Source organism: Mesoplodon densirostris, chromosome 4, assembly GCF_025265405.1.
Source record: "Mesoplodon densirostris isolate mMesDen1 chromosome 4, mMesDen1 primary haplotype, whole genome shotgun sequence".
In the NCBI taxonomy this organism is placed as follows: domain Eukaryota; kingdom Metazoa; phylum Chordata; class Mammalia; order Artiodactyla; family Ziphiidae; genus Mesoplodon; species Mesoplodon densirostris.
The window spans coordinates 32,906,645-33,032,851 of NC_082664.1; the positions used below are offsets into that span (position 1 = coordinate 32,906,645).

At 47.0% G+C, this 126,207-nt stretch overlaps 1 protein-coding gene across 2 annotated transcripts; it reads left to right on the forward strand.

Moving 5' to 3' along the window:
• Positions 1-1,359: 1,359 nt before the first annotated feature.
• Positions 1,360-76,769, forward strand: MAP3K9 (mitogen-activated protein kinase kinase kinase 9). 2 transcript variants are annotated; one of them, XM_060098016.1, is made up of 12 exons: positions 1,360-1,762; positions 8,910-9,323; positions 50,001-50,181; positions 59,641-59,789; positions 60,727-60,902; positions 65,544-65,784; positions 67,521-67,643; positions 69,110-69,263; positions 71,538-71,606; positions 73,025-73,137; positions 74,286-75,155; positions 76,285-76,769. In XM_060098016.1, the coding sequence occupies exons 1-12, from the start codon at positions 1,360-1,362 to the stop codon at positions 76,767-76,769; spliced, it is 3,378 nt and encodes a 1,125-aa protein (XP_059953999.1). The 2 variants fall into 2 exon arrangements, with proteins under 2 accessions (XP_059953999.1, XP_059954000.1); XM_060098017.1 differs by having other exon boundaries at positions 74,349-75,155.
• Positions 76,770-126,207: the final 49,438 nt, after the last annotated feature.

The following is a 126,207-nucleotide window of genomic DNA, read 5'->3' on the forward strand; positions in this document are numbered from 1 at the left end:
CCCCCAGGCAAAAAATTTCCAAGATTTGTAGAGAAACTGAGCCTCTTCAGAGAGACCAAGCCCACTGCACCGACAGCTTTCCCACCCTCAGTTTGCGCTCCAGTAAAGTGGTCTTTCGTCTGAATTCTAAAATCAACGGTATTGGAATATCTTCTTACAGGAACCTCGGAAAGGGCGAGCTGTATGCAGTCTTCACAGAGGCGAGAACTGTAGTTTTAAGAGTTCTAAAGAACATTCCAGTGGGCCTGAAGGTCTTACTAGATGAAAGGTTACGGAAGGAGTCGGGGTGCAATTCAGTCGGACTGGAGTGGAAGCTGATCCACCTGGTAGGACCAGGGCAGAGGCAGCTCCAAGAGAAGGGAAAATCCAAAGGTAAGAAGTCGCTGGAGAAGAAAGAGCTCTCCCGGGGGCCGCAACCCACCTCGCTTCTCCTCTGCTCACTCTCAAAAGCTCACTTTAGGATGAAGAACATAGGTGTTGCCCAGTGGAATCCCTACCTCTCAGCGGCAAACAAAGGGAACGGTCTCCTTCACCCTTTTTGGTCTGAATGAGGGCTCGGCTTTACCTTTGAGTATCCACCCATCCTTCCTCAGGCGCCCAATGAGACCGCAGCCTCTTCCTGACGGGCGGTGTTGAACTCGCCCAGGAAACGGACAGGTACCTCTGACCAATGGTTGGAGACGCTGGGGTCCAATGGGAGAGGGAAATGGGTCAACCTGGGGTTTGAGAATGAGAGAGCCCGCACATTGGGGCGGGGTGTGGGGGGGGGGCGACGTAGGCGCAGTGGGTGGAGAGGGGCGGGGCGGGCGGCTGGTGGGGCAGCCCCAACCGCGGCTGGAGGAACCTGAGGACCGGTCAGCGGCGGCCAATGGGAAGGCAGGATGGTGCGGGGGCGGGCCCGGGCGCCGTGAAGCCCCGCCTCCTAGGGTCCGCAGGGCTGGGGCGGAGCCAGGTCCGCGTCAGGTGGTCCTAGGCGTGCGGACGGCGCAGGGGGCGGGGCGCGGCGCCGAGCGGTGAGCGGCGGCCGGCTGGCGGCACCGGGCACCAGCTGCGCGAGCAGGTACCCGCGGCGGAGGTGGCCAGGCCGCCCCAGGGGGCGAGCGCGAAGGCGGGGGCTCCGGCCCGCCGCGCCCCCATGCTGCGGTGAGCACTACGCGCTCCGCGCACTTGTAGCCGCGCTGAGCCAGCCCCAGCCCCAGCCCTAGCGAGCCGACTCTCCCCGCCCCGCCAGCCCGGCCCCTACCTGCGGCCGCCGTCGGGGGAGGGGGGTCCCCCCAGCTCTGCGGAGCCGCATGAACAATAGGCGGCGGCGGCTCCTGCGGGCGGCAGCAGCCCCGCACCCTATGGATCGGCCGCTCCATGGAGCCCTCCAGAGCGCTTCTCGGCTGCCTGGCGAGCGCCGCCGCTGCAGCCCCGCCGGGGGAGGATGGAGCGGGGGCCGGGGCCGAGGAGGAGGAGGAAGAGGAGGAGGAGGCGGCGGCGGCGGTCCCCAGGGAGCTGGGCTCCGACGCGCCGCTGCCCTACTGGACGGCCGTGTTCGAGTACGAGGCGGCGGGCGAGGACGAGCTGACCCTGCGGCTGGGCGACGTGGTGGAGGTGCTGTCCAAGGACTCGCAGGTGTCCGGCGACGAGGGCTGGTGGACCGGGCAGCTGAACCAGCGGGTGGGCATATTCCCCAGCAACTACGTGACCCCGCGCAGCGCCTTCTCCAGCCGCTGCCAGCCCGGAGGCGAAGACCCCAGTTGCTACCCGCCCATTCAGTGTAAGGCGAAGGCGGGGCCCGGGAGCCTGGCGGGGAGCCGGGGGGGGGGGTAAGATGGAGGCCTTGGGGTGGTCGCAGGGGGAGGGGAGCCCTCCTCGAGGGTTAAGCTTGGGTGGGCAATGATTGACCTGGGGGTGGGTGTGTGTGCGCGCGCTCGGGCTGCAGGGGCTTTGGCGGGTGCAATCAGTAAGATAGACATGCCGCAGGCCTCGCCTGGAGCCTCGGGCGCTTGGGCTTCTTCACCTTCACGCGACCGCCTCAGCAGCAGCTCCTGATTCCACATCTTGAAGCCCCAGCAGGAGAATCTTCCTGTCTCCAACCTCCCCGCTCCCCCAGTCTGGAAGGATTTTAGGCAAGCTGGTGGTTTCTGTCATAACATTAGTCCCCAAATCAGGGACCTTCCCGACCTCTTCTACCGCCCGTCCCCGCCCCTGAAAGGCATTTGCTTTAAAGGAGACGGGGGTGTCTCCCGCAGGGCTGGGCTGGCTCACAAGTCCCAGAAGCCTATGTGAACTCAAGGCTGAAGTATCTTTGAAATACCGTGTTGATTTCTTGCATCCTAATCTTGTATTTCAAAAGTGGTCCCTTGAGGAGTCTCACCAAAGTGTGTGTGTGTGTGTGTGTGTGTGTGTGTGTGTGTGTGTGTGTGTGTGTGTGTGTGTGTGTAGGGGCAGGTGATGAGTGAAGAAATGATTAGCAAGGGAAAAGTATGTCATTCCCCCATGAGAGATCAGGAGCGCAACTTGACACACAGACAATATATTTTCTCATTTCTTCTCACCCTAGATCCTTGCCTATATTTGGTATTTGCCAAATCTCAGGGGGACCATGCCCAGGGGTCCTCCCAGGGCCTTTCTTCTAGGGTCCTGGTTTTCACCAGTTTCCCAGGAGCTCCCCTTTTCCACACCCTGAAATGAAATTTTCTTTGTTTTTTCAAGGGAGTTAAATTGCCATTAGAATCCTTTAATCAGTGATGCTAGGTGGTTTTAGAAGAAAGATGTAAATATCTCCCGGTGCAGTTTACACTATTTTGTATTTGAGGGTTTCCGTAATTTCTTTCCTGTTAAAAAAGTGTTGTTAATTCCCTTATATCATTATTTATTCCATATTTTGTATACTTTGTCTCTTAGCTGATTTAAAAAAATCATTACCAAGGGCCAACTTTAAACATTTAATTTTAAAATTTTATTTGTAACAGTTATTTTTCTGGTCCTGTAACTTATTTTCACCGGAACAATTATATCTTAAGATGTTTATTAAATACCATTTATTAATATCAAAATCATAACCTCTTGTTTTTCTACTGTCCTTTTTTTTATTGGTGTTTTGACTGTCAAATTGATGTTCAAATGTTTAATTTCCTTTGTTTCTCTCTCCCTCTTATTCAGTTTAAAACTTTCTCCTTCTACAGTTAATCTTTATAATACCTGCAGGTGACAAATTACTTTAAATTGTTTCCAGGTGTTACACCTTTTGGGCGTTAGTGCTGGAAAGATCAAGGCTAAGGGTCCTAGCAGATAATGTCTCAAATAGTGTTGAAGATGAACTTGGTCACATACCGGAAGAGATGTTGGCCTGGCACGTTAGAAAACAGTGTAGTTTTAAACGTGTCAGATTTTGATGGTCTTTGTGGGTGAGGTTTGGTGATTTTTTTTTTTTTTTTTCAGAGACAGCTAATACCAGAGTAGAAGAGCTCTGTGAGGTTCATGAACAGGAGCTGAGTTTCTTTAATATCTTGTGCTCGCTGCTGTGAGAGCAGTCAGGAGCGAATGTGACTTAGGTGGGAAGAACCCATGCACAGAAAGCCAGGCAGGTCTACACTGTGCCACTTTAGAAGCTTCTTCTCCATTGGGTGCCCAGGACTTCACCCAGACTGTAACAAAAGTTACCTTGGAGAGAGTAGATTCTGATATCTAAAACTCAGATGATGAGAAATTAGGAAGCACCTTGTACTTATTGAAAGAATTGACTTGAACAACAGCATTTGAAGGTCTTGGTACGTTATTTTATTTAGCTACACTAAATTCTGATCTTGACTGGAATTAATTTTTGATAATTCAGAAAATTTAATTCTAGTCAAAAACCCATTAGAGTGCCTAGTGAAAGAGAGATACTGTGTTAAATACCAGGGGATAAAGAAATGAGAAGATGAGGAGGTACTTAGAAGTCACACGTGAGGGAAATTGGTGATGTAAATATATAATTTCAGTGCAGTGCTTTGCTCAAGGAAGTTGGTGATCTGATAAAGGGCCTCTGGTCTGTATGCTGTGTCCACTGGTTCAGTTAGTGTCACTCAGAAAATAAAGGTGATTGTTGACCTGGTCTCCAAAGACTTAGAATGAAATTGAGCCTCTGACAACTTTTCCCCAGTTACTTTTTTCAACTTCCTCTCTGGGACATGAATTTTGATGTTAGATTGTGAATAGAAGACACAAAGTAAAGTAATAATGTTCAGCTTTACTTTCAAATACTGCTTTTCAAAGTGAAACTTCTGTTTCAAACTTTAATCGAAACAGAAGAGGGGGAAATTACTAAATCTTGTGACAAAGAAAGCATATAAGAGTGATATAAATCATCTAACGTTTATAGAGTGCTTTTATCCTCTCCAATGTAGGTATTAGAGTTTAGCTCTCCATGGGGCTGACAAATATAAATAACCCAGGAGCTTGCTCATCTTTATTTTAGTGAAAGATGGAAAATGTAAAGTTCCAAATGTATCATCTTCAGAGATATATAACCCTAGGTATGAAAAAAAAGCTTCTCTTACAGGAGAGTTGTGTCTGTTTTCAAGCAGGGTATAAATTAAGGATATTACTAATTTACATTTCTTTTTCTTGCCTTCACTAGCAATATAAGGATGTATTTTCAGATGTACTTAAGATTTTTAAATGAGTGAGGTATGTACCATTCACTTGCCCCAAACTCACCAGAATGTGCCTGTATATTTAGTTTCCAAGGATATAATTGAGAGGGAATAACATCTTGACTCCGAGACTGAAAGAGATAAGGTTTTGTTCCTGATATTCCTGGAAATATTCTTCCACAGAAACTGAAAAATGTGCTGTATGAGACTTGACCTGATTCTTACTTACAACCAGGTCTTGACTGGGGCAGGGAAAGGGAGGAGAGTCCCACATCCTCGCAGCTCCAGTGAAAGTCTAGTTTCTATCCAAAGGGACTTCTTAGCAGGGAAGGGAAAAGAAAGGACCCTCCCCACATCCCCCACTGTTTTGTCTTCTGTCTGCTTGTAAGCTCTGTTCTATACTTTTCCTGAAGGCTGGTCATAATATTTCCTCTACGAAACAGCAAGAACCTGAGAGTTTATGTTCTACCCAGAGAGAGATCATTGCTTCGCCTTCCCCACAGAGGTTTTCTATCTTCTGTGAAATACCATTGGAGGAGCTGTCCTTTCAGCACCCTGGTTCAGAATCACATCTTTTAAATCCTCATATGTTTAAATAAATATCTAACACCTCCTGTGTGTTCACAGCTATGCTTCAGACCAGAGGAAAGAAGAGGGTGGGTACAAGAGAAAATACAACAGTTAATTCCCTTAAGGAGAATTCAGATATTCAGTTGAGGAAATAAGGTATGTAAATGCACATTTATTAAAAAGGCACATATCTTTTCATCAGTGAAAAATCTGGCAGAAAAAACGAGTGTTTCTTCCATCTATGACCATGGGGACTCCTAGGATAACTTACAGTTTTCTCCAAGAGGGTTTCTAATCTCTCTTTGACATTGGCATATTTTTCTCATTCATATAGATGAGATAAGGCAAGAATTAGTAATCAGTCAGGATTCATTTTAGGACCCAGAAACACTCAAGCTATTTAAAGCAGAAAATGATTTAGCACAAGAAGTTAGTTGCTTATAGATTTTTTGGAAGGCTGGGGAGAAGGGGCTCTCAGCTGGACCTAGAGGACCAACTCCCAGAACATTGCAGACCTGGCCCACCAGGCAAGCTGCTGCTTCTCTAACTGAGAAGGTACAGAATCAGGAGTTGCCACTGAAGCTGCTGACTTCTCAAACACCCTGTCGTAGTTGCTGTCCGATTAGGTGACTGCTTGCCCTTGCAGCATTCCTTTCCACATCCACAGAACTAATTGGACATTGACTTGCTATTGCAGGAAAAACCCCACTTCTCCACAGCCATGCTTGCCAGAAGAAGCAGCAAGGAGATGGTCTCCATCTCACTTCTGCCTTCTGAATCTTGTGCATCTCATTGGCTAACCAGCATTCTGTCAAGGAGTCTGGAAATGTAGTGTTTTAGCTTTCTGACCTGTGTAGTACTGAAAGGTATGCTGGAGGATTGTAGAAAGGATGTTGATTGCTAGTCTGCAGGACCTGCCACACCATTTATTCTTCAGAAAGAGTGCTAGATGAGGTGATAACTTGTATACCTAAAGGCAGTCCAACTAACTTTTCCTAAGAGTTTCCTTTGTGCAGACTGCTGGGTGCATTACAAAATACAAATGAATATTAGCCCTAGATAGGATAGAAGTGCTATAACTAAGCAAAAACAGAGTTTTGAGCACCACCAGCATCTGAATGGAGAATGAAGTCATCATGGAGCTGGCTAAGAATGGAAGAGAACAGTCAGTGGTGGGCAGTTCCTCTTTTGGTCTTGCCAAGAGTTCAGAAATATATCTTTGTGTTCTTAGTTTTTTAGCAAAGTGTGACTATTCTCTGTATTTGTTTCAGGAGGTCCAATTCAGTTTCTTCCCCCCAGATCTGAGTTTGGTTTATTTCATACTGAGATAGATTTTTTTCCCTCATTTTACTTCCCTGTCTATCGGTCACCAGCTGAATATTTGGCACGATAAGGACAGTGGTGAGCAAGGCAGACAGGACCCACTCTTGTGCATCTCGCAGTCTAGCAGGACGATAGACGTTGAACAAGTAATTATAACCTTGTTGCGTCTTGCCAAATAGAGACTGCTATGGAAGTGCTTGACTCGGGCCTGACCTCATTTAGTCAGGGGGTTAGGAAAAGTTCCTCTATTAGATTGATGGTTAAGCTGAGACTTGAGGGATGCCTATGAGTCAGCTAGGTAAAGACAAAGAAAGAGACTTAGAAGACAGAGAATAGGGTTTTGATGAGGGAAACATGAAATAGCACTTTGCTCATATAGCAGCACCATATCTAGCCCAAGATTTATAATCACTGGTGGTTATTATTACCTATCCATGGAAGCCTTTCTAAGCAGAGCTAAAGATAGAATCAAGTACCGTAGATTCAAACTCTGGATTTGGGATGGGGAATGAGTGGTTGTTTGTGATACTGGAAATCTCAGGGGTGGACCTGTGGCCCAGGTGACTGCTGGGGTAAGATGTTGCCTAGGAGACTCCTTACTCGAGCATCTTAGTCACCAGGTCGTGGTAGAACCAAGTTTTGAAGATCTCCCAATTTCCTCCTTACTTTTTCCTCCTGTCATCATGGCTGCTGAGGTTCAGACCCTTGTGCTTGTGCTCCTGGGTTACTGCAGTGACCTCCATTTGCTGTTATATTCCACATGGCTGCCAGAGTTGGTTTCCTTTCTAAGTCACAAGAGTGACAACACTCTCCTTCTTAAAGATGCATGACTCCTACCATTTACAGTGTGAAGTTTAAGCCCCTCAGAGTAGCTTTAATGACATTTCATGACCTGGCTGACCCCAGCAAGGCTTTGAGCCTCATCTACCCTAATGCTTATAATCCAGCTGCCCTGGACTCCCTGAAGTTCCTGATAAGCCATATACTCTCGTGGCCTATGTTCTTTTTTCTTTTTATTGAAGTATAGTTGATTCACAATGTTGTGTTTAATGTCTGCTGTACAACACACTGACTCAGTTATACATATATATTCTTTTTCATATTCTTTTCCATTATGGTTTATCACAGGATATTGAATATAGTTCCCTGTGCTATGTAGTAGGACCTTGTTGTTTATCCATCCTATATATACTAGTTTGCATCTGCTAATCCCAAACTCTCAATCCTTCCCTCCCCCACCCTCTGCTTGGCAACCACAAGTCTGTTCTCTGTGTCTGTGAGTGTCTTTGTTTCATAGATAAGTTCATTTGTGTCGTATTTTAGATTCCACATATAAGTGACATCATATGGTATTTGTCTTTCTCTGTCTGACTTACTTCACATATGGTGATAATCTCTAGGTCCATCCTTGTTGCTGTAAATGGCATTATTTAATTTTTTATGGCTGAGTAGTATTCCATTGTATATATATATCACATTTTTTTTTTCAACTAAATGTTTTTTAAAAAAATTTTTTTTGGAGTATAGTTGATTTACAATGTTGTGTTTGTTTCTGCTGTACAGCAGAGTGAGTCAGTTACACGTATACATATATCCACTCTTTTTTAGATTCTTTTGCCATGTAGGTCATTACAGAGTATTGAGAAGAGTTCCCTGTGCTGTACAGTAGGTCCTAATTAGTTATCTATTTTATATATAGTAGTGTGTATATGTATCATATCTTCTTTATCCATTCATCTGTTGATGGACATTTAGGTTGTTTCCATGTCTTGGCATTGTGAATGCCCCACGGTTCTTGCTCATGACCTTCCCTCTACCCGGATTGTCCTTCTCCACCCTGATCTTCATTGCCTGATGAGATCCCTCCCACTCATTCTTTAGGGCCCCTTTCAAATGTTTCCTTCCTTCAGAATCCCTTCCCCACTCGCCCTTAATCCCTGCCCTGTGGTGGGAATTAGTGATTTTCCTCGTCTTTGGGTCATACTGCTACTAAAGTGGTTTGGTTGTTGTGTGTCTGCCGTGGCACTGGATTTTATGCTTCTCATTACCTAGTATGTGCACAGTAACATGTAAATAAGTCCCATAAAAATGATCTCCCCCAATTTTCCTTTTAGTCAGAATGGTTGATCTCGGTACAAGATTCTGCGTGAATTCCCAAGTGGACGTTATTTCATGAATATTTATTGAATGCCTACTCTGTGCTAGTCACTAAGGGTAATGTAACAGAAAAAAAGTTAATCACGTTTCCTGTCTTTAGGGAGTTTATAGTGAGAAGACAGAAAATCTAAGTGCACAGACAACTTGCTGTGTTTACCCACCCAGGTAAATGGGTGATGAAATGGTGTTTTTCACATTTTTTTGACTCGCTTCTTTTTGTCTTTTGTTTTTCAGTGTTAGAGATTGATTTTGCGGAGCTAACCCTGGAAGAGATTATTGGCATCGGGGGCTTTGGGAAGGTCTACCGTGCTTTCTGGATAGGGGATGAGGTCGCCGTGAAAGCAGCTCGCCACGACCCGGACGAGGACATCAGCCAGACCATAGAGAATGTTCGCCAGGAGGCCAAGCTCTTCGCCATGCTGAAGCATCCCAACATCATTGCCCTTAGGGGGGTGTGTCTGAAGGAACCCAACCTCTGCTTGGTCATGGAGTTTGCTCGTGGAGGGCCTTTGAATAGAGTGCTATCTGGGAAAAGGATTCCCCCAGACATCCTGGTGAACTGGGCCGTGCAGATTGCCAGAGGGATGAACTACTTACACGATGAGGCAATTGTCCCCATCATCCACCGCGACCTTAAATCCAGCAACAGTGAGTATGGAGAGATGAGGCTGGAGGGCTTCCAAGCACTTTCAGACTCAGTCCATGGCTTCGGTTGGAGTGGATTCGTCAGGGATCTTAGTGGGCAGTGAAACGCTTTGCTTAAAGCCAGTCCATCCTTGACTTGAAATGTAGGGGGTGGGATGAATGCCAGGAAGAATTGGTTTAGGAGGAGAAGAATGAGGCACCGGAGGGGTTTGGGATAATTCTGAGCTCTTATTAGCAGGCGTGGTTGGCAGTATGTAATTCTGATGTACTGTGCAAACAAAACAGAGAGATTTATTTTTCCACTTGAGGAAGGGGTGCCTGTGATCTCAAAAGGGGTTTTCCTCTTCAGTGGAACAACAGGTAAAGCAAACCAATACCACCTGTTTGCATTTCTACCTAACTCCCCAACCTGAGGTCCCCACCATAGAAGGGGTATAAGGAAGAAGAGGCATGTTGTTCAAGCTGTGTGGCCCATTCAGGTGGCCGTTTCAACGTGGAGAGCGCAACCTGGCTGGTAGCCCTCCTGGTAGCCTTGGGGTGGTATTAATTAAGTGTCATAACTACCCAGTGCTTAATAGCAGGGAACTGAGAAGTAACTTTACTAAACATCTAGGACCCATAAACTGGATTATAGAACAAGTGTTACACGTAATTAAATGGTGAGTTGGTAGAAACTTCAGTCTCTTTCCTCGGCTGAATCAGCAGGCGCTGGGAGTATGCTTCTCTTCTGTGGTAATTTAGACTTTCCCTTGCCTAAACGGCATGGTAGAGAGGATACAGTTTGCTAAATGGCATATGCTTAAAATCACGTTGAGCATCCTGTCCAGAGAGGAGGGCGTTCGGACTTTGGGGCCCCAGGAACGTCACTGTCTGCATCCTTCAGCTTTAAGCCCAGAAATCCTTCAGGCTTTGTTCTGTCGTGAGCTGTTCCAGATGTGGCTTATTTTTCTGTTGATGCTATTGTGAATCTGTTAACTTTAAAAAATACGTTTTAAATTACATAGGTAGTAAGTGTTTTTGTTGTACAAAAATTAGAAAGTGTAGATAAACAAAAAGAAGAGAAAGATCACCCGTAATGTTTTCCTCCCAGTAGTATAAGCATTACATTTGGCATATTCTTCCAGACATTTAAAAAGCATATGTGGGGACTTCCCTGGCGGTCTAGTTGTTAGGACTCCATGCTTCCTTCCCCTGCAGGGGGCACGGGTTCGAGCCCTGGTCAGGGAACTAAGGTACCACATGCCTTGTGGTGTGGCCAGAAAATAAAGTAAAATAAAATAAAAATAAAAAGCATATATGGCCTATATATACACAAGTATACTTTCTGGTTTACTTTAAAATAGCATTTATTACCCTTACCTCTTCTGCCTGCACCATCTTCCCCCTATATAAAAGCAAAATTCATCCTTGTGAGAGTATGGAGCATTAGATATGTATTTTAGACATAATGCACGTGAAGGATTTAAGTTGCATAAAATAAAATCTGGTTTCTCTTTTCCTTCTGCCATATTCTATCTCTTTACTGTATGATTATTCTCATCCCTACTGCAAAATTCTGTTCTATAAATGTATTAAATAAGTTAAAACTTTTGGTGATCCCCTTTTCAAAATAATTTCTACCCTAGAGATTGCTTTGGATGATGGGGTAAGCATAAGCAGATGTGTTGCTAGAAAATGTGATCTAGAAGCTGAATTTTAAAATGTTTTCTTCCATCCTTATCTGGGAGATAAGGCCAAGTGCACTAACCTTATGTAATTGAGCCCATTTAAAAACTTGGACTAGGATGATGGTAAACGTTAATAATTTCCTCTACGAAGTTTTAAATCTGGGTGTAATTTCAAGATGTAAGTACAAGGTTTTACCTTTTGTGACTTGTGTTTAGAAGTCTAGGCTCTTGTGAAGGAAAAGCTACCTTGCCAAGGTTATGCTGTTTGCGGCAGACAACAAGGGACCTGAATGTCATTCTGTCACCCTGGAGACAAAGCCCTGGTCCTTCTTTGTACGTGGGTTTTAGGATTGCTGAGGGGGACCTTTAGGTACAGTGTATGGTGGCAGGAGTTGGACTTACACATAGGGCAGTATTTTATTTTATTTTATTTTATTTTTTTTTTTTTTTTGCGGTATGCGGGCCTTTCACTGTTGTGGCCTCTCCCGTTGTGGAGCACAGGCTCCAGACACGCAGGCTCAGTGGCCATGGCTCACGGGCCCAGCCGCTCCGCAGCATATGGGATCTTCCCGGACCGGGGCATGAACCCGTGTCCCCTGCATCGGCGGGCAGACTCTCAACCACTGCGCCACCAGGGAAGCCCACATAAGGCAGTATTTTGAAGGACCTCATCAAGACAGTTGAGGCCCTGAAATGTCCATAGCGCCCTGGGCTGCATGGGTGGTGCTGATGTTAATGCCTGCTATAAATCTCACATGTGTGTTGGGGTGGCCCCTTGACATTTGTCTGTGGATGGGTGTTTGCCTGGGGTTGAATTTATCCAATATGAGCCCTGACGACACCATTGCTCTTACTCCATTGCTGTGTGTGCATGACTTGAAAATCATTTTAGAAATGTTATGACGCTTGTTTGCCTCCAGTTTGAGTGTCATAACTTCTTTGTGTTTTGCAGACCTGGGGATACTGGCCAGGTTCTCTTGGTTTTTATCAGGGGCTCCAGAGAGTTGGATTTTGATCACAGTCATGTGAGGGCAGAATTTTATGAATTATATGTGTTAGTTGACTTTGAACCACTAGAGAAAAGAGTAAAGTATATAGGGGGGCTGTCTTTGTGGGAAAAGAAAGTAGTTAGTGACAAACATCTAGCTGTTATAAAAAGTTCAGTAAAAAAGTGATTTATTAAAATGCTTCATTATCCTGATGACCCACTTTAAAAAGTCATGTGCTGTTTGCCAGATGTGTATAGCATATAATATCCTGCATTCATATATCATCTGTAGTAAGTTCAGGTTTGACGCACATAACCTAAAAAAAAAAAAAGCAAAATAACAGTGGCTAAAACAAGGTATCCATTCATTTGTCTTTGAAAAGAAGGCCGGGATGGGGTTTTAGAGCATCTCCACATGTCATTAGGGACCTAGGCTCCTGTTTTTCTCTCCATCACCCCAGTATATGGCTTGCATCTTGGGGCTGTCATATGGTCCAAGGTGGCTGGTGAAATGCCAGTTATTTGGTCCAAGTCACAAGCCTGAAGGAGCAGGAAAAGCAGAAGCACAGAAAAAAGCTGCTCCTGTGGCTGAGTCGGCTCCCATTAACTTTCCAGAAGTCCAGCACAACACATCTGCATGTATTCAATGGCCAGAATGGAGTCCCACAGTCATGGCTAGCGCAGGGGCCACTGGGAGATGGAGGATTTTATTCTGGGTGGTGTGGAGCCTAGCTAATAATCAGGGTCTGTTACCAAGGAAGAGAGAGAACATGGCTGGTGGGGAAGCAGCTGACAGTCTTACCATGGAATCTGGGGACATGCATTGGGAGGATGTGTTATCCTAGATATTTAGCATCTTAGAGCCAAACGAGCAGGGTTAGCCAGGCCCTGGGACGTGTGGCTCAGACCCCTGATTTAACTGATGGTTTCTACTACTTTCTTACAGTGCATCATTAACTTAAACATCTCTTCATGAAACTACTCACTAAAGCCCTGGCTATAAAAGTGGATTTATGTGTCTTTGCTCCTCACATTGGGGAAAACCAGCTACTTGATTGTTAACAAAGGTGTTAGTGAAAGATGGTCTTTTAGTGGAAGGATTGTCCTTTTGGGGGTAGATAAGTGGATTTCAGGATTTTGGTTTAAGGGCATTTGGCAGAATAGCAGTTTAATAGGGGCCATTAAAAATAAAATTAGTATAAAAATGAGATATGTGAAAAAGCTTTGGAAAATGAAAAGCCTTACTCCAAGTGAAGGTAGTGTTATTACTTCTATTTTATTATTAAATAACTTCTTTCCTCCCCTTAGAAATCACAGAAGAACATAGAGCTAAACACAATGTATGTTTTTCCTTTTTTTTGGCATTTATGCATATTTGTTTTCACCCCTAAATCTTACACAGGAGACCCTTTTAAGTCCATTGCTTGTAGTATGCTTTCTTCCCTCCCCACTGCCCCCGACTGCTTGGTGTATTGTGACCACTTTCTTATTAAATAAATGGTCTTCTACCACAAGATATTTAAAGGTTTTACATTATTCCACTATTTAGATACAGTATATTAACTAAACCAAACCCCTGTATAATCGTCATCATCATCATAACCAAAGCCCTAAATAATAATAATAGTAATAATAGCAATAATAATAACCACCACCAAACCCCAATATAATAATAACAGCAAGAAGCAACTAATGCTTATTAAGTGCTCTCTTTAGGTGAGGCACTGTCTTAAGCATTTTATGTGGCTTCTCGTCTAATTCTCACAGCAGCCCTGCAGAGTAAAGACTGTGACTGTCTTTGTTTTACAAATGAGGAAGTGGAGGCTCAGAGTGGGCAGCCAGTCCTCTAGGCTCTCACTGCCAGTCCTAAGACCAGCTGTTGGGCCCAGGTCTGACTCCTCATGGCTGCACTGCTGCCGGCACTGTGCAGTGGGGCAGCTAGGGTGTTTCACTGCCCCCCTGTTTATTTTGCGCGACCCTGTAGTGCTTTAGTTTTATATAATTAGGAATAATATTCCTCTGCGCACAGGGAGCGTCCACATTTCATTGATGTGTGATGAACTCATTCTCTCTCTTTTTAAAAAATTATTTATTTATTTATTTATTTATTTTCGGCTGTGTTGGGTCTTCGTTTCTGTGCGAGGGCTTTCTCTAGTTGCGGCGAGCGGGGGCCACTCTTTATCGCGGTACGCGGGCCTCTCACTGTCACGGCCTCTCTTGCTGTGGAGCACAAGCTCCAGATGCGCAGGCTCAGTAGTTGTGGCTCCCGGGCTTAGTTGCTCTGTGGCATGTGGGATCTTCCCAGACCAGGGCCCGAACCTGTGTCCCCTGCATTGGCAGGCAGATTCTCAACCACCGCGCCACCAGGGAAGCCCTGATGAACTCATTCTTAATTTCATAGCCGAAAGAGCAGAGGTGAGCGGTGAACTGTATTTGGTTTGGGACTAGCCATCCCTGCCTTCCTCTTTTCAAATGTCAACGTAAACTTCTCATGGGTCTTTGCAGCCTTATCGCCCTCTTCTTCCTCTGAAGGCATTTCCCCCTTAAGCCAAGCCGGTTTCCTCCCTCCCCTGGAATACACTGTGTACTACTTCCCAACCACTGGGCCCTCATCACACTTATGTTGCTATGGGAATAACCTTGCTTTCAGGAGTACCCTTGCCTCGTCCCTCTGCCTATCCAAACGCTACTCACTTTCCTGTGCTCAACTCAAACCTGGCCACTTCTCCTTCCCATTGGCCTGTCACTGGAGTCAATGCTAAGTAGTCATTTGGTGCTAAATCTAGATGACCTGATAGTATGTAGAAGAATTACTAGGGGGACAAGGGACCAGAGCCGCTAGTCCAGTGGTTGCAAGCTCAGATGCCTTCCATTCAGGGCCCATAGTCTGGGAAGCAGCTGGTGTAATGCTGTAGGGCATGGTGGGCATGATGGTGAAGTGAGTGCAGGCTCTACCCAGCACAGGCCATTGAAGGACAGATCGGAACACCGTGCTGGCCTGCAGCCTGCTGCCCTGTCGCATCCCCTGGCCTCCTCTCTTTGTTGGCTCTGCTGTCGGGAGCATCCGCTACATCTCCAAATGGATTTTGTGTCTTTAGCTTCCAGGCACATGAATGAATGAATGAACGAGTGAAGAAAGTATCACTTGAATTGGTCTCCTTGCAGGATCTCGAAGGGTAAAGATTCCCCTTGTCTTGTTGGAGGACATCCCTCGTGCCTCACTCGCATGGACATTGCTCTTCATCCTCATAATCTCCAGGCCCTTGATCCTTCCTAATGTCAACCTGTTTCAGGTGCCAAGTGTGGCATTTTTTACAGGGCATTAGTTTCCAACCTCTAACGCCCCTGCCCTCTTCTTTCCCCACACCCTTCCTGGATGCCAGGCCCGAATAACTCTCACTGGCCAATGTCTCCCCTGTGGCCAGGTGCAGGCTGCCAGGTGCTGCAGGAGCAGGCCACTCCCCCCGTCACCTGGGTCCACTGCCTGTCTGTCCCCTCCAGCCTCAGCTCTCCTTTTGTCCCCAGCTGTGAATCCCCTGCAGTTCTCCTCACCCCATCCATTCCAGTTTTGTTGAATTGTTGAGTTGGCTGATCCTCTGGCAACTGGATGCCTGGGAGCACCCCCCTGCCACCCAGTTCTGTGCTCACATGTGCTCTGTGCCTTTCTCCAGCCTTCTCTCAAAGTTCCCAAGGAAGCGGAAGACCTGCTTTCTTAAAGTGTGAGGAGGACAGAGCGTCCATCTCGCCCTTGGCATCGGGCTGGCTATCACGTTCTAAGCCCTGGAGTGCCCCCTGACCGCATACTGGCCACAGCCCCTGACTGTGTTTCCTGTGCAGAATTTCTCCAGGCTGAGGGTTTGCCTGCTGTGAGGCTTGTGGAGCTCTGTGACCCACTGAATCCACGCCCTAGCGTCCTCTCTCCTGTACACTGAGGTGGAACCTATTTCTGCCTGAGGGATGCAGCCGCTAAGGCACAGGCATCCTGGCAAGGAGCCATGTGGCAGAAAGGACTTACCTAGACAAGAAGGAGGAGTAGCTGTTATTTTCCTATAGGAGAATGAGATAAACTATACGACGTTCCCAGGGTAGATCTGGCAGGCAGCAAAGTATCAGCCAGAGCACCCAATTCCCAGTTCTTTTCAAAAGGTGCATAAATGACTTTTTCTGTGCCTCATGAACGCATCCCCAAATGAGATACTTCCAACAGTACCTGGCTCAGGCACTGCCAAGTCTCTCTCCCCATTTCTGCTCTTTGTGGTTCTTTGCTACAAGTTCCCTTGCACAGAGACTTGGAGGATGTCAGACATGTTTTGAGAGTTTTTCCTGGCACAAGTGTACAAGCACTCACTCAATGAATTAGATTTCTCCTTTGGTTACGGGATGCTATACCTAAGATTGGCCAACAGGTACCAGGCATGTCCCAAAGTATTGTGTTCAGTTGACGGGTAGCATTTTCCATGAGTACAGAGACACGTTCTGCACGTCAAAATAAATACATAAGTGAATAAAGCTGAAATGAGGCAAATAACCAGTCAGGTGACTCAGCAGGAGAAGCTGGCGAGGCCGGGAGGTCTGACCTGCAGGCTTCATTGCACCTCTCACTTCTTTAACTTTGCCTGGGAGCCTTGCTTTCGCCCTTTCACTTGGCCGTGCCTGTCTCCTGTGCCGAGGTTCTCATTTGTGTGTCATTTTGAGCGCTTGGTGTTGGGACTATAACAGGAAGCAAAACCAGACATAGTCCCTGCCCTCGAGGAGTCCCCCGTGGGGTCACGGAGAAGGACCTAAAACCAGCACACAAATGCCCAGTGTGAGCGTGGCTCTCCAGGAGGCAATGGTGCCCTGGACAATCCCCCTGGATTCTCTTGCCTCAGCCCTTTCCCAAAGTTTGTGGGGCTGAGGGACCCCTTCTAAGGATTCATGAGGGTAACTGCCCTCTTCATGGAACATTTGCCCTCATTCTCCCCAGCTTGCTTGGGGAAGCTGCCTACCTTTTCTTCCTCTGGTGACTCTGGGGACTTCTCTGCAGCTTACTCAGGGGCAGGGAGAAGCTTGGGGCCCTGGGCAGCATTTAGACCCCTAGAAAGCCTGCGTTGGAGTCGGAGCAGAGGGTTGTGTTGTGTGAAGGATCTTGGTAGGCATTTCTGGACCGGGATTGAGCCTTGAGCTTGGGAAGAACAGCCACAGCGAGGGGTTGGGTTCAGGGCAGGAAGGGCTTTGCAAGGTGTACGGGCTCTGATGTCCACATGATTCTTTAGCCTCTTCCCCGTTACCTCTGTTTCCTCTGATTTGAGCCACGATTGAAAGTCAGGTAAATTATTATGTCTTCCCTTCCCCACAATCCTCCCCAAACAAATTTGGTACCAGCTGAGTAGCAATCTCCCCTTTTCGCAGGTGGCCTTTGCCACTGTCATCGCTCAGGGTCAAGATTTGTGCTTCGGGATCTCAAAGGAGACAAGAGCCTGCCTGTGTCTCCTTTCGTCCACGGCTCTTGGAAAATTTTCCATTCCTGACTTGGTGCTTTCCCTCATTCCCGTGAGGTAGCTCAGGGTCACTTATGGATAGGGAGACTGGAACACAGAGTGGGGACAGCGGTCTGGTTGAGGCAAGAGAAAAATGTCACTTCTTCCCCAAATCACCCATCTCTTCACCTTGGAGTCCTTGTCAGGACCCCCATCGGCTTCCTGTTGAACCACACGTACGCCTCTCATTAAGCAAGGATCTGTACAAAATGTGTGTAGGCTCATTTGGGGGGAAGAGGGTTACAGTTTTTATTCATCTAAGACTCAGAGAAGGTTATGAAGGAAGGAGAACTTTTTAATTGGGCATCTGGGTAAGAAGAGCATGGGGGCAGGGCACCGGCTGGGTGCTCCCAGGCACGCCTGGTGATCTCTCTGGGCCTCAGGTTCCTCATCTATGAAATGAGAGGTTTGGACGAGACGGTCCCTGAAGTCCTTCCCTCCCAGGACTGACATGACGTGACCTGAAGTGTGAATGTGTGTGTTGGGAGTGCGTGATGACCACACGGTCTATCTGAGTCCGTGTGTCAGGCTACAGCACACCCAGGCTCCCCGCTTCCTGGCTTCACTGCAGGGGCCAAAGCTTCTGATGGGGAGTCTTCGCCAAGCGATTCAGCGGGGTAACAGCTGACAGGAGCCCACAGGTGCTCCCTTCCCCCTTTGCTCCCCGGGGCGTGACAGATGGCCTTGGCGAGACAAGATACTCCGGTCACATGAATCATGACGGGGACTCACAATACACCAAGGACAGCCTTCATCCTGGAAGCAGGGCGCAGTTAGTCAAATGCCACTTCTGTCCTTGGAGCTAAGTGAGGGGCATCCTGGCGTCTCAGAGCCCTGCTGCTGCTTTCCCACTCAGTTCTCTGAATCAACATAAGGCTATTTCAGATGGTTTTAATCGTGTGCCTCTGTGCCCACTCACCCACAGAATAGCAGGAGGCTGTGCCTGAGCAGTGCACTAGACGTGGCCATGAGACACAGAAACAAGGCATTAAAGCTGTAGATCACATGTCCCCTTCTCTTCTAACTTCCCTGGGATTTTTGCTCTCTGTGGGAAACTTGGAGGTTTTGATTTGAGAAGGAAGCATTTCCCCCTTAAGCTGTGGTCTTAAGCCACTGTGGTCTGATGAAGGAACACCGGCTTGGCAGTCAGAGACTGGGATTTAAACTACTTCTTGAGTCCCTGACATGGGGCACGCCTCTTGGAGCACCAGGATTCTCATCTGTAAAATGTGGAGAAGACAGAAGAGAGCAGTGCTGTTTTAAGATGGCATGAAATGATGTCTAGCAGGTATCACCCAGGAACCACATTCAGTGAAGGGGCCGCCCCTTTCCCCCCTCTTTCTATCCCTTGTTATTTTAGGTGTACACAGGGTATAGTTGGGCTTCCCTTTATAAAGTAGTATGGGGATTTTAGGCAGCCCTGAGCTGCCTTCTCCTGGGTCAGCCAGGGGTAGTTTCATGGATGGGCAGGTTTGTTTCAGCGGAAGCCACAGAAAGGCATCGATCCCCTGCGGCTCCGTCCTACTGTGCATGGGCCTCTTGTGGGAAAGACCTGTGCCTCTTGCTCTCTCTGGACCCAGCCTTAACTCGCAGTGCTCGGCCTCCTGAGAAATGCTGCCTCGTCTTGTTATGGCCTTTGGCCTGATTGCATGGGACAGCTGGCCAGTTTTATGGCTCTGCTGGCCTCTCAGCTGATAATTAAAATGCTTTTGCCCCAGGAGGAAGGCAGTATATTCCTATCGCTCCCTTGTCTGCTGCCAGGGTCAAAGAGAATGCCCTTTCTCATATCCCCCTCCTGGGTTCCCCAAATCAACGTAGCATTCTTGTAGCACAGTCTCTTTTAAGACTCTGAAATATTCAGAGATTTTATTTTGAGTATTATTGTCTTTTTTTGGAAGGAGAATGAAGCGTGATTGTCTCTTTTCCTTCTCTGTATTGCGGCTTTATTTCCAAATCTGGGTGTGCCCAGCCCTTAAAAGGTTCTCAAGAAATGTTTGTGGTTTTGATCATCACAGATTCCAGCCCTGTGCCTTTTCCCATGCATGAACCCCCTTGCCTCCCAGTGTCCCCCAAAGCTCCAAACAATGCCCAAACTCTCCTCCTTTAGAGCCCACACTTGAGATGTAAACCCCGTTTTCTGCTGGAGATGAACCCACGTGAGCTCTGGGTGACACTGGGTTTGAGTCCTGCCTCTGTTGCTAGCTGGGACCTTCAGAAAAGGATGTACTTGCTTAGTTTCTGTAAAAGTGAAATGGGAATGATCATAATCCCACCTCTCTCATTTTACAGGGTAGAAGTAAGGATTAAATAAAATAATTTAGGTGCAGCTCTTAGCAGTGCCTGGCACATAGTAAGTTGTCCATATATCTAGCGATCAGTAGTATTGTAATTCCAGCAGCTATATTTATTCCCTCAGTATTTAGATCCACAATTTGTGATCTTGTACTTTTGAGTATAATTTGTCTTATACTTGCATTTTCAATATTTTAGTCGTATTTTCTCCAATTGCACTATAGATGTTTTTTTTCCGGTGAGCTTTTTTTTTTTTTTTTGGCCACTCTGCGCGGCTTGTGGGATCTTAGTTCCTCGGCAGTGAAAATGCAGAGTCCTGACCACTGGACTGCCAGGGAATTCCCCTGCACTATAGATTTTTACAATACAAAATGCATTGCATACACATGGTCAAAATAGTACAATTGAAATATAAAGAAAAATCAGTCTACTTCCTACCCTAAATTTATTTTTTAGAAGCAAAGGAAATTAAGGGGTTTTTTGGTCTCCTTTAACAATTTTTTTTCGTGAAAACAAGAATCCCAATAGAATTCTTTTTTTTTGGTGTTTGTTTCTTAGTGTTTTAATTTTTTATTAAAGCATAACATTTACATATAGTAAAGTATATATATCTTAAGCCTTGAGCTTGAAGAATTTATTTTTTTTCCTTTTTAAAAAAATTTTATTGAAGTATAGTTGATTTACAATGTCATGGTTAGTTACAGGTATACAGAATATACATATATATATATATATATTCTTTTGCAGATTCTTTTCCCTTATAGGTTATTACAAAATATTGAGTATAGTTCCCTGTGCTATACATTAGGTCCTTGTTGGTAATCTGTTTTATATATAGTAGTGCATATATGTTAATCCCAACCTCCTAATTTACCCCTCCCCCCGACTAGGATTCTTGACAGCAGAGGTGTTGTTTTTCCTTCTTCCACCTTTCCCTGCTCCCTACCTCCCCCATCCCTTGAATCCTGCCTAATACAGGACTGGCATATGGCAGTCCAGATGTTTGGCAGAAATTCCAATTTTGCTATGGAATCTTGCTTTTTCTGTCCGTAGTTCCTTTCTGGATGGACTCAAACTCCTTTATTGAGTGAGCTGCCTTTGCTCTTGTCCAGCCCTGGCTTTTATATATTCATTTCATAAACTTTTCAGGATCTTGGGACCCTAAGGAAGGGGTTCCTTGGAGTTGCTGGGAAAGTCAGAAGCCTACTGTTTGCCTCTGGAATCGCCCACCTCTGAAGGCTGCGTGTGTCTACCCATCCCTGAGTCTCGTGACTGTGTTCTTTCTCTCAGCCACCCCCAGACCCTGACAATGGCCAGTTACTCTGCCTGGCTTTCCAGCCAGTCCACAGTATGGTAGACAGTGGTGGCACGAGGCTCTAGACACCATCTGAGGAATCAGGCAGGACTGACTTACAGGGCCCAGAGGTCAAAGCTGAGGGGTGAAGTCTGTGTCTTTCCTGCTTGCCATCATGAACTTGGTCATTTTCTTCACTGTGTTATGTAGGAGGATAACAGGATTCACTGCTCTTCCAGGTAGTTGAATTTTCCGGAAAAAAAAAACCAGTAGAAAGATTTTGCTTCTTTTTTTCCCTCAGCTTTACTGAGATATAATTGACATATAACGTTGTGTACGTTTAAGGTGCACATTGTGATGTCACACATATATACTGCAAAATGATCACCACAGGAGGGGTAGTTAACACGTCCATCACCTCTCATAACTACCATGTTTTTGTATGGTGAGAACGTTTAAGATTTATTCTCCTTGGGTTTCCCTGGTGGTGCAGTGGTTGAGAGTCTGCCTGCCGATGCAGGGGACACGGGTTTGTGCCCCGGTCCGGGAGGATCCTACATGCCGCGGAGCGGCTGGGCCCGTGAGCTACGGCCGCTGAGCCTGCGCGTCCGGAGCCTGTGCTCCGCAACGGGAGAGGCCACAACAGTGAGAGGCCTGCGTACCGCAAAAAAAAAAAAAAAAAAAAAAGAAGATTTATTCTCCTAGCAACTTTCAAGTATATAATACAGTGCTGTTAACTAGAGTCACCATACTGTACATTACATCCCCAGAACTTATTCATCTTGTAACTGGAAGTTTGTACCCTTCTCCTCATTTCTCCCATGTCTCAGCCCCTGGCAACCACCTTTCTACTCTCTGTTTCTATGACTTTGGCTTTTTAAGATTCCACATGTAAGTGAGATCATACAGTATTTGTCTTTCTCTGATTTATTTCATTTAGTGTAATGCCCTCAAGGTTTATCCATGGTGTCACACATGGCAGGCTTTCCTTTTTTTTATGGCTGAATAATATTCCACTGTGTGTGTGTGTGTGTGTGTGTGTGTGTGTGTGTGTACGTGTATACATACACACCTCATCTTCTTTGTGCGTTCATCCGTAGATGGCCATTTAGTTTTTTATGTATCTTGCCTATTGTGAATAACACTATAATGAACATGGGAGTGGAGATATCTCTTCTAGATAGTGATTTCATCTCCTTTGGATATATATCCAGGATTGGGATTGCTGGATCATATGGTAGTTCTATTTTTTAATTTTTTGAGGAGCCTCCGTACTGTTTTCCATAGTGGGTGCACTGATGTACATTCCCACCAACAGTGCCCAAGGGTTCCCTTTTCTCCACATCCTCACCAACATTTGTTTCTTGTCTTTTTGATAATGGCCATTCTAACAGGTGTGAGGTCATATCTCATTGTGGTGTTAATTTGCAATTCCCTGATATTAGTGATGGTGAACACCTTTTCATGTGCCTGTTGGCCATCTGTATATCTTCTTGGGAAAAATTTCTATTCAGGTCCTCTGCCCATTTTTTAATCAGATTGAAAAATATTTTTATACCTTAAGCAGTCAACTCCTGGCTACCTGAGCTTAGGGATAAGAGTCCCGGGGGTGGATCAGTAACAATCTCCCTGCTACTGGAGGTTCTTCTCTCCCCGCTCCCCCCGTCCTCGATAGGAGACCTACCCTTTCTAATATTTGGATTAAATTATTTGTCCCATGTGCATAGCAGCTAGTGACAAGGAAGGATGCCCCATCAAGTCCCATGGATGGTAATGGAAAATCAACTTAAATTTTTCCCATAAAACTTCTCTCAGTTGATTTAAGATTATTAGTGTAATGTGGCATTATCTGATTTTTTCCCCTTAGCTTATTATTCATGGTGAAGCAATAAATGGCGCTCCCCAGTATTCTTAGAGATAGGATGAAGAATAATCACATTTTGTATTTGGTGCTATAGAATTTTGTTTGGAACAGTATCTAAGGTACTCCAGGCAGAGGTGGTGATAACCCCCATTTTACAGTAGAGGAAAATGGGGTTCAGAGAGGTTTACTCCCCTGCACAAGAATAGAGCTAGAGAATGGTGGTGCCTGAACTTGAATCCTGGGCATTTGTCGGGCAGATCATCCCCGCATCTAGAATTGCAGGGAGGGGATCCTTCACTGTTCCAGCTCAGGGGCCTCTGACACCTCTAGACCTGAGGTCCTAAAATGTACAGGAGCTGAGAGCTAGTTTCTCATTTCTCCTTACCACCCCCCGCCCCAGAAGCACCACATGAACTCAGCTGTCATTCTGTAGCCTGCCTCAGCTTTGCTTCTTGTTAGTGTTGGCCCTGAACCAAAACTATGCTTACGTACAGCTGTGCAAAAGTCGGGCCATAACAGAAGTTTCTGCTTCATTGACTCTTGTTTTTGCCTGTGTTTGTGTTGTGGTTTTGTTTTTGGTTAAACAAGGGACGTATGTATAGAGTTCAGATAAATTCACAGATGCTGGTTTATGGGATTTAAAAATTTCTAACCGGAAGAGTAATGTAAACATTCAGAAAGGGTTTGGACACATTTGTTAATGGCAGAGGCCTTCGTGGTTTTTCAGATGCCCTGACTCTTAGCTCCGTGTCATCTGGGAGGTGAGCAGGCCTTCCTGGGGGCATTGCTTTTGCAGCTGAGTTTGTAACCAAATGGACCGTGTTGGACCAGTGTGGCAATTCCATGCCCCAAGGAGGACGGACCGCTAGGCATGTTTTGTGGTGCCCACTTATATTTTTAGATGAACGCTATGAAAATGAAATTTGACTTTTCACCATTCATTCCTTAGTTCTCTGATTTGGATTGCTTGTTGGGGGAACAGCACCCAAACTCTTATGAGCAAAGCTTCCCAGCTGTTCCCTTTTCCTGCCTGCCTCACAAAGAGAGTTTTGACTCTGTTGCTACTACTACCTTTGAGCTTTTGTGATGGGAGGAAAGGAGAGGAGACAAGGACTAGAATCCTACACATTCGGCCCGACAGAAACACTTTTTTTTGTGTGTGTGGTACGCGGGCCTCTTACCATTGCGGCCTGTCCCCCCGCAGAGCACAGGCTCCGGATGCACAGGCTCAGCGGCCATGACTCACGGGCCCAGCCGCTCCGCGGCATGTGGGATCTTCCCAGACCAGGGCACGAACCCGTGTCCCCTGCATCGGCAGGCGGACTCTCAACCACTGCGCCACCAGGGAAGCCCAGAAACGCTTTTTAAAAAGGAATTCTAAGCCGGAAATTTGTGAGCTTGTTTGTGTAAGGGCAATGAGTGGGAGAAAAAAGAAGGATTTAAGAAGTGTGCTGTGAGCCCTCCGGTGCCTGACAAAATAAGTCACATCCACCTAAGTTAGATTTACTTTAGGATCCTCCCTGCAATGAACACATCTCTGCCCTGTGATTCTAACATGTGAGTCTGGCTTTATATGCATGGCTCTAGGTTGGATGGATCATGAATCTGGTCAGTTTTAGGCCCCTCACAAGCTTTCTGGTGCTCGATTTGATATGTAGTATATAGGAGGAACAGCTGAGATGAGAAAGTCAACCATAATGACCTTCTGGGAAGAGTAAGAATGTCCCCGCTCAGGAAAAAGGAAGGACGTCCCTTAAGTACAGCACATAAGGCACTTGAGCTTATTCCCAGCAGTTTCTGGCTGTGCCCAATATGTGCACCTTCCCAGGTAGCAGGGATGGAAGGAACAGACCTCCTTTCCCCGGGAAACTTGAGCTGTACCACCTTGAGAATCTGTGTGTTCTTGAGTTTTCCCAGCCATAGTAAGATCCTCAACTCCATCCCACAGGGAGTGGGATTTCTAGAGTACTCTTTGGAGGTAGGCTGGAAAGGTGCAGGCACCTACCTTGTCTCACCAGGCCCAGTGGGCACTGGGGTGGAAGGAAGGTACTAGGAAGGACATCCATAGCATAGAGAGGAAGACGGTGAGTCAGAACAAAGATAGTCTGACCTGCGGAGGCCTGGAGGTTGGTCACTCCCTACTCTTAGGCAGAGAGGTTGAGGGATGACTCACAGGAAACTTTAATCTGCGTTTCTTAGCCTTCCAGGACGATGAAGGGCTTGTGGTTCAAAGTGGCAACTTCCACTGTGTTGAGGCTTTGTGCTTGGGGATTCCTTGCTTGCAAGGTGATGGTGATGGGTGTCTGCGGTGGGCGTGCTGCTTCCTCCTCCGCCCTCAAATCCTTTCTCCTGGGCTTCCCTGGTGGCGCAGTGGTTGAGAGTCCTCCTGCCGATGCATCCGGGAAGATCCCACATGCCGCGGAGCGGCTGGGCCCGTGAGCCATGGCCGCTGAGCCTGCGCGTCCGGAGCCTGTGCTCTGCAGCGGGAGAGGCCACAACAGGGAGAGGCCCGTGTACCGCAAAAAAAAAAAAAAAAAAAAAAAAAATCCTTTCTCCGCTTTGATGCCCTGGGTGAAGTGCAGGTCACAGAGCCTGGAGTGTTTGCACTGTGCCTGGGTGATGATTCTCAACCCAATAGATCCTTGTGAGAAATGGATGTGTCTGCTGTTATAAAGATGCCGTAGGCAATATGACAGGTCACTCTATCATAGGCCTACATAGATGTCTCTTCCACCGTGTTCTTCCCAACCCTCAGGAGCCATACTGTGTAAACACACCCAAACAACCAGAACAGTATCAAGCAGTGTGGAATAGTGTGCCAAGGGAATATGAGATGGTGTCTGCAGCAGTCAGAATTCTCTGGAAGGCCTTGATGGAGGAGTTACGAGAAGGAGTGGGATTCAGGGGGAACTGGTAATAGGGTGGTGGGCCACAGCAGTGACTTTCCAGGGAAGGGGCCTGTCCCAGCTCAGACAAGGCCAAGTGTTTGTCGACACTGTGTCCCTGTCACTCGGGTTCTTTAGGGAATTCCCAGACCTGGGCTACTGAACAGGAAAGCCAGGCTCCCAAGTAGTTGAGCCTTCCCTGTAGATACGGCGCCTGTCTCTATGTGGCTGAAGAGCAGAGTGTGGTACAGTGTTAGGGCCTCTGAGTCAGGCAGACCTGGCTTTGGGCAAGGTCCTCAACCTCTGAGCCCATTTCTTCTTCTGTCAAATGGGGATAATCCTAGCTTTAACTCATAGCACTGTAATGAGCATTAAGTGAACTTATGCACGTAAGCCCTTAGCACAAGGCCTGGCACAAAGTAAATGCTCAATAAAAGGGAGCTTTTCCTTTTCTTAAAATTCTATTTTCAAGAGCAGCTGCTTTTTTGGTGGCAGCAGATATGAGAATAGACTCACAAGTATGTCACCAACTGTTTCCATTCCTATTGCCTTGGAACAAACCACCCCAAACAAGAGCCATTTCATTATGCTCGTGGGGATTTGGCGTCAGGAATTTGGAAAAGGCTCAGTAGGAATGAATGGCTTGTTCCTGCTTCTCAGCGTCTGGAGCCTCAGCTGGGAAGATGTGAAGGCTCTGGGTGAGGCCACAGATGGAGACAGGAATCCTCTGAAAGGCTTGTTTGTGTACATGTCTGGTGCCTGGGCTGGGAGGACTTGAAGGCTAGGATGGCTGGTGGGGTTGCCCATGTGTCACTCCTCCCTGAGCGTGGCTGTCTCAGGGCTCTCGGACTACTTACGTGGTGGCTCAAGGCTTCAAGCACAGGTGATCTGGTGAACAAGCTGCATCATTTTTTCTGGCCTGGCTTGGAAGTCCCACAGTGTCACTTCCTCTGCATCCTGGCAGTTAAAGTGAGTCTCAGGCCCACCCAGATTCACCCAGAGGCGAAGTAGACCCACCTTTCAGTGGGAGGGGTGTCAGGGTCCCAGTGGAGGAAGCATATAAGATGGGAGATGTTGTGCCATTTGGAAAGTCAACCTCCTGTGCCTGCCCGGGAACTCTGGTGGCAGAGCTGGGGATACAAGGTTCTGGGGAGCCGGTGATGTAGCAGCACCCCACACCCACGTGCCAAGAAAGAAGAATGACTCTTTGTTGACAAAGTCATCAACGGTCTGAGGTGCTGATTCTTCTGTGATTATTTTTATCTAGTTTGTAGCTGGGTACATCCGAGGCCTGACAGGGATCTGGCATCTGTCCTCAGTCACTTTGAGCCAGGATGGTGGGAGTATTCAGGGCAGGCGGGTGTCGGAGATGTTTTTTTAATAAGGAAAGTGGCTGCAGGGGGTCTCTGCCTTTTGTGTCTGGACGAGCTCTGTGTCTGGACTGGAGTCCCAGCTGTGTTATCTGGGCTTAATTTGCACAAGATGGCAATGGCTATAGGTGCCCAAGTGGACGGACGTCTTTTGAAATAGTCATATTTTAGGATGCTGCCAATAGCAAGGTGTCCGGCAAACACACGCTGGGGGCTCTGGCCAGCAAGGTGGCACCAGCTTTTCTGTTTTAATCACAGGAAGCTTGGCTATAAGAAGACTTTTCCTCAGCAGCGTGAGCGAGGTGGCAAGTGGGTAGAGCATCCAAAGAAGAGATGAAGAGGAAGTTCCTGTGGAAAGCTGGGGCTGGTCAAGGGGTCACTGAAAAATAGCTTGAAACAGCCTGATGAACTGCTGTGCCTGCTTGAGACCAGCCATTGTCGGTCTCTAAATAGAGTAGTTCCCTACCATGTCCCCTTCTATCCTTCAGCTCAAAAAGGCAGCAGAAATCCACCTCTCTTGCTGTTGAATTGTGTGCCAAGCACACATGTGGGCACATTCTGAAGAAGGCTGGTGCTCTGAGCTGTTTCTCAAGCGCTGGTCCGCACACGTGCCCATGATTTTTCCTTATTCCCCGTGGCACACAGTCACAACACAGCCAGCCAGAGTCGGGCGTGGCCCGGAAGCCTGGACACTCCTGGGGTACTGTGATACTGCCCCCGTATCGCAGTCGTGGTAACTATCCAGCCTGTCGGAACTGTGCTTAAGGCGCGGGTGCCTGTCTGAGGACTGGTTCTCCAGAGTAACACCCTAGCAGGCCCTGGGAAGCTCATCTATCAAATCCGTCCCCTCTGGCCTGATTCTTAGCCCGGGCCGTTCCCCGAGCTCTCAACTGCACACCTGTGGTCGACACTGTGAAGCACGGGGCCCTGGCATCTGGGGCTGGCCCATTGTGCCAGATCAGTGCAGGACGGAGCTGCTCTGGCAAATAACGTCTGGTCTCAGCATGCCAGGACCGTGGAGCTGCACGTGGTCCAGACAGTGGCAGTTAGTGATGTGTGAGTTGGTGGCTACAACTGGAAGCAAAGGAGCCGTGTTCCTCCATGGTTGTGGAGAGGCTGGAGGGGGATGGGCAGCTTTGGCCCCTGTTGGAAGGGAAGGGTGGGTGGGAGGATGTTGGTGCAGCTATAGGGGAATAGGGCCCCTAAAAGCCCCTGTACTCACTGGATGCTCGTAGCTTCCCGTGTGCCGTGCAAAGCCAGAGGGTTTTCCTGTGACTAGCCAGCCGTTCCTTCTCCCCGTACGTGTAATTAATGACTCTGTCTCTTCTCCCATCATCCTCATCCCCATCCCCAGTAGTATCTAGTTCATTCTTCACCACGTGTCCTGGACAGCTGTAATACGTTACTTATTGTGTCCTTGCAGCCAGCCTCTTGCTTTTTTAGTTCCATCTGTCTCACTGCAACCTTGTGTTGCTAAAACACAAATCTGATCACACTACTTCCCTGCTTAAAAACTGCCTGTGGGGGCTTCCCTGGTGGCGCAGTGGTTGAGAGTCTGCCTGCCGATGCAGGGGACATGGGTTCGTGCCCCGGTCTGGGAAGATCCCACATGCCACGAAGCGGCTGGGCCCGTGAGCCATGGCCGCTGAGCCTGTGCGTCCGGAGCCTGTGCTCCGCAACGGGAGAGGCCACAACAGTGAGAGGCCCGCGTACTGCAAAAACAAACAAACAAACAAACAAACAAAAACTGCCTGTGACTCCAGAGTCGATCCCAGCTCCTCCGTATGGCCTGCGTCTTTCACTCCTGCCCCAGCCCAGTGCTCCAGCTCCATCTTTTCCTTTTCCCCCTCATGAAGGTTCTGCTCCAGCTACAAGGGACTCCTTCCTATTTCTCCAAGGCGTCAAGGTTTTTTCCCTCTTTGGATTGGAATCACATCATTCCACCTACCGAGAGTGGCCTTCTGATGCTCTCCCTTGGACGAAGCCCTGACCCTTCTTTACAGCTCCAAGAGCACATGTGTATTTTGTGACCATCTTCGGAGGAGATTCTTCCTTTGTTATTTCCAGAGTCCTCAACAGGAGGTGCTCAAATAAGATCGGGCAGAATCAGATCATCGGTAAGCTCATGGCAGCTTGAAGCCAGTCATCTCAGCTTTGCCACTTCCTGGCTGTGTGACTTTGAGGCAGATCCTCACTTGATTCAGCCACAACTTGCTTCTTCATCTGTAAATAGAGATGAAAACACTACCCATCTCCTGAGTTTTTAAAATGAGATAGTGCATGTAAAATGCTTAGCACAGTGCCCGGCATGTAGGAAGTGCTCCATAAATACTAGCAATGATGATGGTAGTGGTTACAGGTGTAGCCTTGTGGCCAGAATGAATGGGCGTAGAAACGTGAGAATGAGGGAAGTGCCATCCTATTTTCCTTTATAAGATCATCTCTTCATCCCTCTCTCTGTTCCTCCCCCTTTTGCCTATCTGGGTGTCTGCTGACTTTTTCCAGTAACCAAAGCAGGTGGTATCTTCTACTGGCCAAAGTCAGTGGATTCTCACGCAGGAACTAACGTTTGATCCCGTTTGATCTCTTGGAGTAACAACCCGGATGCTCTCCCAGTTCTGGGTGTGATCCTGGATGTTGGTTGTATTTTAGAGGCTTTAGTTAACCTCAAATCCCTTTCCACCCATGGTGGTGGTGCCTCCTTCCCAGAAAGGAGGTGGATGCTCCAGTTACTCAGGGTGGGGCCCTGAGGTCTGTGGACAAAGCCCAGCATCTCAAGAGTTGACTTGCTGGGGCATGTGACCCTCTGGTGAGGGGTTGCTTCAGAATTCCATCCAGTGTACCTTGGCCATTTTTTTGTTTGTTTTTTTGCCGTACGTGGGCCTCTCACTGTTGTGGCCTCTCCCGTTGCGGAGCACAGGCTCCGGATGCACAGGCTCAGCGGCCATGGCTCACGGGCCTAGCCGCTCCACGGCATGTGGGATCTTCCCGGACCGGGGCACGAACCCGTGTCCCCTGCATCGGCAGGCGGACTCTCAACCACTGCGCCACCAGGGAAGCCCAACCTTGGCCATTTTTAATAGCTCCAGGCTGGTCTTATAGGGGAGACTTTCTGACCCCTGGACTGTGGTGGAGCAAGGAGAATCTTCCTCTCTGAAATAACCTTTTCCCCCATTTTTGAATATGAAGAATGGTCCTTTCTGGGATGAATGAGCAATGAGTAATGTTTCCCTGTTAGTAGGCAGTGGAACCCAGGTCCAGAGTTGCAGAGTTGATGCTTATTCTTTGCCTTTCTGATATATGAGACTCAGTCTTTCTTACCACTCTGTGGAGGGCCTTTCTGCTGTTCGGGAGGTGAATCACTGGGTAGGGCACACGTTTTAGAAAAGGAAAAAGAGATGCAGATGGTGGCTTGGTATGGGTGGGGGCAGGAACTGAAGATTGCCCTGTGAAAGGGATAGTTAGATACACACTGCGCCAAGCACCAGGGGCCCTAGAGGTGGGTGGAAAGTTAGAGATGGGTCAGTCTTGGGTGTTTCATAGTCTTTACAGCCTAGTGGCTCAAGGGCTGATGGGAGAGGATTCTGTAAATCGAAGTGGAGATTCTGGATTGAGAACATTTTGTTTTGGGCTCCACTGAACAACTGTGTTGGGCCCACCTGCTACTGCTTAGCACCAGATACACACCTGTCTCGAGGATGAAGGCCCAGTGTTGGTAGCGGAACTTCAGGATCCTAGGATTTCTCTGCTTTATGAGTTCTCTTATTCTCACACTTTTGAACATTTAAGTTTTCACTCCCCAGCTCTCCCACTGACCTTACTGATGGTTTGCCTAGCTGTGCCATCTAGAGGGCTGTGACTTAAAGATGATCAGTGGGGCTTCCCTGGTGGCGCAGTGATTGAGAGTCCGCCTGCCGATGCAGGGGACGTGGGCTCGTGCCCCGGTCCCGGAAGATCCCGCGTGCCGCGAAGCAGCTGGGCCCGTGAGCCATGGCCGCTGAGCCTGTGCGTCCGGAGCCTGTGCTCCTCAACGGGAGAGGCCCCAACAGTGAGAGGCCTGCGTAACCCAAAAAAAAAAAAAAAAAAAAAAGATGATCAGTGGTGTTTAGTTTGCAGGGTCAGCCTGTATGACCCAAAGCAAAACTCAAAACATCTAAAATGGTGGTGCAGGAGGGTTACTTGTCCTGCCCGCTGTCAGTACCTTTCGCCCAACCCTCAAGCTAATATACTGTCTCAGCTGTAGTGCTTTTAGCACACCTGTGCCCTGAATTAATGCTGGTGAGAGGCTGCTCCCCCAGCAAGCTTTTGCCACTGCCCCTTGCCAAAGCTGTCCTAGTTTGAGTGTCTTCTAGCTCCTCAGGTATTTACAGTCTTCACTTCTAAAGCACTCCCATTTAAATGTAAAGGGGCTGGTTCCCTTCCTTATAAGGATCTAGAGCAATACTCAAACGGTTTGGTTTTAGAGACCCTCAGGGTTCTAGTGGAAAGGACAGTGGACTCAGAAGTAGAATTAGGTTTGACTCCTAGCTTCCGGGGCTTCTTTGCCAGTTTTTTTTTTTTTTTTTTGGTACGTGGGGCTCTCACTGTTGTGGCCTCTCCCGCTGCGGAGCACAGGCTCCGGATGCGCAGGCTCAGCGGCCATGGCTCACAGGCCCAGCCACTCCGCGGCATGTGGGATCTTCCCGGACCGGGGCACGAACCCACGTCCCCTGCATCGGCAGGCGGACTCTCAACCACTGTGCCACCAGGGAAGCCCTCTCTGCCAGTTTTCTTCAGCTCTGAACACAGTTATCCCTCCTTGTCCCTCCCAGTGAGAATTAGCCATAAACTTGACAGAGAAAAGCACTCTTAGCAGTGGCTCTGTCCATACAGGACATGGGATTAGGTGAGCAGCCTGCCCAATTAATTTATGATCTGAGCCCCCCCCAAGGCACATCAAATGCAGATGTGGTTCATACACCGTGGCATAGGAGAGACCAGCACTGTGGAGGTGCAAGGTATTGTAGAGATGAAACTATTAAACCCTGGGACCCCCGAGGGGAGCGGGCAGCAAGGTATAGGGGAAGGAGCACGGGCAGGAGTCACCTCCTGCCTCTCTCTCTGCCTAGATGTGGAAAGGTTACTTAACCTTTGAGCCCAGCTTTCCCATTTATAAAATGGGGATGTTACCCCCCTTGCAGAGTTGCGATGAAGACTGGATGCGGTGATGTACGTGAAGTTCCTAGTATTATACCTGGGATATAGCAGGAAGAAATGGTAGCTATTGTTATTATTAAATGACATAATTTTAAAAAAATTTAACAAAAAAAATGCATGTTTATTTTAGACGATTTCAACAATATAGATGAACATAAAAAAAATAATAATAACTTGTCACCCCAAATCCCAGTACCCAGAGATAACTACTGATAGCGTTTAGGTATATATCCTTCGGGTGTTTTTCTGTGTGATAGATAGCATATTCTTAACAAAAAGTAGTATGATCAAATTACGTATTTTGGTATAATAATACTTTATTATAATATAGTCATGTATATTATTAAATTGCCTACTACATCTCTTTTACACGTATTTTTAAAGTAATGCACGTACATTATCTAGTTTAACAAGCCAAATTATATCACAAGGCTCATAATAAAAAATAAAGGCCTCCTGCTCTAGCTTTTCTTACTCCCTGAATCTCCCTCTTGGCTAGTGATCTTCTTGAGGGAAGGTACTGGTTTAATTTATATTTGAACACTCTGTACTTAACACAATGCATATGGGCCCTCTATACATGTGGGCTTCTGGGGGGGAAGGATTTAAGTAAACACTTAATATAGAACATGACATTCTACTTAAAAAAAAAATACGCAGCTGAAACACGTTTCAAGTTGAATCATTTTATAGCAGCTTGGAGAGGCCGTCCAAATCTTTGGCTATATCTTATGGAGATTTTATTGCCTGGAATATTGCTTTTGGTTTAGATTTTCCATTTTAATATGTCTACTTCTGTTTTGCTATAAAGAGATTTTGTAGTCGTGGAATTGAACTTTGTATTAGTTAGATTAGGTTAGCTCTGAGAAACAGACACCCAAAGTAACAGTGGCTGAAATAAGAAGTTTTTCTCTTGTCTGTAAAAGTTGGACGGGGAGCAGTCCATGGTTGGCATGGCATCTCTGTTCCACGAGCCCTACACTCCTTCCCATCCATAGCTCTGCCAGCTTTTGGGCAGGATCTTCTCCTCCTGGTCCAAGATGGTAGCTCCAGCTGTCACATTCATGTTCTGAGCAGCACAGTGGAGGAAGGGGTGAAAAGAAGGGCCAAAGGCCGTGAGCTGATGTCTTTCAAGACAGGTTGCAGAAAGCAGCCACATGATACTTTTTAGTCACTTGGCTGTACCTTGGGACAAGGAGCCTGGGAAATGTTAATGTTTTCCGTGGCCAGGTGCCCATCTTGAAATGGAGGGTTCTATTACTATGGGAGGAGGGGAGAGTAACCGCTGCAGGGCGACTGGCAGTCTAGGTCACAGATTTTAGGCTCTTTTCCTATCATTAATCCCTTGTTAGTCCTTTCATGATACGTTGCCAGGATTGCTAAAGTAGCAGTTCGTTTCTGCTGTGTTTTCACTTTGTTTTCTCTTTCTCACAAATGCTGCTGACTCTGTTCTTCTCTTTTAACCCTTCCTTGGAGATGCCCTCCCAGCCACTCCTCTGGAGGCAGAGCCTTTGGGACACCTGCTTGGATGCGAGATGATGGCAGACAGGTGGATCCTTCCCTCAGGGACAGTTACCGGTTGTTGTTTTTGCAGAACGGTCTTCCAGTGGCAGCACGGTGGTCAGCAGTTCCCAGTGGTGGGCTGCAGACCCCTGGGGAGGGGGCTACTGCTAGGTGCCTTTGAATCTAAATGCATTGTAGAAGGTGTCAATATTCCTATTTCTGTTTTTCAAAGGTGTGTAGGTGCTGTTGTGTTGATAAAATACAAATTCATTTAAAAGCACTTTTCATCGGGGTGTTTAAATACAGCATGGCGGTCCTGGGCTCTCATTGTGATTTCATCCAGACCTGGCTTGTGTCCTGACCCTGCCTCTTGCACCTGTGGACCAGCCTCTCTGAATTTCACTCTCCACATCTGAAGTGGCTTCCCGAATGGTTGAGAGAATTAAATAAGATTATGCACGTAGGACTTCCCTGGTGGCGCAGTGGTTAAGAATCCGCCTGCCAGTACAGGGGACACGGGTTCAAGCCCTGGTCCAGGAAGATCCCACATGCCGCGGAGCAACTAGGCCCGTGCCCCACAACTACTGAGCCCGCGTGCCACAACTACTGAAGCCCATGCACCTGGAGCCCGTGCTCCGCAACAGAGAGAAGCCACCGCAATGAGAAGCCCGTGCACCGCAACGAAGAGTAGCCCCCGCTTGCCCCAACTAGAGAAAGCCTGTGCACAGCAACGAAGAGTAACCCCCGCTTGCCCCAACTAGAGAAAGCCCGTGCACAGCAATGAAGACCCAATGCAGCCAAAAAATAAATAAATTAATTAAAAAAAAAAAGATTATGCATTTAAATAACTTAGCTCAGCTGCAGCACACACGGAGGCCTCCCCCCAAACGTGAGCTCTGGTTATTGTTTTTTTCTTAATCGACACACACTAAAAGTACATCTGCCATCATAATAACATTTTGTAAGCTGACCAGACATATTTTAAAAGATTAGGAATCATTGCCATAGCTTCTTTGGTGAAGCCAGCGTAGTCAGCCCTCAAACAGGTATTTGGCAAAGGCAGGATCTGGGCTGGGATGGCAGGCTGAACACATACAAATACTACCTCCTTAACTGACTTAATTAGAAACCTTTGCGGATGGTTTGTATTCATTCATTCAGGACACGTATTTATTGAGCGCCTATTATGCCTCTTCAGGTTACAGGCCCAGAAAGGGAGGTCATTACAGTTCAGCTTTGCCCTGGCTCTGGGTCATAGGACAAGGTCACCCATTGTACCGAATGTTCTCTGGCTTTGCCAGGAGTGCATCGCACACATCCATTAACTTTGGTTTCCTCTTCTTTACCAAGAGGGGGTGGAACCTAAATCCCCAAGCACCCGGTTCTCCCCACCGTTCCGTAGTTCTTCCGACAGGGATTTCTGGCTGCCTGTGCCCAAATGTTTGTTGGGAAGCACGGTTTTCTATGCTGGCTTAGCGCAGCTCTGCTGACAGTGCTGAAAGCGGCTGGGTCCTCAGCGGCTGCCGGCATGGCAGCACCACACCTCTGCTGAGACGCAGAGTCGAGAAGTCTAGGCGGTGAATCATTTGCCTGGGCAAGCAAGTCTGTCTGGCCTCTCTTGGTCTTGCCTGGAGGGACAGTGGGCTGAGGGCCAGGGCACAGGAGAGGCTGGAGCTTGGATGTTGGCCGTGCTCTGGCTGCATGCTAGTGCCCATGAGTGAGGCTCTTCTATGTGGCTCTGGCTGATTCAGCACCACAGAGGGCCTGCTGTGTGCTTACTGCTGGCCTGTTGGTACCCTGGGCTGCTGGGTGGGGCTGGAGCCCAAGGTCTTCTTCCCGCCTCCACTGCAGGCAATGGGCTGCAGGAAGCAAGCGTCTCCAGTGCTGACGCAGGCATCCCAAGGCCTGGCTGTGTCTGGTGAGTGGAGCTTTTCTCTGGGGTAGAATCATTTGGCCTAACTCCTCTTCGCCCTTGAGTGTAGCTGTCCTTCAGCTCAGGTGGGTGGTGGAGCTTGGCTGACCCCAGGAGAGACCAACACAGCTTTCAGGGAATTATAGACTCTGAGAATGTCAGAGATGGGGGCACGGGGGCCTGGTGAAGATCGCACAGTGCTGAAGCCAGACCCAGGCATTCTGAGTCTTCATCTGTTGCTTTTTCCTTTCTGCCTTGTTGAAGCTCAGAGGTTGTTCTGGTTAAGGTGGGAGAGGATGCTATGACGTACATCTGGTGGTTGAACTCTGAGCTTTGACAGGAGCGAGCAAGAGGACAGATTTTTCCAGGTGGGAGAGATAGAAGAACGAAGCCAAAGAAAGCTGGAAGCCCCTGCAGGATACCTTTGGATACAGACTACATCAGTCTCCTTCTCCCTACCCCAGCAAACAAACGAAAGCAAAGGCAGGATCTGGGCTGGGATGGCAGGCTGAACACATACAAATACTACCTCTGCTTGTGCTCTCTCCTAAAACCCAGCTAGAACTACAGGAACTCACAAGGCCAACAGCAGAGTAGACAACAGTAGCGAAGTTTTAGAAGCTGGAAAACAGGTAGATGAGCCGTAACTAACTTAGGACGTTTGAGAAAGATAATTTTAACCTGACAGTGAGGAAAGCAAAGAATGAATTTATATCACAGAATCCCTAAAAGTCTAGGAACTGGCAGCACCAGGTACCTCCAGAACTGGAGTGAAGGGGGTGCTAAAATACAAAGGGTCAGGTAACAATGATAGGAAATGCATTCCTCCTCCACTCCGTGCAGCCACCTGACTGCCTTTCCTTTTGGAAGAGGAAAACGGTTTCTGGACTGGGGGACGCAGGCACAGGGTATGGGTATGGGGACTTTATTTTAAAAATGGAGTGATGAGATAACTGTTTACATGCTGAAGCCTGCGACCACCTTGGCCCTCCCCCAACTTGATTCCCAGCACACTGGCAGCCAGACCTTTATTTTCCTGCAGCTGGAAGAGTGCTTGACCAGCTCAACAGAATGACCGCAGGTATTCTTGTCTAGGCTTCCCTGGCTCTCCCTCCAGGGAAGCTCGAAGTTGACAGATTCCGCCTATGTGCTTAGAGGTTCTAGTTAGCTTTTGATCCCTCGCTCCTTGCCCCCAACCCCCGTCCGAACTTATTATTATGGAAAACACACACACAAGGAAGGAGAAACAGCATAATGAACCCCCATGTACTCAGGCAGTTTCCATAATGACCAACTCATGGGTAATCTTGTCTCTTCAGTCACCCCACTCATTTCCACCCTTGATTATTTTGAAGGGCATCTGCAACATTATATTTTTTGGGGTAAATATTTCAGTATGTACCTTTGAAACATAAGGACTTCCTTTTTAAAGCATAAGCCCAATTTGGTTCTTGATCATGAACAGACAATCAAGGAGTACAGTAACTCTGAGCAAAAGTGCATTAGAGACCAAAGCACAAATAGAAAAAGTAGCTGAGACAAACTGCACTGGGAGAAACAAAGAAATAAAAAAAGAACCATTTAGTAATATGTTCAGGTAAAAGAAAGGATATTGTGCCCTTATTACAAAAACAGGCATTGCACAGCTACATGTGTTCTTGCCACTCAACTGAAAAAAAAATTCAGGGAACAAAAATGAGGTCCATTAGAAATTACAGTCATGATAGGGGAAATGAGAAGAAACCCAATAGAAGGGTTAGAAGACAAAGTGATGACATCTCAGAAAGAAGATCAAAAAGAAAAAAATGATGAAAAATAGAGGAGAAAAGAAAACTGGAGGACCAGTAAAGAAAGACTAATACCTAAATAATAGAGGTTCTAGAGAGAGAGAAAACAGAAATATAGGGGAGGAAAGTAACAGTAAGATACTTCAAGAAAATTCCCTGTAACTGAAGAGCATGAGTGTTCAGATTTGAAAGTCCCCACCCAAGGCGCATCCCTATTCCTTTGATATTTCAGAACACTGGGGATTAAGAAGAGACTAAAAATTTCCCAAAAGAAAAAGACATGTCACATACAGAGCATCAGAAAGCAAAATGGCTCAGGGCTCCTTAACTGCAATGTTGGAAGCAAGAAATTGATGCACGACGCCTTCAAAATGATGAAGGAAAATCTCCAATCATTTTTATGCCAAGTATGAGGATGGAATGTAGACATTTTCTAACAAAAAAAAAATGTACCTTGCATGCGTTCTTTCTAAAGAGCTGTTGGAGAATGCATATCACCAAAGTAAGAGAAGAAAGCAGCAGAAAGAGAAAGTGGGGTACAGGACGTGGGAGATAGATGAAGGGAAACCCCTGAGGAAAGGAGATCCCAGGAGAGCAGCTGTGCGTCGGACATAGAGGGGGGCAGTTTAGATCCGGTAGTGTGACTCAGGACGCTCATCACCAACTCACCTGTTGCTGGTGTTCCGTCAATTTAACCTGAGGAATGACTACCTGGGGAGTCTGGTCAGGATTCTTCTCTGTATTTGGCTGTCTTGCTCATGTGCTGATGAAGCTCTTTGTCCTGTTGGCTGGATAGACAGAAGTGTTTTCTTTGGCCAACCCCAAGAACCCGAGTGAATTTAGAAACAGAAAATACAGGGAGCCCCCTCCCCAACCAAATTTCTGATGGATGTCCAGTATCTGCATCTCTCCCCGCAGTTCCCTGCTGCCAAATGTCCCCACTGTGGTCATCTGTGCAGTTTTTCTACTACTCATATATGATCTTGCTTACTGACTTTCCCAGAAAGGGCTCTAGTCAGCTCCCTGGGACCATGGCCAGACGCTGTGTTTAGCTTATTTCCTTGAGAGCCTTCATCTAGCAAAGGCAATATTTTTACTGTGTTGTAGGTAGAATTGTGTCCCCCTGAAAAAGACATGATGTTCTAACCTGTGAATGTGACCTGATTTGGAAATAGGATCTTTGTAATCAAGTGAAGATGAGGTCCTACTGGAAAAGGACTGGACCTCGTCCAGTGCCTGATGTTTTTATAAGAAGAGGGAAATTTGGATACAGACACATAGTGATGGGAATGCCATGTGAAGAACAGAGACAGACACAGAGGGCAGATGGCCAGTGAAGAGATTGGAGTTATGCTGCCCTAAGCTGAGGAACACCAAGAATTGCTGGAAGCCACCAGGAGCTGGAAGAGGCAAGGGAGGATTCTCCCTGCAGCCTTTGGAGGTAGCATGGCCGTGGCCGACGCCTTGATTTTAGACTAGAATTCTTGCCTTCAGATCTGAGAGACAGTAGATTTCAGTTGTTTTAAGCCACCACATTTGTGTTAATTAGTTAGGCAGCCCTAGGAAACTAGTATACAGAGCTACATTTGTGCTTGTCACTCCCTTTTACAAAACTAAGCAATATCTTCATTTATGGATGTATACATAGGTGGTAAGATGACAAAGTGAGGTAAAGGGATAAATAACAGAAGTCAAGATTGTGAGACGTCTGGGGAGAGGGAAGGGATGTGATGGAGAGGAACGTGTGGAGCTTCTAAGGGACTGGATGGAGTCATATGGGTTTTCATCTTATTTTCTTTAAATCATGTGTTTTTTTTTTTTTTTTTTTGCGGTACGCGGGCCTCTCACTGCTGTGGCCTCTCCCGTTGCAGAGCACAGGCTCTGGACACGCAGGCTCAGCAGCCATGGCTCACGGGCCCAGCCACTCCACGGCATGTGGGATCTTCCCAGACTGGGGCACGAACCCGCGTCCCCTGCATCGGCAGGCGGACTCCCAACCACTGCGCCACCAGGGAAGCCCAACCATGTGTTTTTTATACACTCTTTTATGTGTATATACCTTTGACAGTGAACTTAAAAAAAAAAAAAAAAGACTAGGGCTTCCCTGGTGGCGCAGTGGTTGAGAGTCCGCCTGCCGATGCAGGGGACATGGGTTCGTGCCCCGGTCCGGGAAGATCCCACATGCCGCGGAGCGGCTGGGCCCGTGAGCCATGGCCGCGGAGCCTGCGCGTCCGGAGCCTGTGCTCCGCGGCGGGAGAGGCCACAGCAGTGAGAGGCCCGCGTACAGCAAAAAAAAAAAAAAAAAAAAAAAAGACTAAACCAAGCAAGACACAGCCCTCCAAGCAGAGTTAGACCTATTGCTTAATCTGGGAGAGATGATGTTGAATCATTTGGGCCAAATGAAGGCCTGGGGATGTGGGAACCTTGGTGCCAAGGTGAGCATTTAGCAAATCAGAGCCCTTTGTGCTAATGGAGATGAATAATTAATAATAAATCTCAAAATGATAAATCATCAACCAAAGCTAAATTTGCCATTAGGACATCTGGGAGTCTCCTCAGTTATGCCAAGTTTTGAGAGCCTGGCCTCCAGCTAAATGATATTAGGTCAGACTCACAAAGCCTTTGTGGCCACCCCTGCCTGACTCATTTCTCCCTCTGTTGTCCTAGCAGGGGGTGGCCTTGAGGTCCTTTTAGGTGGTCTGTGTTAGATAACATCGAATTCCATAGAAAGTCATTCACCCTCTCTATATTCATGGAGGATCAAGATTCATTTTGGTGCTGGTTTGCCTTTATTCCTCTCTAACCCTTGTAATCTTTTCTTTCTAACAGAGGCAGCTGGCCTTAGGCTCAGAACTTTGACTTGTAGCAGGATCCACTGAAACTTAATAACGTTTATTTTGGTTCTCGTTTTATTTATTTGTACAGGTTACCTGACATTAGGAGGATATTTGTTTTTTCCATTTATAATAATGATATAAAATTTCTTCTTTTCATAATTTTTTTTTTTTTTTTTTTTTTTTTTTTTTTTTTTTTTTTTGCTGTACGCGGGCCTCTTACTGCTGTGGCCTCTCCCGTTGCGGAGCACAGGCTCCGGACACACAGGCTCCGCGGCCATGGCTCGCGGGCCCAGCCGCTCCGCGGCATGTGGGATCTTCCGGGATCGGGGCACGAACCCGTGTCCCCTGCATCGGCAGGCGGACTCTCAACCACTGCGCCACCAGGGAAGCCCTTTTCATAATTTTTTAAAAGTCAATTTAGGGCTTCCCTGGTGGCGCAGTGGGTGGGAGTCCACCTGCTGATGCGGGGGACGCGGGTTCGTGCCCCGGTCTGGGAGGATCCCGCGTGCCGTGGAGCAGCTGGGCCCGTGAGCCATGGCCGCTGGGCCTGTGCGTCCGGAGCCTGTGTTCCACAACGGGAGAGGCCACGGCAGTGAGAGGCCCGCGTACCGCAAAAAAAAAAAAAAAAAAAAAAGTCAGTTTAAAGAAAAATACTAAGTAAATGGTATATAGGTGGTGGCCTGATCTGGAAATAGTGTCCTTGTGTTACTGAGGTTTGGAAAACTGTGATTATCTTACTGCTTCTAGTAAAAAAAAGTGGGCCCTTCATTGAAGCACATGTTATCTTAACGTGATACTCAGTTTTGTCGTGTATCTTTCCATACAGCATGTATAGGGCCCTTAAGGACGAAAATCTCTAGCTTATCTGTCCTTGTGTCCCCCCACGCCGCCTGACACCAGCAGAATGTGTAGTCACTAGTAACCCTGCCTGAGGTAGCCCTCTTTCTCCAGTCTCCTTGTCTTGCCTGGTACCCACCCAGCTCCCCTTAGCGCTTCAGGGTTAGATAACGTTGGAGGGATGCCCCCCCCACCCCCAGTCCCGGCAACAATAGAAGGGGAAGTGGATAGTCTGAGAAGATGCACAGTGACGACTTCAGTGAAATGAGTAACCAGTGAAGGGTCATTTCTTTCAGAGACCCTGGTCCTCTGCTTGATTCCTGGAGGGGGATGGTTATGAGATCCAGAAGAAAGAGAATGGGGGGCTTCCCTGGTGGCGCAGTGGTTGAGAGTCCGCCTGCTGATGCAGGGGACACGGGTTCATGCCCCGGTCTGGGAAGATCCCACATGCTGCGGAGCGGCTGGGCCCGTGAGCCATGGCTCCTGAGCCTGCACGTCCAGAGCCTGTGCTCCGCAACGGGAGAGGCCACAACAGCAAGAGGCCCGCGTACCGCAAAAAAAAAAAAAAAAAGAGAATGGGGTTTCTGCCCTCTAGGAGTCATATTCCATCACATTCTAGAGGAAATGATGAGACACGTACATGCAGCAGTTGAGAATAATTAAAAGAAGCATATAGTGTTAAATTGTATGGTCCTGGTTTGGGGTGCTGAAGGAGTCCTTCACGAACAAGGAGAGCAGTGAAGACTAGTTGATTAATGATAGTGTTAGGGATCAGGTGGAAATGGAGCCAGGCCTTAAAGACTCATAGGATTGCTTTCTGTCCTCCGGATGGCACAGCATGTGAACAGAGATCTGGCTTTGGACTCCATCTCCAACCCTCCCTAACTGTGGACAACTGACTTAACCTTTCTGTGTCTGTTTCAGCGTGAGTAAAATAGGGGAAATAATTATGCCTACTTCATAGGGTTGGTTTAAGGATTAACTAAGGTGATGGTTGTCAGGCTCTTTACATACATCATGTAAAGAGCATCAAGCCACTACAGGCATATTCCTTGGACATACTGCAGGCTCTGTTCTAGACCACCATAATGAAGTGAGTATTGCAATAAAGCAAGTCACATGAATTTTTTGGTTTCCCAGTGTATATAAAAGTTATGTTTACACTATGCTGTGGTCTATTGAGTGTAGTCTATTATGTCCACAAAAAACTGTGCAAGGGCTTCCCTGGTGGCGCAGTGTTTGAGAGTCCGCCTGCCAATGCAGGGGACACGGGTTCATGCCCCGGTCTGGGAGGATCCCACGTGCCGTGGAGCGGCTGGGCCCGTGAGCCATGGCCGCTGGGCCTGCGCGTCCGGAGCCTGTGCTCCGCAACGGGAGAGGCCACAACAGTGAGAGGCCCGCATAACGCAAAAAAAAAAAAAAAAAAAAAACTGCGCATATCTTAATTAAAAATACTTTATTGCTAAAAAAATGTTAACCATCATCTGAGCCTTCAGTGAGTCATATCTTTTTGCTGGTGGAGGGTCTTGCCTCAGTGTTGAGGGCTGCTGGCTGATCAGGGTGGCCATTTCTTAAAATAAGACAGTGAAGTCTACTGCATTGATTGACTCTTATTTCTCATCTATAGACAAGTGATTTCTCTATAGCATACAATGCTTTTTGATAGCCTTTAACCCACAGTAGAACTTCTTCTTTTTTTTTTTTTTTTTTTGTGGTACGCGGGCCTCTCACTGTTGTGGCCTCTCCCGTTGCGGAGCACAGGCTCCGGACGTGCAGGCTCAGTGCAGGCCATGGCTCACGGGCCTAGCAGCTCCACAGCATGTGGGATCTTCCCGGACCGGGGCACGAACCCGTGTCCCCTGCATCGGCAGGCGGACTCTCAACCACTGTGCCACCAGGGAAGCCCAGAACTTCTTTTGATGTTGGAGTCAGGCCTCTCAAACCCTGCAGCTGCTTTATCAACTAAGTTTTATGTAATATTCTACCTTTGTCATTTCAATGATCTTACCAGGAGTAGATTCCGTCTAGAGAAATCACTTTCTTTGCTCATCCATTAAGAAGCAACACCTCATTCGTTAAAGTTTTATCATGAGATTGCAGCAATTCAGTCCCATCTTCAGGCTCCACTTCTAATTCTAGTTGCTGTTTCCATCACATCTGCAGTTACTTCTTCCATTCGAGTCTTGAACCCCTCAAAGTCATCCATGAGGGTTGGAACCAACTTCTTCCAAATTCCTGTTAATGTTGATATTTTGAACATCATGAATGTTCTTAATGGCATCTAGAATGTTGAATCCTTCCCAGAAGGTTTTTAGTTGACTTTGCTCAGATCCATCAGAGAAATCACTATGGCAGCTCTAGCCTTAAGAAATGTATTTCTTAAATAGTTTTAAGGCTTGAAAGGCGAAGTTGCACCTTGATCCATGGGGTGCAGAATGGATGTTGTGTTAGCAGGCATGAAAACAACAAGAATCTCATTGTCCACCTCCATCAGAGCTCTTGGGTGGCCACATGTATTGTCAGTGAGCAGTAATATTTTGAAAGGAGTCTTCTTCTGAGCAGTAGGTCTCAACAGTGAGCTTAAAGTGATCAGTAAACCATGTTATAAACAGATGTGCTGTCATCCAGGCTTTGTTGTTCCATTTAGAGAACACAGGCAGAGTAAATTTAGCATAATTCTTAAGGGCCCTAGGATTTTGGGAATGGTAAATGAACATTGGTTTCAGCTTAAAGTCACCAGCTGCATTAGCCCCTAATAAGAGAATCAGCCTGTCCTTTGAAGCTTTGAAGTCAGGTATTGACTTCTCCTCTCTAGTTATGAAAGTACTAGGTAGCATCTTCTTCCAATAGAATGCCGTCTCACCTACATTGAAAATCTGTTGTTCAGTGGAGCCACCTTCATTAATGATCTTAGCTAGATCTCTGGATAACTTGCTGCAGCTTCTACAGCAGCACTTGCTGCTTCACCTTGCACTTTTATGTTATGGAGACGGCTTCTTTCCTTAAACCTCTTGAACCAACCTCTGCTGGCTCCAGACTTTTCTTCTGCAGCTTCCTAACCTCTCTCAGCCTTCATAGAGAGTCAGGGTCTTGCTCTGATTTAGGCTTTGGCTTAAGGGAATGTTGTGGCTGGTTTGATATTCTATCCAGAGCACTAAACCTTTCTCCATGTTGGCACTAAAGCTGTTTTGCTTTCTTATCATTTGTGTGTTCACTGGAGTAGCACTTTTAATTTCCTTCAAGGGCTTTCCCTTTACATTCAGAACTTGACTCACTGATACAAGAGGCCTAGCTTTTGGCCTTTTTTGGCTTTTGACATGCCTTCCTCACTAAGCTTAATCATTTCTAGTTTTTGATTTAAAGTGAGAGTTTCACCTGAACACTTAGAAACCATAGTAGGGTTATTACATGGCCTAATTTCAGTATTGTTGTGTCTCAGGGAATAAGGAGGCCCGAGGAGAGGAAGAGAGATGGGGCAACAGCCAGTTGGTGGAGCAGTCAGAACACACACAGCATTTACCGATTAAGTTTGCCATCTTATGTGGGCATGGTTTGTGATTCCCCAAAACAATTACAACAGTAAGATCAAAGATCACTGATCACCATAACAGATGTAATAATAATGGAAAAGTTTGAAATATTGTGAGAATTACCACATGTGACACAGACAGGAAGTGAGCAAATGCTGTTGGAAAAATGGCACCAATAAACTTGCTCAGTGCAGCGTTCTCACAAACCTTCAATTTGTAAAAAATGCAATATCTGTGAAACACAATAAAAGAGGTATGCCTGTACATAGTAAATGAGCAATAATGGGTAGCTATCATTATTATTTAATCAACCATTCCATTTATTTATACAGTAAAAATTTATTACATGGTTATTATGTGTCAGGACCTGCCAGGCTTCCTACCAGGGTTCTCAATACCTTGAACTTGGAGTCCCATGGTTTCCACTTATGTATGAGACACTTAGTCGTAATAGTAGTAATGATAGCTGTAATGTCCTGAGTTCCTAATTATGTGTCAGGCATTCTGCTAGGTGCTTTATTGCTGTATTGCCTTTAATCTTTATACCCATTTTATAGAAGCAGGAATAGAGATGTAGAGTCTATGAAACTTACCCAGGGTTGCATAGAAAATGTCAAGCCTGGGATTTAGATTGTCTGCTCTTTTTTTTTTTCTTTCTTTCTTTTTCTTCTGTTCTGCACTGACTGTTGTTACTGTCACCCTAAATCCATTATGCCCCAGACTGAACTTGGTTTCCTCAAATGAGCTTTGTCTTTCAACTTCTCAGTCAGGGGCACTACCATTCTACTTGTCATCCATGTCTGAAAGGTGGGAGATGTCTCCCTTCTCCATCAAGCCCCTATATCTGGTTAATCACTAGGATTTTAGTTCAAATGCATCTTTTTCTCCCTCTTTCTCTTATCCTGGCTGGGCCCCTCTTGACTTGGATTTGTTAGTTTTCAACATTTGTTCCACTGCCCCGCATGAAAGGGGAGGTTTACACAATATGCTTTCATGGACTTCACCAGATTTTGATAAAACACCCTTAAGTTTTCCAAGAAGTAAAGCACAGTAGTTGGTTACTGCTGCAGCTGTTTGTCAGCGGTAGAAGCTTGGAATGGGCTCACAGCAGTGGTACAGATAAGTAAGCTGCTGTGAATATAACCTTTCTCTCCTACCCAGGAAAACATGTTTGGAGAGAACTATGCTCCACTCTGTTTTAAAAAGTAAAGCTTTCCCCTTTAACAAACAGTACTGGGAAAAGTGGATATCCACATGCAAAAAGATGGCGTTGGACCCCTACCTCATATGATATACAAAAATTAACGAAGAATGGATCAACAACCTAAATATAAGAACTGAAACCATAATACTCTTAGAAGAAAACATAGGGGCAAATCTTCATGAACTTGAATTTGACAGCTCTGGTCTTACATCAAAAGTACTGTATGAGGGCCTCCCTGGTGGCGCAGTGGTTGAGAGTCCGCCTGCCGATGCAGGGGATACGGGTTCGTGCCCCGGTCTGGGAGGATCCCATAGGCCGCGGAGCGGCTGGGCCCGTGAGCCATGGCCGCTGAGCCTGCACATCCGGAGCCTGTGCTCCGCAACGGGAGAGGCCACAACAGTGAGAGGCCCGCGTACAGCAAAAAAAAAAAAAAAAAAAAGTACTGTATGAGCAACAAAAGGAAAAATAGATAAAGTGGACTTCATCTAAATTAAAAACTTTTGTACATCAAAGGACATTATCAAGTAAGTAAAAAGACAGCCTACAGAGAGGGAAAAATATTTGCAAATCACATATTTGATAAGGATCTAGTATCCAACGTATATAAAGAACTCATGAAGAACTCATAACTCAACAACAAAACAACAGACATTTCTTCAAAGAAGACATACAAATGGCCAAAAAGCACATGAAAAGATGCTCAACGTCGTTAGTCATTAGGGAAATGCAAATCAAAACCACAGTGAGATACCACTTCACATCCACTAGAATGGCTATAATAAGAAAAAGAAAAAGGAAAATGACAAGTATGGTGAGGATGTGGAGAAATCGGAACCTTCATACATTGCTAATGGGAATGTAAAATGGTTCAGCTGCTGTGGAAAATAGTTTGGTGATTCCTCAAAAAGTTCAACATAGAATTACCATGTAAACTAGTAATTCCACTCCTAAAGAATTGAAAACAGGTACTCAAACAAGTATACGTGTACACATGTTCATAGCAGATTCACAGCAATCAACAGATGGAAACAACCCAAATGTCTGTCAATGGACAGAAGGAGAAACAAATAGTGGTATATACATATGACTGAATATTATGCAGTCAGAAAAAGGAGTAAAGTGCTGGTGTGAGCAACAATGTGGATGCACCTTGGGAACATGATGCCAAGTGAAATAACCAGATGTGTCACATACTGTGTGATTCCATTTATATGAAATATGCAGAATAGGTAAATCGATAGAGATAGGAAGCAGGTTGGTGGTTGCCAGAGGCTGGGAAGAGGGGAGAATGAGGAATAATGCTTAATGGGTATGGAATTTCCTTTTTGGGGGTGATGAAAATGTTTTGACTAGGTAGAGGGGGTGGTTGTACGACGTTGTGAATGTACTAAATGCTACTGAATTGTTCACTTTAAAATGGTTAATTTCATGTTATGTGAATTTCATCTCAATTTTTTAAATCTCCAAAAAAAAAAATACAGTAAAGCTTTCACAAACTTTGTTGCTTTAATTGTTAATAGTAATGCGTACTTGGTAGATATCAGTATTTCAGGACACTGTTCTTGAGAATCATTGGCTGTAACCATCTGCCAGAATTACTAGCTGCCAGGATTATAGCCCGCTCTCCTTTGCTGGGGGCAGGACCCCTAGACCAGGGCTTTCTAACTCAGATGGGATAAATGTTTGAGGTCAGCTGGATGTAAGGCATCAGAGAGTCATGGAGATTAGGTGGAACTGGGCTGGACCTGCACTGTCTAAATGCATTCCAGTTTAGACAAACTGCCCCTGGGCTGGTTCTTGCCCCGTCTTCATCTTTCGGCCATCCCTCTTAAGCCATCAGACAGACTGATGTTATTTTGTTTTATTTATTTATTTATTTTTTTGCGGTACGCGGGCCTCTCACTGTTGTGGCCTCTCCCGTTGCGGAGCACAGGCTCCGGATGCGCAGGCTCAGCGGCCATGGCTCACGGGCCCAGCCACTCCGCGGCCTATGGGATCCTCCCAGACCGGGGCACGAACCCGTATCCCCTGCATCGGCAGGCGGACTCTCAACCACTGCGCCACCAGGGAGGCCCCAGACTGATGTATTTTAAAAATCATCTTCAGCATGCCATCCCATTTGTAAAAACCAATTTCCTGTTGCAGAATCTAAACCTCTCTGCCTTCGCTTTCCCGCAGAGGCTCTGAGAAAGCTCAGCTGGACCCGTACAGCATTGTGAAACCGTTACCCTCCTCCTACCTCACCCTGTCCCAGCCACCTGGAGGCCTCGGGTGACAGGACTGAACCCCATTAGATCTGTAAGGAGAAGGGCTCTCTCTGAATCCTCGGTTTAAGGGCGACTCAGGGAAATGCTCAGCAGCTGGTTGCCGCCACTGCAGAGGGCATGGTGGGTTTCTGTGGTGCCCCTTCCCCAGCAGTCTGAATGCATGTCAGTCTGTTATCTGTCTACCCGCAGAGAAGGGGAGAGAGGCACAGAAGAATCTGGAAAGATTTTTGTGATTAGATGAGATGTAGGAAGTTGGTTTTTTTTGTTTGTTTTCATCTGCCCAAGCTTTTAGAGGCTTGGACCCATCAGGATGCTGGAAGCTTGGAGTGGGCGGGGTGTGTCAGGGGAGCAGGGGAGAGGGTGTGGAGAAGGGAGACTTAGTCCATTAGATCTAGGGAGTGGCTGACACTGACTTCTTTTATGCTTCCAGCCCTATAGCTGCTTGTAATCCCTCTTTACTGCTGATTTTCTGGGAAGCATGTAGGACGTAGAGATCTTTGGCCCACGTCCTTTCATTATGTAACACTTCAGTGGACGTGTGCCAGGGCGGGGTTTGTGGGGGCAGGAAGAGAAAAGTACGGTCGTGTGACTTAAGGGACTCCCTGCGGCTCTTGCCCTAAAATCCCGCCCCCTTACCCCACTCTCCCCATTTAGACTTGAAAGGCAGAGAGAATCTTCCTTCCTTCCCTGAAATCCCGTGTACAGAGCTCTGAACTCCCGGTGGCTCAGCGTCTGGCCCACAGAGGTGGTGCTGACCCAGGGCCCTTGGAACCGTCCGACCTGTGGAAATGGAGGCTCGGCTTCCTCATATCCCAGGAGCTCACTAGCTGCCGACTCAGGCAGAGTTCCTGGCCTTTGCTTACAGCACTTGAGTCAGTGGGCGTTTTTGCTCTTTTGGGGGAGATTGGCTCCCACAAGGGCATGCTTCTCGCTGGAGCCGTCATGTGGGTGAGCATCAGCGTGTGTGCCCTCTGACCTCCAACCTGTCAGCCACTTCCCAGTGGGTGCTGGTGAGTTCCTGGATTAAGGGAAAATCTCTGCCCAAATGACATGCTGTTTTTTCTTTAATTTTTATTTTATATTGGAGTGTAGTTGGTTAACAGTGTTGTACACCTGAAAGTAAGACATGCTTTCTTAAGACTTTAAATAAAGTAATGTGGAGAGGTTCATGGAAACTGTTGAGACACTGTCGGAAACCTTAAAAGCCCAGCGTGCACCTCCACTCCTGGTGCTGTGAGAGCGCTTAAAGCCCAGCGGTGGCCTGGAAGTCAGGAAGGCCTGGTAGCCGGTCCTCAGAAGGGTAGACTGTGACCCCACAGCTCTTCTTTCGTAGGGTGTGAGTGGGCCGTATGGTGTCATGGCAACAGGGAAGGCTCTCCAGCCAGGCTGCCAGGGTTTCAGTCCTGGCTTATTAGTTGAGTGGCCTTGGAAAATTTATTTAGCGGTGCTGTATCTCAGTTTCCTCATCTGTATGTAGAGCAGCGATGACAATAGTACGTACCTCATAAGGTTGTTGTGAGGGTTGAAGATAATGCCTGTAAAATACTTGGCACCCAAATAGATGCATCCTAGGTGTTTAAAGATGGTGGCTCCCACCATCCACCCATGGTAGCCACATGATGAAGCCTGCAGGAGAGGACAAGAGGAGGGCAGGAGGACTCTGTATTGTGTGGTTTCCCTGTGATTAACGCAGACTCTGGTTTCTTCTGTATTCCTTTCCTTGCCCAGTACTGATCCTCCAGAAGGTGGAGAACGGAGACCTGAGCAAAAAGGTTCTGAAGATCACCGATTTTGGCCTGGCTCGGGAATGGCACCGAACCACCAAGATGAGCGCAGCAGGGACGTATGCCTGGATGGCACCTGAAGTCATTCGTGCCTCCATGTTTTCCAAAGGCAGCGACGTGTGGAGGTAAGGTCCAGAGGTGCAGGGTCAGCGCTCCCCAGATCTATTTTGGCTGCACAGATGCTTCAGGACTTGGAGAATTGAGGTTGCATAGAATCCCAGGCACCCCAGGTAGGTCTAGGTGACCCCTTCAGAGCAATCTACACTAAATCCCACATTGCCAAAGGACAGTTTCTAACACCTTCTTCTGCCAGAAATACCCCCCAGTGCTATGGGGCAAGTACCACCTCCATGTAGGCCCCTTTGTGTTGGTGATTGCTCCCTAGGAAGGACCAGGAGATTCTAGGGGCAGTGTGTACTGACCTCCAGGGTGGTGAGGGTACCCAGACACTCCTGGAGACCTTCCCCACAGTCACCCTGGCTTCCTTAGCAACAGTGGCTGTTACTGTTGCACTTGTTCTCACTATAAGCCCTTCAGCTGACGAGTAGTGTTTGCGCTGTGTCTCTTTTTTCTGGGTGGGCTGGAAATTATCCTTTCCAGTTCTCCAGTTAAGCTTTTAGTCAAGGCTGTCTTGCCTGTTGAGCATTGATATAGAAATGGGAAAAGATAGGGCTCAAGCGTGCACCCAGAACTGCAGAGTCAAAGATTAGACCGACCGCTCCCCTTAGTTCATGTCAGCCCAAGAGGTCACAAGGACATGGATCTAAAACTCTTTTTCCCACTGATGGGAGGAGGAGCATCTACAGAGTAAGCATCCTCATGACTGAGAGAGTAGCATCACCTTGGTATGCAAAAGAAAGGGCTGTAGATTATCATCTTATTTCATCTATGAAGCTGTTGCTTCTCATGTGTTGTAAAGTGAGCTTGTGTGTGTGTTTATTGAGATACTACTCACATACTGTAAAGTGCACTTTTTAAAATGTATAAGCCAGTGGTTTTTAGTAAATTTACAATGTTTTACACGGATCATCATTGTTATTGGTTTCCTAAGGCTGCTGTAACAAATTACCACAAACCTGGTGGCCTAAAGCAATACACATTTACAGTCGAGAGGCCAGAAGTCTGACATCGGTATCAGCAGGGCCATACTCTCTCCAGAGACTCTGGGGCAGATTCTGTTCCAAATAAGGATTCTGGGTATTAGGACATGGACATATCTTTTCAGGGCCACCATTCAACCCATGACAACCACTGACTATTTCCAGAATATTTTTTATCACTCAAAAAAACCCTCAATACCTATTAGTAGTCATTCCCTAATACCCCCTACCCCTACCCCCTGGCAACCACTAATTTACTTTCTGTCACTATGGATTTGCCTCTTCTGGACATTTCATATAAATGGAATCATACAGTATGTGATCTTCTGTGACTGGCTTTTTTCATTTGCATAATGTTTTCAGGGCTCATATATGTTTTTCAGAACTTCAGTCTTTTAATAGCTGAATCATATTCCATCATATGGGTATACCACAATTTGTTTGTCTGTTCTTTAGTTGATGGACATTTGGGTTGTTTCACTTTTTGTCTAATGTAAATAATGCTGCTATGGACATTTGTTTACATGCTTTTGTGTGAACATATGTTTTCAGTTCTCTTGGATATACACCTAGGAGTGAAATTTTCTGATTCATATGGTAATTCTATATTTAACTTTTTCAGGAACTGCCAGACAGTTTTTTTTACCACTGCCATTACCATTAGCAACGCATGAGGGTTCCAATTTCTCCACATCCTCTCAACACTTGTTATTTTTTATTATAACCATCCTAGTGGATGTGAAGTGGTATCTCACTGTGGTTTTGATTTGTATTTCCCTAATGACATCGAGCATCTTTCCATGTGCTTATTGGCCATTTGTATATCTTATATGAATAAATATCTGTTCAAATCCTTTGCCAATTTTAAAATTGGGTTATATGTCCTTCCATTTTTATGTTGAAAGGGTTCTTTATATATTCCAGATACAAGTCCCTTACCAGATACACGATTTGCAAATAATTTCTCCCATTCTGTGGGTTTTCTTTTTACTTTCTTGATGGTATCCTTTGAAACACAAGCATTTTTAATTTTGACGATGTTCGGTTTATCAGTTTTTTCTTTGATTGCTTGTGCTTTTGGTGTCATATCTAAGAAATGAAGTCATGAAGTTTTATGCGTATGTTTTCTTCTAAGGGTTTGTAATTTTACCTCTTACATATGGGTCCATATTGTTCCGTCTTGTTCCATTTTGACCTGTATGTGGTGTGAGGTAGGAGTCCAACTTCATTCTTTTACATGTGGCTATCTAGGTGTCCTAGCACCATTTGTTTAAAAGACTGTTTCTTTCCTCATTGAATTGTCTTGGCATCCCTGTCAAGAAGCAGTTCACCACAAATGAAAGAGTTTATTTTTGGACTCTCAATTCTACTCCATTGATCTATGTGTCTCTCATTATGCCAGTGCCACCTGTTTTAAGAACTGTAGCTTTGTACTAAGTTTTCAAATTAGGAAGTGTGAGTCTTCCAACTTTCTTCTTTTTCAAGATTATTTTGGCTATTCCGAATCTCTTCAATTTCCATACGAATTTTAGGGTCATTTTTCAGTTTCTGAAAAGTAGGCAGCTAGAATTTTGATAGGGATTATGTTAAGTCTGTAGATCACTTTGGGGAGTATTGCCATCTAAATAATATTGTCTTTCAATCCATGAACATGGGATATCTTCCTATTTATTTAGACCTTCTTTAATTTCTTTCAATGTTTTATAGCTTCTGTATATTGAATCTTATTTCATTACACATTATGGGTGAAGTACCTATTGTGAAGAAAAAAGTTTTCCTTTCCTTAAAATATCTGACTAGATCTCATTAGGTTGAGCTGTATCCTGATATTCAACTGTTTTTCGCCCACAAAAGCAGCAATTTCATATGCTTCAACCTACACTTTCATTGCTTGACTGTAGGCTAATGAGATTAGTTAATGTATTAATTAAGCTAAGCTGCTATTGCAAAGAGACCTCCTGATGGTTGAAATGTACTTCTTTTTCAAGAGTAGTCCAGCCTGTCTACGCTGGTGGGGCAGCTTTGCACCTTGAGATCATTCAGGAACTCAGGTCCTTTCAGCATCCCTCAGCATGTTATTCTTTTCTGAATGGTTACATCTGAGTGAAAGTGACTTCAGAATAATTATATCCCACAGAAAAGGAGAAAGAGAGCTTATCCATGGCAAGAAGCTTGTCTTTAATTTGGAGATGACTCCAAAAGTAGCTATTATTATTTCCATTTTACAGATGAGGTAAGCAAGGCTTAGATGATTGAAATCAGTTGCCTAGGTTCACCCAGATGGTAGAGGTAAAGCTGTGATTTGAACTGGATATGTGTCTTTTGAAACTCTGTGCTTGTAGCCATGTCACCATCTATACACTCTTAATCCTGTGCTTTGGGCACCCTCTTCCAGGGTGATTGGCCCACCATGCCTGGGACCCAGCAGCCTGTCCCAAGAGGGCCAAAGCATGTCTAGGAACTCGGGACAAAGCTGGTTCCCAGACTGACTTGTAATGCATTTATTCCTCCAAGAAATGTTTGTTGAATACATACTTACTCTGTTATGACCAAGCAAGTGGACTTGCTTCCCGCTGTACAGTGGAAAGACCAAACACTGAGACAACAGTCTTTTGCAGAGAGAAAAAGGATTTATTGCAGGGTGGCCAAGCAAGGAGGCAGGAGGCAATGCTCAGATATGTCTCCCCAGTTGATCGGCTGTTGAGTGGGATGTTTATCATGGAAGTAGGGAATAAGAGGCGGGGGGGTGGGCTGGGAAATGGTCGGTGGAAAGTAATTTGTACATTTCTGGAGTTCTCTGCCCAGGCTCAACTGTTCTTCATGCCTCTTCATGGGTTGCATGTGCAAATTCACGGGGGTTTCCTATGTTACATGGGGTGGACTTTCAGCCTGTGACGTCTAAAGTTCACTATCAAAGTTCACTATTGGTTGTCCTAGTCCCTTAGTGTGCCTGAAGGGGCTGTCAGCAGGTTGTTTGCATATCTGTGGTTTCCCTGGTATTCTGCAAAACAAGCTTGGTGTCTTCCATGTATCATTTTACTTCTATCTTGTTTCTACCTTACGGGCCTTGAGTGTGTAAGGTAAGGGTATAGTGTCAGGTACGGGGCTGAGCCTGAATCCAACCCCCTTCCCTCCAACTCCCCTCCTGGAGCTCATGCGGGGCCTTGGGCCTCTGCAGTTGGTGGGTGCCCAGGGCCAGCTGAGTTTGTCTCACTGTTCTTCGAGTATAGTTCTCTAGGCCTCCTCTGTGCTGTGGTGGAGCGTAGGATAAGAATGGCCCAGACCCCCCTCAAGAAGAGCAGTTTGTCCCTTTGGTTGTATTGTGCAGGGAGGGTACTGGTGACAGCCAGAGGCCATCACCCCACGGTGACTCTCTGCCTGTCGTGTGTAGGATGAGGTGGAGGCATTTTGTTCATTAATCATTTTACATTTTTTAAATGATGGAAGGAAAGCATGTTCACTATAGAAAAAAATTAGAAAATATGGATAAACAAAAAAAAAAGAAAAAGAAAAGGAAAGAAAAGAAAAAATCACCCACAACGCACTTCTAAAGATAATCTGTGTTGACATTTTGGTGTGTTTATTCCTGTTCCTGTGATCACCCACCCATCCCTTAAAATGGGATCATTCTGTTTTGTAAGCTGCTTTTTGAATGTAACAGAGCATGAACATATTGCCATGTTAATAAGTATTTATTATGTCAATAAATATACTAACATATACATTTATACGTAAGTTAGTAAATACGTTGTCATTTTGAATGAGGGTCCGGTTAACAGCAAGGATAGTAAATTGTGTGTTACCTAACAGTTTACAAAGTACTTTCACGTATGGTAGTTCAGTTGTCTTTGCCAAAGATTATTAAACAGTCAGCTTGGTTCCTGGGATGTGGGCTCACAGCTGATGACCAAGTACAGGAGCCCATTCAAGGGACACCCTGTCCTTTTGGAGGGTGGGTCCCTGAGTTGACACTCTTAAAGTCCACGCAGGTTAATAAGAAAAACAGCCCTGGCCCAGCACAGGTACAGAATTACTGCACCTTCGATTGGGAAGGGTTGCTATTCACTCTAGGGCTTTTCTTCATTTTGAAAAAATATAAAACATCCCTCTCCCACATCCGATATTATCAAACAGTGGAAAAGATTACTGCACCTCTGGAGGTGGTTAATTATTGACACAGGGTGCATTTCTAAGGGTTTGGGTTTAGGCTATGACTCTTGGGAAGTCATTGGCAGCACTGTGGGATCTGGCACTTCTCTGGGGGGAAGGGACTCCGAGGCAGAGTTCTAGCTGAGCTGGTACTTCGGGGCTGCTTGTAAACAGTCTTGAACAGACCTCTTGACCTTCTCTTAACCCTGGGAGGGCAAGAAAGTAGGCTAAACAGGTAAATCATGTGGACTTCTACTGTCCACCTCTCCCTGAGGCTCAGATCCATCTAATGTGTGTTTCTCCAGTCCCCTTTTTGGACTCTGTTCCTGCCAGAGGAGCACCAAGCCTTCATTTACATCACCCACCTTCTGTTATAAAAATACAGAGGAACACTGGCAGAGGAACACTTTGACTGGTTTAGTCATCCCCAGAAAGCCGCCTTCCCTGAATGCTGGCACCCCTCGGCACGGCTCTCCCCAGCCACTTTCTCATTTCAGGCCTTTCCGAGAGGGAAGCACTTGGTGTTTACGAGCCATAGATGGCGGTTTCAGGATGCTGGGTAGTTATTGTTATTCTTTCCTTGCAGCTCTTCTATGAGATAGGGATTGCTATCTCTGTTACACAGGTGAGGAAACAGGTTTGGAGAGGTGAACTTGTTTTCTTAAGGTCCCACGGCTGTAAGTGGTAAAGCAGGCATTCGACTCAAGTCTGTCTGAGTCTTTCTTGAGCAGCACTTCTCCCACTTTTCCTAGTTGTAGAGCCCTTCAAATGGAATGGAATGCCCATGAACAAAGGCCCAAGCCAGGTGAGAGCAGAGCTGCCCTTGTGGAAGCTGGGAGGGGAGGGTCCCTGGCTCCTTTCCCTTCCAGGTGGCCTGAGACATCTCCACAGAGTAGAGCTCAGTGTAAACACCACCACAGAGGAAACGCCAGGACACAAACAGGACACGTGTTTGGATCTTCGAAAACACCCTGTCTTTCCAGGTAGTTAGGCTTGAGACATCGATTGTCTTTGCCTGGATGGAAGAAAGGGGTTTCGGGAACCTTGAATTTTTGTTCCTCAGGGTGGAAGTGGGCAGTAATGCCGAGAGCAGGCAACTGAAGATGGGAGTCTCTCTAAGCGGGAATCTAGTTAGCAGCACTGAGAGCTTGTAGAGGTCACTTGGTGGACACTGCCCAGCATGACTGCTGTCTGGATAAGTCACATGAAAGGTTTGGCAGGAAGTGTCCTAGTGCAGTTCTTGATGATATTTGGGGCTTACTCTGGGGCACCCAGTGCAGCCTGAAGGACCATCTGACTACACACTCACTCTTACACCCACCCACCAATTCATTCATTATGTGAGGGCCTAGGCATCCCAGAGCCTGGGCAAGACCCTGAGAATGCAAAGATTAGGAACTACTGTCCCTGCCCTTTAGGAGCCCACAGGCTGGTGAACAAACAACTAGAATACCTGACAGCGCAAACAAGGGCTGAGTAACATGCTGGGGTGTCAGGAGGCTTCCTAAAGTGTCCAGTTGTTCCCATCAGCCTCAGACTAAGATCCACCTTCTTGTCAGGACAAGACAAGACCTGCAACTACCAGTCTACTAAGCTTTTTTTTTTTTTTTTCCTGTCAAAATACGTAAAGAAAATGATAGTATTTGCGCTGCTCGGGGAAAGCCATTGTCCAAGGACGCTGGCCGGTCTACTCTTGAGGATCCCTCTGTAGAGACCCTCGGGATGCCCGGGCACATTGGTGGGCCCATTGCTCTCCTTTGGAGCCATGCCAGGCCAGGTCATGGGATCCTTTGAAGGCAAGCTCATGCTGTTGTGCTCTCTAATCCCTGTCTCTGGAGCCCTGGCTCCTCCCTCAATTAGCAAAGTTTCACTCAGGATTCAGCTTCCTCCTGCCTCCGTCCTGGTCTGGTGTAGGTGACCCTCCTTTGTGCTGTCATAGTATCTCTGTTGTGACTCCTCTTTCCATATTCTCATTGATGCTTTTTCTATTCCTCTTGCTAGTCTCTTTGTGGATAAGATCTGTGTTTTTTTATCCTGTATCCCAGTTCTTGGCATTGAGTTTGATGCATAGTAAATATTTAGTAGATGTTTAAAATGAATGAATAAATGGTGGTGCATTTGAATCACATCTTGAAAGATGATTAGTAGAGTTTACCAAGCAGAGAACTGGTGGAAGGGCATTCTAGGGAGAAAGAATTGAGAATTGGTCCAGGTCCACCGTGACTTACTCCACATATGCCCTTAATATATGCTGCTAACCCTATCTCAAACTTGCTTTCGTCATCTGCAAAATGATGATAATACTTATCTTGCAGGTTTGTTGTAGGGATTTCAAGATCATGTTTGTAAATGTCTTAGCATGCTGCACATACAAGGTACCATGATCGAATAGTTGCTGGGTTTATTATTATTTTTTAAAAATAAATATGTCTTCTTGTTGGTTGTAAACTACTGATGAGTATTACCAAAAAATTGAGCTTTGTGTTGAAAATATAAGGAGAGGCCCTCTTCCAACTGTTCATGGCCTTATGGTTTCTGGTCCTGACTTATTCCTGGAAGGATTAAACACTACATGAGTTTGCCTGGTTCTGATTGTGAATTCATAGAAAAATTATTCCATAAGCTTTGTGCTCCCCATTCCCTAACTCACAGAACGTGTGAAAAGAAATTCTTCATGTGGACTTGAAAGGTAGGGAAAGAACTTGAAGCCCTCACAGCTGATGCGCTGCTCTGCTCTACCGATGCAGTCCACCCTTGTGAAACTTTCCCCTTTGAGTTAGACAGAGGTGACTGTTAAGGATGCACTCACGCTGACGGGGGCAGGAATCTATTCAACCTAGTGGGCACTGAAAGAAATCTTTCACAGGAGCAAAATATGTTTGTTTCGGGTGGTCATCTCTCTGCTTTTATAAAGCTAAAAAAAAAAATGTATCTGGGGGCTTCCCTGGTGGCGCAGTGGTTGAGAGTCTGCCTGCCAATGCAGGGGACACGGGTTCGAGCCCTGGTCTGGGAGGATCCCACATGCCGCAGAGCGGCTAGGCCCGTGAGCCACAACTACTGAGCCTGCGTGTCTGGAGCCTGTGCTCCGCAACGAGAGGCCGCGATAGTGAGAGGCCCGCGCACCGCGATGAAGAGTGGCCCCCGCTTGCCACAACTAGAGAAAGCCCTCGCACAGAAACGAAGACCCAGCACAGCCAAAATAAATAAATTAATTAATAAACTCCTACCCCCAACATCTTAAAAAAAAAAAAAAGGTATCTGTTGCTATATGATCCAGCGATCCCACTTCTGGGCATATATCCATACAAAATTATAATTCGAAAAGATACATGCACCCCTATGTTCATAGCAGCACTGTTTAAAATAGCCAAGACATGGAAACAACCCATGTGCCCATCAACAGACGATTGGTTTAAGAAGATGGGGTATATATACACAATGGAATGTTATTCAGCCATTAAAAAGAATGAAATAATGCCATTTGCAGCAACATGGATGGACCTAGAGATTATCATACTAAGTGAAGTAAGTCAGAAAGACAAATACCATATGATATCACTTATATGTGGAAACTAAAATACAACACAAATGAACATATCAACGAAACAAAAACAGACTCATAGACATAGAGAACAGACTTGTGGTTGCCAAGGGGGAGGGGGTGAGGGAGGGAAGGATTGGGAGTTCGGGATTAGCAGATGCAAACTATTGTATATAGGATGGATAAACAACAAGGTCCTACTGTATAGCACAGGGAACTATATTCAATATCCTGTGATAAACCATAATGGAAAAGAATATGAAAAAGAATATATATATGTATAAGTGAATCATTTTGCTATACAGCAGAAATTAAACACAGCATTGTAAGTGAACTATACTTCAATAAAATAAAAAAAATAAAAAATAATGTATCTGTGACTTAAGCTGAAGTTTTCTTAAAGCAGGAAAAAATGTATTCCCAGAAGGCTGCCTCTTCTCCCAGTTTATTACATTCACAATAGCAACCACAAAATAGATGTGGCCCTTGAGCACTGATTAAAACACTAGAGCAGTGCATTTCATTTCATGACAGCCTTGTCAGACTGCTTGTGTTATTTGCACTTCACACGTGAGGAATTTGAGGAACAAGACGAAGTGTGCTTGACTCCAGGGTTTTCACTTATAGCCAGTAGGCTTTATGGTCTCCCTTTTATATTATAGCAGTACTTCTGTTTTGTTAGTCTCCCTACATTTCAGAGAGGATGTGGGATGCTCGTCAAAGCCTCGCGAGATATTTGCATGAAGTTGCACCTATGGTTCATGGTGCGGCTTCTGTCTTCTTCCTCTCCTTAGCTATGGGGTGCTGCTTTGGGAGCTCCTGACCGGTGAGGTGCCCTTCCGAGGAATCGATGGCTTAGCAGTCGCTTATGGAGTGGCCATGAACAAGCTTGCCCTCCCCATTCCTTCTACATGCCCGGAACCTTTTGCCAAACTCATGGAAGGTGAGTGACCCCTGGCTGGAACAAAACTGGAGACCGTTTATTTTTCTATCGGCACTCGATAGATTGTGGCCAGTTCTGCAGGATCAGTAACTGAAAGAGGAGGTGAAGTATGAGTCAGTTAAGGAGGAATCCTGAGGATGGTTGGAAGAGCTACTTCAAGATGATGTCAGCACCCTGCTACACTGGTGTCACCGATGTCCCTTCTGTCCATCTAGTGACTGTAGAACGTAGCCTAGAAACTGAAGGCTGCTATCCAGTGCTTCAGAATATTATTCTTTAATCCAAAGTAAGAAGGTATAGCAGCTTTTATCTCAAGACCTCTGAGTGTCTTACATGTAGAAATGAAGATCTATGAAGAAAGGAATTCTAAAATTCATCTAGGCAAGCCCTGTGATTTTGTCAGTGAGAAATCCTAAGCTGAGAGAGGTTAAATGGATAGGCGGTCACTCCATTGGTTAGTGGCTGAGCTGAGAGTAGATAGAATTCACTTTGCCTGACTCCCATGCTTTTCATCCTTGCCTTCTCATCAGCACGTTGAGTTGGGGAAGGGTAGCTCATTTATTTATGGGAAATTGGGGCCCAAGGTGTAGTTACCCATTGTCAGGACTGGAATCGTGTAGTAACTTGATAAACTGTGGTAGCTGTAGTTCATGCAAGAAAACGCTTTGGACTTGCCTTACTTATGTGAAATCAATAGTCAGAATGGAATGGGTGCAGAGCTGCTGCATTGTGTTTCCAGCTTCACTGCTGATGATTGTGATGCTGGGCAGATTGCTTTACTTCCTGAGCCCTGTTTGGGGTTCCCTAAGTCCCAGTCTCTATTTCTGGAAGGAGAAATGAGAGGTGGTTTTCTGTCAAATGACGTCACGTAATATCCTAAATCTTACATTTGCCTCTGTCCGCTAATGCTTCCTGCTGACTCATGTGCCCCATGCAGATTGCTGGAATCCTGACCCCCATTCACGACCATCTTTCACGAATATCCTGGACCAGCTAACTACCATAGAGGAGTCTGGTTTCTTTGAAATGCCCAAGGACTCCTTCCACTGCCTGCAGGATGACTGGAAACATGAGATTCAGGAGATGTTTGACCAACTCAGGGCCAAAGAAAAGGTAAGAAAGAGAAGCAAAAGGCATGCATTGAATTAGTGGATCTTCTCCACTGGGGCCTCTGGACCGATTCTGACACGACCATGTTCCTGCTTGGTTTGTGGCAACAGAGCAGCTTTTTCCTTCCTGGCTTTACATGGAGAGTTCTCCAGGCCTCAGGTGTGACCTGAAACGATCGAGAATTTTTCTTTCTTTTTGGGATGTGGCAGGAATAAGTGGGGGGAGCCATGAATCCAAAGCTCTCCTTGCAGAGTATCTACTTCATTGTCCAAACTGGAGGAGGAGCACCACTGGGCAAGTACCAGCAGGGTGTCTCACCCCGCCGGCTGGAAATACGAGAGCGTTCTAGAAAGCTTTCTTTGTTCTGCAGTGGACTTGTAGAAGGGGTTTAACTGGGTGTAGGGATACTTCAATACTGAGAGCAATTATCAGAACATGCTGCCAGTGTCTTTGGGGATCAGAATCAGAAACAGCATATGGGCTAAAAATACCATGAGTCTGAAATTGTTTGGCATTTTCCATGTTTTTATGAAAAGGCCTCAAAGGCTGAACCAACTGAGGCGTTCAGAGACCCATAGCCCATTAGAGATCTGCCTTTTTGTTTTGGAGACCTTCCTTAAATGGCCCTCTCTATGCCCGTAGTGTCTGGCTAGCAGTCAGCGTCACACAGAGGAAGCTAATCAAAGTAGTTATGTTGTTTATCCTGTGGGGCCAGTGGCTAGGGGCATGAGGGATGTCCATGGATAGCCTTGGTTAATTTCTTCTTTCCCTTCTCACTCCCCTCTGTGGAAATTTGGGAAGCAGTATAATAATAGTAGAATCTAAAATGATCGGGCTTCCCTGTTGGCGCGGTGGTTGAAAGTCCGCCTGCCAGACGCAGGGGACACGGGTTCGTGCCCCGGTCCGGAAAGATCCCACATACCGCGGAGCAGCTGGGCCTGTGAGCCGTGGCCGCTGAGCCTGCGCGTCCGGAGGGAGCCTGTGCTCCACAACGGGAGAGGCCACAGCAGTGAGAGGCCCGCGCACTGCGGAAAAAAAAAATAAATAAATAAAATAAAATGATCTTTATGGCTTCCCAGTTCTTTCACTTGAAAGGTCTGATGAGACCTCTTCACCCATTCTATCCAGGAGTCTTATGGCCCCTGCTGCCAGCATGTAGGGCAGGTGTTATTAACTTTTTCATCTCAGAGCTGAGGGTCAGTGTCTGTCTAAAGTCACACAGCTAGTAAGTGAGGAGGCAGAATCTTGAACTGGGGTCTTCTGATTCCAAAACCATTTTCTTTCCAATATCATCGTTTCCCTAAACAAAGGACTTAAAAATCATTTCTGGAGCTGATTTGAAGATATAACTCTTTTGATGCAACATAGCAGTCCTTGTACTGTTTGGCAAGTCAAGGAGCATTCTGCAGGGGGATGCAGTGAGCTTATGACAATTCTTTGGGGACCCAGGGGGAGAGAGGGGTGGATCTGTACTGACCATTGAGCAGAATGATTAAAAGAGACTGTTCCAATTACTAGTTCTATTCCAACTAGAAGAACCCCAGAGTTCCTGGCCTTTTTTGAGATTGCTGAATCACTGACTCCTGGTTATTTCTTCTTCTTTTTTTTTTTTTTGCGGTACGCGGGCCTCTCACTGCTGTGGCCTCTCCCGTTGCGGAGCACAGGCTCCGGATGCGCAGGCTCAGCGGCCATGGCTCACGGGCCCAGCCGCTCTGCGGCATGTGGAATCTTCCTGGACCGGGGCACAGACCCGTGTCCCCTGCATCGGCAGGCGGACTCTCAACCACTGCGCCCCAGGGAAGCCCTTCTTTTTCTTTTTTTAAATTTATTTTTTATTGAAGTATAGTTGAATTACAATGTTGTGTTAATTACTGCTATACAGCAAAGCACATGGCACACCCTGGTGCCTTGGATATATATATATGTATTCTTTTTCATATTCTTTTCCATTATGGTTTATCACAGTATATTGAATATAGTTCCGTGGTTATTTCTTTTGATTGATGAAATTATAAGGGTACCAGCCAATAAGAAAAATGAAAGTTGGATTTTGTCAGGAAGTAGTTACTAGAAAAAGTCAAACCAATTCTCGTAATAGCTAACATTTGTAGAGTATGTGCTATTTGCCATGCTCTGTTATGAGTAATTTATATGAATTCTTACATGATCTTGCATAATAAGGTAATAATTGCCTTGTGTAATACAGTCCTGCGATATTGGTGCTATTAACTCCATATAACATGTGATGCCCATTTTAACTTGCTCAAGGCCACAAATCAGCCACTTTGTTCCAGAGTCCTTGCTTTTAACACCCATGCTGTGATACCTCTCCATTATAAGGCTTGGAGTTGGGCAAGTGAGGGTGAGATGGATCATGAGCTTTCTCTCTGGAGAGATTCCTCTTAAATCATTGTATGTGGAAGATGTGATTTGCATACTATGGAGTTGATACCCAAATAGGTGTTTCGCAAGAAGGGGATTTACCATGCTGGAGGGTTTCCAGGTGTATGGTGCCATAGTTGAGTACTCCATAAATGTCCTGTTTTCCCATATGATTCACTCTTCAGGTTGGCTCAACCTACTACTGCTTCTGTGTATGTGAGGATGGATTGCTCTCTGGGCTGGGGTTCAAGTTCCCTTAAAGGAAGGAGCTTAAACCCAAGTCATCCCTTAGACAAGAGCATGCAGGAGAGAGGACTTAGGAAGGCTGAGATTAGCTCGAACTAATTTTCAGGTTTCCCATTTAGCAGCAAAATAACCAACCAGGAATAATTTTTCTGAATCTTCTATGTGTTTTTGTTCTGATTGTGAAAACAAAGCAGTGGGACCGGGAAGACAAGGATGTGGAGGGCACACAACAGTTAATCTTTGGGGCTTATTTGGGGCTTATTTCATCAAAGAAGGAGAAGTTCAAAAGTTCAAGCTCATTTCTCAGGCACTGTGATGAATCCATGTTCCCATAAAGAAGGACCTGCACTTATAAAATTGTCTTCTCTCTCCTCCTCCTTCTTTCTCTCATTCACTCATCAACTCAACAGTTAATCAGCAACTACTGAGGACCTACCACGTACCAGACAACTTTCAAGATGCTCATCCTCTTCTCATTTTTCTCCTTTCCATCATTTTTATGGTCATTTTCATATACTCTTGAGAATAGAAGGCAAGTTGAACGGAAAACTCCTTTCATCAGAATATTTTATTCCCATTTTGATTCTGTTTTCTCTTCTGCCCTCTGCCTGCTGCTCTGCTTCCCCGATATGTGTTCACATACTTTTTTCTAGCCCTGGGTTCCATTTCTATATTTTGTTCTAGTCCAGAATGACTTCTTATAGGGGAGCATTTCATTGAGAATTTTGAATTTCAACCACAGAAGTGTTGCTCTGGCTGCTTTATTGAAGAAAACTTCTCCCTTTTTAGACATGGTTCTCTCAGGTTGTTGACATGAAAGCTTCTTAAGTTTTAGTCCTCTGCCTCCACACCCCACTTCAATCCTAGGCCTGCGGTAACCAGTGTTAACAGTTTAGAGTCCACGTGTTTAAATTTTATACACGGGCTTCCCTGGTGGCGCGGTGGTTGAGAGTCCGCCTGCCGATGCAGGGGACACGGGTTTGTGCCCCGGTCTGGGAGGATCCCACATGCCGCGGAGTGGCTGGGCCCGTGAGCCATGGCCGCTGAGCCTGCGCGTCCGGAGACTGTGCCACGCAGTGGGAGAGGCCACAACAGTGAGAGGCCCGCGTACCGCAAAAAAAAAAAAAAAAATTTATACGCATGCTTTGTTCTCTTTCCTGGGCTCTCTCCTATTTCCTGATGCCATAAGCCCCCACGTCTTTCCAGGAATTCCATGGTGAGTTCTTTTGTAAATTCATGCAGGAGGAAAAAGGGGAGGGAGGGAAGAGGTTCTGCCCACCTTCTAGAGAAAGTGCCTGGTAAAGACTTCAGGAAATGTTCCCTCTTCTCTTTGCTGTGCTGTCCCCATCCTTCCAAAGCAAATGGTTGTCCTTTAAGATAAGGTGCAAGTTTAAACCACACGCTCAGTGGATTCACTCACCAAGTGAACAAAGATTTAGATGACGCGCCTCACGAACCTTTTGAACAGCCACCCTGGAAATATATTTATTTTCATTTGAATGTTAGGCGATGCCTGGAGGGTGATTCATTTACAGCACGCACATTTTAAGCTAGATCACATTAAGTTGGCTCTGGTTTTAAAAAAACTTTCCTTTATGTAACAGAAAAAAAAATCAAAATAGAACCAAATCTGTACAATTTGAGTATACGATTATATTTCCTACCCAAACTCCGTCGTTCTTCCTGGTCACGGGTAACTTTAATCAGTCAATCAAGGGGCACAGGGAACTATCAGCGCCCGTCTCCAGGGCTTGGCCTGTGGCTCCTCTAGCTGTATCCTCAGGATGGCTCTTCGGAGCCTGCCTTGCCTCCATTTGCGGTGGTCAGGTGTTCATTTTCCAGCCAGCTCTTGAGCCCCCACCTCCGCCGGGGACTGAAGCGTGGGGCGTCAGAGGAGAGCTGTCCAGGCTGCTGTGAGCACTGGCCCCCTAGGGGCGAGCCCCCCTTTTCACGGACCACTTGCCACACACACCCCCCCACACACACACCCCCACCATGGTTCTACCTGCCTGGCAGGAGCTGCACACCTGGGAGGAGGAGCTGACGCGGGCCGCACTCCAGCAGAAAAACCAGGAGGAGCTGCTGCGGCGCCGGGAGCGGGAGCTGGCCGAGCGGGAGATCGACATCCTGCAGCGGGAGCTCCACATCATCATCCACCAGCTGTGCCAGGAGAAGCCCCGGGTCAAGAAACGCAAGGGCAAGTTCAGGAGGAACCGACTGAAGCTCAAGGACGGAAACCGCATCAGCCTCCCTTCCGGTTGGTGGCCGGGGACCTGGGGGACGTGGGAGTGGACCGAGGGGCTGGTGTGGCAGGGGTTCTGTGGGAACCAGGGACTGAGCTCAGAAACGTGAGACCCCAGGGCTCATCACGGAGCCGGTTTAGGAAGGTCCATTCTATTCCGTGGAAAGCCTGGCCTGCTGGAAAGCTTCTGCCTTCCAGGGGGATTTTGTAGTGTGACTCCACACAGAATATGAGGGGAAGGCCGTGAGTGTGACAGGCCTGGCAGGCAGGCTCAGTCCAGGCTGCTAGGAGCACGGCCGTGCACACAGGCACATCTCACTTTAGGCAAACCTGGAGAAGGACTATGTCACTGGGGGAAGAAAATCCCAGGGTATGTGTGTATGTGCCTGGGAGTCTGCAAAATAACTCATCTCAGGGTTTCTGTAAATAATTAGCTCTCTGTGTGCAGTTGAGATTAGGATGAACGTTTAAGAATTTGATTTACACATAACCTTTCAGAAATACATTAGCTGAACAAAGGTACATTTGCAGTAGGTACAGCCTTGGGAAAATGCAAAGAAATATGAAACTATGAATTAGAATCTCTGCGGGGGCATAACATACCCACGGAGGGAGGTAAGTACTCAAGTGTGTGTTATGTAAATAAAGTTCATTCTGAGTCTGTAAGGCCCCAGGAAGCAAGCTTATTAGAAGTATAAGGAACCAAGGGGAAATGGCATAATAGGAGTAGTAGTGGATGATTTTAAGCACAGGGATGGTGGCTTAGGTACAGACAAGAGAATCCATCTAGTGAAATTGAGTGAATGTGTCGTTGCACATTTTTTTCTTTTCAGGCAACACAGAGTCTTTAAGCACCTCTGGAGCATCTGGCATGTGCCAGCATCTTGCTGTGTGCTAAGGAAGCAGATAGAAAAGCCATGGAGCTCACCTACAGGGAGATCACAGTCTAGAGGGGAGACCTAGGTGCAAACATGCAGATCTTTTTCATAGCCTTTTGATAGATGGGGAGAAGCTCAGAAACTCAGAGAATGTACATTTTACATTCCTCATGTACGCTGTAAATGCCTGTGGAATACATCAGAATTTGGACCATTAACTGCATCTCCCTCACTTCCCCAGGTTCTGTGGGTTAGTCCTGTTACCCCGCACTTAGCAAGGAGCATCAGTCTCCCTGCTTTGGTCCCTGAGAAAAGGAGGCATGTACGGATAGACTGTATGAGATGGAGAATTTTAAGTTAGATTTCCTAGAATAATCGACAAGGTGTCATGATATTTTTAAAAACTATTCTAAGCACGTACTTGCTACACCTATATACATTATATAGACATATGTACAGTATATAGATGGCTTTATGAAAACCATATAATGAAGTTCACTTGGGTAATGAAGTTTCCTTCATACGTCCATCTTGCCACGTCCCTATGGGAAAAAGAAATGCTTCTGAAAGAGAACATTTTCCAGGTGAAAAGGAGCTTCTTAGGAAATAGGGCCTGTCCCTCAAGCCTGCCAGGAAGTGTCAGTTCTCTCATAGGAATTTTTTTTTAACTGAGGTATAGTTGATGTACAATGTTACACAAGTTTCAGGTGTACAACATAGTGACTCACAATTTTTAAAGGTTATACTCCATTTATAGTTACTATAAAATATTGGCTGTATTCCCTGTGTTGCAGTATATATCCTTGTAGCTCATAGGAATTTGATATGGGAAAATTCTAATGCACACGCATCTGTTTGTCTTTCCCCAAGCAGATTTCCAGCACAAGTTCACGGTACAGGCCTCGCCCACCATGGATAAAAGGAAGAGTCTCATCAACAGCCGCTCTAGTCCTCCTGCAAGCCCCACCATCATTCCTCGCCTGCGAGCCATCCAGTGTGAGGCTGTTTCCCAAATTTAGTTGGGGCCAGAACACACCAGGGGCACCTGTCCCCTGCTCTGTCCAGCCACCAACTGGTCCAGGCTGGCTCCGTCCATAACTTTGCCACCTCTCCTCCACAATATGTATATACATGCACATGTGTACGCAGATCCTTACCCCCCACCTCGTCTCTTCATGACCTTGACCCTTTCACTCTTAGTCAGATACCAGCAAAGGGGTTTGTGGGTATCAGCGGGCTCTTTAGTGAATTACAAAGCAATCTGGGATGCGGTGAAGGTACCCTGGCCTGGGGACCTTGTGCACTCGCTGCCATGTTTGGGGCATCATGGTTTTTCTTTTCCATGCTTCCCAGGAAAGGGCTTTGTCAAAGTGTAGGTTCCAAGGTAAACTTGCCAGCTACTTTGTGATAGGCCGAATCTGAACCAATTTTCTTTTATGATGGTGTTTATTAAAAAGAACTTGCACAAACACACATATATGCGTATATGTAAAGTGTGTGTATGGCCTAATTTAAAGATAGAGAGATTTCATCAAAAAAAAACCCCAAGACCTGGATTTCTGGCTTTCCTTGAAAAATCAAATCAGTGGATTCTTTTTTGCGTATGCTCTGTATTTCGCCTCAGTCCCCTCAACTCCCTGTTTTCTGGTAACTGGGTCACTCCATTCATTTATGATATAAGGCCAGTCTCTGAAGCATTTGGCTTTCAACCCTTGCTCTAAGGTATCAGGGTCAGAAGAAGGCGCCTCCTTTCCTATCTGTTACATTTCTCCAGGCCTGTTCCTTCCCCCTCTCCTACCCCTGACTTCCTTCTCCACAGTGTTGAATTCCTCACTTTCTTCCTTTCCAGCACTTTCTTACCAAAATGTCTTCACTTCTACATCTTCCTTACCCCTTATCTCTCACCTACTTCCTCACCCGCCACCTTGCCCCCCAAGCCAGCCCCCGGCAACAAAACATGTTCCTGAAGTCAGGTCTGCTTGGAGCTCTGCCCACTTTATGCTGGGCTTGGAGAATCTGGGAGGTTTTCTCACGTTTGGTACTTTGAAAGCACTGAGTGAGTGGCGGCTGGGAACTCCTTTACTTGCCTGGCAGGCTCCACTCGGGCACAGAGTTTTTTTTTTTTTTTTTTTTTCGGTACGCGGGCCTCTCACCGCTGTGGCCTCCCCCGTTGCGGAGCACAGGCTCCGGACGCGCAGGCCCAGCGGCCATGGCTCACGGGCCCAGCCGCTCCGCGGCATATGGGATCCTCCCAGACCGGGGCACGAACCCGTATCCCCTGCATCGGCAGGCGGACTCTCAACCACTGCGCCACCAGGGAGGCCCCGGGCACAGAGTTTTTGACAAGGTCTGACTATCCCCCACAGCTCCAATTATGTGAGTGTGCGTGTCTGGTCGGGGAGAGGCTAGTTTGGGGGGACCTCTGTGCTTTCCAGCTCCCATTTGACCTTTGTTATTCACAGTGACACCAGGCGAAAGCAGCAAAACCTGGGGCCGGAGCTGTGTCGTCCCCAAGGAGGAGGGGGAAGAGGAGGAGAAGAGGGCCCCCAAGAAGAAGGGACGGACGTGGGGGCCAGGTACACTTGGTCAGAAGGAGTTCGCCTCAGGAGACGAAGGGTAAGGGCCAGAGGATGGGAAGTCCTTTAAAAATATGATGTGGCATACCTTTTACTCTGTTGCGTGTTTCGCCGCGTTCAGAGAAATGACAAGCTTCTTGATCTTTACAGTAGGGTTTTCCAATCTCCTTGTTCCCTGGAAGCTCCTAGGACAGGAGCTGGCATACTTTTTCCATAAAGGGCCGGATAGTAAGTATTTTAGGCTTTGTGGGCCACGTGGTCTCTGTAGTAACTACTCAGCCCCACTGTGGTAGTACAGAAGCAGCCACAGACCATGGACACTATGTCAATGAACGAGCATGGCTGTGCTCCAGTAAAACTGTACAAAAACAAGGGATGGGCAGGATTTAGCCCATGAGTTATAGTTTTCCCAGCCCTGGAGGCCTCCTATTCAGAGGAGCAAGTAGCCCAAGCATTCACGACGTGTGGGAGTTCAGCCTGAGTATTCTATTTACACCTGGCTCTTCCCCTTAAAACGTCTGCCCAGAGGAGAGAGAAGGAAGGACAGAGGTGACACGGCCCTTGAATGGAGGCTCATCCTGAAGCAGGGGCAGGCAGAATAACCCAGCCCTGGAGGTGCAGTTGGAGGTGACTCCAGGGCAACTAGCACTTCCTTATGACCCCACCCACTAGCCACGCCTACGGTGTACGAGTGCCCCCTCTAGGCAAAGCACATGGCACACCCTGGTGCCTTGGATGTGCTTGTGTTCTCACTGTGGGCTTGTGACCCTGGGGTCCTGGTCCTTCACAGACCAGTTGCTTGTAGTGTAGTAGTGAAGAGAATGAATGCTGAGCCCAGGCTGCCGGGGTGTGAATCCCGGCTCCTCCATGCCCAGCTGTGGGACCTTATGTTTTCTCATCTATCAGATGGGGATTCTCTCCATACCCATCTCATGGAGTTGATCATGAATAAGCTCATATTTGGGAAGTCCCTAGAAGATGGGCTGGCTCGTAGTAAGCATATGTAAATACTTGCTCTCATGATTCATCCGTGCTTCTCATGCAATTCTCCTTCATACTCGAAGAATGCATGTCATGGGATATACTTCTTATTCTTGTGTTAGAATCTAGAGCCATATTTCTTGACTTTTCCAAGTGGGAGGATAAGCAGTAGCCCCCTTCATCCTTTTTAGTGGCTTTTCAAAGAGCTTCTAAGGTTGACTATTAGACTTAGAGGGGCCCTGAACCTGTAACAAGCCTTGGTATTTCTCTGAATACTACGATTTCATGTCCAGAATCTACTTTCCCATGTCAGATCTGTGCTGAAGGTGAAAATAACAGGTTGGTTCATGAAGGATGGACTCTTTGAAGCCAGGCTTTGGAAATCACTGGCTACCTTAGAACAGAGTATTTAGATATGTAGGGCAGACTGCCTAAGCTGTATAAGAAGTCAGTGATTGAGTCCTCTGGGGATTGCAGGTTGCTCTGCTATACTAAGTTCTGTAGGTACAAGCACTCCTCAGTTTGTCCTTTGAGCCTTGGCTAGAAGTAGGGTTGAGCTGGGCCTGAGGAACTCCGTCACCCTGAGTCCCTTGGTATTTCTGACATTAGTGTGTTTCCAGATAGGCTTTACCAGGTTGGGTATGGATCCCAATAGTTTCTCTGGTTCTGCTTCATATAAAGGTATTTTTTGTCTTGCTAGTAAATTAACTGCATTTCACATTACACAAAACATTAACTTTGGAATTTTCTTACATTAACTTACATAGATGTGCCCTCAACACTTTTGAAGCAGTTCAAAATATGTGACTTAATTTTTCATGATTCTCAGTTCCTATTGAAGAAATAAGGAAAATCCACCCAGTCTCAAGAAAAGACCTCTTCCATGTCAGAAAATTTTGAGAGCCTCTATATGATACTATTTCGAATGTTAGTCCCTGTTGACTGAAGAAAATATGTAATGACAAAAAGCTGTATTGAATTCAGTAATGTTAAGTGAATTTGCATCTCCATCCTTTAAAAAAATAGTACATATCTGTAGGAAACATATGCACTGTCTGTAGACAGCGGGGATCTCTGGATTCACAAGCCCCCTGTAATTAAGCTGTGGCCACCCAGAGATGTTTGTCCCACAGATTGGGAGGTCCTGGGCCTGTGGTAGTTCCGGCATGGTCATCTTGTTAAGATTCCTTCATGGTGTGGGACTTTGCTGACCAGACAAGGGGAGGGCAGCTGGCTACATGGCTGGAGCCCAGCCTTGAGGGTTCTCATGTGGGAGAGGCTGAGCTGCATGTACCCACTGTTGCCTGCTACTGATTCTCTTTATTCATTGAAGATCCCCTCAGAGACGTGAGAAAGCTAATGGTTTAAGTACCCCATCAGAATCTCCACATTTCCACTTGGGGTGAGTCTAATCTTCACCCTCTCATCACATGTACTGGTAATAACCCTCCCTCCGTTTCCTTGTCCTCACAGTGCACCCTGCAGAATCAAGCCTCATTATTGCCAGGGCCATGCTGACTTCCTTTTTTTTTTTTGGAAGCGGTACCATCGTGCACCTTGGGAAAATTCCTGTGTTGGTCTGACTTGACGTTTCCTTGCTCCCCTGACCACTCCTGTTGTTGGGATTCTCCCAGCATCCTTAGTTTTAGGGAGACAGTCCATGGCTGTTTATCCTTTGGTCGTCAGCACTGGCTTTGACTCTGCTGATCTGGATTCCTTGGACCCAGAGCTGGAGGTGATGTTATAAGACTTCCAGTGAGAAGTCTCAGGCTGTGGGTTGGGCAGCACGCTTCTCTCTGGCTGTGTATTTTGGTTGAAACCACTGGTGGCTGGGAGGTACTTTAATTCAGTGGTATTTCTGATAGCACTTGAAGCAGAAGTCTGCAGTCAGGGAAAAAGTTGGTCCTTCTCCCTCCCTCAAGATGGGCTGGGAAGAGTGGGCTTTAGTTGAATGGCTCTCTCTAGCCCTAAAATGAGAGCCATCCCTGGTTATATACTGGTATCTCCAGGGCAGTCATAGCCCACAGATTCCTCAGTCCTCCTTCTTTACTGTTCTTTAGAGGATAGACCAGTGCTTCTGGGCCTTTGATGCCCCTATCCTATAAGAGAGTTGGCGGGGTACCCAGTCAGTGACCTTGGAGTTACTGGCTTGCCACTGTGAGCTGATGACAGGGTTTTGAAAGCAAGCTCCTGTCATTTTCCTCTCCATTCCCAGACAAACCGAGGGTTCGAGTCCAGCATTATGTACTGCCCACATAGGTCTGTCCCAAAGTGCACTGGGTTGGTGCAGCCTTGTTGGTTGATTTTTGTTTTTGAAACATGGATGGCTTTGAAAGTTGCCTAAGCATGCCGTAAGCTTGGAAGGAGAAATTGAGAAAGGGTGTGAGTGGAGTGGCCTGGCCTGGCCCATCTCTGCTAGCTCATTGCCCGGTGCTTGCCTTGCATTGCAGATCTCAGCACTGCAGTTTTTCTAATGTCACCAGTGTGTTGTAGTCAGCGCCTGCGGAGTGATTACCTCTCCCTTAAGTCGGGCTTCGGCAAGACCCTGGCCAGTGCCGGGCAGTCCTTATTCTTGCTGTCCTCTTGCCAGCCTGCCCAGCAGGTCTTCCCACAGCTCCATAGCAGCATGTGAGGGGTGGGTTATGTCTCTGCTTTTCATTCCCTAGAGCATGTGCACTTTTGCTAATGAAGCGGGTGGGCTCAGTAAGGCTTGTTGCCTATACCCCGAGGCTCTTGGGCTTTGCTGTAATCAAGCAGACAGGGAGCTGAGGGTAAAGGAAGTAACCAGTTCTCACAGTTTCCTCACTTCCTCTCATTCAGCCTCAAGTCCCTGGTAGATGGATACAAACAGTGGTCGTCCAGTGCCCCCAACCTGGGGAAGGGGCCGAGGAATAGTCCAGCCCTGCCAGGGTTCACCAGCCTTATGGAGATGGGTAAGCACTGCCTTTGTCTCGACTCTCCTCCTGTTGCCTCAGGGAATTCTTGGCCAAGCTTCTCGGACTCTTTAAGGACCCCTAGTACTGCTTCATGGCGGTGTTTCCTCTTTTCCTCAACTCCTGCCCCCCCCCCCACGCCCCGCTTGTTCCTTCTCAGTTTGCTCCACTCCCATTCCATTGAGTCTTCTCAAATCACGACTGCTGCCATGGAACCTGCCTTTGGCCTCCTATCCCGAGGGGCCAGTTGTAGTCTCCTTAGGGCAGTGAAGAAGGGGGAGGCCTGGAATCAGGCAGTTTCCTCTCCTGGGTCTATTTCTGTGTATTTTAATGTGGGGAGTCCACAGAATGGGAGATGGTGTTAGAAGACACCACAGTGTTCCTCCAAGGAAGCTTTTCCAGTGTTGCCCTGTGATTGCTGAATGGGTAAGGCCTTCTCCAGGCTCTCTCAGAAAGTACTCTTCTCTCTAGAATCCCAAGATCATAAGTCAGTCCATAGAGCAGATGGGCCTTCACCCATGCAGGGGGTTCTAATCCTTTGCAGGAGACTAGTCTTTTTCTTTTTTTTTTAAATTTTGGTTGCACCAGCTCTTAGTTGCAGCAGGCGTGCTCCTTAGTTGCGGCTTGCCGGCTCCTTAGTTGTGGCCGGTGGGCTCCTTAGTTGTGGCTCGTGGGCTCCTTAGTTGGGGCATGCGAACTCTTAGTTGCAGCATGCGTGTGGGATCTAGTTCCCTGACCAGGGATCGAACCTGGGTCCCCTGCCTTGGGAGCGCAGAGTTGTAACCACTGGGCCACCAGGGATGTCCTGCAGGACGCTAGTCTTAAGACAAGTCTGTAGGCCATTATTCTAGAAATCCAAGGTCCCTTCCAGTTTCAAGTTGTAAAATAATTAGGGATCTATCCGTTCTAGGAAACTCATACCGCACTTCTTGTGTTGAGGGTCCCTACGACAGAAGGAGCAAATTAGCAGATCGTCTTTTCTGCACATAGGAAAACAGGCTGTGGAGTGGAGAGTGATTTCCCCACGTTGGTCACAGTTGAGTGTGGAGGCATGAAGTCCTGTTGGTTCTTTGTCCTACACCTCAGACTGTTCAACGTCTGCATCCCTGGCACTAGCCCGGGGGCCTGGGCTTGGGGAGGAGGACCAGGTTCTTACTCTTGCCCCTCCGTTCCCATTTTCTGTTCCCCCTCCACTCCTCTCATCTCCGCAGAGGACGAGGACAGCGAAGGTCCACGGAGTGGGGAGAGTCGTCCACAGCCGTCACCCAACCAGTCCTACCTCTGTATCCCATTCCCTCGTGGAGAGGATGGGGACGGCCCCCCTAGCGACGGCGTCCATGAGGAACCCACCCCAGTCAACTCGGCCACCAGTACCCCTCAGCTGACGCCAACCAACAGCCTCAAGCGGGGCGGCCCCCACCACCGCCGCTGTGAGGTGGCTCTGCTCGGCTGTGGGGCCGTCCTGGCGGCCACGGGCCTCGGCTGTGATCTGCTGGAAGCTGGCAAGTGCCAGCTGCTCCCCCCGGAGGAGCCCGAGCCGCCAGCCCGGGAGGAGAAGAAGAGGCGCGAGGGCCTTTTCCAGAGAGCCAGCCGTCCCCGTCGGAGCACCAGCCCCCCATCCCGGAAGCTCTTCAAGAAGGAGGAGCCCGTGCTGTTGCTAGGAGACCCCTCTGCCTCCCTCACGCTGCTCTCGCTCTCCTCCATCTCCGAGTGCAACTCCACGCGCTCCCTGCTGCGTTCAGACAGTGATGAGATCGTGGTGTACGAGATGCCCGTCAGCCCCGGGGAGGCCCCGCCCCTGAGCCCCTGCACCCGCAATCCCCTGGTCAACGTCCGAGTGGAGCGCTTCAAGCGAGACCCACGGCAGTCCCTGACCCCCACCCACGTCACCCTCACGGCTCCCCGCGCTGAGCCCAGCGCTCACCGGCGGACTCCTTCCGATGGGGCCCTCAAGCCGGCGGCCCCTCGAGCCAGCAGGAGCCCCTCCAGCAACGGGCTGAGCCCCAGCCCTGGAGCAGGTGAGGCCTGCCCGCCCCGTCCTTCCTCTTGCCCGCCTTCGGGCTTCCCCCAGGAGTGGAGATATCGGGGTCAGCGCCGTTTCTCCTCTGGCTCAGCCAGTCAAGACAGGCCGCTCTGGGCCGCGGGAGGTGCCCAACTTCTCTCCGTCCTGTGCCTCGGGGTCTTCCCTGAGGAGGGAGAGCAGACAGGCAGGTTCTGGGAAGAATCCCATCAGGACTCCCGGTGGGATGCTCAGGCCCTGGGTCTGGGAGTGTGCGGCGCGGTGCTTTCAGGACAAGGGCAGGAGTCCAGCTCTGTTTGTTCCCTGAAGAGGAGGCTTCAGTTACCGAGAGCAATCCTGCCCTGCACGCAGGAGGGTATTTTCGGCCGCGCAGCTGGGCTCTTGCCTCTGGTTACAGCGTGAGTCCAGACACTCAGAAGGCGAGCTTCCGCCCGGGCATCACGCCCTCCATCACTCATCCCTTAGTCACTCATCCCATCGCTCAGATGCGGAGATGTGTCCAGGTGAACTGCTGTGCCGGTGCACACGCTCGCCTTCTCCGTCTGACGTCCGACACACCCTGACGTTAACTGTCACCCTGGGCCTTCCCCACCCTGTCCCTTGTGCCCTAGAAGACCTCAGTCTGACCTAGAAACCACCTGGGATCCCGTAGGAGAAGAGAACATGGCAATACCCTCTCAGTGAGATTTGAGTGTGAACAACAATAGTACTTGACCATTCAGCTTGCCCTTCCCCTGCTTAGATTTTTTGGTTACAATCAGATAGGTGGCCTCTTTGGGAAAAGAGACCCCTAGATGACTCGTCTTTAGATTTCTGACACCTAGCTTTGTTCTTGTCACACGTTTATTAAATGGATGAACTGCGAATGTACAGACATTTCCTCAAGTTGTTTCATGACAGATCCGAGCCCCGTGTGTCCCATTATTATCAGATACAGGGACCGTGGCCTTGTAGTTCAGTGTTACATCCCCAGTGCCTGCCAGCACACTGCATGAAAAATAGTAGGCGCTCGTAACTCACGTTATTCCGAGTGGACAGGGACATGGCGAGGTGGGGAGGAAGCAGCGTGTGTGGCCCAGAAGTGTGGTGCCATTATCGAACGCCTCTCCCTTTGTCTCTTTGACCAGGAATGTTGAAAACCCCCAGCCCCAGCCGAGACCCAGGTGAATTCCCCCGTCTCCCTGACCCCAATGTGGTCTTTCCCCCGACCCCAAGGCGCTGGAACACACAGCAGGACTCTGCCTTGGAGAGACCCAAGACCCTGGAGTTTCTGCCTCGGCCGCGCCCTTCTGCCAACCGGCAGCGACTGGACCCTTGGTGGTTCGTGTCTCCCAGCCACGCCCGTAGCGCCTCCCCAGCCAACAGTTCCAGCACGGAGACGCCCAGCAACCTGGACTCCTGCTTGGCAAGCAGCAGCAGCACCGTGGAGGAGCGGCCTGGGCTGCCGGCCCTGCTCCCCTTCCAGGCGGGGCCGCTGCCACCCGCCGAGCGGACGCTTCTGGACCTGGACGCGGAGGGCCAGAGTCAGGACGGCACCGTGCCGCTGTGCAGAGCCGCCCTGAACACACACAGGCCTGCCCCTTACGAGATCCAGCAAGAGTTCTGGTCTTAGCACGAAAAGGGTTGGGGGCGGGCAAGGGGGAAGCAGGAGACGGGGGGAGCCGGCTGGCACAGCCCTGTCTCAGAATTGGACCCCCTGAGCTCCCACCCTACTTCTTGCACTGATAATGCACTTTGAAGATGGAAGGGATGGAAGCAGGGCCCCTTGAGAGGGCTTCGTGCCCTGCAGGGCCCTTCTCCCCAGGTCCACTGGAGGGGCCGTGGCTGTGTAGGGCAGGGAGGGGTGCGCGCATGTCCTCCACGCTCCACAGTCTTCCTTGCCTTCAAGGTGACCCTGCAGAGTCCCTCAGCCGAATCTGTCTGCTGCCCCCTCTCCTCAGCCCCCTGGGTGTGCCCTCCTGGGCTCCCTGTGTTAGCCCTGAGTTCAACCTTTCCAAACACCAGTATTGGATGTTCTGTGATTGATTTTGCACCTCTTCCACATTCTTCCCTGACACTCATGAATCAGAATCTCGTTTGGTGTGAGATGTGAGCTTTTCTGTGCCCTGAGCCCTTCGGTGCCGGCCGGAGGGCTGAAGGCAAAGTCGGGCACAGGAATTGATGGAGCTCTCACCACCTACTGCACTTCCAGGCGCCCCACTTATTCATTTGAGCCTCCCAGTGGTAGGGACCTGCCTCTGTGAGACCGGGGTGGGGTGGGGAGGGAGTTAGGAAATACAGTTGAGTTGCAGTAAAGAGGGTAACGGAGTCTGTCCTCATTCCTTTTGTAAACACTCAAGGGCAGAAAGAAGCACCTGTTGACGGCACCCATCTCCTACCTGGGGTCCAAATGTGGTCAGACCAGGTTCTGATACAAACACACTCCCATCCCAGGAATAGTTTCCAGGGAGACTCACTGGTGACAGTTCTGAAACCAGAGACAAAGTTCTTGTGTTTGTCCGTTTGGTCATCTGATCTGTATGTGTTCTTCCCTTCCCTTGATCTTTCTTCCAATCCCTGGAATTAGTGGACTTCAGGTTATGTGTTTGGTGGGGAGATATCTCTGCACTGCACCAGAATAGCATATGGGGGTGGGTCCTGGACCCTTGGGAGTTGGAACTGTGGGGATTCCTTCTCATCCATCATTGCTCTCTGATGCCCTTGAACTAAAACAGAGCGCTTTTTAGTTCCTTGTGTGAATGGATGTGGTGAGTGATGATGTCTGTAAGGTGCTCAGTGAGCCCCTGATGTACAGTAACCTTCAAGTCCCGAACACTGGAGACCAACCAAGGCCTCTTGTCTCTGTGCACAGATAGCCCCTCCTGCTGGGCTCTGGACCATGAGCTGGGTAGGAAGGACAACAGAGGCCAACCCCGACTTTTCTGGTATTTGTTTCCTTAACTTGAATGTTGAGCTTCTTCTGGAGCCTTCTCACGTGTATCTCCACCGTTCCTCACCCTCAGGCTCCTGCAGCAAGTGTGAACAGTTGTCTTTGCATGGGAATAACAGCTTGAACAGGATGTAGAGTCCTTAGGTCATGCTCCTCCCGCCTCAAGACTCTACACATCACTCCACTGTCTTTTATCCTGCACTATTTCCCTGCAGGTGTTGGAGGGCCACCTGCAGGTTCCTTGCGTTTGCTGCCTGGATGCCAGGACAGGAGAGCAGCCATCCGGGCACGAGTGGTGGCTTTGGCCATTGCTTGCTCTGTAACTACGATAGATGTCCTGCCCTGGGGATGACAAAAGGGGAGACCTTGGCTTTCAAGTTGTTGTTTTACGAGCCCACTGGCAGACACTTTGGGTCAAGGGCCCCGTGTAGTCTTGGGCGGGGAGGCACTGTTGGTTTTGTGCAGGGTTCTGGTATGGCATCTCATCTCTCTCCGTCTCTTTGTTCAGCGAAGACTACGTAAGAGATGATTTTTGCCCCCATGCCCCACTCCTGGGCTAGGAGGGGGGGAAGTGTGAATCCCGTCAGCAGTTCCAGCCAACCACGTGACTCCCCTTCATTGCTGACGGGGAGAGGGACACAGATGGCCTGTTCTGTGCCCTTTCCCAGGACTCTCCAGGGCCCCAGGCCCTAAGCCACTAACACATCTCTAAACCCTTAGCCCCACTAAATGGTCCCCTGGTGGGTGCAGCCTACAGTGTAGTCCAGACCATGCTGGCGCTCTGGACAGTGCTCTGTGGAAGGAGACAGGGAGTCTTCCTTTGCTCATTTTCTGCTTTTTGTCATTTTGTTGGATTGCAGCTGTCTGTCTTGGAAGTGTAGTGTAACTGGGGTGGAGTAGACTGATGGCTCGCTGCCGCTGAGTAAGAGGTTGAACCCGGTTCTTCCTCATCCATCCAGGGGAAGACAGGGAAGCCTGGGTGTCTGCTAAGGGAGCGATTATACCCGCAAGAGGCAGAAGTGGGGTTATTCTGAAGTTGCTTCTGTGGACTTCCATGAAGATGGAGGACTTACTGGCTCTCAGCTCCTCCAAACCAGGTCTGCGAGGGGCCCCTGCCTGCCACACTCTCTCTCTCTGTGGGGCAAGGCTCAGGTGGGATAAGGATCCTGTATAGTAATAGGTTTGGGTTGCTTTCTGTCCACTCAGCTTCCCTTGTCTCCATGGTCATGGGCAGGGGCAGGCCTGGGAGCAGGGGATCAAACCCCTGCAGCAGCAGTAGCTGACCCCCTTTCCCTTTCCTCAGACACTTTCCCACCCCTCTTGGCAGGTGCTGCTACATGGAAGATGGTGATGGGAAACAGATACCGCTCTCTGCCCCTTGACTCAGTTCCTTCCACTGATTTTGCACAGGACTGTCCTCTGTCCTTGGGGATCCAGGCCACTGCCAGGGGCTGAGTAGATGTCCCAGTTATTTTCATATGTTATGTCTAAGAGGCTTTGACAGATGCTCTTCTCATCTTTTAGTATCTGGAGGTCTGGTAGTGAAGATGATGATGATGATGGTGGTGGTGGTGGTACCTTGCATTTGGATGACTCAGAATTGTGCTAACCTTTCCTCCTGACCTTTACAAAATTACATTATTTGCCGTCTACATTTGTTATACTTACTGGTAGAGAAGGGAAAATGCTTAAAGATGAAGATTCAAGAGAAGTTAAAAAGCAGCTTGGACTGATTGCTGAGTCAGGCACCAGACTCTGAGACCTGAACAGATTGGCTCTGTTCTCCGTTCTGCTTTTGCTGTCTGACCTTGGGCTTGTCTCTTAGTCCCTCTCAAATTTCCTTCCTGTGAAAGCAGCCATCACCTGCTTCCCTCACAAGGGCAAGAGAGTGTGCATCAGAGCAGGTCCGTGAAGCCCGTGGCTCCCTGCCAGCAGATGGGACAAACTGCTGAAGTTGACAGTGCAATTCTTACCGCCTTTGCCTCTAGGGGACTTGCCTACTTCCTCTGGCTTCTGGAAGAGGAATGAGTTGGGGTTGGCTTAGCGTGACTAATGGAGACCGTGGTCAGGCACATGCTCTTCTACTGCATTACGTGGCCCCTGGTGTTTACAAGCATCCCTCCTAATTCCCCCACCTAATTTGTCAGGCTGATGGTCCTACCATTAGAGTCTTACAGAGGGGGCGATGGGAGACGGAGAGCTGGCGGCAGCATCCGAATGATGATTCGGGGTCTCTTGTTTCTTGGAGTCATTCCCAAAGTCTGATGTGTTTAGAGGCTGGAATCAGGCCGGTTCCGGAAGGAATCCTTGGGAAAGGGTCTGCTGGCCCTTGGGACATGGGTCATGGTGTGGGCTTCCTCACAAGGCCCCTTTTCCCTCAGACCACAGTTGCTCAGGGACGCCATAAGACACCCCAAGGGCATCTAGGCCTGAAGTGGTATCAACAGTCTTGCTCCACAGCCTCCCTTTGGAGGCTCCTTCCCTCCCCCACAGGGAAAGAGCCCCCCCTGAGCATTCCTAATCCAGCTCGATTTTCCCGAAGCACAGAGCAGCGGGTACTGAGGGCTGGGTGGCTCTGAGTGGTACACCGCACGGTTGAAATGTCCCTGCGGCAGGCCCCTTTGTGAATGCAGAACCTTGACCTTTTCTGCATGTGTTTCTTTTAGCCTGTGCCTTTGACTCAGGTGTGGGTTGGGCAGGTCAGAAACGCTATTTATTGTCTCCTGAAGAATTTCGGGGAAGGAGCAGGTGCTGCTGCTTCTGTAGCGGCAGGCTTTTCCTGAGGACTCTGCCAGAGACTAGACCGGGGTCAGGGAGAGAGCAGCTCACAGTGCCTTGTAAGTGAACGTGGCAGCACGAGCGGCAGGAATCTGGTGATCGGAGCCACCCGCCTGCGAGTTGTGTGATGTCGCAAATGTCTCTCCCCACTCTGGACCTCTGAGCCCAGCTGTGACCTGAGGACGATGAAGCACGAAGCCTTTCTAGCTTGAAAATCTGTGGTCCTGGGGCCCCTCGTGTAGCACTGGTAAGCCTCCCCTTGCTGGGTTGCTTCCTTTTGTGGAGAACTCTGTGTGTGTGTGTGTGTGTAACTCTGTGTGTGTGTGTGTGTGCGCACGCGCGGTTGGTAGTCAAAAACAGTCAAATATTGGCAATTTCGTGTGGTTTGACCGACTAGACCACCTGCCTCTTCTCCTTGGCTTCAGGCCTGAGATGACTTCTTTTCAAGCTCCAGCTGTTATTCCCAAATGTCTCTCTTTGTCCAGACAGATCATTGTTTTCTTAGATCAGGAATTCAGATGAATAAAAATCCACATCAGAAGGGGAAACCCAGTGCTACTTCCAGGGAGCCCTCAGTCTCTGGCTTTGCCCTGGCCTTGCCTCCCGGGTGCCCGCCACCCCAGGCACTGGCTTTGGAAGGGCAGGAGGCAGAAACTGGAGTCCTAGCTGATTAAGGCTAATTAACGGGGCTTAGGTGTCTAATTAGCCTGACTCGGCCCTGGGCTTCTGGTTGGCTATACGGGCCAGGTGAGCCTCTCATTCACTTAGATTATTTTCCATTTGCCCTGATACAGTATTGACAGGCCTCACCCCGTCCCTTGTCCGTTTCAGGGAGCCCTGATTTGTTCTTCCGAAGGTTGGGCTGCTCCTTGATCTGGAGCCAGTAGGACTGGTTCTTCCTGATTCTTACTGGTTGTGTGGTTCCCTGCATCCCCTGCCCATGGCCCTCCTTTGGGTCTTTGGCTCATGACCACAGCTAGACAGAGAAGAGCCTCGGGGCCCAGCTGGTTAGCAGAGGCATGAGTTTTTCTACTCCTCTCTTTGTTTCTCTTGGAAACAGACTTGCCTTTTCCCTGACCCAGTCTTCCTGACTGGTCTGACCCACCCTCCCTGCAAACACCTACAGCCTAATTTTACTAGCCTGATTGGCAGGCGTGAACCTGGCAGCTAGATAGGTATCTCAGGACAGACACCAGAGTACAATTTCAGAGGTTCAGAGATAGGCCTTTCCTGTTGGGATGTGTGAGGGAGACATTCAGGAAATCTGAACCCAGAGGTCAGACTGATTTATCAAGAGGGGTCCTGGTCAGTGATGGCCCCATGGATATGGTGGTCTTGCTCTACACTCCCTGTAGTCCAAGACCGTAATGTGTTGCCCACATTCCTGAAATCCTTCACACCCAGTTATTTGCTTTGACAGATCCTGACTTTATTTAAAATTTTGATATTGTGTTCATCGTGCACTTTTCATTAACTTTAATTTTTAAAAGTATTGCATTGAAATATGATTCATCTGGATAACTGAGTTTTGTTTTGTTCTGTTTTTGGTGACCCCTTAAATTCTGTCTCCAAGGCGAGTGCCTCACCTTATCCTAGTCTCAGGCCTACCTGTTCCTCCTCTGAACAAGCTCAGGCAGAACTGTGAGGTAGGGTTAGGTCTTTCCTGGTTGCCCTTCCCTTCAGTCCTGAGTCGGGTGGTAGCTCTCTGGAAGTGTTTGCGTTTGAATAGGAATGTGTTGACTTAACAGCAGTGAAACACCTAGGGCAGTTTTCAGCCTTGGACCTGTGACTGAGGTGACTCTTCCTGGATGTCCCCTAGCTTCCTTTCAGCCTCTCTCAAACCCTGAGGCCACTTAGAGGTGTGTATGTGTTTTAAGGGAAAGGGAAGGGATTACAGTGGAGAGGATTCTTCAGAGTCTCCTTTGAAACCTTTTTGGGACATCTTTGAACTTGCAGAGAAGTGAATAAATCATTCTCTCTCCCAGTTCCAGAAAGGACAGAGGTGTTTTTACTCCCTTGCCTGCCTAGCACTGTGCCTGGCCTACAATGACCTTCAGCTGTCATATCACCTCCCTTGGGATCCTTTTCGATACCATTATTATTCTCTGTCATCTTTATTTTACTCTCATCATTTGTCTTTCCCTCCAGTTCCAGAAGCCACACTGGCTATGGCTTTTTTCTTCATCACTGTCAGAATGAGGCATGGGTTCATCCTGGTCTGGGTATGGGGACTAACAATAAATTATATGAAACCATTATATTTCTTCTAGGCGAGAGGTGCTGTCCTAAAGGTTTATATTCTTTTCTTTCTTATTTTTATTTTTTGGACTCACAATAATCCTGGGAGGGTGGGGTGGGGGATATTACCTCCATCTAAGGATGTGGAAACTGAGGCTCAGATGGTTGTGAAACATGCCCAAGGTCACATGGCTAGGAAGCAGTGTTGCTGACCTGTTTGGCTCCAAAGCCATCTCTTATTTTCCTCTGAGCACATTTTAGGGCACTGTTTAGAAGCTCTGGGATAAAATCAGCCTAGCTTAGGTCCACTGAGGCTCTGAGGTAGCTCTTTGTCCAGGGAGGAGTTGTCCTGTGGCTAAGCCATCACCTCCCTTTGTGACTGGAGACACCCAGCAGGACCTGCAATCTCCCTGGAGCTCAGCTGACCTCCTCTCTGCTCCTGCTGCTTCCTCGCCCATCATTTCCTCTCCACGATTGTTCAGGGACCTGTTCCACGGGGGCGAGGGTTGAACGTGTCCCTCCTGTAGCTCTTCTCCCAGGACCACTGAAGGCCTATGGGCCTCTCGCCTCTGTTTCCAGCCCACAGTTGCCCCATTACCGCCCTTTAGCACAGCTTCAACCCACATCCCTCCCGGCCTCTGGAGTTCGGAAGCCTTACTGTAGCTCCTCTTGGGAACTTGAAATCAGGCTTTTGTCTTTTTATTGTATTGAGCCACATGCTCTTGATACCCAGTTGCAGCAAAGAAGGGAGGTGATGAACCTGTCAACTTTCTCCTCTAACTACCCATGATAAACACACACACCCGCTCAGCTCACACACAATCTCACACACGCATGTTCACACACTCAAACGGAGATTTAGTCTGAGACTGTATCTGTATCTTCTAGAGGGTTAAGGAAAGGAGCTGGAGATGGGTTTTATTTAATTCACAGAAAACCTTTCTTTGGGATTTTCCTCCCCCTTAGAGCCTTCAGTCTAGGTAAAGTGGAAGTTCACATACACGTTAGTTTTGTTCCTCAGTATGTAGCTCCTAGTTTTCATCTTAAGCCTTCTCTGCTCCAGTGTCTTGTCCATGTGTGATGACCCCGTGTCCTTGAATTCCCATTTTGCTTTGGGATTTAAGTTATTGTAATTTGTCAACAATATTTAAAAATAGAAAAGTCCTGAAGGAAACTTATCAGGTTCTTTTCTTTGGCTTTTTTTTTTTTCCAAGGTACTGTAAATTGTTAACTAGGGATGCCAAGCAGGCTTGGTTCGATGGCTAAACCTCTTATCGTATTCCAGTGTGATGCTGATCTCAGCCTGGTCTCACCACTAGAGCACACACAGACTTGAATAAAACGATTACAATAATGACTTCTGGTTTGCTGTGGTGCTTTGTAAACTTGTCCTTTTCCCCTCTTTTCTTTGTAATTATACAAGATGTCCAAGTAACTGGCTGTTTCTCGAGAATTTCCATATGTAGGGGTAAAATAACTGGAGAGAGGGGCAGATATGGTGCAGGAAAAAGGAGGTGGCTGAGGAACCTCCCTGAAGGTCCTAGAGCCCCCAACTGGACCACAGGGGCCTTTCTGAAGCATAGCACTGATCACTGCCTGCCCAGGCAGTTCATTTTCTTCCCATAACTGCCTTTCGCCCAGGTTGTGAATTTTGGCTTTCAGAGCTTCTAGCAAGTACGTGCTGTCTCTCACCCCCTATCACTGTCCACCCTGACATTCCTGGTGAAGCTGTGAATGTGGCTAAGAGGACAAACACCAATGGACTTGTACACTTGTGGACAAGGTTTGCCAGCTGTGAGTCATGGGTTCCTTGCGGTCTTGATAACTCTTAATGGCACTTGCCAGCTCTGTGACCTTGGGCAAACCACTTAATCTCTCTGGGTCTCTTCTGGAGCAGGCTGATCACAAAGCAGCCTTTGTGCTCTCACTTTCCGTGATTGTGCTTTGGGTGGGGATGAGGGTGAAAACAGAAGAATCTTGTTTGGGGGCATTCTTTGGCACTTTAGTCCACGGTTTCATTATTCAGCTGCATGTGGAAAAGTGGCTTCTGAATTTCTATATTGACCCGTTCATGCTTTAATACTGTGACCTTCACTCACTGCATCCCTCTTAGCCCCTTCCTCTGCTACCCATGGACAGTGACTGTGGTGGGTGCTGGGTGCTAAGACTGTGAGGGGAAAGTTGACCTTGTGCTAGACTTCAAAGTAGGAGTGACCAGGGCCACATAACCTTTGTCAGGCTGATTGGGCAAAGATGAAAAATTGACCCAACTCCTTGCTTGAGAAGATGCCATGAGAGGAGTATGTATATAAATTGCTCCATGTTTCTGCAAAGCAGTTTGACCATGTGGCATTAACTCTATAACGTGGACCCAGAAATTTCATTTAGTAATAACAACTAGCTACAACGCGCCAAGCCTTACGCTAAGACTTGACCTGCATTATCTCATATACAACATCTCAACATCCTAAGAGTAGATCCCATTATTCTCTCCATTTTATACTGAGAAAAATGAAGATTGGAGTCAAGTAACAGGGCCAAGGCCACAGAACTCTCAAACAGTGAAGCTGAGATTTGTCTGATTCTAGCCTCTGCACTCATATCAAAGAATGAGTCAGATGCAGACAAAGACTTGTTTACGAGTCATCTCAACATTTCTTACAGGAGGGTTCTAGTGACTGCAAATGACCCAAACAAGATGTGGGGGGTCTGCTTCTACCCTCTTCCTCAGTCAACATGGGATCTGAGAACATGAGAGCATTTTTTTTTAAACTTTATTTATTTATTTTTGGCTGCATTGGGTCTTCGCTGCTGGGCTTTCTCTAGTTGCGGTGAGTGGGGGCTACTCTTCATTGCAGTGCGGGGACTCCTCATTGTGGTGGCTTCTCTCGTTGCGGAGCACGGGCTCTAGGCACACAGGCTTCAGTAGTTGTGGCACACAGGCTCAGTAGTTGTGGCTCGTGGGCTCTAGAGCGCAGGCTCAGTAGTTGAGGTGCACGGGCTTAGTTGCTCCATGGCATGTGGGATCTTCCCGGACCAGGGATCGAACCTGTATCCCCTGCATTGGCAGACGGATTCTTAACCACTGTGCCACCAGGGAAGTCCCAATGACAGCATGTTTTTTGTTTGTTTATTTGTTTGTTTTTGTGGTACACGGGCCTCTCACTGTTGTGGCCTCTCTCGTTGCGGAGCACAGGCTCCGGACCTGCAGGCTAGGCTCAGCAACCATGGCTCACAGGCCAAGCCGCTCCGCGGCATGTGGGATCTTCCCAGACTGGGGCATGAACCCATATCCCCTGCATTGGCAGGCGGATTCTTAACCACTGCGCCACCAGGGAAGTCCCAATGAGAGCATGTTTTTAATTACAAATTTTAAACAGTCTGAATGCCTAGCAACGGGATTGCTTAAACTTTGCCTCTCTGCAAGGCATTTATTGAATATCTTCTATGTGCCAGGTGCAGATTTACAGCTTGTTCAAATACAGCCCAGTTCTCCAAGACTTTATGGTCTGCTGGAAGAGATTGAAATGTACAGAAATCTGTTTAATGTGGTCAGTGCTATGATGGTGCTACAGGAACACCATGGATTGGCGTTAGCCTGAGCTGGGGCTTCACAGACCTCATGGAGGCGGTGACACCTGAGTTGAGTCTTGAGGGAAGGAGGAGCACAAAGGCACAAAGGCTTGAGATGGCTTCCTCTCATAGCAAGCAGCACACGCCTGTCTCTTCCTTGTGTGAAAGTGGCCCCAGGCGATACCTCACCCTCAATTCCTATCTCTGATTTTATTATTCAACCATATGTGAGGTTACGTAGCCATTAAAATTAGATTGTTCAAGAATAGTTAAGGAAATAAGGTAGTGTTCAAAAGTTAAAAGGCAGGATACCAAAAGCTTCAAAAATAACTTGATCCCAATTATATACAGAAAATATATTTCCTTTCCTTTCTATCTTTTAAAGAAATATCCACTTGATAGGCATAAGAAAAAGATGGAAACATAGTCAGTTACTGATATCTTTATGGAGAGGTATCATGGATAATCTAAAAAGGTTCTTTCAGAACTTTTAAGGCCTTTTTTTTTCTTCAATGAATATATGTTACTTTTACAGTCAGCAAAACAGCAGTGAATACAGTAGTTTGAGGGTACTTCTTCATGATCTCAGGTTTCTCTGCAGATGTTCCAGAGGTCATTTGCTTCGAGGCTGCCCCCCTGCCCCAAGCAATACAGCAAGGTAACTACAGAAGCCCTGCTCTTGAAAAGTAGAATTGGGGCCAGGGCCAGGACCAGCTTCCTGGTCCCAATGGAATCTCTTCCTCACTCCCGTCCTCATCTCTTCCTCCCAACTGAGAGAGGGGAGCCACGTGCACAATGCAAGCAGAACCTGGTGAGAATACATGAACAGAGACAGTTCTAAGAGAGGAGGTACATGCAGGTCTCCTAGAGGGCATAGCTGGTGAGGAATGTCAGGTCCTGGACGGGCCTGCAATGTGCTCTTAGGTTTTGACACATGGACACACCCCTCCATGAAAGGAGCTGGGCTGGACCAAGGTACACCACACCCTGTTTACTTGACTATGGAATGTGCTTCATTCAAGGCTGGGATGTACTAATCCTCTGAGCCCTCCGGTCCCCACCGATCCGATCGAGTCTAACCAGCTTGAGTTGGAGAACATGTTTTGGCATAGGGGCATTGGGTGGTGGTGGTGAAGGGTGGGCGTCTGCCCTGCCCCTCCTCTCAGGCGCTGGTCACACAGCAACCACCCAACCAGCAGGGCCTCTTGTGCAGTCTCAGTGGCAGGCGCTGGAGACTTCCTTGTGATAAGAGGGAAAGGGGGAGGGTTGGGACAAAAGATCAGCCCTAGCGAATATGCTCACGGAATACAGGTCTGATCATGTTACACCCCAACGTCTGTAGAAGATCCACATTCTTTAGCACGGCCTTCACGACCTGCTCCTAACCTACCTTCCCAAACTCCTACCACACTTTCCCTGCCCCCAGCCCTTCCCCACACATAAGACTGTACCCCTTTCTGTTTTCTGTAAGACTTGATCTTAAAGGAACAGAGGCCTCCTGCTTGGAGAGCATTCTCTTCTTCATGAGCATGAAACTGCACAACTCAGATGGGACTTGAACCCAGCTGAAACCCAGATTGGGACTTGAACTCGTAGTCATCTGAGATCACACACCTGGTCTCAGGACTCAGTGAAGCTCAGGTTCTTGATGTCTCATCGCAGAAAGAATTCGGTGAGAGACAAAGTGATAGGTAAGAAGTGGATTTAGTTAGAGAGAGACACATTCCATAGACAGAATGCGGTCTGTCTCAAAAGGCAAGAGCAGCCTCAAGGTATGGGGTCATCTGGGAAAGTGAGAGCGGTCAAGGGAGAAACACATTCCACAGACAGTGGGCTATCTTAGAAGGCGAGTGGCCCTGAAATATGGGGTGGTTAGTTTTTATGGGCTGGGTAATTTCATAGGCTAACAAGTGGGAGGATTATTCCAACTATTTTGGAGAAGGGGTGGAGATTTCCAGGAATTGGGCCATTGCCCACTTTCTGGCCTTTTATTGTTGGCCTCAGAGCTGTCATGGTGCCTGTGGGTGTGTCATTTAGCATATGCTGATGTGTTACAATGAGTGTATAATGAGGGCTCAAGGTCTACTGGAAGTCAAATCTTCCACCATCTTGGACTTAGTTGGTTCTAACCAGTTTTTGTCATGTCCTATGGCTATGTCATTCTTTTAAAAGTTGTACCCTGCCCCCTTCCCTCCTGTTTCAAGAAGACGCTCTGCTATCTACCCAGGTGTCGAAGCTGACTGTAACTTAAGTGGTTAACAAATTAAGTGGTCACATTTGGGTTGGGGAGGGGAGAGGCAATGGAGAATTGGGCCAGAGAAAGAGAGGCTGGATTCTGCCCCTAGAAGTTCATAGTCTCCCTGGTGAGACCAAATATGCCAGGATGCACTGAAGAAGTTTACAATGGGAGTGAAACCGAGTGGGGCCCTGTGGGGCTCCCAGGCATGGAGGCCTTTTTGTCCCCTGTTTCTTGTAGGCAAGACTCCAGCCTCCATGATCTTTCCTGAGTTCCAAAGAGCACATTTGAACATTTGCTAATCAAGGGAGGAGCAGCCAAGAAACCACCTGAGGCAAGATTAATGGGAGAGAGAAGCTCATCAAGATTAGGAGAAGACCACCTGAGGCCCTGCACACACCCTAATCTTGTCAGCAACCCCACCCTTGAACTGTTGCTATAAAACCTCTCTTCAAATCCTCCTGGGTTGGGACACAGTTTTTCGAGGCAGGATTCCGCTGTGTTCCCCTTTGCCTGGCAAAGCAGGAAAGCTATCCTTTTCTACTTTGCCCAAAACTCTGTCTCTTAGATTCAGTTTGGCACAGGTGTACAGAGAGGCTGAGCTTTGGGCATCAGGACTCCTGCAGGTAAAGACAGTCCAGTCTTGAGGGTCATGGCTAGTGAGGGGGCAGCGGTCGCTAAAGAAATACTGACGCCCATCTTGTTCTGTGCTTTACCCCACCTGAAAAGAAAAAAATCATCCCTCTGATAAATGCTTATTGAGGGCCTACTCTGGTCTGGGATGCAGGAGGTGGGGGGCTGGGGGCTCAGGCAGGTCAACGAGTGATGCATTCTTATGACAAAAAGATGCAGTCGGGGGCGGGGCTGGGGGAACTGTGGCACCTGAGAGACAAGCGCCCTCTAAAGGCATCCACTAAAGAAAAACGTGTTAAACACGTGCCCGCTGTGTTTTAAACCCCAAGAGTGAAAGACTTCTCCCTTTTGGGAGTTTACCATCTAGTGGGGAAAATCAGGTAAGCTACAGACAAATGAGGCGCTATGAGAATATACTGTTTCTCTCTCTCTCTCTCTCTCTCTCTCTCTCTAAGTATATATGTATATATACATATAGAGAGAGAGAAGGAGAGGGAGGGGGGAGGGAGAAATGGGGTGGGGAGAGGGAGAGAGGAGAGGTGGGAAGTGATGTCTAAATTGAGACCTGAAAGATGAGTAAGGCTGAAATAGGCACTGGGTGGTGAAGGTAACTGAGATTCCAAGATTGCAAGCAAGCCATGTAAAGGGGATTTTTAGCCTCTGCTATACTGCTTATCTTGCATTCCTCGCCTCATAGGGTACTTTGTTCTTGTCCTCTTTTCTTTATCACTGTGTTAGGTTAGGTGATAAACGGGGTGGGGGGGTGGGGGTGGTGGTGATGCTTCCAGCTGGGTTCCCACCTGTGCTATTTAGGCTGCCCAGGAGTGAGGAAAAAATGTATCTCTAAGGAGACTTTCTATAGGGAATCTGAAAAGGCTGCGGGCAATGGGAATAACGTGGGATGTGGGGTTTAGGAGGTGGGTTCTGGGCATGGGGATCTTACTGCTGACGCCATCTCTGAGCAAACGATGTTAATGACAGAATATAACGGCCCCTCCCTCCTTCGTCCCACAGCCCATAGAGCAATGGTTTTCAAAGTGTGGCCCACAGACGTCCCGGGGTCTGCGAGATCAAAACCATTTTCCCAATAATATTAAAGAATTGTCTTTTTGCTGTGTTGATATCTGCACCGGGAGTACAAAAACAGTGATAGGTAAAACTCCTGGCACCTTAGCACCTGCCATGGCAGTGACACCAAACTGCACAGAACTCCCTGTATTCTCCCCCACCACGTGCTTACAGTAACGGAGGAGGTGCCAGTTCCCCTTAAGAACATCCTTGATAAAACAGTAAATATTACCAACTTAATGACATCTTGACTCATGAGGTCATCTTTTGAAGGTTCTGTGTGATAAAATGTGAAGTTCACATAAAGCACATCTGCTGCCTGTAGAGGTTTTCTCGAGGGAAAGCACACATGATTGAGTTGCTAGCTGCACTGGCTGCTTTTCTTTTTCATAGGTCGCCACTTTTACTCAAGAGAATGATTGTCAAGCCAACTATGGTTATTCGGGCTTGAGTATTTGGTGGATATTTTCTCGAAAATGAATGAAGTGAGACTGTTACTTCAAGGAAAACAACTGACAGTATTTGTTCCCCAATGATAAAATTTAAGCTTTCAAGTAAAAATTAGGATTTTGGAAAACTTGAGTCTGTCATGTGCTTGACAGCCTGCTGATACTTAAAAGGTTTTTCTGATGAGATTGGTAGCAATATTAATGACTGTGATTTTTTTTATGTCATATAATGAAACGTGTCAACATCTAGAAGTTCTGCATAACTCAGTGAACCAATATTTTCCATAATACAGCGAATGAAGCTACAAAATCAAGCATTCAAAAATCCACTCAGGGGGCTTCCCTGGTGGCGCAGTGGTTGAGAGTCCGCTTGCCGATGCAGGGGACACGGGTTCGTGCCCCGGTCCGGGAAGATCCCACATGCCGTGGAGCGGCTGGGCCCATGAGCCATGGCCACTGAGCCTGCGCATCCGGAGCCCGTGCTCCGCAATGGGAGAGGCCACAACAGTGAGAGGCCCGTGTACCGCAAAAAAAAAAAAAAAAAAAAATCCACTCAGGGACTTCCCTGGTAGTCCAGTGGTTAAGACTCTGTGCTTCAACTGCAGGGGGCGTGGGTTCTTTCCCTGGTCAGGGAAAATCCCACGTGCTGCAGGGTGCAGCCAAGACAAACAAACAAAACAAAAATCCACTCAAAGCCCAGGATAGACTAAATGGATTCTAATGCAGCATAGTATAAAAAGATCATGGATATGGTTTCAGATTCTACATTCCAACTAATCTTTAAGAAACTACAACTTGTTGAGTTTTGGTATAGTATCAAAGAAGAATACCCACAATTATCTGAAAAGACTATTAAAATATGCCTCTCTTTTCCAACTACATATCTGTGTGAGGCCAGGTTTTATTCCTATGTTTCAACCAAAACAAGATGTTGAAACAGACTGAATGCTGAAGCAGATAGGAGAGTTTGGCTGCCTTTTATTAAGCCAGACATTAGAGGGATGTGCGAAAATGTAAAATAATGACTCTCTTTTCATAGAATTTTTTTAAAAATATAGTTATTTTTCATTAAGATACCTTATGTTTAAAATTTAACAAGTTTCTTATTGTTATTTTGAAATGAATCAATATATATATATTTTTGGCGGTACACAGGCCTCTCACTGTTGTGGCCTCTCCCGTTGCGGAGCACAGGCTCTGGACGCGCAGGCTCAGCGGCCACGGCTCAAGGGCCCAGCCGCTCCGCAGCATGTGGGATTTTCCCGGACCGGGGCACGAGCCTGTGTGCCCTGCATCGGCAGGTGGACTCTCAACCACTGTGCCACCAGGGAAGCCCTGAATCAATAATTTAAAAAAAATTTTTCTTGGTTTTATTTTCAAATACGATAGATAGAAAGCACATATATACACAGGCACTCTTTGGGGGCTTCAATAATTTTTAAAAGTCCTAGAGGATTTGAGAGACCACCAGATGGCGCTGATGAAAATAAAGAGCAGATTGTGTGTGTGTGTGTGTGTGTATAAACGTGGGATTTGCAGTAGGGAATTTTATGGTATGAGACGTCCTAATAGCAATGATATTTGTAGACTCCGTAGGAAGAAAGTAACAGGCCCAGGATTTAATCAGTGGGTTTTCACAATATAAATTAAATAGGCAGATTTATGCCAAATAATATGTTGGACTTTTTTTTTTTACTTCCTCTAACAAAAGCCAAGTGCATTCCCTGGAGAAGCTCTGTGCAGCCTTGGAAACTAAGCAGATTAAACTGAAAGAGCTCCGTCTTTTCCATTTTGTGTTGTTAATAAGATAAAATTAATCTCTGGGGTTTAAGAGTGAAATGTAGGCAGATTCATTCCAGTAAGGAGTGCATTGTAGTAACCTCCGAGCTGGCAGCTCCTTCCCACAGGTCCTTGGTGGCCCTGAGTGGGCGGAGAGGTGACTGGGTTGGGAGTCGTTGCGGTGGAGGTGGAGAGAAGGTCATCTTTGAGAGAGTTAGCTGGCCTCTAGAGGACAAAACAGTGTAAATGGCCGGGCTTTGTGTGAGGAATTATAAATGGGCGTTGGGAAAACTTGAAGCCAAATTTATTTTTCCTTCAAGGACAGTCTGAAATAGCTGACAAAGGACAGAATGCTCTTCCGAAGGTGAAGTGCTTATTGGCAATGCTCTTTTAAGGGTCACAAAGAAAAGGAACTAGAGCCTGAACTGGGGGCTGGCCCTCAAAATGGGTTTACCAGCTGCTAGAGGAATGGATGCAGTGTGGTATCGCCCACCCCTCCCCTCTAGGCTGGGGGTTTACATGGGCCTTCCACTCATATTGGGTTGGCCAAAATGTTCATTCGGGTTTTCCGTAACATCTTATGAAGAAACCAAGTCAATACTGAAGAAATCTAGATATCTTCATGCCACACCACCCAGCACAGACTTTTTTTTTTTTTTTTTTTTTTTTTTTGCTGTACGCGGGCCTCTCACTGTTGTGGCCTCTCCCGTTGAGGAGCACAGGCTCCGGACGCGCAGGCTCAGCAGCCATGGCCTATGGGCCCAGCTGCTCCGCGGCATGTGGGATCTTCCCGGACCAGGGCACGAACCCGCGTCCCCTGCATCGGCAGGCGGACTCTCAACCACTGCGCCACCAGGGAAGCCCCAGCACAGACTTTTTTAAACGGTTCAAAGTTCAGGAAGCTTATTCTCTAGTAAAACCATCCGTGCAACTGGCCAAGTTGAGCGGAAGATTTTCCAGGTAAAGATGAAGGTGGGCGTGACGCTGCAAGAGGCTCATAAATAATAGGAGGGGATGCTGTGCAATCTTGGCTGCCTTTTCTCTTTTCCTTCTTCCCTTCCTTCCTGTCCTTCTTCTTCCCACAAAAATTTATTGAGCATCTACTAAGTGATAGGTGCTGGGGCAAAAGAGCTGAACAAGACATACTTGGTCTCTAACCTGGTGGAGCATACAAGTATGTAAACAACAATACAAGTAGTTAAACAACAACAAAAACATACTGACAGATTGTGGTTAGTGATGTGAAGGACAACGGGGTGGGAACCAACTTGAGATAAAGACGGTCAGGGAAGGCGTCTCTGAGAAAATGAATTTAAGCCAAGATTTCTCAACTTCGGCACCATTGACATTTCAGGCCAGGCATTTCTTTGTTTTGGTGACTATCCTGCACATTGTAGAATGTTTGGCAGCATCCCTGGCCTCTGCCCACGAGATGCCAGGAGGAGGACCCTCCACCCCCATTTGTAAGAACCAAAAAAAAAAAAAAAAAAAAGACTCCAGACATTGCCAGATGTCCCTTGGGACCAAAATTGTTCCTGATTGAGAACCACTGATTTAAGCTGAGACCCGAAAGATGACGAGTCTCTCAAGAGAGGCTTGCATTGGGGGGTCTTTGAGGCCATAGTAAAAGAGTTTGGATTTTACTCTAAGTACAAAGAAATTATTGTTTTTAGTCATGGGTGACATCATCTACTTTGAATTTTGAAAAGCTCCAGGCTGTGGAGTGGAGGGTGGATTAACTAGAGTAACAGAGAAAGTCACAGCTGTCAACGGAGGCTGTTACAGTTGTCTGCCCAACACCCAGGAAGGCCTGGACTCGGGCTGTGGCACCGGAGGTGAAGAAAAGGCGAACACCCAGGTCTTGCTGATGGATTTGATGTGGAGATTCCATCCCTAAGCATACCCCATGGGGCCTCCTTTGCTCCCTGGTGAAGTGTCAGTATTTGTTGGGGCAGGAAGGGGTGGGAGGTTGGGGAGATGTTAAACTTCACGCCCGGCCCAATAGCTTCTGGTTCCTAGCTCTCGCGAGAATATGTAGTTGGCGTTAACATTTGGTTGGGATGATCCCTGGAAGTGTGCGTGCTGGGCTCAGGGCTCTCTGTCCCCTGTGATTCTGGCCGATGGAGAGCATCTCTTAGGCACTCAAGACTTCTGCTCAAAAACCTGGAAAGGCAGAAAAAGCAGAGCTGATTAATGAATGGAGGCTAACTGAGGCTGGATGCTCAATTCTCACTTTCAAAGCCAGTGATGATGCAAAATCCACTCGGCATCCTCAACTCAGTCCAGGAATCTTGTTCCTTAATGGGGAAAAATGGAAGCACAGTGACCTGGCAGCTGGGGCTGGGAGTAAGCAAAGCTATTGTTCATGGCAATAAATCATAGCTGACCATGGGCCCCTTGTGTGAAGTCAGACAATGATGGACAGGCATTAGGGGAACAGGGGAGTGAGGATGTTTGGTGAAAAGCATTGTGTTACCAGGGATGTGGGAGAACAGCAGGAGCAAACTAACAAAATCCTGGGGTGCAAGGAAGGCCTGTTTGTTTTTAATTGCATAGAACACGGTTGCCAGAATTTTAAATTGTAGTACTCTCAGCATGTAATTAAGCGAGCGGGCTTAGTTGGCACCAACTGGGATACCAGGTTGTTGATACAGCTTATGATCTTCTGATATTAAAATTTCAGGGGCTGAGTGTGTGTGTGTCCCTCTCCTATTTGTACAATTTTCCTCTGGGCCTCCAAGCTCCACGTAAAAATGACCAGCTCCCTTCATGTGTTTAGTTTTGGCGCCCGGATGAAAACCCCATCTAGGTCTCAGTCTGTTCTGCGGCAGTAGCATTCAGTTGAGGGGTTTGTGGATCGGAAACAAAGATGGATCATCTCAGCCCAACCATGACATCCCAGTCATTACAAATGCTCCCATGCAATTTCTTCTTCTGATTATCATCACAGCATTTTAGAGCTGAATATGAACTTGGCAATTACCTTCTCACTTTATATATGAGAAATCTGAGGCCAGAGTTGTGGACTTCCTGAAGGTGGCTCAGGTGATGGGTGGTATCAGCAAATGCCCAGGACCAGAACCTGGGCCCAGGGTCCTCTCTGGTATAACCCTGAGGCTCCTCCCATAGCTCTAGGCTGTCTCTTCTCCATCCTGCTCCCTGCCCAACCTCCTTCCGCATGAACTCCCACCCTCTTGAAATACTGCTGTTCTCCCAGTCTTTTGACCAGAAGTATGGCAGCCCTGCTGCAGATGTTTCATGGAGAGAGAAGAGGAAGGTCATGGCCCAGGTAACTTAAATGCTTTATGAAATGGTAGACGATAGTTCACTTTTCAAGTCACGAGGGAACCATTTCACCTTGGCAAAGGCAACGTACTTAGTGGACCGTAATGGCCTGGAAGAGTTCCTGCCCCTCCCCAAAGTGAGCAATTTCCTCTGTTCAGCTCTGCCTGCACAGGCCCATTACATCATAAGTACACTGTGTGTTTACCTGGCAATAATCTGGAGTGGGAACCTTTCAAGAGGTTCTCTTCGATCCTTCCTAGCAATGCGCTCAGAAATGTGGGTGGGTGGGGGCAGGTGGAGGGCCTCTTCCTAGAGGACGAAAAGGAAGGCACACAGAAGGTCCTGAGAGTGACCAGAAGTCAGGACGGGGTCTCTGAGCCTCCCAGCCACCCCTCCTTCATGCTGCCTCTTTGGACCTTGTTGCTACCGCAGCAGATAGAGAATTTGAACGAGACCCAGTTTCCCCTTCCCCGGGCCAGTGAAGGAGGAGTTTCTCATATGCTCTTTATTAGGGGTGGATAAAGGAGAAATAGCTGAGGATCTTTGGGATTGAAAAGCATTTTTGTTTGTTTACGGTGACCATGTCCTGGATTTTTTGGATGCCCTGATTTCAAATATTCTGTCTTTATAAGTTCATGTACTTACCGAAATTTATATTCCCGTTTTTGGTTCTAAAGATAGAGACATTACACTTACTTGGAAGTGGAATTCTTCTCCCCATTCCTGGTATCTGACTTTGAACCACACAAAGAACAGAATCAACACCCCGCCCTCACAATCACACCAGCTAATTATCTAGGGAGGCTGTGACGGGGGCCGAGCAAGGCAGAGTGTGTTTGTGGCCTGGGTTTGGGAATCAGTTCTGGGTTCAAACCCCAGCTTCCAGCATCATAACTGACAACACTTTTCTAATGCTGTTTCAGAGCATTAGCCTCCAGGTTATGCCTCTAATCCTTGTTGCCTGACTCAGGCCCTTTGCATGTGTGCTTTCCTTTCTCTGGAATGCTCTTCCTCCAGAGATCCACATGCCTACACCCCTGCCTCCTTCAAGCCTTTGCTCAATGTGATCGGGTGGAGGCCTTTCACAGCCGCTCTCTAAAATTGCAGTCCGCCACGCCCTCACTCCATCTTCTTCCTTGCTTTGTTTCTCCACAGCACTTATCACCCTCTGGCATATTGTACAATTCACCTATATTTCTTATTTATTGTCTGTCTTCCCCAACTACAATGTAAGCTCCACGAGGGCAGGGATTTTCGTCAGCTTTGTTCACTGCTCCAACCCTAGTGTCTGCCTGGCTATTGGTAGGAACTTAACAAATACAAATGGATACATAAATTTGAGCAAGTCACTTACCTTTTGAGCCTATGTCCTCCCTTTTTTTTTTTTTTTGCGGTAAGCGGGCCTCTCACTGCTGTGGCCTCTCCTGCTGCGGAGCACAGGCTCTGGACGCGCAGGCTCAGTGGCCATGGCTCACGGGCCCAGCCGCTCCGCGGCATGTGGGATCTTCCCGGACCAGGGCACGAACCCGTGTCCCCTGCATCGGCAGGCAGACTCTCAACCACTGCGCCACCAGGGAAGCCCTGTCCTCCCTCTCTTAAAGGATGGTGTGAGAATTAAATAAGACAACTGCTGGAGATAAAAATAACAGCCAACATATATTTCGTGCTTGCTTATTCAGTGTCAGCTTTCGAATGTGCTTAATGGGGATTATTTTGTTTCATCCTCCCCCAAATCCTATGAGGTATTCCTTTTATCTTCATTTTACAGAAGAGGAACCTGAGGCTTAGAGAAGTTGTCATCTATCCAGGATCACACACAATTCAGGTCCATATTTGTTTGAGCCCAGAGCCAGCACTCTTAACCCTGACAGCATCGTGCACAGGGCCTGCTGTGTAGCCGTGGCTTGGCCAGGGCTAATTCCCTTCTCCAAGTCACAGAGCATAAGAAGCTTGTGGCCCGTCTGCCCCCTCTTCTGTTGTGAACCTGTCCTTCCCACTGAAACCTGACATCTTGGAAGCATGCCCTGTCCTCGGGAGGCATCGTGGTAAATGTAGCAGAGAGATGGTAGGTTTGTTCTTACTGTGTGATCTTGGGTAATCACGTCCCCTCCCTGGGCCCCAGGTTCTACTGGTTTGATGAGCACTGAGGTCTCTCCCGGCTCAAAACAGCCCTCAGGACCGTGGGAGGACACCACCGGGTTGTGGGGTGTATGAATCATGACGGAAGATCCTGCCCCCAGGCTGTGGCCATAACCCCACTCTCCTCAATAATACAGTCTATCCTGTTTTGACAATTGCTGGCCTTTCCCCTCCCACACCTCTAGAGCTTGAATTTCTGGCTGCTGGATTTGAGGGGGAGGGTGGAGGAAGCAACATATCTAGTGATTTTCTAAGCACTTCTCTAGGGGTGAGACCAAGAGAAATAAAAGGAAGGCTTGAGAGCCCTTCCCACCCGTAGTCACTGCCTGGGACAACATCACTGCAGGAAATGGACTTCCCTTGTGGGCTCACGGGGGAGATATGCCCAGCCCTCTGGAAGCTCTGCAGAAGGGCTTGGGCACTGCTTGTAAAAGCTCATCTGCCCAACAGCCCCTTTCCGATTCCCCACCACACGTCCTGCCAAAAGAGCCCCCGGGATCCCCTTATTTGCCAACCCTAAAACTGTCTCACTTTAGTCCCAAGTTCTAAACTGGGATTTTTCCCCCTCCTTGTGAAATGGAGGTGATATGGAGGTTGATTAAGCTGAGCTAGCCAATGGCTTGGGTTGTTCTCCTCACTGAGTCATTCACTTACTCATCATTCATTCATTCAACTTTTATGTCCTAGATTATTTGCAAGGGATTCAAAGAGGAAACTAGTCAATTCCTGGCAAACTTAAATTGGGTAATTAGTCATTTGAGGAGACTTACTAAAGAGACTTTTCAAAGGTGGATAGAGTGTAGAAAAACAAGGCGGTAGTGTAGTACCCTGGAGCTAGTAATATCAAGATGATGTTATCAACCCTGGGCTGAAGGGGTAAAGGGAGAGAACATTCCCAGAATCCAAAGAGAGAGTCACGTGGAGAGGGCCACCTGGCAGGAGCTGTGTGTGACCTTAGGTTGAAGGACTTATCTTGCTGGTGGGGTGAAAACCTTGACCTCCTTCACTTCTCTCCACTGGCTGAACTCTGTTGATGTAGTTGGTATGAGTCAGCCTCTTGGGGTTCACAGCAGGGCAGAGAAGAGCAGAGTGGGGATCTGGAAGGACAAACAGATTTCTAGCTCAGAAGTCCGGCACAGCCTCCGTCCTCAAGGAGCTTGCATACCAGAAGGGGAGACAGGAGTGCAAATTACACCTCCGTCCTCAAGGAGCTTGCATACCAGAAGGGGAGACAGGAGTGCAAATTACAGTGCGATAAATGCTTTAACAAAGACATGAGCAAAGGACAGGAGGAGCTCAGCGGTCAGGAAATGAAATCTGCCGGGGAGGGTGTTAATGTGTGTGAAGTTCGGGGGAGGTGGTTGGTTCCTGGGAAGGGGTTTGCAGACAAACTGATTCTCAAATGATGACCAGGCTTCTTGGAGGAAGTAGTATCTTGAACTGAGACCTGAAATATCAATAAGAATGGACCAGGAGAAGAAAAAAAAAGAAAAAGAGTCCAGGCAGAGTGAAAAATGTGTATAAAAGCTGGAGGCTGAAGGAGAGTATAGACCTCTTTGAGAAATTGTAAGTAATGTAATATGATAATGTAATGTGATAAAGTAAAGTAACATAATAGTATCAAGGGGGATGGGTGAGAGATGAAGCTGAATAGAAAAGCGCTCACAGCATGAAGAATTCTTTTGCCAGACTAACAAATTTGGAATTTTGTCTAAGGCCAGTGGTAAGTTCCTAAAAGGTCTTAATCAGGGGAGTGATATCATTGTATTTATGTTTCCGAAAAATTGCTCTGGTTGAAGAGGAGAGAGTGGATTAAAGGCAGGGAGATTGGAAAGAAGGCTGCTTTCAGTAATCTAAGTGAGAGATGACAGTGAACTGGTAGAAGAGGCAATGAAAAGAAGTATTAAGAAGGTAAAACTTGAGGGAGAGTTTAGTCCTGGGGAGATGGTGATACAGTTCACTGAGATAAGGATCTTTAGAGAAGGAAGAGTGTGTGTGTGTGTGTGTGTGTGTGTGTGTGTGTGTGTGTGTGTGTGTTGGGGAAGATAGTGTGTCATGATGGAGGAGATAGAAGGAATTAATAAATAATCCAGTTTGGGGCATATTGAGGTGATGGCACCAGCAGGATGGCCAAACAGAGCTTGGTACTGAGACTGGAAGGAAGGAGGCAAGGCACAACCATTAAAATAATGACACAACCATTAAGAATAGGATACGAGGGCCTCCCTGGTGGCGCAAGTGGTTGAGAGTCCGCCTGCCGATGCAGGGGATACGGGTTCGTGCCCCGGTCTGGGAGGATCCCATATGCCGCGGAGCGGCTGGGCCCGTGAGCCATGGCCGCTGAGCCTGCGCGTCCGGAGCCTGTGCTCCGCGACGGGAGAGGCCGCGGCAGTGAGAGGCCCGCATACCGCAAAAAAAAAAAAAGAATAGGATACGACAGGGCTTCCCTGGTGGCGCAGTGGTTGAGAGTCCGCCTGTCAATGCAGGGGACGCGAGTTTGTGCCCCAGTCCGGGAGGATCCCATATGCCAGGGAGCAGCTGGGCTGTGAGCCATGGCCGCTGATCCTGCGCGTCCAGAGCCTGTGCTCCGCAGCAGGAGAGGCCACAGCAGTGAGAGGCCCGCGTACCAAAAAAAAAAAAAAAAAAAAAAAAAAGAATAGGATATGACAAAAACAGGTTAGAACCTACTAGGCCCAAGATGGCAGAAGACTCTACTTCTAGTAGAGCTTGAGCCTCATTATACGCACGTTATAATACATTAGCGTGCTAAATGACATATCCACCAGCACCATGACAGTTCCAAGGCCAACCATAAAAGGCCAAAAGGTGAGTGGTGCCCCAATTCCTGGAAATCCCCGCCCCTTCTCCAAGATAATTAGAATATTCCTCCCACTCATTAGCCTATGAAATTACTAAACCCATAAAAACTAACCACCCCACACCTCCACTGCTCTCACATTCCCAGATGACCCCATGCCCTGGGACTGCAGCTCCAGCCTTCTGCTCCCACCTTCTGCAACGGCCCACACCCTGTCTATGGAGTGTGTATCTCACTAAATAAACCTGCTTTCACTTTACTATGGCTCGCTCTTGAATTATTTCCTGCTGGAAGCCAAGGACCCTCACTTAGCAGCCCATCCCAGGGACTCACTCGAGACCCAGGGACATGACCATCCTCTTGTGCCCCATTTTTTTTTCTGCAACAGTGTTTTAAATGAGTTGTTCAGAAGAGGTCTTGGTGGAAGCTATGGATCTGAGAACCATCAGGATGCAGAAGATGCCTGCAGCAATGGAGTACATGAGATCACCATGGAAAGAGCTTAGGGTTAGGAGAAAGAACAGCAGCAAACACTGACTTTTTAGAGGATGATAGAGGTAGAAGAATTCACAAAGGAGATGAAGAAGGAGTGGCCTGAGAAGAAGGAGACCTAGGAAAGAGTGGAGTCATAGAAGCCAAAGAATATTGAGTTCTAAGAGGAGGCAAGAGAAGTAAACACGTTGAACATTACTGAGAGGTCCTGGGCACAGGAGTTAGTTAACAGCGTGATTATTCTTTCTCCTTCTGTGTCTTTTAATCAGATAGATAAGAAATATTTCCTGAGCATCTACAGTATGGTTGTTATGGGCTGAATTGTGTCCCCCCAAAACGATATGTTAGACCCCTAACCCCTAGTACCAGAATATGACTGTAGTTGGAGATAGGGACTTTATGGGGGTAACTAAGGTAAAATGAGGTCGTATATGTGGGTTCTAATCCAACAGGACTGATGTCCTTATAAGAAGAGGAGATTAAGACTCAGACAGGCACAGAGAGAAGACCATGTGAAGACAAGGAGAAGATGGCCATCTACAAGCCAAAGAGAGAGGCCTCCAGAAGAAACCAGCCCTTCCTACGCCTTCACCTCCAACATCTAACCTCCAGAACTGTAAGAAAATAGATTTCTGTTGTTTAAGCCACCCAGTCTGTAGCAGCTCTAGCAAATTAATACAATGCTTTACGTGGGGATTTGAAAAAGCAAACACCATGGGCTAAGTCTCTCAGAGAACTTAGAAGTCTTTTAGGAAGGGAAGAAGCACAGAGATTGGCAACTGGCCCTTCTAGCCAGTATGACTCAGATTTGGGTCATCAGGCTGGTAATAAACCCTTTTGGAGGTTAGAGAAGCAAGCCCTTGCTCTGGGTGGGGGACATCTGGGGGGCGTTTAAAGGAGGAGGTGGGGGACTTCCCTGGTGGTCCAGTGGTTAAGGCTCCACACTCCCAACACAGGGGGCATGGGATGGATCCCTGGTCAGGGAAACTAAGATCCCACATGCCACACAGCACGGCCAAAAAAAAAGAAATAATAAAGGAGTAGGTGCGATTGAGCTCAGCCTCGAAGCATGTACAGGATTGGGGTTGGCAGGGCAAAAGGGAAGGCAAGCCCCCGTCGGGGGACAAGGCTAGCAAAGGGGCAGAGAGGAGAAAGTGGGAGGTGTTGAGGGAGATAGTCTGTAGTGCAGGCTGGCCGAAGATGTGGCTCCTCCAGTAGAACTGTGGAAGATGGGGCTATCCACAGACACTGACAGCCACAGGTCCTCCCAAGATCTCTTCTTTCATCCATGCTAATAGAAGCTTTAGCTGAGCACTTGGCTCTCTGGCCAGACATGTCCTTTGCTGTTAGGTGTGGTCATGTGACTGGGTTCTGGTCAATAAAATGTGAGCGGAAGAAGTGATGCGGCCAACCTCCCAATTGTAAACTTGTCTAAAATAAGAAGTGCACCCTCCCCTTTCACGCTTCTTTCCTCATCCCTGGTTGGAAGTGGACATGGGCTGCTGGGCACTGGAACAGCTGTCTTAAACCATGAGATGTTGAAGAGGGCAGGAACGAGATAGACAGAGCCTGGACGCAGACAACACGTGGCTGCTGTATCAGGCCTGGACAGATCTCGCTTAGACTGTAATTGGAGAGAGAAGCTCCTATGTTGTTTAATCTACTGTTGTTTGTACCTTACAATAACAGACAAATGGCTAACTGATACATGCAGGATGGGGCTAAATGTTGGTGACCTCTGGTTTGGACTGTATACAATGATACTGCTAAAGTCTTTTGGATGAGAGAATGGAGTTTAGGGAAAGAAACAAATATTTGCTGAGTGCTTATCGTGTACTAGGCATTGTGTTAGGTTTACGTATATGTTATGTGTTAGAAGTATTTAATTCTAGGGGCTTCCCTGGTGGCGCAGTGGTTGAGAGTCCGCCTGCCGATGCAGGGGACACGGGTTCGTGCCCTGATCCCGGAAGATCCCACATGCCGCGGAGCGGCTGGGCCCGCGAGCCATGGCCGCGGAGCCTGTGTGTCCGGAGCCTGTGCTCCGCAACGGGAGAGGCCACAGCAGTGAGAGGCCCGCGTACAGCAAAATAAATAAATAAATAAAAATAGAAGTATTTAATTCTCACGGTGGCTCAGTAAGGAAGCTATTATCAGCCCTGTGTTAATGTCAGGGAAACTAAAGGTTCAAATAAGTTACATCTCTTCATATGCTTCTCCATCCATCACATCATCAAGGGAATCTAGTTAGTAGGTAACAGAGTCAGGATTTGGATCTAGGTCAGTGTTTCTTAACTGGGGGCAATTCTGTCCCCCAGAAGACGCTTGGCAATGCCTGGAGAAATTTTTTTTTTTCTTTTTTGGGTTCGCGGGCCTCTCACTGTTGTGTCCTCTCCCGTTGCGGAGCACAGGCTCTGGACACGCAGGCTCAGTGGCCATGGCTCACGGGCCCAGCCACCCCGCGGCATGTAGGGTCCTCCCGGACCAGGGCACGAACCCACGTCCCCTGCATCGGCAGGCGGACTCCCAACCACTGCGCCACCAGGGAAGCCCCTGGAGAAATTTTTGGTTGTAGCAAGTTGGAGGTGGGGAGATAGGGCTGTGCTACGGGGTAATAGGAATGCACTAAATGTTCAACAATGCACAAGGCAGCCCCCCACAGTAAAGAATGATGGGGTCCCAAACGTCAATAGCGCTGAGACTGACAACCCCTGAGGTCTGTTCTACAAACATCCCATGTTCTTTACATTACACCAAATTGGGTGGTGAAAGTTGAAGAGGGGGTTATGAAAAAAATGAGATGGTAGGATAAGAAAGTCATGAAAAAATTAGTTTAGGAAGGTAAGCCTAGAGGGGCGGAAAGATGAGCTGGAGATGGGAGAAACTGAAGCTAAGAGACTAATGGAAACCACTGACAAGGTCCAGGTGAGAGGCAGGAAGGACCTGGAGGGTTGGGCAGCGGGGCCGATAAAGTGAAGAGAATTTAAATGTCCGTGGCGAGAACTTGCTGACTGAGAGCATATAGCGGATGCGAGAGGCAGCGAGAAGTAAAGACAGGCTAGTCCATGAGGATTCCGTCTCTCCTCTCCTCTCCACGCCCCACCCCGTCCCCTCCCCCTCCCTCCCCTTCCTCCTCCTCTTCCCATCTTTCCTTTCCCATCCCTCCCTTTTCCCTCTTTTCCCTGCAGCCCCTCCCCCATCCGCCTCTGGTACTCTCATTCTTTCTTACTATCCCCTTTCTGTAAAGGTCTGCTCTGTTTCTCCCTGACCCCCAGTTCTAGGCTGTGGGTCTCAGCTTCCACCCCCATCAAGTACAACTCGGAAAAATCTGTGTTTCCTCAGCTTTATCCCCCGTGACAAGAACCAGCAACAGTGACAGACTCTGACGTGTCTTTTCCATCTCGCTTCCTTCTCCATTTCCTGTTTGCAGGGTGGATTGAAAAGTTTGACCAGTGTCTAGGATTGTTATAAAGACAGACAGACCCGTGGCTCCCGGAATAGCCCTAAGGGAATTTCTGACAGGTCAGAGGAGGAAGGAAATCCTCTCACTTCTGCTGTTTTTTCTGGAGTGTTTTCCAAAGGACGCTAGCCCGTTGACAAGGTATCCCAAGGGCATGGGGGAGTGGCCTCCTCCCTTTCCTAGGCCCCAGCCTGGCCTGGCAGCCTGCAGCCTGCTTCAGGGCCAGGGAACCAGGATTGCCAGGCAGGCCCTGAGCCCTGCTGGCAGAAGTGTTAGTGTTTGGTCTCCATCTCTGCATCCCCGGCCCTCCTTTCCCCGAGACCCGTTTTGAGGTCACTGGTCTCTCGTGCCTTTGGAAACATTTGGTCAATAAGAGGGCTCTAGTGATAAACTGATTGCTTTCATGGTTTACAGCTAAAGTCAGCGGCTGCCTGGCTCTGCCCGGGATCAACGACCTCGACAGAGGGGTCAGCACTGGTTCCCCAGCCCCTCTTCCCATCATGCTTCCCGGATGTGCTGTGTCCATATCACCACTTCTCTCGGGTAAGCCTGCCTGTGTTCCTCGCCTCTAGGCCCCCTCTGCTCATTTACTCTCTTTCCAGGTCCTTAGTTTCCTCTTCTCCTCACTCCCACCCCACAGCTTATCATCTGCCATGGGAGCCAGGTCTTGGGGAACAGGAAAGCAAATCCCGAATCTTTGGCCTTTGGCTCCAATCCCCTTTCTGCGCTGTTTCCCCTCCCTCTTTCAGGTATCTGCCTCCTCATACGCTTCTCCATCCACCGCATCGCCACCTGTTTGGAGGAAAGAATTGGGTACCAGTCCTCCGTACCTTCGGTGGCCTCACGGCATGATGTTTTGGAAAATGCGTGCACTCTGGAGTTTAATAGCTTGGGTTGGAATCCAGGCTCTATTCCTTACATGCAGCTCTGGGTATATTAGCAAATGTTTATGCACCAGTTTCCTTAGTCCATAAATCGGGGCTTACAATAGTATAGAACTTGAGGAGTTGTAAGGATTACATGAATAATACATGTAAACACTTTGGATAGTGCCTGGCACTTGAGAAGTTCTAGAAAAATTAGGTGTTGTTATCTGTATAAATATGAATCGAAGTACCATAGCTCAACAAGAGTTCTTCTGTGTGTAGAAAAGGCTGCCTTCCAGCCATGACAAGCTGAATCACGAGGCACAATGGGGTGACCAGGCTATGCGGGGGGCAGATCAGTGTCTGCTGCCATCTGAGTGGCCAAGCCAACATTGGTGATGCCCAGGAAAGGCTGAGCCAAATCCCCAAATCAGCACCGTTGGCTTGAGACGTGGAGACTGCTGTAGAGAAGCGGAGCTGAGGTAGGGAATGAAAAGTGGGTTCTGCACGGGCAGGGATGACGTCATTCCAGTACTCACTGGAGTGTCAGGCCAGCAGTGGGCTGGGGAACAGAGAGTGTGTGCCACTGCAGGGGGAGGGATGGCCAAAATGGAAAACACGTATGTTTCCCTAGGAAGCTGCTGGAGACAGGCAGGCAGGAGGCACTGCGTAAGGAGGACTCATGTGCCAAAAAAGACCTTTTTTTTTCTGTTATTTCTTAAAAAAAATTTTTTTTAAATTTCTATACAATTTTTAAAGGTTACGTTCCATTTACAGTTATTACAAAATATTGGCTATATTCCCTGTGCATCCTTGAGCCTATCCTACACCTAATAGTTTGTACCTCCCATAGCCCCACCCCTATATTGCAGTCCCCCGCCAACCACTAGTTTGTTCTCTATACTTGTGAGCCTGCTTCTTTTCTGTTATATTCACTAGTTTGTTGTATCTTTTAGATTCCACATATAAGTCATATCATACAGTATTTGTCTTTCTCTGTTTACATTATTTCACTTAGCATCATGTTCTCTAAGTCCATCCATGTTGCTGCAAATGGCAAAATGTCATTCTTTTCTATGGCTGAGTACTATTCCATTGTGTATGTGCACCACATCTGTTTATTCATTCATCTGTTGATGGACACTTAAGTTGCTTCTATATCTTGGCAAGTGTAGATAATGCTGCTATGAAATTGCAGTGCATGTATCTTTTCAAATTAGTGTTTCTCATGTTTTGTTTTGTTTTTTAAGTTATACCCAGGAGTGAAATTGCCGGGTCATCTGGTAGTTCTATTTTTAGGTTTTTGAGGAGCCTCCATACTGTAATAAAGACCATTTTAATTGTCACAACTGCGGGCTCTCCTTTCCCCTCCCAGGGGAGACCCCTTGGAAAAGCCCTGAGAGCAGCCATAGCGGAGGGTGAATGATAAGGTCTTCTATGTGTCTTCTAAGTTTTCTCTATGGGAGGACTGGAAGGCCTTGACTCTTATTAAAGAAAGACTATTGTCACCCAGCAGGAGGGCAGATGTTGGAGGACTAGGCTTCTTCCTACTGCTTCCCAAGTGACGAGCAGCATGTGGCACGCACGGCCCCCGGAAGGCAGGGCTTGGGGGCACCGTCCATCCTGGAGCACCGCTCACATCTGACCTCCGGCATCACCCCTCGGACCCTGGCCAGTCAGGGACTCTGTCTCAGGATCCCTTCCTCCCTGTTCTTGGTTCTCTTTTTGTGAAGGACTGGGGGTTGGCGGGAGGTGCCTGTGGGAAGTCGGAGGAATCAGATTGAAATGCAGGACTGAGAGAGGCCACTGCTCGGGACAGGAGGAGGAAGTTAGAGCAGAGGTGAGAGCAGGGCCTTAAGCTTTCACCTCCCCTCCCCTCCTGTCCTGCCTGGCAGAGGATGATCCGGGAGCCGGGCAAGGAGCTGTGATGTGCCGACAGATCCAGCTTTCCACTGGTTCATTAGGAAGAGAAATGACGGCGGCAGAGCTGCCAAGAACAAACTCTTTCACACTGTTTCTTTGTGACACCTTCCACAGCATTTCCAAGCTAATGGAGGGGTCAGGGGTATCTGATGCTGGGAGCATCAGGAAAACCAGGTGACCTCAAGCTGAACAGTCAGGGTGTGCGCCCAGCGGGGTGGCGATGCCTCATGTCCTGATATGGTCCTTGTGACCATCCTGGGCTCAGGAAGGAACGTACCTTCAGACTCCTAAAGAACACAGTGGCATGGCTGGGTGTGGTTACCGCCCTGGTGACTCAGCAGGAAGAGAGTTCCAGGCAGTGCTTACTCGCTTTTGCAGGGATCCCGCCTCAGGAAAATCCGGGGCCAGAGTATAGTGGTTGAGTCTGTTTGCTTTTTCCACACTCTTCAGCAGCAGCCCTGCCCACCTCCCCCATTCATCAATATAATGGTTGTGTTTTTCCATCTTAAGAAAAATACAGTGCAAAAGCATCTTTGAGCCAAGTCCCCTAGCCCCAGGGGTGATTTCAAAATAGTGCCAGACATGAATCCTTTTATAGCAGGATGTCAGGGAGGTCCAGGGATCCAGGGGAAGGAGGCTCAAGGCGGTGCCATTTACCATCTGAAAGGGAAACACTATTTTGAGGGAGGTGGTATTCACGTTTTTTTTCTTTATTGTCAAAAACACCTAATATTAAATGTACCATCTTAGCCATTTTTAAAGTACAGTCCAATAGTGTTAAGTATATTTACATTGTTGTGCAACAGATCTCTGGAACAGTTTCATCTTGTGAACCTGAAACTCTATACCCACTAAACACGAATTCCCCCCTCCTGCCTCTCCCCAGCCCCTGGTAACACCTTTCTAGTTTCTACGTCTATGATTTGGATGACTTTAGATACTCCATAAGTGCAGAATCATACAGTATTTGTCCTCTTGTGACTGGCTGATTTCACTTGGCATGATGTCCTCGAGGTTCAAAGCACATTGATGTTTTAAGGACCCATATTTAGGCACGTGTGTTGGCTGCATGTCAACCCTGCCCAGCCTCCACCTCAAACTTAAGCCCTGTTGTACAGGAGTTCTGGAAATTACTCTTGCCCGAATATCAAAGAAATCCCATTCCTCCTTCCCAAATCCCTACTATGGTTCCTTCCCCAGTATGAGTTCCAGGAGACTCTTGGAATGTGCGAATCTCTGCTTTGGCTAATTTTTTGTTCAAGGCCTCATTTATTTAATGAGTCCACTGGTGTGGTACTGTGTGTGTGTGTGTGTGTGTGTGTGTGTGTGTGTTTTCCTTTCTAGCTCATTCCCAACTATTTCCTTGCATACACCACATACTATCTAAAGAGAACTTCTTGCTATTTTTTTTTTCAAACACACCCGACATGTTCCCCACTTCTTGCCTCTGCTCATGCAGTGTCCTCTACGTGGGGGATCATTTTCTCTTTTCTCATTGTGTCCAACTCCTATCCATATGCTAAGTCCTGCTCAAATGGCACCTCCTCCCTCAAGGTCCCCAACTATTTCCTTGTTCAGAAATGATCTCTCTTTCCTCTGACACCCTAAAACACTTTCTTTTAAAACTTTAGTATGGCACTTATTATTGTATCATCATCATCATGACTTGGTAGTATTTATTGAGAATCTATTTGTGTCATGACAGTATTCTGAGCCTTACAGTCTCATCTGCTTTTCTATCTTGTTGAATAGTTATTTATGCATGTCTTTGTCCTTTCTAGGTTATAATAATTAAGCAAATGGGATTTGGCATCAAACTTGGATCCTAGTTCTGTTATTGGCTGTAGGACTTTGGGCAATTTACTCTCTCTAACCTTCAGTTTTCTTGTTGGTAAAACCCAGATAATAGTAGTTCATATCAGGTTGTTGTACGGCATGAAATAATAATAATAGCTAGCATTTACTGAATGCTTATTATGTGCTCAGCTGTTCTCTAAGCAACTTTTCTGTATTATCTTACTTAATAATTTAAATCCTTTATAACAACCCGATTTAGTAAGTTTACAGAAGAAGAATCTAAGATAAAGAAGGTTTAAGCCAGTAACTGGAAGAGCCAGAATAAAAAGTTTGACTTTAGAATCCCTACTCTTTTCTTTATTACTTTTATTTTTTACTGAAGTAGAGTTGATTTACAACATTGTGTTAGTTTCAAATATATAGCAAAGTGGTTCAAAGATATATAAATATATATGTGTGTGTGTTATATATATATACACATTCTTTTTCAGATTCTTTTCCATTATAGGCTATTATAAGATTAGAATCCTTGGGCTTCCCTGGTGGTGCAGTGGTTGAGAGTCCGCCTGCCGATGCAGGTTCGTGCCCCGGTCCGGGAAGATCCCACATGCCGTGGAGCGGCTGGGCCCATGAGCCATGGCCGCTGAGCCTGCGCGTCCGGAGCCTGTGCTCCACAACGGGAGAGGCCACAGCAGTGAGAGGCCCACGTACCGCAAAAAAAAAAAAAAAAAAAAGATTAGAATCCTTACTCTTAATCCTTACCAACAACTGCCCCCCTAGGGTGGATAATGTCTAGCACAGGCCTGATAATATCTGTGTAATACTTAGCCTAGCACTGGCGGGTGGCAGCTGTTATTCTTATCCTCATTCTCATTACTGAGGGCTGGGGTCTGTCCTGTGCATCTTTGTGTCCCCACAGCACTTCATAGTAGTAATAACTAGTATTTGTTAAGCATTTTCCATGAATTTGCATTTTCCAGAAATTGTGGGAAGTCTCTAGCCCTAGCACAATTAACGAATGAGTGATGGAATAAATGGATAAATGAAAATAGGGGGCAAAAACTCTTGAACAACAGGCAAAGGCTGTCTGAAAAGAGGGGTCATCCCTGCCGGGTTGTTAGCAAGTCAAGAAGACATGGCAGCCAAGGAGAGGCCTCCCAGGGATCTGACTTATGTCTGATATTCATCAGTGTTTTCATTAATGACTCAAAAGATGGAGTGCAGAGTACACTAATCAAATTGGAGAAGCCTGGGAGGCAGGATAGAAGCTGAGCACTTAGGAGGCAAGCACATGCTTGCAGACAGTACTTGACAAATTAGAGAAATAAAGAGAGTCAATAAACAGAGCTCCAGGAGCTGCAGACTTCAAGTGGCTCTGAGGGAGCGGCTACCTCTAATGGATCTGCCCGGAGAAGCCTTTGGCTCACTTTTCTTTGGGCTTCACCTGGCTTGGTTGCGTATTTGGGGACAAGTCTGAATGCAGTTCTCTTCATGGGGGATTTGGGCTTGGAGGCCTCATGGACAAAGTCCCCTCTCCAGAGACTGTCCCCATACTCCTTCCTGGGCTCTCCTCTCCTCACCCTAGCCATCTGCCTAGTTGGGTCTGATGGAGGGAAGGAAACAGTTCACCTGCTCCCCGCAAAGACCTGAGACTTGGTAAAAACATGAATTACCCCATGATGTCTCCTCCCTACCCACAATACGGTGCTGCTCTTTTCTACTTGCTACACATTCTTATCATGAACTAACTTCTCTTCTCATTTGAGGCTGCCCTGGAGGTTATTGTGACCTCAGTTTTCCTTGGGACAATGTATTGGGTGTGAAAGGAGGGACAAGGGGAGTGTGACCTGGTAGAGAATGCCCTACAGCTGCCCTGCCAGCCTCTGGGAGAAGACACAGCCCAAGGGGTTTGGCAGTTATGGAAATGCATGGGCTTTGAAGGTCCAGCTTCATCCTTCTGGGGCTGTGTGGAATTGGGTACGTTACTTAACTTCTCTGAGTCACACCCCTTTGGTTACAAATAATTGAAAGCCACTTGGTTTATCTTAATCAGAATAGAGTACCTAATTGAAAGAGTCTCAGAAAATCTGGGAGCCAGTGGAAGAGTCACCATGGACCATGGCGTGGCCTCTTTCTTCCTCCTCTTTCTTCCCTGGAGTTGCAAAGTTCTCTGTGCACCTCATTTTCAGTGCATCTGATTCTTTCTTCTTTCTCGCTTAGCCTTCATGGTACACATGACCACAGGCTGATGTTCCAGTCCCCCCTTCATGAAGGGCCTTACAGTAATGTCTCTATATCCACATCTACATTTCTGGGGAAAAAAATTGAACCTGCTGCTCTGGTGTCAAGTTTCCACTGTGGCCTGAGGAGTGTGCGACATGCTTGGTACCAGCCTGCCAGCAATTACCCACCTTTGTGGGTAGATGGCAGGTCCTCAAGAGAAAGAAGTGGAAAATCATTCAGTTGGGTGTTCAAGGCAGTCTTTAAGCTTTGGTTTTCTCATATGAGAATGGGAATGATATTACCTACCTCATGAGGAGGAAATGAAATACTGTTCGTAAAGTGCTTATCATTGTGGCTGACATAGTAAGTGCTGCCCCTTGAACAACTGCTCTTATTCAAGTTGAGGTTCACTGGACTTGGCAGGAGGATCTCTGAGGCTGGTTGGGCCTGGGTAGGAAAGGAGGGTCAGGCTGAAGGGATGGGATATGGGAATATGGGGAACGTGTCTTTTTTTCTTTCTAAAAAAATTTATTTATTTATTTATTTATTTATTTTTGGCTGCATTGGGTCTTCGTTGCTACGCGCAGGCTTTCTCTAGTTGCGGTGAGCAGGGGCTACTCTTCGTTGCCGTGCTCAGGCTTCTCATTGCGGTGGCTTCTCTTGTTGCGGAGCACGGACTCTAGGCGCGCGGGCTTCAGTAGCTGTGGCTTGCGGGATCTAAAGCGCAGGCTCAGTAGTTGTGGCGCACGGGCTTAGTTGCTCCGCGGTATGTGGGATCTTCTCGGAGCAGGGTTCCAACACGTGTCCCCTGCATTGGCAGGCGGATTCTTAACCACTGCGCCATCAGGGAAGTCCCTGGGGAGCATGTCTTTATTCATCGCCTACAGGGGGAGACAGAGTTGTAAACAGTCGGCGATGGGGATGCTCAAATGTTGCTACTTCAGGGGGCCTGACTCCTCATTCCCAGCTGGGGGGCAGGTCAGTGCTACCTTGTCATGGGCACCGAAACCACACTTTCCTTCATTCAGCCACAGAATGTTTGGGGAGTGACCTGGAAAAGAACTAGTTTAGTCTAGGAACAGACAGGTTGAATTTTTTGGTCATCTCTAGCTATTCAGTGAAGTTGATCATCTAGTTATCGATCTCCATGTCTCTGTCCCCCATTAGACACAAGTTCTTCAAGGGCAGAGACCACGTGTCAGGCTCGCTTTTGCATCCTTGATGATAAGCATACAATAGTGGGGGTAATCCACTGGCCTTTCAACAATTAACTGATGTTAATTGAATACCTGCTGTGTGCTGGATATCATTCTGGTTGCTGGAGATGCAGCAGTGAACCCTCATGGTGTTTGTATTCTAGTGGGAGAGGAAGACAACAAATAAGATAAAATACGTAATGTGTCACTGACAGGTGTGAAGGAGAAGAAATAAAATGGGAAACAGATACATGAAATGTCAGCTGGCTGGGATGAGTGTTAACATTTTAAATGGGGCTAGTCAGGGAGAACCTCACTAAGGAGGTGTCTTTTTTTTTTTTTTTTTTTTAGCGGTACGCGGGCCTCTCACTGTTGTGGCCTCTCCCGTTGCGGAGCACAGCCTCCGGACACGCAGGCTCAGCGGCCATGGCTCACGGGCCCAGCCGCTCTGTGGCATGTGGGATCCTCCCGGACCGGGGCACGAACCCGCGTCCCCCGCATCGGCAGGCAGACTCCCAACCACTGTGCCACCAGGGAAGCCCCTAAGAAGGTGTCTTTTGATTAAAGACCTTGAAAGAAGTGATAGAGCTAGTCATGTTATTGGGGTGAGAGTGGCATATGGGGGTGGGTAGAGAACTCCGGATAGGGGAAACAGCTAGTGTAAAGGCCCTGAGGTGAGCACTAAGAAGGAGTCACAGGGAGACCAGTGTTGCTGGAAAAGATGGAGAGCAGTAGGTGATGAAGTCAGAGACTATAGATCCAGATCCTGTTGGATCCTATCGTTCATAGTAAGTGGTATGTAGTTCAGCTTTTACTCTGAGTGAGAGGGAAACCATGGAAGGTTTTGTGCAGAGGAGTTACATGACTGGAATCAAGTTTTAAAGAATCACTTTGTAATAGACTGGGGGAGTCAAGCACAGGAGTACTGGGTCCCGCTGGTGTTGTTAAGGGGGCTAGAGATCATGTCTCAGACCAGAGCGGTACTAGTAGGAGTGGAAAGAGGTGGTCAGATTCTAGATATATTTTGAAAGCAGAAGGGATGGGATTTGCTCAGCTTAACTACGGCTGTGTTTTGCTAGCAGTGACGTAAATTCCAATTCCAGGCCCTCACGTATAACTTGGCACATGGTCCTTCCTGCCAGCCAATCCTTCCCATGCATGTCTCTGTCAAACATGCTCAGGGGTCACCCCCTTTCCATGGCGACCCAAGGTGTAGAGAACTGCTAAGATCTCTAAGGTCACAGCCATGGCTCCTGTGCTTGGGAAACTCTGAAGCCAAGACCCCCACGAGGAGGCATGAAGGATTTTTATTATGGTGGCAGCTCTCTGTCAGTTCAGGGACCTGACGGTGAAGCCCCAAAGTCACTTCTTCCTTCCTTTCTTAGTGTTAAGGTACACATTGAGGCGTTCCAGGAGGGAGTTCCCACCCCAGGAAACACGTTGCCAATCTAGAAGTACATGGATGGTCCAGGGCCACTAAGAAGTATGGAGCTCGGGCTCCAAGAGAAATGGATTTGAGTCCCAGCCCTGTCACCATGGGCCTCCGTCTGTTTATAAAGGGTTCAATCAGATGAGCTCCGTTTAAGTTCTAAAGGCCTGTGAAGTTTATGCAATAAAAACATTTTGTTAACTGAGATATTTACTTCTCTGGCCATGACTTCTTCAGAGTCCTCATTCTTTTACAGTTAGCCTCCTACAAATCAGGATAGCTAGGTGAATTACAGTTTTCCAAAATGGCCTGATGACAGAGAGGATGCCTTCAAGCTAGATTACCAGGCTAAGGCTTGGAGAGCTCAGCATCCTCCTGTCAATGGGCCTCGCTTGGAAGCCTGAGTGGAAGATGCTCATCTTTGAGGCAAGAAGGAATAAGTCAGGAGAAAGGAGGGATGAGAGAAGGTGATGCCAGCAGGGTTTAGTTTTCTTGTTGCCAGGTGTCTTTATTCTCATTTCTTGTGAGTTGTCTTTCAGAAAGCAAATGAAATTTTTCTGTCAGCTCCAGGGCTATAGGCATGACAAGGCATGAAGATGTGAAGAAGCAGCCCATCGTTTCTTGGGTGTCACCAGGTCACCCTTCTCTAACTGGTTCTGTTTGGGGTCATCAGCCTGGTAGGAGGGGCTGTAGAGAAAGAATTTGAGCTCTCCTAGCTTTGGACAGGGGGGAGTCTTTGTTTTGTGGCAACACAGAGCCTGCCAGCTGTCTTGGAGCCAGCCTGGGAGCTATTCCTTCAAGCCAATGATGGGAAAGCCCAAATTCTCCCTCTGATCTTTCTGAACTGGTCGCCATCACCCTTAAGACTATGTTTCCTAAATGACGCTTGAACGAGTGACACTGGTTTGCTGGTGACTCTCTATGGGGTTATCGGAGGAGGAGTCACATGCCATATAGTTGGTTTTTCCCGACTGAGACTCAGTGACCAAAGTGGTCAGAATTAGAAGTTTTTGCTTTGAGGTGGAAAAGCTGTAATGCTTAGGCAACAGTGACGTGGGTGAGGGCTTCCCTGGTGGCGCAGTGGTTAAGAATCCGCCTGCCAATGCAGGGGACACGGGTTTGAGCCCTGGTCCAGGAAGATCCCACATGCCACGGAGCAACTAAGCCCATGCGCCACAACTACTGAGCCTGCACTCTAGAGCCCACGAGCCACAACTACCGAGCCCGCGTGCTACAACTACTGAAGCCTGTGCACCTAGAGCCCGCGTGCTACAACTACTGAAGCCCGCATGCCTAGAGCCCGTGCTCTGCAACAAGAGAAGCCACCACAATGAGAAGCCTGTGCACCGCAACGAAGTGTAGCCCCCGCTCGCCGCAACTAGAGAAAGCCCGCATGCGGCAACAAAGACCCAGTGCAGCCAAAAATAATAAAATAAAAAAACCCAAAAAACAGTGACGTGGGTGAAATTCAACATGAGAGCAGTAGAGGCTGAGGGAAGGCTGCATTTCCATTAGGGCAAATTTAGGGCCTAGGTCTTCCCTTGCCTTTAGCTTTGTGCAGAAATAGGTGATGCAGAAGTAGTTCTAGCTATTCAACTGCTTTTTCTTGCCCTTGATATTTATTGTGAACTCTTCTCCCTGGCTATTAAAGGTTGGTGGATTACCCACACTATTGTATGGCTATCATCAAGGATGCAAAAGCAAGCATGACGCATGGTCTCTGCCCTTGAAGAACTTGTGTCTAATGGGGGACAGAAACATGAAGACTGATAATTAGATGATCAACTTCACTGAATAGCCAGAGATAACTTAAAAAAAATTTAACCTGGCTGTTCCTAGAATAAGCTAGTTCTTTTCCAGGTCGCTGCCCAAACATTCTGTGGATGAGAACCTTTCTTTTGTTTTTCTAGCAAGATGTTCTACTGGTTAACATCTCTTATCCCACACTTGACAATATAAAAGCTCAGAATTTTCCTTCTAAATGTCTGTGCTAACACATTCATCTTGCTCTTTGTTCTTATAAGTAGACCCTTACCAGCCAAGTGTCCCTGGTTCTCAACCCAAGAGACAATGGGGAGATGTTTCAGCAGATGATAAGAAATTGACGGTTTGTCTGGACCCTTGTTCCTTGGCCTGTACATATGATCCCAGTGCGTCCCCAGGTCCCCATTCCTCACACTTCTATCTTCCATTTTAGTCTAGTCTAATACACTTCTATTCATTGGTACACAGGCATCAACTAATGGTAGAGCCCTCCTGCTGCCTGAAATTTAACCTAAAGCTGCTTTCGCTGCTGTGTTCTTGCTTGCTGCTCTCTTACAGGAGTGGTCACAGGTCCTCATAACAGACAAGCCAAGGGGTTGGAGAGTGAGGGCCAGAGAAATGAAAGAATGGGTGGAGCTGCCAGATCATGCACTGGGTTGACAGGTAGCCTCCCTGGCAAAGTTCTAGGTTCTGGTCCCTAGTCCTGACAAGGCTCCAAAGGTCAGAGGCCAGACTCCTAATGATTATGTCACTCTTCTGGAAGGAGAAACTGTGGAGGCCTGAATAACCAAATGAGCTAGTGGGAAGGTAAAGTAGGCAATTCTAACCTGTTCCATCATAACAAGTACCTTTGGTTGAATGTCAGAGATTTCCTCTTGTTTAAGTGGTACCTGGTGGAATTATTATTTTTACTTTTAGAATACTAAATTAAAGGAAAAATCAACTAGGTGGCCAAGAGAAGGGGGAAAACACTATCTATTAAGCATATTTTGTCCAACTCTCTTAGAGTTGGATAAAGGCTCAGGAGGGGAGGCCAGATTTTTTGCAGGGAGATACTTCTCTGGTCCCAGTGGACCTAAACGTATCCATTTCCTCTTCAGTGTTTTGTCAACATTTATTGAGTAACTATGATATGCAAGCATATGTCCTCCTGCCTGGAATGCCCTTTCTTTTCCCACTTCCCTTTCCAGCCTGGCCCTAATCAACAGCCATATATCCTTCTGACCTAAGCGCCCCAGAACTTTTCTCCCTTGATTAAGTGATAAGGCTTAAAAGGCAAACTGCCTCAAAAAACTCATGCATGTGGAGACACTGAGAAATCTTTTCAGATCTTTCTCTAAAAGCCACCTTTGATGTAGAAAGAAAGGAGAGTAGAGAACAAAGGAAGGCAGAGGCTCCTGAAGTGAGAGGGACGAGGGGGCTGAAAGGTGGTCCCATGGAGGCCAGCAGGGAGGGTCAGGAAGAGGAGGCTGGGGGTCTCAGACATCAATCTGGCCAACTTCTCTAGTGTTGAAGAGGCTCAAAGGTTAACCCAGACTTTGATCCCGGACATTCAGGACCTAATGTAATTTTGTTCCAGGCTAACGAGAGATGAAAGCAGCCAGATTGGGTTAGGACCAGATACAATTAGGCTGAGAGGCAGTAAGAGTCCTTGACATCCCAGGGAGAATGGATTGCTCACGCTCCCAGGACAACTTCCCACATTACAGTGGCCAAGAATGTGGGCTTTGGAGTCAGATGGTCTGGGATCCCATCTCGGTATTTCCACTTATTAATTGCCCAACCTTGGGCAGTTTATTTAACCCTTCCGGTTCTCAAGTTTCTTGTCAGTAAAATGATTGTTCTAATAATAACTGTCTCATAAAATGATGTTTACAAACCTGATAGGACCGTAAAACACAGTTCTGGCACATAGAAGTCAACTGACGTTTCCTATTATAGAAGCAAATTATTTCAGAGGGAGGAAAATAGGGAAATAAAGTAAATTGGAGAGTATGGATTATAGGGTATGGATTAGGGTGACTGTGCAAAGAAGGACTTAGAGGTTAGCAGAAGGGGTTGGAAGTAGAGGTGGCCTGTGGGGTTCAGATCCTGATTCCCAAGATGTTTGGAGCGCTGGAATACCCAAAATTCTCAGTGAGACTTAAGCATACAGTAGTTTATTTATAAACAATATGTAGCTAGATAAAGATATGGTCAGAGGAGTATCTGGATGCAGGGTTAGGAATAGCTGACTCTGCAGGCTGGCTGTCTCTGCTCAGGAGTCAGGCTACTCTCTTCTCTCTCTCCTCAGAGCGTGGCCCATACATCAGCTGCGGAGCATCTCCCGGGTCTTGTTAGAAAGGCAGAATCTTGGGCCTCCTTCCAGACCTACTGAATCCTAATCTGCATTTTTTTAAATTGAGGTATAGTTGATTTACCATTTTACTTTAATTTCAGCTGTACAACATAGTGATTCAATATTTTTATAGATAATACTTCATTTAAAGTTATTACAAAATAATGGCTATACTTCCCTGTCCTGTACAATATATCCTTGTTGCTTATTTATTTTATACACAGCAGTTTGTGTCTCTTAATCCCCTACCCCTATCTTGCTCCTCCCCCGACCTTCTCCCCACTGGTAATCACTAGTTTGTCTTTTTATATCTGTGAGTCTGTTTCTGTTTTGTTATATACATTCATTTGTTTTATTTTTTAGATTCCACATATAAGTGATAATGTAGAGTATTTGTCTGAATTATTTCACTAAGCATAATACTCTTTAGGCCCATCCATGTCGTTCCAAATGGCAGAATTTCATTCTTTTTGTGGCTGAGTAATATTCCGTTGTGTATATATACCACATCTTCTTTATCCATTCATCTGTCGATGGACACTTAGGTTGCTTCCATATCTTGGCTATTGTAAATAATGCTGCTATGAACATATGCATGTATCTTTTCAAATTAGTGTTTTCATTTTCTTTGGATGTATACCCAGGAGTAGGATTGCTGGATCATATGGTACTTCTATTTTTAATTTTTTGAGGAACCTCCATACTGTTTTCCACAGCAGCTGCACCAACTTACAATCCCACCAACAGTGTACTAGAGTTTCCTTTTCTCTACATCCTCACCAGCATTCGTTATTTGTAGACTTCTTGATAATAGCCATTTTGACAAGTGTGAGTTGATATCTCATTGTGGTTTTGCTTTGCATTTCTCTGATGATTAGCGATGCTGAGCATCTTTTCCTATGCCTGTTGGCTACCTGGATATCTTCTTTGGAAAAATGTCTATTCAGGTCTTCTGCCCATTTAAAAAATTGTGTTCTTTGTTGTTTTCTTTTTCCAATATTGAGTTATATGAGCAGTTTATAAATTTTGGATATTAACCCCTTATCAGTCATATCATTTGCAGATATTTTCTCCCATTCAGTAATCTGCATTTTAACTAGATCTCCAAGGTGATTCTTGGGCATATCAAAGTTTGAGAAGGACTGCTGTTCACCCATCTAGGTCCCAGGTTCTCCGTAGGGGATGTGTGAACTGCTACGATTTTTAAACTCTAAGCCAGGATATAATACCAGCAGGTATGCTAAGAACTGGATTACATTCTATAATGAAATTAACTTTATACTTTAGTGAGCTCATCTTTGAATAAAGTCTTTGTATACAGACCAGTAGCAAGAGGGAACCACATCACCAATACTCCTTTGCCATATCAAACATTCTTGGCCTTGGCCTATATTCAGAGTTTAACATCAGCAATATTCAGTATGAGTTTTTTTTTTTAATCACCAGACATAATTCTTCTATTAGTGGATTCACTAGACATTCCCTAATGCATACCTTCTATTAATAGTCTTATTCAAAATTCACCTATTGCCACCTGCCAGGGGATGCAGGAAATCAATTTAATCAACCTCCAGCAGTCCTAAAGAGAGACTTTGAGGTCTCTGTGCAGTGAATCCCAGGAAGACTGAAGACCAGGCTAGCAGTGCTCTTGCTGTGCATGAGTGCTTTGTGCCTCAGTTTCTCAACTGCAAGGTGAGCAACATGATTGACAAAGAGAGTTTTAGCTTCTCTCAGCTCCCTTTCCTCTTCTGTTTTACCGTTCCTTTTTCTGGATCTCAGAACATGCTTCAGCTAAGACCTTGGGTTCTTTTAACTAGAAACTGGTGCAAACCCGGGCAGGTGTAAGATTAGATCCAGGCTAGGAAAGTGGGACTTAGTGGCTTAAAAGGTAGCTGTAGTTACAAGGAGCAGAAGGAGAATGGAGGAAGTGAAAGAATTTAATTCTACTACAAGTTCAATGACGGCTCTGATGGTACCTAAGAGGCCTAAGTAACCTCATGCTCAAAGGTTTCATAGTTCAATCCACTGGGGATGAGGTGTCAGTACCTTGCTTATGCTGAATTATGTTCCTCCGACCAGAGACTGAACCTGGCCCACAGCAGTGAAAGCCTGGAATCCTAACCTCTAGGCCAGTAGGGAACTCCCCTGGTATACTTTTTTTTTTTTTTTTTTTTTTTTTGCGGTACGCGGGCCTCTCCCGTTGCGGAGCACAGGCTCCAGATGCGCAGGCCCAGCGGCCATGGCTCACGGGCCCAGCCGCTCCGCGGCATGTGGGATCTTCCCGGACCGGGGCACGAACCCGTGTCCCCTGCATCGGCAGGCAGACTCTCAACCACTGCGCCACCAGGGAAGCCCCTGGCATACCTTTTTAATCTCCTCATTTCCTCATCATAGAAGTTTCCATCAAATGTCAGTCTACCATGAACTTATAACCATACCTGATGGTCAAACACTCCATCCCTACTGTCTTTATGTCTATCTCTCCATCTTCTCTAAATCTCTGGAAAAAAAAAAAAGCGTTTTCTCAACTTTGACCAATATGTATATTGATGCATGCAAATAAACGAAATAAATACATGGACCAGAAAGGACCAAATCTGTTTGGTGTCAGCTAGGATCTCCTACCACATATTTATAGACTATTAGAACCGTCAGAGACCTCAATAGTCCAGTGATTCCCAAATGTGACTCTGTGAACCACTACCAGAATTTTAGCTTCTAAAAAAATGGTTTCCAGGACCCCACATCTGTATTTTCTAAATGCTGCCTGGGTGCTTCTGATACCCAGACAGGATTCTGACTCACCTTCACCCACTTATAGTTGAGGATAAGGTAAATGAGGCCTGCCACACGTTCAAGGTACCAAAGCCAATGATGGCAGATGGAGGTTCAGGTTTCCTTTGTCATAGGTCATGCACTTATCTACATTTCTAAGTTCACATGTGTGTCAAAGAAACAGAAACCCCTATGATGCTGAATCAAAAGTAATCAAAAAGTAAAAGTTTAAAGAACATCTTGATAAGGTGGGCTTTACTTTACCAGAATTGTCCCCTGGCTGAAAGATGAAAAGAACCAACAAGTCTCAAACATCCTTTCCCGCAGCTCCACCTTCCAGCCTGCACTCAGCAGGTACCCAAAGCCTCACTGATTTGAAGCTGGGGAGAGACTAAGAGCGCTCCATGGTTTTAACAATTTCAGTGGATTCTAAATCCAGGAAAATAATTTTTCTTATAAGCTGCCAGACTCCATTTGGGACTTATCAATACAAATAAAACCAAACATAAAACCAGACCAAACAATAACCTTAGTTCAGGACTTCCGAGATGATCTTGGAAACTTTCGTGGCCCTCTAACTATGGATGAGTGAGGGGTCCTCGGTTCTCCATACCCCCCGCCCCAAGCTCTTTTCCTCCCTCCAGCTCAGCACTCATTTCTATGCATGTGAGTCTGCAGCCCTTCCTCTGCAGCCCTGCCCTCTCCCCAGCAGGATGCCATGTCACCACTGCCCTCCTTCCATGAATCCAGGCAGAACTCAGTCTTCTCCATCAACATGGAGCCTCTCCCCATGCCCCCTTTTTGGTAGCACTTCCACAATGCTTCTCATCTCCTAAGTTTTCAAATTAGGGGAGATTTCTAGTCATGTACTGCTGGACTCCATCTTTGTTTTTGTTTCCTGTTGGGTGAAGGACAAGAAAGAATTATTATCAAATCTGTAGATGGCACCAAGTTGGAGAAATTAGCAGATATGGGTGACGGGATCAAGATGAAAGTGCTCACAACAAGCTGTAAGGGAAGACTGAAATCAATATAATTAAATGTAATAGGAATAAAATTGTGCATTGAGATAAAAATACAATGTGACAATACTGTATTATTCCATTTACATGAACTTTAAAAGCAATTTTTATTTTTGCAAGACCAATCTATGGGGCTAGAAATTGGAATAGTGGTTACTTCTAGGGTTTCTGGGAGGAGATTAACTGGAAAGGGGGATGAGAGAACTTTCTAGGGTGACAGCAGTGTTCTATATTATGATTGTTGTGTTGGTTGCAGGGGAGTATTCATTATTAGGACTTATCAGTTTGCATACTTGGTAAGACTTGAGATCTGTGCATTTTATAAGTTCCAGTCCAATATAAGATGGTGGATTTCAACCAGTAGAACTACCTAAAAATGGAATGGGCTCTATTTGATATGAAACTCCCTGGAAGCATTCACGCAGAGACTAGAGAACCAACTGTTGGGGATGTCATAAGCTTCCAGGGTGGAGAGCTATGGTTTCCTGAGTATCTATTATATGCCAGGCACTCTGCTAAAACCTAGAGACATTAGGAATGCTAATATTCCTCTGCTCGTTCATTGCAGCATTATTTACAATAGCCAACATATGCAAACAACCTAAGTGTCCATCAACGGAGGAACGGATGACAAAGATGCGGATAAGGATGAACGGATAAGGAATATACTACATTATATCATATATTTACATATAATATGCATATATAATATATATAATTATATAGTATATTCTGTTAAAAATATTCCTCTGCTCCTTCTTCTTCCTCCTTCTCATCTTACTACTATTATTATTTTTATCATTAAATAATTAGCTAATGCTAAAGAACGCTTACTTTGTACCAGATGCCATCCAAAGCAGTTTACCCCCATTATTGCATTTAATCGTCACAGTAAATCTTTGAGAATGGTGCTGTTATTATCCTTAGTTTCAGAAATGAGACACACAACAAATCAGTGTTAAAGTCTGACGTTGAACTCTGATTGGCTCACATTACAAAAGGTGTGTGAGGCAGAGTGGGGTCAGAAGTAGAGGCCCAGGGAGCAGATAAGATTGAGTTCTCTTCTCCCCTGCTGCCCTCTCTCCTACGATGTTGCAGTCCTTGCCCCTCTGCCTTGGTTCAGTGGCAGCAGCTACGGAAGGGTCTGGAGTTGGGGGACATGGAAACCCCATGAAAGAGCAAGATTAAAATAACCAGGAAGGCCCCTGATGACTGTTTAGTACTCATAGGACGGTCCTTGAAGCTCTAGAACTTTGCTGTCCAATACAGTAACCACTAGCCACGCATGACTATTGAGCAAATAACATGTGACTAGTTCAAATGGAGATGTGCTGTCAGTGTAAGTTACACACTGGATTATAAGGAAAGAATGTAAATACATCATTAATAATTTCTATATTGATTATATGCTGTAATGGTAATATTTTAGATATATTGGGCTAAATAAAATACATTACTTAAACAGTTTTATTGGGATAAAATTCACTCATTTAAAATGTACTTGAGGGAATTCCCTGGGGGTCCAGTGGTTCAGACTTGGCGCTTTCACTGCTGAGGTTCCAGGTTGAATTCAGGTGGGGGAACTAAGATCCCACAAATGGGCAGCGCAGCCAAAAAAAAAAAAATGTACTTGACAGTGGCTTTCGGTATATTCACAGAATTGTGCATCCATCACCATGATCAATCTTAGAACATTTTCATTACATTTCAGCAAGAAACCCTGCACCACTTAGGCATCACCCCCCAATCCTCCCACCACCACGCCCAAATCTCCAGCTCTGGGCAACCACTAATCTACTCTCTGCCTCTAGTATTTGCCTATTCTGGAAATTTCATAAAAATTGAATCATACATATGTGATATTTAGTGACTAGCTGCTTTCACTAATGTTTTCAAGTTTCACCCATGTTATACAATGTATCACTACTTAATTTCATTCCATTTTACAGATATGTCACATATTATTTATCCATTCATCAGTTGATGAACATCTGGATTTTTCCCACTTTTTAGCTTTTATGAATAATACTGCTACGAATATTAGTGTGTACGTTTTTGTGTGGACATATGTATTCAGTTCTCTTAGGTATATACCTAGGAGCAGAATTGCTGGGTTATACAGTAACTTTATGTTTAACCATTTGAGGAACTGCCAAAATGTTTTCCACAGCAGCTGTACCACATTATATTACTACAAGCAGTATATAAGGATTCCAATTCCCTGCATCAGGACGCTTGTTATCTGTCTTTTGATGATAGTCATCCTAGTGGGTATGAAGGGGTGTCTCACTGTACTTTTTTTTTTTTTGGTACGCAGGCCTCTCACTGTTGTGGCCTCTCCCGCTACAGAGCACAGGCTCCGGACGTGCAGGCTCAGCGGCCATGGCTCACGGGCCCAGCCGCTCCGCGGCATGTGGGATCTTTCCGGACCGGGGCAGGAACCCGTGTCCCCTGCATCGGCAGGCAGACTCTCAACCACTGCGCCACCAGGGAAGCCCCTCACTCTACTTTTGATTTGCATTTCTCTAGTAGCTAATGATGTGTTAAGCATTTGTTAATGTGTTTAGTGGCCATTTGTATACCTTCTTTGGAGAAATGTCTCTTCAGATGCTTTTGCCCATTGTCTTTTTATTATAGGGTTTAATAGTTCTTTATATATTCTAGATACAATTACCTTATCAGATAGATGATTGCAAAAATTTCTCCCATTCTATGGATTGTCGTTTTGCTTTCCTGATGGTGTCCTCTGAAGTACAGAAGTTTTTAATTTTAATAGGTAAAAAGTCCAGTTTATCTATTTTTACTTCGGTTGCTGGTGCTTTTGGTGTCATACCCAGGAAATCATCACCTAATCCAAGATCCTAAAGATTTACACCAAAGTTCTTTTCTTAAGCGTTCTATAGTTTTAGCTCTTAGATTTAGATTTTCAATCCATTTTGAGTAAATATTTTGTATATGATGTGAACTAGCCGTCCAACTTCATTCTTTGGCATATGGTTATCCAGGTGTCCCAGCACTGTTTGTTGAAAAGACTCTTCTTCCCCCACTGAATTGTCTTAGCACCCTTGTCGAACATGAATTTACCACAAGTGAGAGGGTTTATTTCTGGACTATTATTTCTATTCCATTGATCTATATACCAGTATCACACTGTCTTTTTTTATATATATATATATATATATTTTTATTAGTTTCTGCTTTATAACAAAGTGAATCAGTCATACATATACATCTGTTCCCACATCCCTTCCCTCATGCATCTCCCTCCCTCCCACCCTCCCCATCCCACCCCTCCAGGCGGTCACAAAGCACCGAGCTGATCTCCCTGTGCTCTGCGGCTGCTTCCCACTATCTATCTACCTTACGTTTGGTAGTGTATATATAGCTTTGTAGTAAATTTTGAAATCAAGAAGTGTGGGTCATCCAACTTTGCTCTTCCTTTTAAAGATTATTTTGGATATTCTGGGTCTCTTGAACTTCCATATGAAGTCTAGGATCATTTTGTCAATTTCTGCAAAGAAATCATTTGGATATTAATAGAGATTGTGTTGAATCCATAGATCAACACAATCTTACTATCTTTTTTTTTTTTTTTTGGCCACACCATGAGGCATGCATGATCTTCCCCAACCAGTGTTCGAACCCCTGTCCCCTGCAGTAGAAGTGTGGAGTCTTAACCACTGGACCATCAGGTAAGTCCCGGAAAATATTACTGTCTTAACAATCTTAAGACTTTCAATTCATGAATATGGAAAGTCTTTCCATTTATTCAGGTCTTCTTTAATTTTATTCAACAATGTTTTGTAGTCTTCAGAGTATAAGTTTCGCGCTTTTGCTAAATTT

What these genes read in the sequence shown, in the direction of transcription:
- MAP3K9 (XM_060098016.1), top strand. Translation starts at nt 1,360, where the DNA reads ATGGAGCCCTCCAGAGCGCTTCTCGGCTGCCTGGCGAGCGCCGCCGCT. An exon ending in TTGCTACCCGCCCATTCAGT is followed by an intron (nt 1,763 to 8,909) that starts GTAAGGCGAAGG and finishes TTTGTTTTTCAG; the next exon opens with TGTTAGAGATTGATTTTGCG. An exon ending in AACTCAGGGCCAAAGAAAAG is followed by an intron (nt 60,903 to 65,543) that starts GTAAGAAAGAGA and finishes CCTGCCTGGCAG; the next exon opens with GAGCTGCACACCTGGGAGGA.